Source organism: Zootoca vivipara, chromosome 4 (assembly GCF_963506605.1).
Source record: "Zootoca vivipara chromosome 4, rZooViv1.1, whole genome shotgun sequence".
Lineage (NCBI taxonomy): Eukaryota > Metazoa > Chordata > Lepidosauria > Squamata > Lacertidae > Zootoca > Zootoca vivipara.
In genome coordinates this window covers 41,658,570-41,802,748 of record NC_083279.1, presented here as the reverse complement: position 1 = coordinate 41,802,748, position 144,179 = coordinate 41,658,570, and positions in this window count along the sequence as shown.

The window sequence follows — 144,179 nt, the reverse complement described above, 5'->3', positions numbered from 1 at the left end:
ACAAGATCAAAAGCCTGAATAATTGGAGAATGTGATTTTAAACAAGCTTCTTCATCAAGTGGGCTGATCCAAGTTCCTCTGCACATATTATTAACAGAGCTAAAAAGGCAAAAAACGTAGGCTGAAGTCTTAGGAAGACATCCACGAACAAATCCTTAAAATCCCTTTACTTGGAATTTCTTTCTTTCTTAAAAGGAAAAAAAAAAACTGATAGCAGGAAAATGGTTTACCAGCAAGGACTAGCGCATTTCATTCAGAAAGTTATGACGTGATAACAATGTGGCAAAATCCTGCTACTGCTTAACGATGCACTGTTACTTTCTATTAAAAGGGAATAGAAGTAGCCCAATATGCACAAAGGAGAACACAAACAATATATTTAAATATATCCATGGGATATGATCCTGCTAACGTAAGCACTGTTAAGTCCCATTTCATTTAAAACATGCTGAAATCTCTTCTGCTGAAATTAATGAGACTTAAAAATGGTGACAATTTGGCGATATCCACAACCTAACGTCAATTGACATTTCAGGTTAAGAGTTCCTTTTACCAGAAAACTGTTGATCCCAATATACACCCAATACATAGGCAGTGTGCATTTCACTGTTAACATACAGCAGTGCTCCCCCCCCCTTAAAAATGTTTAGGGGTACTCTTATTTTCCTATTTATATTGAAATACTGCCCCTCAATGAGGCCAAACTTAAATTCACAAATTGTTTAGGGGTATGCGTACACCTGCATCCCCCCAGGAAGAAAGCACTGACATGCAGAATGGTGTAGTTATGGTTTCAAATAATATACCGGTAGTACTGTATATCTCAATACAGGGGTGATATTAGCATACATGGCTTACTCCTGTTCCAAAGCCTCAACCTAGGCAGCCAATGCCTGGATCATGTCCTCTCCCTTATTAGGCGATCTATTATTTCCTGCTTAGCTGTTTTGGCACATAAACTTCGCCCCACATTTATGTGGTGCCTTCTCACGGCATATCTCAGAGTCACAATGAAAACAAGAAGGTAGGACAAAACCCGAAAAAGAAATCAACACCAAAATTCGAGCAATACTCAAAAACCACCAGAGAGGCTGCCCGGGCAACAGAGAAAGCAATAAATTACAGGTAGCAGCATTGCCGCTGCCCAACAAAAGGATGATTCCTGATTCTATGCCTATAGACCCATCCCCCATGCAAACTGGGGTGGTGGTGGTGGAGGGAGGAATAGAGGGGTTGGTGCTGCAGTAGAAATTGTGAAAAGCTCTGCTCCTAGTACAAAAATTTTAAAGGGTTGGGGTTTACCTAGCCAAGCAGTAAGTCTACCGGGGTCCTCCAGAGATACTTGGGATAGAACTATCTAACCCAGGCATCCCCAAACTGTGGCCCTCCAGATGTTTTGGCCTACAACTCCCATGATCCCTAGCTAATAGGACCAGTGATCAGGGATTATGGGAATTTTAGTCCAAAACATCTGGAGGGCCGAAGTTTGGGGATGCCTGATCTAACCTAAGCAAGTTTGCATAGCACCTGGTCCAAGCCATTTTGATCAATTAAGTTGGACAATGAAGCCTTCATCCCCAGAAATGGGCCTAGTGAGACAGCCTGCAGAGCCAAGGATCGGTCTGGAAATGGCCTACTCAGGGCCAGCCCTACTATGAAGTAGATTGAGGCAGCTGCCTTGGGTGGCAAATTCTGAGAAGTGGAAAGTGGCTAGAATGTGGTCTGCCCTGCAGTTCTAAGTTAGCTTCCTGCCCTAGCATGGCTGGCACATCAATGAAGTGGCCTGAAGCAACCCGCCTCGGACTGCATGTTCCTCTTACCCTCCTGGGCATGGGGCCAGACCTGGGGAGAGTAGCACTGGTAGCATATTTCACCTCAGGCGCCCAAAGTGTTTAAACCACAGGACGTAAATAGGCAGATAAAAGAGCACAAGGTCTAAGAGTTGGGTAAGGTTACATGTCTACTGGCTAGGTCTTATGTCTGCCTATAACTATATCTACTGGCCCATGGTTCTTAATAGGCAAAGATCATGCTGCCAGAAAAGCCATGCCTTTGGAATGGCCTTCCCCAATAACCCCCAATCCCTTCTCCCACTGAAGGCAGGGAATGCAATCCACAATTGTATTTGCCAGCACCACCACTCTGGTGGGATCATGGGTCTTGGAGTTGCTGCTCCAAGCTGCCTCCACTCCAAAGAGCTCAACTGGCTTCCTCTCAATATGCCCACCATGTCTTGGAAGCTGGCTGAATATCAGGCCAATAATCATAGATCTTTGCAGTACAGCTTTCAATCTCTGCTGCCACATGAAAGGATTCCATCCACTTCCTGTCAATCAATCTGCTGCGCCTTGAGCAGTTTGCAAAGTGGGCCACTGCAGCACAGACAGTGCAAATGTCACTTTCCAATGCTGTTATGCAATAGGAGGGAGAGAAGGAGGGAGAGCTGTTCCTCATTGGTCCCTCATCCTTCATGAACAAGGTCACCCCTCCTTTTAGAAGAGACCAACTTGAGTAGGGGTGGGAACTACGACAAATGTTTTCCCCACTAGTGATGGGAATTTCATTATCCAAACACAAGATAACAATAAGAAGTCTAAAAAGACCATCTTATTCCATGGCAGATTATTAACTCTTCAGTGTTATCTTCACGACTGAAGAGTCTAAGCAAAAGTCTACTAATGTAACAAGGGAAATGACAGGACATTTGTTGAAGCAATAAAGTCAAATCACACAACCTCAAGGGCAGATAGAATGGAGATGTGTATGACTTCTTGTTGAAGATTAAGTGGCATAAGACAAGATGTGAAGGAATACCCATCTGCTTAATCTGCCATAATCAGATAGCTATTAACATTAGTTTAGGGGAAGAATAAGTTGATCCTCTTTCTAAAATTCATATGCCACCAACAGAGACGCAGCACCCCATTGTCATCACTATACATAATTAAAGATTGATACTAACACTGAAGGGCTTAAATCACAGTTGGGCATTAGGGACAAAAGAAGGAAAAGGTCACAATGTGCATAAATATTTACATAAATAGTTTATAATGCTAAGCTGAAATATCTTAGGCAATACATTTCCATGTTGTATCTATAAAAGAAAAGAACTCAGAACATAGATTCTAAGATCTGCTTATAAACGTAATTCATCTATCCCTCTCTCCCCCCATCAATTAGTTCTGTAGTACAGAAGAACCAGCCAGCACAGGTCACCAACATACGGACAGAGCACATGTTGTAACTGGAATCAAGAGTCATAATTTAATGAAGCAGTACATGATACATGATACATAGTTACAGGTAATTTCTCTTCCAATATTTTATTTGTTTGTATGAATCAACTAAAGGAACAACCACCTCAGGAAAATGCGTACAACTCTGCATCATGTGTAACTAAATCCAGTAGCCAATGAGGTAAATTAAAGAGTGAGTCTATGCTAAGCGAAGTGAGCAGAGAAGGTGAGAGGTGGGTGTTAGATGCCCAGATACTGAAACCGGAGCCTTCAGAGTAACAAGCAAGAGGACATATATTGATGAAATGGCCAGCCTGCAAGACATCAATCAGATTAGGGACTTCTACTGGCCATATAATGGGACATGGGTGGCGCTGTGGTCTAAACCACAGAGCCTAGGGCTTGCCGATCTGAAGGTCTGCAGTTCAAATCCCCGCAACGGGGTGAGCTCCCATTGATCGGTCCCAGCTCCTGCCCACCTAGCAGTTTGAAAGCACATCAAAGTGCAAGTGGATAAATAGGTACTGCTCCGTTGGGAAGGTAAACGGCGTTTCCATGCGCTGCTCTGGTTCACCAGAAGCAGCTGAGTCATGCTGGCCACATGACCCAGAAGCTGTCTGCGGACAAACGCCAGCTCCCTTGGCCTATAGAGCAAGATGAGTGTGCAACCCCAGAGTCGTCCGTGACTGGACCTAACGGTCAGGGACCTTTTACTGGCCATATAGATTTGATCTCACTTCCTCTTTACCCTTCAGTATTGCCACAATACTGCTTGGCTCAGATTTTTGAGGCAGGTTACTGAAGGGCTAGAGGATTTCCAGAACAATCTTATGAACAGGGGGAAAGAGGAATGCCCACCAACTCACCTTTCATGTTCTAAGGGGTGTCAGAGTCAAGAAAACTCATAGTCTTTGAACCATGTTGTGGTTAACTAGCCACTCAGACACAGCAGCAGAGAGCAAGAATAATAGAATATTTGTCTCCTGACTAATCCATTCATGCTAGGAGCACAGGATCTGCTCCTAGCCCTAGGGCTCATCCACACTTTTTCTTTTGTCCAGCTGCTTTCCTCAGGAAAATCCACTGTTTACTGCTGAACCGTAATAAATGTCAATCCACAGAAAACCCAACTGACATTTTCTGATTCCCAACTGAGCGAGCTTTATCAGGGAAAGCGGCAAGAAAATCCTCTTGAACCCATGTCTAAATTCATGGGACAAACAGAAGTGTGGATGAGCCCCTGATGCAGACATAGGCAAACTCTGCCCTCCAGATGTTTTGGGACTACAACTCCCATCATCCCTAGCTATCAGGACCAGTGGTCAAGGATGATGGGAATTGTACTCTCAAAACATCTGGAGGGCCAAGTTTGCCTATGTCTGCCCTAATGTGATCAAACAACATTTACATGTACAAGGTCACCTGAAAAGGTTGGCACACCTGAGGCCAGGGCTCGACCAAGATATTTTGGTACCTGAAGCGAACAAAATGCTGTCACGCTCCCCACCAGAGAAGAAGGGATGACTAAGAATCAGACACTGTAGGTTTGTGACAGTTCAATTGATATGTCCAAATTATAGACTATATTGTTGTGAGTTAGGGGGTCAGTCTGCATGATGTTCTGAGTCCTAGGCTCAGTAAGGGTTTAATGCTGATGGAAGATTCTGTTGCTAACTGGGCAATTGCAAGATAATGGCCATAATTGCCACCTAAGTACTGCCATTAGTATAACAAAATAACTTGCTCTGCCAGAGGGCAAATGTGTGGGCCTTTCCGCCCTCACCTGGCTGGTAGTTAGATGGAAAGTTAGCCAGGACTGGTGTGCAAGATGAGCTGGAAGCAGGTTGCAGGCAGAAACTGTGAGATAGGCCCATGCATGATTTCTGCTTGATGTCAAGGCTGCCACTATGGGTGAAGCAAGAAGTACTGCTGTGTTAATGCTACGAGTCCCTCCAACTTAGGATCAGGCTGTATCTGCAAATAAACTATATATCTTAAAGACACCACAGTCTTTCACTCCAAAGAAACCAAACCCTGAGTAAGTACCTACTTAGAGATTGGGGTGGTGTGTAGCAACAAGTTAAATCTGCCGCATTGCCAGTTGCTCTGTGTTGTCATTGCTTTTAGTCATGAAATATCTGTTTGTAATTGTCTGTGGGAGAAGTTGCAGTTCCTTAATTAAATATGATAATGAAAAATGCCTAAGCATTTTTTTAAAAAATCATTTTGCAAATATACATGGAAACAGACATTACCTAGCATAATAATACCGCCTGTGTACTTTCCATCTCAAGTTCAAAGAAAGGGTGTTTACCAGCAGGTATCGGCTGCTAGAGCTAGAAATAATATTCTCATTACCAACAGGACAGGGAGCATCTTCAACCCAGCAGTTTATTTTAAAAATGCTTTTATTTAAATACCTTATTATTTCTTCTTCTCGAAGATGGCAAGGGTATTTCATTTTAATGTTCACTATCAATAACTTATTTCTTTTTGTCAGCTAAAATATTCAGTAGTGTCTCTAGATATCCACTGTATACATTTTCACCCACCCAACCAGTCTTTGGTCTCCTAACAGGGGCATAACACCGTATGTTAATCATAAACCACATCTATAGGAAAAATCTGCTTCAAACAATAACAGAATGTCCATCATGATGCTGGGCACAGTGTTCTGTCTCAGACAAGTGGTCCCAGCTGGGGGACAAGATTCAAGCCCAAATGTTAGGCACAGATTCTAGAGACCCCATATTACATCCTGCTGTTTCCATTTCAGGATCCTGTAAACAAAGTTAGGGTGGAAAGGCAGGTAGCACCCTGTAAAAGGTCTGAATACAGCCTATGCTGAAAAGTCAGCCTAGACCATAGCTGCCAAGTTATCCCTTTTTAAAAGGGATTTTACCTTATGCTGAATAGGCTTCCTCGCGAGAAAAGGGAAAACTTGGCAGCTATGGCCCAGACAGAGATTTAAATAGGACTGCAGCTTCCTCTGAGCAGATAGCTCCATGCCTATATAAGTCATGTAATATGACTTTTGCTTTAATTTGGATGTTTAGCTTATTTTTAAATTGCTGCTTTGTTGAAAGTGATTTATAGATTGCAATTATTTCGCTGGTGATTTGTTAATTATTTTATATGATTTATTCTATATTTATGATGTTCTGTTCCATTCTATCATTTTATTTATTTCTATTTATTGTTTGTAAGCCACCTGGGGATTCATTCGAATGAAAAGTGGCATAGAAATATAATAAGTCAAATCAATCAAGAACCCTGATGTCTTAAAGGAGCACAACCTGTTTTAGGAGTCATCAGTTTCAGCTATACAACTGCAAATAAAACATTTTAAGTGTGTTTTAAGTGCAATACACAATGTGACACTAGATGGTGGTGGTGAGCCTTAAGGAAAATTCAATGTAATTTCTGAAACGCTTTTAAAAAAAGCATTTTCAGGACTTTAAAAATATGTGTGTAGATTCCACCATTGACTTCACTGGCACTGGGAAGATTCTTTTATACAATCTCTTCAAGTTGGAAAGGCACCAAAGCCTCCTCCAGTGCTGGAACAACCAATAAGACATGGATGCTGAAGCCTTGTCTGAGGGCAAAGATGCTTCCTAGTCAAAAACATCCTCTGTGTCTATGGTCTCTTCTTTGATTTGGAGTTGGAGACATGGGTGGTCAAGACACCCAGTGAGGCCGATACATGGCAGTTATCCCTTGTGGGTGGCCTTTGCTCGCAGAAAACCATTGTACTACACTTTAGGCCACTGGCATGAACACTAAAACACTAGTGTTTGAGAATTAAACTACAGGGAGATATATGCCTTTAATAAGATAGAAAGCATTTCACAATCAAGGCCACCTTGTAAAAATTATTAATAAATTTGTACTAAGGATCTTCTTGAAGTTTTGTTTTTCTTTGCTGTGAAGTCCTTTCATTCTTACATTCTAAGAGAGAATAGCAAATCCAGTTAAATGAGCTTTGAGATTAAAGGACAAAATCCTACTCTTCATTGTTTTTCCCTTTGCTAAATATATGCTTTCTTTGTTCTTATTGCTAGACTTCCCCATAATTTACTGTTTCTCATTTTACTTTTATGAAAACTGTTCCTTGAGAGCCACATAAAATAAATGTTCTTACTGCTTTCATTTTTTTTTCCTGAAGAGAAGGGTTTAATAAGAGGTGTTTATCTGAATGTAATTTTCTTTGCATTTGGTGAAGATATTTATCTTTTTCTTCACTTTAATGGAGAAACACATAGAATCAAAGGAATGATTTGCATCCTATTGTTGGGGGGAGCACTGTTTCTGGGAACTGCACATTAAATTTAAAACTCTACTTCTAATTCTTTAGGAAAAATACTTTTCCAACATTCAGTAGTGCCACACTAACTTTAAATGCTATTTAATATCTGCTATAGTACATAATGAGTTGAATCTGGAAAAACTTTTAATTAACATTTGGATTGGTAGTGTTAGAATTAGAGTGGCTTGTTTTTCCCATCTTAAGCCCCACATCTACTTGCACATATATTTTAGAAATGTGCACATGAAAAGCACATGCATTATATTGGTCTTCCTGGAGGAATGAATCATCTTTTCCTGCTCAGTGTGCAGTCGGTGACAAACTACATTTAAATTAATGTGAAACCATGATTTCTTGCCATGTTACTGAGCCACAGAAAGCCTCAGGCTTGCGAACTTTCGCTCCCTTCTCTTCTTCTGTTGCATGCCAGATTTGGAAATCAGAAATGCCAATTTCTAGCTTTAAACTAGTAACAGCTTCCTATGATGTTTGAACTCAAAGAACTGCTTGTTTCAGCTATGGTTGAGTGAGATCACACTATGGCTTCAGTCAGATCTAGCTTGTTCCGAAACCTTAAACCAGGAGTGGGGAACTAGTGGCTAGCAAGTCAGACTTTGCCTCCTCCATCCAAACATCCAACTTCAATAGGTGGGACATCATGTGACAATTTCACCTGATTGACATGGAGAGCACACTTTTAAAGGGTGAGGTTACAAGTAAGACATAAAGAACACACACAATTTGGACATCACAGCAAACTGGTTTGCTTCAAACTGGAGGTAGATAGTTCCAATCTTCTCCTCTGGAGGGAGTGCACATGCTTCAGAGGTTTGTGTTAGTTAGGAGAAAACTATGGTTTCCCCTTATGTCTGAACTGGGCCAATGTAAAAACTGAAGAGTTAAATGCGTACTTTCTCATAGAGTCCTTTAAAAACAAACACAAAAACCCGTTCTGCTTATGCTACAGCATAGTTATTTCTTAACATGACAGCATAGTAACTCAGAATAAATTTCAGCTCCTCATTGTTTAACTGAAGCTTTATTGTTTTGAAATCACTGCGTAATTTTCATCTTAAGATAACACATTTTGCTCTCTGGCACAATTAAAACAAGTGGGGTTTTCCCTTTGGGGAATTCACTAAAGCAATTTCATTATTGCATTCAATCCAGCTGCCATGCATATGACACACATAAAATGAACTCACTGTCATTTGCAACCCACACGAGTTTCTAAGTTCATCAGAAAGTCATTTTTAAGGATTTGAAAACCCACTAACCATAGCAAGTTTTATGCTTAGCAAATACAAAAAAATTATATAATAGGTACTAGCTGGCCCGGCCATGCGTTGCTGTGGGGTTTTTTTGTGTTAAATGGACCTTTTTCTGTTAAATGAACCTTCAGAGTCTCCCTTTAGAGTCCCCTCACCTGCCCTGCCTCAACCCTGACTCCCCTACTGTAAGTTTCAAAAATAAGACTCCCCCACCCACGCATGTTCCTGAAAATGTCCCCACCCCCCACTGCTTTGGATGACTCGGGGTCCTACCTCCCCCCCCCCATGGCTATGTGTTTCCCCCCTCCCTTTGTTGTGCCTCATCCCTGTGATTCCCCCACCCTGTGAAAGGCCCATATTCTGTTTGATTTTGCCTGTGGCCTACTGGGCAATGTTGCAACCTACTCAGTTTTCCCTGCCGGGTAATGCTGCGGCCTACTCAGTTTTCCCTGTCCCAACCCACCCCCCACTGCTTTGGCTGACTCAGGGTCATCCCCCTCCCCATGGCTATGTGTTTTCCCCCTCCCTTTGTCGTGCCTCATCCCTGTCCCCCCCCCCCATTGTGAAAGGCCCTGTTCTGTTTGTTTTTGCCTGTGGCCTACTGAATGGTGCTGCCTACTCAGTTTTCCCTGCTTGGCAATGCTGCAGCCTATTGAAAAAGCTGGGCCTTGTTGCTGCAAAAGGACTGTTTTCAGTTGGTTGCTGTGGAATTTTGTGATGTCATCTGGCAGCACAGCTTTGGATGAGGCAGCGTGCGACCTGCCTTTCTATTGGATGCTGCTGGAGTCTTCAGAGCTTCTGGTGGTGACATCTAATTTGGGTGCCACTTTTGTGTTTAATCATTATTTTAGCTGTGAAAGGTGTGGTTTTTTTGGGGGGAAATTATGCCAGATCCCTCCCTGATGGGCATGGAACGATGTGGCCAAATTTGTTACATTATAGTTCAGCAGTTACGGAGAAAGGCTGTGACCTCCATGCGCACAATGCCTACATTTATATATATAGATAGATCAGGGATGGCTGTGAGAAAAACTGCACAGTATGTCATCAAAGAAAAATGCAAAGCAATTGTTCTTGGCCATTGTTTACAAATGGATTTGTATTACATTATGTAGCTGGCAATACATTTATTCACACACAAAAAGAAATCATAGCAAACAATTTGCTGGTGCTTAGATTGAGAATGCAAGGAAAGCTTGCTAGAACAGGCCCATGGCCCATCTAGTCCAGCATCCCGTTCTCACAGTGGTCAACCAGATGCTATGGGAAACCCATAAACAGGATTTGTGCAAAATAAATGCCCCTTTCTGTGGCTTCCAGCAACTGGTGTTCAGCTGCCTCCAGCTGTGGCAGCAGATCAGCGCCATCGTGGCTAGTAATCTTTGATAGCCCTTTCCTCCATGAATCACCATCCATATATTTCTGTTTTAATTGAGCTGGTAGGTGTGTGTGTGTTACTATTGCTGTATTTTGGTTACATCTTTTTGTTATATAACATTATAACATTAACAAGAACTACAAATCTGCAGGTGATCCCCAAGTATACAACCAACCAACCAACCAACCAACCAATTGTCACAGCCAATTCTGGCTTTTTTGCTGAGTGTATCTATATGATACATGATTTGAGTCCTAGCTATTGTAACAAAGCTTTATCCTGGCTTTACCTAAAATGCCTAAATAGATACCAAAAGAACCTGACATTGGATTATATTCAGCTAACATTTACAAAGAGTGAATCCACTGAAATTAATGGTTATGACTAACATAGATCCATTAATTTCAATAGGTCTACTCTGAGCCAAAAGTTACCCATTACCTAATTGGCCACATACTGAATTAAGGTTACTGGGGAGAAGTCTCTTCACCAGATCAAGATGGCTTTGGCTAGTACAAAGAACAGTAAAATGGGCTTTCTGCTAGAGAGTATGTTCTTTATACCTTTTGTTTTACTATCAATTACTGTTATAATGGACAATGAAATACAGCTTACAAAGTGACATCTTAATGAGTTTTTAGACTTTCAGATTAGATTTTTTATTATGCAAGTAATATAGTTAAGTTGTGTTTGATATAAATTTATAGATCATTAGCTAACTAATTCTATCTAATGTGAAACATCGTAATTTAGCTCTCATTAATGGCAGTTTATTTTGTGTTATTTAAAAGGTGATCACTCCATTCTGCTTAATTTTAGCACAGGGATGAAGAGCACTATAGCTTCAATTATGGTAATGTAAACAATTTAAATAATCACAAGAAATGTTGAGTTAATGACATACTTCCCCCACTGAATGACAGGAGTACAACAGCATTAAAAATGATTATTACCTAGCACATTAAAACTGCCTAGCAAGGGAATAAATCAGAACCATATTAGTTTTTCAAAAACTAAAATTATCATATGGATTATGTAATATTTATTTTGAAAAATAATCCAAGAAAATGATAATGTTGTTGTGTTTATCTCTGTGAAGCATTTACTGAACACATACACTTCCTTACAGAAAGATCACTGGAGACACATAAAGTGAATTACACTGGTAATAAATGGATGCGGTTATAATGTACGGCCTTTACTCATCTCCATAGACTAGTAAATACAAACAAGAAAAGACATATAGCAACACTATTACACTTTTTCTTTTTGGTAACCATGAAATATTAACAAAATAGTCCATTTGAAGACAGAAACTGGCAGAGTAAAAATGTAATAAAGATGAATAACTTGCAAAATGCCCACCCCTAAATATATTGCCATGTATTTTTTTAGTTGCTCTACTAACTGTAGGGAAATTTATCTATTTATTTCTTATTTTACAGAAGGGCTAAGGGTATCTTTGGCCCTCCAGATGTTGCTGAAATACATCTATGATCATCAGGCTATGTTGGCTCTGGCTAATAGGTTTTGGACTCTAAAATATCCAGAGGGTTTTAAGTCCCCTATCCCTTTCCTACAGTGATTAGCAGCATATTAATTCTCTTACATGTTTAACAGTGCAAACTTAACCACATTTATAGTTAAAAGTATATCCCAGCATGTCTTAATTCCAAGCTTGATGGTTAAAAATGGAGTAAAATCATGCCTCACTTCATCAGCATATATAGGTCTCCAGCAAACAGAGGTTTGAAGACAGATGGATGAAATTTTATACAAATGAAATCTTATACAAATTTCGTTTAGGAAAGAATTTCAACACAGCAAAATGGGAATACTTGTGGAAATATTTTCTGCACATAGAATTCCTGCATCAGTCATTCAGACATAAGGTTGCTGCTGTCAAGAGGTAACTGAGTCATATGCATCAAGATCGTTGCACATATAAATGCATTTGTTCCAACAAAATGATTCCTCTACTGTTTATGTATTTCAACTGTATGGTGAAATCCAACATTACATGAACGGAGGTATGCTCAAACAGTAGGGCTTCACTTTCCTCTGCTCTGTCATTAGTCCCTATGCACACATACTCCCAATAAAAATATTCTGTAGAGTGTAGTGATGGGCACATCTGTCACTTTCAGTTTTTCTCGGTTTCCCATCTCTCCAACTTTGTTTAGTTCTCCACATTTTCACATCAGTTTGTACATTAAAAAAAAAAAACCTCATGGAAATTCATCACTCTGTCAATAAAAAGTCTACTAATTCTAGTAATAAAATCAGTAAGCAATTTAAATTCACAGAGGAGGATTTAAAAGATTTTTTCCCCGGTTAACAGCTTGTTTAACAATCCATAATGAATAAGATGTCAGCATATTATGAACTATAATATCAAATTTAGTACATGTCTCACATTACTAAGTATTTACCTTTAAACCATCCTAAGGAATATGTGAACTTTAATTATACAGCACTTAAAATTTAGATTCATCACTTTTTTCCTACAGCAGGTCTCAAGTGTATAATTAATTATTGTTTAGTAATCACACTTGAATGCCCACTAATTAGATTAAAGCAAACTCCTCATACAATGATATATCATTGGATTCTAGTGAGTTTCCTCTCCCCCACTATTCCTCACATATACGTCTCTTAGATTTCCTGACAACAACTAAGTGTTAAAGGTTTGTGCTTCGAGCCCCAAAACACCCTCCCCAATATAAATAAAAACAAAGTGACAAAGAATTAAATTTAAATGTTTTTGGGCATAATTTTGGCCACAACTTTATTAAAATACCCCAAGTGTGACTGGTATTGGCTTAGGCATTGGTATTAAGCTCTATCTGGCCCCTGACCCAAAGCAGGGAGCCAGAAAAGGTAAACATCCAACAGACGGAGCTCCATCAATGTGTATTGACTGGGCATCACCCCTGGGGTTCCCAGGTTCTGATATGGCCCTCACTCCTCTGTCAGGTTTCGGACAACCCAGAACCCAGATTCCTTTAATGGAAAACCTTCTAAAGTTGGATGGGCAGGCGATGGCCAGACCTCCCCTCCCCCCCAGATTCTTTTTTACCAATGCCTAACCGCCAAACCTTCCAAAGTTGTGACGATTGCTAAGGAGTAGGCAAAAACCAAGTGGCTACAGCCAATCTACCACAATCTACATACCCGGCCCCTGTTCCAAAACAGACGGCCAACCAAAGTCCAAAGCAAGGCCAAAGAATTCCTAAATAATGGGTGGGCGGAAGGGTGTTCGGCAGTTCGAAGCAAGATAAGATCCCCACGTCGCGCTGCCGTGTATTTTAACCCCCAAATCCCAGACCTTGCCACACTGCCTATTGGCTAAAGCCATTAGCAAATATGACTCCACCAGCCAAGGAGGCGGCCAGCCCTGCCCCCAGGCCGGTTGGGGAATGATGTTCTGGGGCCAAGCACAACATGGCCTCTCTGTTAAGAGGATCCACCTTATCAGAAGAAGAAGAAGGAAAACTATACTCTCTCCTCCTCCTCCTCCTCCTCCTCCTCCTCCTCCTCCTTCTTCATTGGTGCAGGGAAGCTAAAACATTGGTTTTTTGTTGTTGTTTTCTTTTAAAAAAAATAGGAAACTGGGCCGGAGTGAAGCCTGCAACTGCACAGTTCGCTCCTCAGCTGCTATAGATTGGCTGATTCAAAAACAGGGATTTGGCAGGAATCCAGATGCCTCCACAGCAACCCTAAGGGCTAAACCACAGCCATCGGAGCAGCATGGCTTCGGGAGGATGGTGTGGCCGTGCACCGGGCCACAAACATCGCCCACCCCTGGAGTCTCGGTGAATGGCCATTATGTGATCATGTACCAGCAATAAGCCTTTTCATTCTACATAAGACTGAAAGGTATCTAAATCAGTGTCTGTGCAAACGAACAAATGGACACAAACCTGACACCAGAAATGTCATTATCCATAAACCAGTGGGATCACATTTCAACCTCTCAGTATATTCTGTAACTAACTTTAAAGTCATCATTCTGGAACTTCAAAGGAACAACATGAAGTGAAACAGCTGAATTAGAATTCTAAAATAAATTCAATTTCATCATGTGTGGGTTAAATCAAGACAATTGATTTTTTAATCATACTACATGTGTTAATTAGTTTACCAGTCTCTAAATATCTGTGCTATCTATGACTGTTTCCTATAAATTACAGGTGGTAATATATCCGCAATTGCCATCAATCTGCTACTGTTTTGAAAGGTTAAAGGTGCGCTTAATTAGCATATGCTTAAGCTCTAATTATCACAGACTTTAAAATTTGCATCTCATTATCTTTCAATAAATTTCTCCTTATGCCAACTAAGATTTCATTCCATACATCTGACAGAGTGGGCTTGAGCCCATGAAAGCTTTTGCCATAAGAAATGTGTTAGTCTTTAAGGTGCCACAATACTATTTGATTGTTTAAAAACATTGAGATGATATTAGATGACACCAAATCAGTAACATGACCATTAAGCTCTGTAATGGCTGCCGAGGTGGCATGTGTGTGGGGAGTCATTGTTCTCCCAGCTTCCCGACATAGCAAGTTGCTAGAGTTTACCAATAGGGATAGGGTGTGTGTGAAGCACGGGGAGCTTACACTGTGTAGCACCTCACAGAAGTAGCAGTGGATTGGGTCCACTGCCATGTGCCACACAGCACCGAGCTCCCTGTGCCTCACCCCTCCCCTCCCTGCTCCCTCCCTATAAGCAACAGCCACCGGCTGTGTTGGGGCCCTAGCAGAGCAACTGTTTTCCACCTACATTGCCTCACTGGCCACTACTGATGAAGCTGATATGTGGAAACATGACAACAGCATACAACGGACAATATGCATGTGGGAACTGCAGGTTTTCTGGTAAAGTTATATGCGTTTACAAACTATTTTGACTTAGATATGGATATATTGGGTAATAGTAGCCTCACTGACAGATGGAGGGCTCTATTTCATGAAATGTTTTATGAGAAGTAGTCTGTGAAATACTTTGCTTACTAAATAGTGATATTTGAATAGCATCTAGAAACCTTTGCTATGTTGTTTCACATATTCAGCAGTATGTCAGATTCTAAATTATCTTTCATTAATGGTGTCCAGACAGTATGTGTCTCTGCCAGAGTGGTGCTATATAGAGACGTTATGATCACCCCGTGGGAGGTGTGGATAAGTATGCAACAGTCTAATGATGACTAGAAGGGTTTGGGGGCCGCTGCTGAATTGACCAGTTGTCCCCACCCTCAGCTCTGCCTGGTGGCAGTTGCTAAGGGTTACCTGTCAACTTGGCCCCAAGGCCTTGTTTTTGTGGGTGGAAGTGAACAAGCAGAAGCTGATCGCCTCCTGCGGCATGTGGTCTGGGCAGGTGAGGAGATTTCACAAATAATGGAACTCTTACCTGAGGCAGCGTTGGGTTGTGGGCATCCCTTAGTCACTGTTGTCAGGCATGGCCTGCAGGTGCAAGAGGGTGCCCTTTGACCTGGTAGACACATTGGGGTGAACGTTGGCCAACAGGGCCACAGTGTGCCTGCTGGGCTCTTACACCCAAGGTCCACACAGCAGGGAGGGAGGATCTTAGGAAACCTTGCTGCATCACACAGAGTGCGGCAGTTAATTTGCCCAGGTGATGGGGGTAGAAATTACCCCCATCTATTAATGAACACCTGCCCAGACTTTAGTTGATTTGGTTACATTGGTTGAATCTGGTTGACTAGTTAATTTGTTTTGCGGATCCTTAAAACGTTGTATTTAATAAATATAATCTATTTATCCACATTTGATTGTCTTGACTTTTCTTCGTGGTGTGCTGACAATCAGATTCATGACAGGAAATTGGCAGGAACTACTGAGTGTAGTGGGCAACGTGCAAATAGATCCTGTTTATCCCAGGACTCAAGAGAACAAGCTGGTCATCACAAACACTCTCTTCCAACAACACAAGAGACTACTCTACACATGGATATCACCAAATGGGCAGCATCGAAATCAGATTGATTATATTCTCTGCAGCCAAAGATGGAGAAGCTCTATACAGTCAGCAAAAACAAGACCTGGAGCTGACTGTAACTCAGATCATCAGCTTCTTATAGCAAAATTCCAGCTTAAACTGAAGAAAGTAGGAAAAACCACTGGGACAGTAAGATACAATCTGAATCAAATCCCTTATGAATACACAGTGGAAGTGAGGAACAGGTTTAAGGATTTAGATTTGGTGGACAGAGTGCCTGAAGAACTATGGATGGAGGCTCGTAACATTATACAGGAGGCAGCAACGAAAACCATCCCAAGGAAAAGGAAATGCAAGAAAGCAAAATGGCTGTCCAACGAGGCCTTACAAATAGCGGAGGAGAGGAGGCAAGCAAAATGCAAGGGAGAAAGGGAAAGATACAGGAAACTGAATGCAGATTTCCAAAAAACAGCAAGGAGAGACAAGAGGGTCTTCTTAAATGAGCAATGCAAAGAAATAGAGGAAAACAATAGAATGGGGAAAACCAGAGATCTGTTCAAGAAAATTGGAGACATGAAAGGAACATTTCGTACAAAGATTACCATAATCAAGGACAAAAGTGGTAAGGACCTAACAGAAGCAGAAGACATCAAGAAGAGGTGGCAAGAATACACAGAGGAATTATACCAGAAAGATCTGGAGGTCTCGTACACCCCAGGTAGTGTGGTTGCTGACCTTGAGCCAGACATCTTGGAGAGTGAATTCAAATGGGCCTTAGAAAGCACTGCTAATAACAAGGCCAGTGGAAGTGATGATATTCCAGCTGAACTATTTAAAATTTTGAAAGATGATGCTGTTAAGGTGCTACACCCAATATGCCAGCAAGTTTGGAAAATTCAGCAATGGCCAGAGGATTGGAGAAGATCAGTCTACATCCCAATTCCAAAGAAGGGCAGTGCCAAAGAATGCTCCAACTACCGCACAATTGCACTCATTTCACACGCTAGCAAGGTTATGCTTAAAATTCTACAAGGCAGGCTTAAGCAGTATGTGGACCGAGAACTCCCAGAAGTGCAAGCTGGATTTCGAAAGGGCAGAGGAACCAGAGACCAAATAGCAAACATGCGCTGGATTATGGAGAAAGCTAGAGAGTTCCAGAAAAACGTCTACTTCTGCTTCATTGACTATGCAAAAGCCTTTGACTGTGTCGACCACAGCAAACTATGGCAAGTTCTTAAAGAAATGGGAGTGCCTGATCACCTCATCTGTCTCCTGAGAAATCTCTATGTGGGTCAAGAAGCTACAGTTAGAACTGGATATGGAACAACTGATTGGTTCAAAATTGGGAAAGGAGTACGACAAGGTTGTATATTGTCTCCCTGCTTATTTAACTTATATGCAGAATTCATCATGCGAAAGGCTGGACTAGATGAATCCCTAGCCGGAATTAAGATTGCCGGAAGAAATATCAACAACCTCAGATATGCAGATGACACAACCTTGATGGCAGAAAGCGAGGAGGAATTAAAGAACCTTTTAATGAGGGTGAAAGAGGAGAGCGCAAAATATGGTCTGAAGCTCAACATCAAAAAAACCAAGATCATGGCCACTGGTCCCATCACCTCCTGGCAAATAGAAGGGGAAGAAATGGAGGCAGTGAGAGATTTCACCTTCTTGGGCTCCTTGATCACTGCAGATGGTGACAGCAGTCACGAAATTAAAAGACGCCTGCTTCTTGGGAGAAAAGCAATGACAAACCTAGACAGCATCTTAAAAAGCAGAGACATCACCTTGCCGACAAAGGTCCGTATAGTTAAAGCTATGGTTTTCCCAGTAGTGATGTATGGAAGTGAGAGCTGGACCATAAAGAAGGCTGATCGCCGAAGAATTGATGCTTTTGAATTGTGGTGCTGGAGGAGACTCTTGAGAGTCTCATGGACTGCAAGAAGATCAAACCTATCCATTCTTAAGGAAATCAGCCCTGAGTGCTCCCTGGAAGGACAGATCGTGAAGCTGAGGCTCCAATACTTTGGCCACCTCATGAGAAGAGAAGAATCCTTGGAAAAGACCCTGATGTTGGGAAAGATTGAGGGCACTAGGAGAAGGGGACGTCAGAGGACGAGATGGTTGGACAGTGTTCTCGAAGCTACGAACATGAGTTTGACCAAACTGCGGGAGGCAGTGAAAGACAGGAGTGCCTGGCGTGCTATGGTCCATGGGGTCACGAAGAGTCGGACACGACTAAACGACTAAACAACAACATCCCAGGACTCATAGAAGATGCTTGCACGATTGCTTAGATGCCACATCTATAATCTTCACTTATTTCCACACATCCCTTCAAATGTTTAAATTTACTGAGTATAATCAGGTCAGCTATACCTTCTCCTTTCTGGAAAAACCAGAAAGAAAATTAACTTTAGAGGATGCAGTTTTGGCCATTAGCCAAATGGCTTGCAGATTAGGTTTCGACTTCAGTTACTCTGGGTATGCTGTTTAAATCAAATTATGATTGCATGTACCAGAAACTATACATGTAGCTATAAGTTAGGTACTAAAGGTGATTTTGTTTGAGGCCACTGATCATGAAATATTCCCATATCTCCAACAGAGAATAATTCACCTTTTTCTTTTTTACAGGGATACCAGATTTATTACATATATGTATTTTCAGCACACATAATATTATTCATTTATTTATAGTATTTATAAATTACCCTTCTGCGAATAAGGGCTCCAAGGAAATTACCTTCATTATTTTGAGTTGTAAAAGAAGAGGTTCTAGCCAAGCTGCAACATTTTCATTTTAACAGAATACAGTGGCTCTGCTGCTTACTAAACTGCATCCATCTAGGCAGGTCACAGCTCTCTGTATCTACAAACTGCAATGGGGTGTGAATAGATCAAGTTGTTAAAGGAGAAGAAGTGAACAAACCCAATTCCCATGTTAGCCAGGCAGGGACAAATTACTTCAGTTACAGACCAGAACATGTATTTATCCATAAGTCTGTTCTATCCCATTTCCACATTAATGTACTGTACTTTAAAAAATGCATTGAAAATTTCCATTTAGAATTTAAATATTGATTTTTAAATGACTTTTATCTCAAAATATTTATTTATTTTAATTTATAAAATTTATATACTGTACACTTGATGGTAGGGGGGGCAGTTTACAAATTATGTACTGCTAAACATACTTTCTCTTAAATTACACATTTCTAAATGTCTTTTCTCTCAAAGCATACATTTTAAAAGGTATTTGGTATGTTTTAGTTTTGTTTAGCCAGGAACATTCAACCCATTAATCTGGGAGTTGTGGACCACGTCAGTTCCTATTAAAATTCACAAAAATGCTATTTCACAAACAACTTAATTTGTTTACTGTTGACTTGGACTTTGTGACATCATCAAAATGTAAATAGTTTGTGAAGAATGCCAAAAATGCTGAAACAATTGTGTAAAGTAGTTTTGCTTATTTTGGGCCCATAAACTACAGTAATAGATTGCCTTCCATGAGCCAAATTCTCTTTTCTTTTCTTTTTTCTTTTTGGCAGTTGCAAGATAATTCTGATATATAGAGTTAGTCTGCACACAGGATCTATAAAAATGGAATGTAGAAGGATTTATGTGTATGATTTACACATTCATCCTTTTAGTCATCACTTATTTTGGTAGGCTTTGCTGTATCTGTACAATTCTATCAAAATGATTTACTCAGAAATTCCCAGTACCAATTTACTAAGTTTTTCTGACAATGATCCTAATACTCCATTTTTTCCATTCTGCAGTTCTAAACTTTTCTTATTCTTTCACTGGGCTTCATTTAGAAACAAAATGGACTCTAAAATAATCCTTGATTAGAAATCGTGTCCTCCCTCAAAGAGGGCACGTGTTGCGGTGTGACCTGGCAACCGAACCTTGTGTTGTGGGTGGGTAAGATTGGATAGCCACAACACCCTATTGGTAGGTCCCTTGATGCTGGGTTAATCAGGCCAATGGGATGCTAGCCAAACCGATCAAGGGACCTATATATGCCCATGCACGAGACTCAGAACTTCCTCTTTTGGTCAGTACATCGGAACACCCACCCACCTCTCCCTACTTTTAGGGCTTGCGTGCTTGACCTTGCTATGCCATTGTGTGTCTTCTGTCTTTGGGACAGGGACACAGCAGGAAATTTCCCCAGTCTGATTTGCTGGTGCCACTTGGGTTTCGCCTGCTGTGTAGCAAATCGTCACAACTTGTAAGGTTGCGGATAGGCTCTGCTTCAGGTGATAGGGATGGGGGAACGCTCTTGCCATCCCTATGTGAAGGGTATTCCATTAAAGGAATCCAGGGACTCAATGGTTTGGTCAATGCTGAGAGGAGTTGTGCCCGTGCCTGAGTCCAGGGGGACATCTGGGTGGTGGACATAGCATGTCCCTGGCTTTCCGCCATTCCAGGTGTTCCCCCTAGGCTGACCTATGCTGGTGCCCTGGGTCAGCGCTACCTGCAAGGGTGCAGGGAGCTAGTCAAACCAGAGCCTATGCAACCACTCACTTTCTGTAATCAATAAAGTTGTGGCCTAAATTCTGCCAAAAACCAAACCAATATTTGAGTCTTGTCTCAAATATAGTGGGAGGTTTAAAGGTCTATACACGCAACATGGCAACTTTAACCTTCTTGAGCTATTTTTCATTCACAAGTTATGCATCACTGAAGACTAGTGGTAGAGTAGCAACCCACAAGACTATGAATAAACTCTGGACTAGGGATAAAAGGACAATTCACCCCAATGCACTGATACTATCATCTAACACAGACAGTGTCACAGTTTTTCTTGCATTCCTGCATAAGATCGTATGCAGGAATAAGCTAAGCTATGCAAATGACTTTTGGAGCAGTAGGGGACAAAAAAGCTGCTTTATACTGAAAAAGCCTGTTGGGTCTACATGGTTTGGCATTTTAAAATTTCTGAATACCACCAGCTCTTGAGGGTTTCAGGGAGGAGTCTTTTCCCCATCTGGATATCAACTTAGAATATTTTGCACAGAAAGTATTATCAAGGGGGAAATTGCTCAAGTGTTACTTCAAAAGCCATACCAGAATGAGCCAAACAGACGAGGAAGGTTTCTGAAATTCCCCTACGATAATTGAAGTTTCACATATTTCAGAAGTGGAACCAAACCATTAAGAATTCTCAATTGATCCATTTTTAATTTCTGAATTTTATACAGAGTGCAGAGTGAAGATGAAGGAGCAAAAGGCTGCACACTGAAAAACTAACTAGTTAGGGACAACTTTTGTGTTGGTACTAGCAAGGAATCTAGTAATAAAATAAAATAAAATAGACATGGGACTGGCTGAATGGAGAGGTTTGAACCTCTCTGTCCAGTCTAGAAAGCGCTGGAAGTTCAGACCCCCCCCCTTCACCTTACTGATCATCTAATGGGTAGGGGAGCAATTTTAATCTCCATTTTAGGCACTGTCATGGGCTGGATGGATAGATTTAAGCCTCTGCCCAGCCTAGCACTATGTCTACTTATGCTTTTTTCTGTGTTAGCATCAAAATTAATGAGATTTGGGAGGGCAGAATAATTGCTAGCTGGGGAACCCACAGGCTGAGCTGAGGTGTTTTTTTTTCCACCCAGGCTTAGGTCTCTAATGTGGAGAAATTCCTGGCTTCCAGAACTCCCACATTCCCATTAAATGTGTAAGTATTAAATAAACTATCAACACACCATTTAACAAACTATAGTTTAGATCAGGCATGTCAAACCTGCGGCCCTCCAGATGTTTTGGCCTACAACTCCCATGATCCCTAGCTAGCAGGACCAGTGGTTGGGGAAGATGGGAATTGTAGTCCAAAACATCTGGAGGGCCGCAGGTTTGACATGCCTGGTTTAGATGTATTGCAGTGGTAATTTACTGAGAGCTGTGTACTGTAGTTTCCAAAATGAGTGATTTTTATCCCTATGAAATCATATTCAGTTTTCATCTTTAAGAAGAAATGGATGTGTCAACTATCTAAGAACTTGAGAACATTTCACTGAAAAATATCTCACTATTCTAATTTGTTGGACTACTATTATTAGTATTTTCTGGATTTATAAATTTCTATAATTTCATTATCTAGGGCATGCTTTATAAAACTATTTCCAAAGTAAGTACTCTCTCAATCAAGAAGCATTGCTCAAGCAATTACACTGATTTAGAGCATTATCTTCTGAAAAATGAACAAAGTTCAAGAAACAATTCCAAGGGAAAAAAGGATAAAAAAATTAGAGTTAAATGATGCATTTTCCATTACACTATGTAGGGCAGAGCTCATTTTTTAATATATGCAATTTTCAATGTGCTTTAATTTGGTTTATACAGTTACAACCATTCTCATTAAAGCCCAATTTTGCCACCTTTCTTCACACTGAACAATGACTGACTCCATGTAAAGGCCCATTGGCTTCTAAATGTTCCGTATTCATATTCAACCTGTGTAACTACCTAATAATTTTGTTCATTTTGCTATTGAACATGATAACAGCAATCTTGTCCATAATACCAGGGTAAACCAGGGCAAATTAAAAGTACTTTCATATGGACTTGCTTGAAGCCCTATTTGAACTGATGTGTATTACCTATTATCATGTTTCAAAAGAACAGACGGACGAAGTCATGCTACACTGTGTGTGAGGCAGAAGCTCATTTGCTAACACTGCAAGGGAGGAATCAAACATATTCAAAAACAAAATCCCCATATAATTTTCAGGACACTGTTCTGGAAGTTCCTGGAAGAGGAGGAGACCTCAGAGTAAGGAAGGAAAATAATGGCCACCATGTAGAACATCTTCTAGTTTGGAATGTGACCAAAACTGCTTTTTTCCTCTTTCTGGTTATTGTACATATAGTCAGTTATTTAACCCTCTAGAATACAAAAACAGTAAGAAACAGTATCCAGAAGTATCCAAAAACAGTATCCAGCAAAGAATAAACTCTAAATAAAATAACCCCCTGTCTTAAATCAATATACTGTCTACATTAAGCCTGGTGATTAAGAAAATAGAAAACACAAAGTATTGTGTGAAATTAGATCCCTTGTTATGAAAGTCTGATAAACCTTATTTTCAAGTTGTTGGCTTATTATATTTTCTAAATGTACGTGGAAAATAGAGAGATGCATTGATGCATTACAGTTTTGATTCTCATTGTAAATTTGAACTATTATTGCAATGAAGAGACAAGAGAGAGGGGGAGTGTTATCATGGATATGGAAAGTTAATTGTGGTTCCAAAAATATACAAGCAGACGTCTTAATTGCCCTAAGCTATCTGAAATAAAATGGCATTTTAATCAAAGGGAACAAAATTATTATGATGCTCCTTCTGCACAATTATTTCACCAAGCATGCTTCTTAAGTACTGCTGTCACCCCTGAAGTTCCTCATATATCTCTAGCATTTATGGAAAGGCTGATGTTAGCAATGCAGAATGAACAGCACAGCTATGAGTGGTAACACAAGTTTATTCCCTCTCAAAAATGAAACTACTTTAGCTTTGCACACTTTACTGGATATCAATTATTAGCTGGCGGTAACCTAAGAGAATAGCAAATCTTATATAAAGGAGAAGAATAGATTGGAAAGATTCCCTTAAAATCCTTATAGGATGGAGAACGATAGGAACTACTGGGTGATGCATATATGGCTGTGCTACAGGGACAGAGAAGACTGTTTCAGGTATTCGCGGGTTGAACCATGTGTCACTCTTAGCAGTGTCCTCTGATCTGATCATATGGGAGCATCTTTTGCTGCTCCATTTTGTTTTTTTATGTACTTTCTGTAAATTTGTTTTAAATTTGTTTTAATTTTAATACCACCCTCCCTCTTTGTTTTAGAAAATAGCATACACATTTTTTAAAAATAATGTGAAATAATGTAAAAATCATGAATGGACTTATTTCTGATGTGCCTATACTCATTCTTTTCTCTAACCCAAACACTCTGTTTAGTCATATATCACATGCTACAATAGGATTTCTTTTTTGGGATATCTGGTTTGCAGCATCCGTTGTGTGCACAGATCCTTTTTCTGTTGAACATATCCTATTGGACCCATTGCAGTATAATATCAAATATATGGGAAAACCTATAATAAAAGGATTGAAACATAAAAAGAAAGCAAAGGAATGATGTACAGAAATTGATTTAAGACACAAGTGGGAAAGTATTGCTACACATCACCCCAATCTCTATGGAGCAATGCAAAATTCCAGGGGTTTTGGCATTTAACCAGGGTTTGTGTTCCTTTGGAATAAGGCATGGCAGAGACTAGTGTTTTTATGAAATATGGTTTATTCACACATATTTACACCTGAGTATTTATGCAGAGTTCGCAGCATTTGCAACTCAAGGGAGGCTTGTCCTTCCCAGCAGCGCAGAGCCATCCTAAGTGCCTGTGTCTTTCTGTAATAGGTTGTACTGCAGCCCTTCAGTCCCTACATGGAGTTCTGCCCACTTCCTCCTTTTCCTTCCCAGCAGTATTTGCAGAAAACAACTCCTCCCCTTCTGCTTCCAGTCTCCGCCCCCCCAACTGAGACATTCTACCAACCTCTGTTTCTCAAGTCCATTGCAAAAGACACTTTCCCCCACTTGCTTACATTATGTCAATGGTAATCCTACCCCAAAAGCTACTGGGCAGAGAGAGAGTCTTATGTTTTGCCAATGGCTTACCACTATTATGAGGGAGCTAGATGGTATTATTTCCAGCCCTTGCTAAATTAATGAATTTATGAGTTTGCTGAAAGTCTAACCCTTCACTGACTCTAGAGATTATTTGGGGTGCCCCCCCCCCACCGTGCAAACTCATAACGTAATAACTTTCAAAATGTTCACTGTAAGAAAACAGGAAGAAAGAATAAAACATCAAGAAGAACTGAGAGGAAAAACGAATACGTAGCATTGCCAAAACAAATGTCGTTTTTAAAATCCATATTTCTGAAAGATGAGGAGAGAGTTAGTTGATATCTTCAATGAATTTATTAATGTAGAATGGTCATAATATGTCTTAGCTGATATAGGAACATGCCCAGATTTTTATGACCTTGCTTATTAATATGATTAGCTTTTCATCAGAGAAGTGATTTATATCACTTCTGCATACCTACATTGCCTCAAGCTCCAAACCCCAGAAATGGCAACTAATTTTTTCACAATGTTGAAAGAAAAAGGATAAAATCTTTGCTGTCTCACTGTGTTGAAAGAAACACACAGAGAGACTAGTGGGAATGTATCATGAAATCTCAGGTAAGGACATGGTAGAGACAAAGCAGGTATTCAGACTTAGCAGGCTGAGAAATGAACGAACCTTTTGGCCATACATGTAGCATCTTCACTCATTCATTCACAGTTTGAGCAAACAAGGAAACCTCTAATTAAGCATGGATTCCAGTCTGTTTGAAACAAGGCTTTGAAATAATTGAAGATATTAAACAACTTGAAAACTGATGTAGTTCCAGCAGAGGAATCCAGAGAGCACCTGCTTAGTCAGATTTTGCAGATTTTTCAGTTCTGATGACCCATGGAAGTGAATAAGACACTTGAATCAGTCTCTCTGAGCACATGTAGCCTCACTCATTACTTATCATGGCTGATTGGAAGAGAGTGACAAGAGAGGTCCAGGAATGCCTCCTTGTGTCAAGGTGGTGCCAGATGTGCTGAAAAAGTTGAGAGTGAAGCCACTCCTAAACAAGATTTCTCCAGACCTGGATGTGTATGAAAACACATGTCCTTCTGGATTTAGTAAACACAGTGTCCTGGCTTGAATGAAACTATGTCTAATGGTAGTTTCCTGGTTTCATTTCCTATTGTGTGAATACAGTTGCTACATGTAGACAAAAAAGGCTTGTTAATATATTGGTTTATGAACCTGAGATACGATCATCTGAAGTACCCAGTTTGTTGTTTTCACCAGTCTAAACAGTAACACTATGTTCAATTAAACATACTTCCTATTAGGTGTGTTTCAGAATGCAAGCTTCATGAGTATCTGAAATGCTTTGAATGGTTGTTGCACTGACATACTATAAAATATTGTGTTTTTTTAGTTTAGCAGGAAACAACTACTCAAATTGCTCAGTCTTGAGAAGTGTCATTGAAATAAATAGAGCTGTTTTGGGAAAAAATGGATTAATGACCACAACTCTAAAATTATCTAAATACCATGCGTTACATTTAGAGCTAAGCAGGTCAAAGGGGGCTGGCTTCCATTGGCAGCCTTTTACTCTCTTGAGGGTCATGGGACTATGCTGAATGGGATCAACTGTGATATAGGATGGCAGAGGATCCTATAAAACCAGGCTGATATACATGTCTAGATCCAACCACTTAAAGGTTTGGAGGAATCTAGGCTGACTTAAGAAGATTTTAGATATTGACTTGCATTTTAAAAAGCTTTTTTGGAAACTTGTACTCTGATTTTAAAATAACCTACAGTGGGGGAAACTATTCCAAGGGTAGAAATTGCCTCCCACTGTGGTAACCACAATGTCAGTTACTATACACATGCTACAATTTTAGCCTCTGATTCATCTGCTAAAAACAATTTAGAACACATTGCTTGTGTCATTTCTCTCAGGAAAAAAAGAAGATATCTGGCTTTCAAAGTAATTAGCTTCTGCCACTGTAGTCCAGGAAACTTTCAGTTGTGCTATTTCAATCAAATAATGGTGAAATGAACTGAAACATAATTGAAACAAATTAAAGAAATTCATTCCAGTAGCACCTTAGAGACCACGTAAGTTTGTCATTGGTATGAGCTTTCGTGTGCATGCACACTTCTTCAGGTACACTGAAACGGAAGTCACCAGACCCTTATATATAGTGAGAGGGTGGGGAGGGTGGTGGGAATGGGTGATTGGCTGATAGGTGTGGTAAACCTGTTGACGACTGTTAACGACTGCAATTGGTCTTACAGGGAAAAGCAAGGGGTGAGATGGCTAAAAAATACCTTTATCATATATAATGATAAGAATTCAATGTCTCTATTCAGACCAGGACTCTCCATTGTTTTAAGTTTGGTAATAAGCTGCAATTCAGCAACTTTTCTTTCCAGTCTATTTCTGAAATTCTTTTGTAATGACAGCTACTTTGAGATCTTATATTGAATGTCCTGGGAGATTGAAGTGTTCTCCTACTGGTTTTTCTGTCTTCTGGTTCCTGATGTCAGATTTATGTCCATTTATCCTTTGGCGTAGGGTTTGGCCTGTTTGTCCAATATAGAGAGCTGAAGGGCACTATTGGCATTTGATGGCATAAACAATGTTAGAAGATGAACAATTAAATAGTCCTGAGATGGTATGTTTGATGTTGTTGTGACCAGTAATGGTGTTGTACGGGTTTATGTGGCAGCAAAGTTGGCATCTGGGTTTATTGCAGGCTCTGGTACCAGTGTCCATGTTAAGTCTGGTGATTGTATTATTGTGGGTGAGGAGTTGTTTAAGATTGGGTGGCTGTCTGTAGGCAATGAAAGGTCTTCCTCCCAGAACATGAGAAAGAGAACTGTCATTGTCTAGGAGAGGTTGTAGCTCTCTGATGATACGTTGTACTCTTTTAACTTGGGAGCTGTATATGATTACTAGTGGTGTTCTGTTATTTTATTTTTTTGGGTCTGTCTTGCAGCAAGTTCTCTCTGGGTATCAGTCTGGCTCTGTTGATCTGTTGTTTAACTTCATTGGGAGTTGTTTCACCTATCAGCCTATTACCCATTCCCACCACTCTTCTGAGTAATACCCCTCCCCACCCTCTTACTATATATAAGGGTCTGGTGACTTCTGTTTCAGTGTATCTGAAGAAGTGTGCATGCATACAAAAGCTCATACCAAAGACAAACTTAGTTGGTCTCTAAGGTGCTACTGGAAGAAATGTTTTTTATTTTGTTTTGACTGCGTCAGACCAGCACAGCTACCTACCTGTAACTGAAACATAATTGGAACTTTTGTCCTCAAGTGCTAAAAATAAAGTGAACTGAAACATAAATGTAGCCATGGAACTAGAACAGGCATCCCCAAACTTTGGTCCTCCAGATGTTTTGGACTACAATTCCCATCTTCCCCAACCACTGGTTCTGTTAGCTAGGGATCATGGGAGTTGTAGACAAAACATCTGGAGGGCCGCAGTTTGGGGATGCCTGAACTAGAAAAATAAACCATACTTTGTTCACCTTTATTGTGAAAGAAAAATAAACAATTTAGTGTCACAAAATAAAAGCTTGACTTGCATATATATATATATATATATATATATATATATATATATATATATATATAGTGGAACACTGACTAATTCAGCCAGAGGCAATCATATTACACTGCTCTAGTTTGCATGTAATGCTAAGCCAAACCACCAAACCATTGCCAGGCATGAATTAGTAGCAAGTGTCCACATACACAAAATGAAAATCACTCTCCTGGTCCTGCTCATATGTAAGCAAGCAATCAGTGCAGATATTTCCACATCAGTGGCCTGGTTTCACATATGCTAAGCTAAACTATGACTCAGTGTGAGGAGTAGGAGATGAAACAGCAGTAGCAGCCCTTGGACGTGGCTAGTAGCAAGGCACACCACAAGGCGGGAGGAGGCAGGGAATAGCAATGCCAGAGAAATGCCTGAATCAAGAGCAGAGAAAAAAAAAAGGACTGCAGAAGAAGAAAATGTTGTCGGTCCTGTTACACACTGAGAAAGAGGTGGATAGGGAGCTGAGAGTGAAGATAGCTGTGACTTTGAAAGTAAGGGAAGGAAAGCTAGCTGGAAGGAGGTAGAATTGAAAGTCTGACTGAGGGTAGTGAGATCAGACTACATGAGAAGAAGGCAGAGGAAAGACAGAGACAGCTAAATATCTCAGGGGAAGGGAAAATGAGACAAGAGGGCATTAGAGGAGCAAGGAGCCCCTGAAAGAGGGTAAATGGGAGATATTGACCTGTGGATAAATTGGATAATTTAACCCTCCTAGGGGTTAACTGGCCAGTTCTCCCTCAGCATAAGAAAAAGAAGTGGGTCAGGAAGGTTTAGACATCTCAGTGGTGGGCCAGAGGAAGGACTGAATGAATTAGGCAGTGTGTGTTCTGTGATGATAAGAGCTAGGGGCATATAAGCATGAAGTACTTCCCCAGCTGCCCTTGGCATGCTAGATATCTGAGGACACTTGGGACACCTAGCAGTCCTTTCTCACATCACACTTTGCATGAACAAGCAAGCACGGTACACTGAGCAAAATCATGGTACGTGTGCAGGTACAGAGTGAAATTTATTCCTCCTCTCCTCCTGTTGCTGCTGCTCTGAAGCATGGTTTGATTTAGCATTATGTGTGAACTTGGGCTTGTGGTCTGTCTCACCCTACCAGACCACATACAGTAAGCCAAGAAGCCAAGACCAAATCTTGGTTACAAAACATGGTTGATTTGGTTAATAAAACAAAAGAAAAACCTATGAGCTCAGGTTCATACATAATGCTCAGCAATGCCATGGCTTAGCTGAAAAAGCTCCAATGTTTAATTCCTAATGGTATGAGTTACTGAAATGTTAGCTACAGCTTAAGCAACATGACCATAAGACATTCAAATTAGCAATAATTGACATCTTTCTAAATCTCTTATCTGAATGACTTCCCAGGATCTATAGCTTTGATGTTCCCAAAGACTGAAGATTAACTTCCATGGCATTACTTTGCTCCTCTTCCCAATAAATATTATAGTTTTGTACTTAGTATTGCCCACACACCTTTAAAAATTGCTTGTGATTAGAGCTTTCATTATCTAATCAAAATGCCTATACCAGTGAGATATAAAGGACAGATGAATTTGAATTAAGCACAGTATTGAGCAGTAATAAATTTATGGCCATAGGAAGATTCCACGCTCTGTAAGCCTACTGCATCTGCCTACTTTCACTGAAAAACAATGATTTGACCTAGTTTTTGAGTATAAAGTTAAAGGAGATGAGCCTTCAATGCTGAGCTATTTATACATTCTCCATACTTCTCTTATTCAGAGTTTACATGACTTTTTTTTTATAAACGTTATGCAGTTCTCTATATTGCACTTGAAGTATTGTTTGAAATGAACTACAGCAGATATATTCTGATCATTTTAATTTTGTTATTAAAATTGCATTGCATTTTGCAACAGAAAAGACATTTTGTTAAGAACATATAAAGAACTAATCTTTTCCTATTTTCTCTCATTTTGAGACACAGCGAGCACACCTTGGGGCGCATATCCTGCTGTTCTCAGAGTTGTATATATATTTGACGTGTTGCAAGTGTCCAAAAGAATGATTTGCTTGATCCAGCCAAATTACCTGTCTACATGTCTACATGTTGCTAAAGTGATCATTTATAGGCTGTTTAGATGAAAACAATGGCATTGTATTGGCTTCCAGTGATGAAAAGGCATCTACAGTTACCATTCATGCTGCGCCATGAAAAAGACAACAAAAATGAAGTTAAAAGCAGACTGTGACATGAGCTCATTTCCATAGGCCCCTTCTCTTGCTCCAAGGAAAGGGCATGACTTACATTTCTGCTTGTGAATATTTCCCACATAAACCAGACTGAAGCAGTTAAAATGATGTTGAAATGTCTTACTGTGATAATAGATTTTTACCTTTGGTAGCAAAATAATGGTAGTACACTCAATAGGAAGAGATACCAAAGAAGGTGTCTTGAGGGATCGATCCCAACTAATGTCCTCTAAAAAACTTAGGCAGCAGACATTTCATGAACCACAACAGGTAAACACCAGCAATGGATTGAAAGGGTACCATTCTCTACATTTTATGCCATGGATCCCCAAAACTGTCAACTTATTTATAGAACAAGTCTTAAGATTTGGGGTAATTAAGTGAAAAAGTATATCTTAACAGAAAGATTATATATATATATATATATATATATATATATATATATATATATATATGAATGAAAACAAACATAATGTCAAGTTATATTACAGTTCCCTTTTTATTCCAAGATGATGGCTGCATTTTTATAGACTGTGAATATGCTTAAGTGGAATGCTCATTTGCATATAGATGCATCTCACAGAGAGAAGAATATTAGCGAATTGTAATAACTCTGTTGCAAGTGCAAACCTCTTTTAAAGTTGCTGCAGGCAAATCAGTAAAACAATTAAATTCTAATATAAAATTGCTGCATCACATATTTTAACATATACCATGTGAAGCCATAGGCTATTAGAACAGTAAATGTCATATACATCAGTTGTAATAAAATTGATCAACATTAGTAGTGCCTTGATGCAGCTGCTTCTGCTTTGCATACAATTTATACAGTATTGAAAACCAAAACATATAAATGTCTACATTTTAAAGGGGAAATGTAACTATGCTAGACTATTCTTAGTTAAACAAAATCAGAGCAATATTGCCATGGACAATTCTAACCTGATGTTTAGGGGGAAATTATGCAAAATCTGAGCTAGTAATGGTGCAGTATGTATTTCATTATGTATTGATTAAAGCTCTCTTTTATTATTGAGTGTTTGATGAAACATGGAAATAGAAATTTTAGAGTCTTCGGTAATGATATATCTATTGGCTGGTGCCAAATTTATATCTACAGAAGAAAGACCAAAAAAATTACTCAATTCACACTTCTCAGTTTCATAAGATGGGTGATGTCCCCTCCTAAAATAGGTCCAGCTTTACTATTAATTCACTTTACCTCAACAGAGCCAAAAGTGAAAATTGACTAATGTAAAAATAAAAATTAGGGACCCAGGTGGCGCTGTGGGTTAAAGCACAGAGTCTAGGGCTTGCTGATCAGAAGGTCGGCGGTTCGAATCCCTGCAACAGGGTGAGCTCCCGTTGCTCGGTCCCAGCTCCTGCCCACTTAGCAGTTCGAAAGCACATCAAAGTGCAAGTAGATAAATAGGGACCACTCCGGCGGGAAGGTAAATGGCGTTTCCGTGTGCTGCTCTGGTTCGCCAGAAGCAGCTGTATCATGCTGGCCACATGACCCGGAAGCTGTCTGCGGACAAATGCCGGCTCCCTCGGCCTATAGAGCGAGATGAGCGCCGCAACCCCAGAGTCGGACACGACTGGACCTGATGGTCAGGGGCCCCTTTACCCTTTACCTTTTAAAAATAAAAATTAGGGGAAACATTCATGGTCATTTATATTCGTAAGCACTGAGTGTAAAGGTCACTTGGAGCAATTGCTTTTTCTTGATTTTAGGATTATATTCCCTATTACAGTATTGTTATCTTCTTACAATAGGGGCACACAAATTAAGATGCTATGTCACATTTTTCGCCCTTGAATAGCCTCAAACTGAAACATTTCATTACAGATGGCAGAAGCCTCACTCTCAATCAGAAAGGCATTGTCTGAGTCTGAAAGCTTCTGCCGAAAGAAAATAAATAAATAAATAATCAATAATGATGCCTTCAGTTCATTTGAGTAACCCATGAATAATCAGCAGCATAAGCAAATCAACTCTGACTGGGTGATGTGTTAATCTCTGATGCAGCCAGGAAAACGATAGCACATGATTAGAATGAATAATTTACAAGCACCATTACAGTATAATGAAATGAAGAATTGGGAATGATAGAACCTGAAATACATGCTTGCTCCCACGCCTTTGTGTCTCCTTGGATTTGTTTAATGTTGGTGAATATCATCAACCTTTTAGCGACACTGAGATGGCCAAATATCTTTAGCAGTGACAGAAGTACTGCAAATGTCTATTCAAATTTCATACCCATCAACAATTCGGGGGGGGGGAGAGAGAGAGGGACATCCCATTTTTTTCATGCAAGATCCTGGCAGCCATTTGGGGTGCTGTGCAAGTTCACACTCCACAAAACTGCTTTAGATTACAATTTGCTTTAGATATTTTTTTATAGCAGCTCATTCCTAAGTACTGTAGTAGCATTTTGCGGTCTCAGGAAACATGTTTCTCATGAATTTCTGTAGTCATGATGACAGGCTAGATGTTGCATTCCTGACCATGTCTGTTCAACTCAATTCAACGGGGCTTACTCCCAGGAAAGTGAGTTTAGAATTGCAACCTTAATATGTTACTTACAAATAGGTCAGTGGGAGGGGAAGAAAGAACAGAAGGATTGAGGTTTCTCTTTTCATGCATGCTCTAATAATATATGAAATGAGACCTGCAATTTGCAGGAGGGAGCAAAAAAGCATGAGTCACTATTGCTTCCTTCCCTGCATCATATATAAACTGGTCCAGAGGCCCAGATGAAAATAGAAATGCTGCCTCTAAGACTTTTACTGTTTACACTTAATTTTAGCTTTGGACTGTGACAGCCAAATGGGACAAGCTGAAGGGTTATAGAAACCATGTGCGCAATCATCCTGCCAAGATAAGAAGGGAAAGGAGACAGATGGATGTAAGAGGAAGTTGATTATTCTCCACGTATGCCCCTCTTTCACTTCCGTCTTGCCTTTCTGACTCATAGGAGTGTTTCCATCCCATCAAGCTAGAATTCTTTAACTTGAAATTCAATATGTGGTGATGTGTGGCAGGGCATTCTTTGAACCAGTGCTCCACCTGTGGAATTCTACCCCTTCCCAAATAAGCCTGGCGCCAATTATGACAAGTTTTTGTCACCAGCGAAATACCTATGCATTAGTTCAGGCATTGGGGTGAATTGTTGGCTCCTGGCAGGACTTCCAAAGGATTCCGGTTGGGCTAAGTGGGCGCATGACCTGTTCTAGCAGGGCTCTACTTATGTTCTTAAGAGTCTATTGTCATTAGGCTTTATTGTTACTGTTGGTGTTATTTGATGGTTTTACTAAGTAGTAGGCTTTGGGGTAGTTTGATTGCTTCTAGCAGTGAAAAGTGGATTAGAAATATTTTACATAGAATGAAATGAGTAAATAAAACAACTGGAGATGCCAGGGATTCAATATGCAAAGCATGTGTTTGTCACTGAGTTATGATCCCCTCTTTTCTCCAGTATGAAACAGCTAGAAATTGGTAGCATGTATGAATAACCAAGAAGAAGGTCTCTCCTTCTGCTCACTGGTAGATACTTTCACTGGCTCAGCCATTTCACACACTGCAAAAGGGAGGAAATGGTAAGCAGAGTTACTGGTAGGCCACTTGGGAATGTAGGTGGTGCTGTGGTCTACTCTAAACAACCGATCCCCTTGGGCTTGCCGATCATAAGGTCAGCAGTTTGAATCAGTGTGATGGGGTGAGCTCCTGTTGCTTTGTCCCAGCTCCTGCCAATCTATAGCAGTTCAAAAGCATACCAGCGTGAGTAGATAAATAGGTACCACCGTGGCGGGAAGGTAAACAGTGTTTCCATGCACTCTGGCTTCTGCCATCATTTCCCACTGCACCAGAAATGGTTTAGTCATGCTGGCCACATGACCCGGAAAAGCTGTCTGCAGACGAATGCCAGCTCCCTTGGCCTGAAAGCAGAGATGAGTGCCACACCATGGTCAAATTTGACTGGACTTAACCATCCGGGGGTCCTTTACCTTTTACCTAGGATACTTGGCATGAGAAGCTTGTTCGCTACCTTCCTTGGTTCTCATACAAACTAATTCACTGGTCAAACTAGTCTCCAGTGAAAACCATGCTTTGAACTGTGGTGAATGACGTGTGGAACCTGTGGCCCAATACTCCAATCAGCCCTAGTCAGCATGGACAATGGTCAGGGGTGATGGGTGTTGTAGTCCAATAGTGTCAGGAGAGGCTGAGGTTCCATGTTTTAGTCAATTAATTTTGAAAACCCTTAGCACAGAATGAAATGATACACGGATCAGAATTAGTATGAACACCATTTCACCGGATAATAATAAAATTATTCCTTTTAAGAAGCAGTAAGGCTAGAGTAGGAAAAAGAGAGAGTAGAAAACTGATACTGTCTCCAATCTAACAAATGATATTGTCTGAAGTATTTTTGAATATCGAAAATGTCATTTGCCTAACAGTACAGAATAGCATGTGCTGCAGAAAGATAAATGGGTCTCCTAACTCTCAGTGTGACTGAAAACTCTCACTGTGGATGATCTTATCTGATATTTTAGCAGGCAAAACTATTGGGATTTTGTTTTTATCTGTTATCTAAAGCTGATACTCCTTTTCTTCCATGCTGCTTGTACTGCTACTGAGTGGTTCTCCTGTCTCACTGACAATATAATTCAAATTCTAGTGACTTCAGTACCCCCGGAAGGCATGGTGAGTCTGCAGGGGGTGCCCAGAGGAAGCACAATTAAGAGATTAACTTCTCTCCCCAGTCTCCCTGTGTCATCTTTTTAATTGTTTTTAAATCCACCTCTGCTCTCTGGTGCTTTTACATACTAATGAGGTTTGAGGATTGTTCAGTTGGCTAAAACTAGTAATAGTGTTATTCACTGGGCCAGTTGTGAAGATAACTGTACTTCGGTGATAAAAGGCATGCCAGGATCTGATGGCTGTAGACAGGAGGAACATTTCTGTTGAGATACATTACTTGAGCCTGCTTTTGTGGTAAAAAGGTGTGAAGGGTTGAGAACATAAGTGGGCTCAAGGATGCAACTACTGAGTGACAGAGCCCCAATAAAAGCTTCACTCTCTAGGAGAAACCTATTGTAGCCTCTCAGCTATCAAAAACTGCATTGGTGTGGCTATACCAGCCAAGGCAAAGGCACAGTATGTTAGCTCCAGAAGCTGATTACTGATAATAAGCTAAAGGTGCAGAGCAGAGCAGAGCAAAAAAAAAGGAGACTAAAAACCACCATATCCATAAAGTAAAGAAAAACAGGAGCTGAAGGATAGTCTGGCATAAGAGGGCAGGAAACTACTGTGCTGCTAGCTTGTGAAAATGTGAAAAGCTACCTATGTTTTAGGGGGCCATGCAAAAGAAAGCAGATGATGCAAAAGCCAAAACAATTATTACAGAAACATAAAGAATATAGATTAGATAGCAACACATGATATATAAAAATATGTGTGTCAGTGGAATATTATTTTACTGGTCTGGATACCTGGTTTTAGAGAGGACTTGATAAAGGTGCTTTGTTGTTTTTGTTGCTGTGCTATGCTACTATCTAGTACATACTGCTACTACTTCATTTATCATATTTGTTAAGTATTTTTAAATGTTTGCTATGCTTTTAAAATTGTAGGTACTAACAAATTAACACCAAAATCAGAGACAAAGGAAAGAATTTGTCACAAATCCTGTCACAATCCTATTGGTAATACACGGAGAAGTCTTCCATTTGTACAAATGTGTTTTACAATTATGCAGGTGGCGCTGTGGTCTAAACCATAGAGCCTAGGGCTTGCCAATCGGAAGGTCGGCGGTTCGAATCCCCGCGACGGGGTGAGCTTCCGTTGCTCGCTTTCTGCTCCCACCAACCTAGCAGTTCAAAAGCATGTCAAAGTGCAGGGAGGTACTTCTTCGGTGGGAAGGTAAATGGTGTTTCCGTGTGCTGCTCTGGTTTTGCCAGAAGCAGCTTAGTCATGCTGGCCACATGACCTGGAAAAACTGTCTGCAGACAAAACATCAGCTCTCTTGGCCAGTAAAGTGAGATGAGTGCCACAACCCCCAGAGTCGTTCGTGACTGGACTTAACTTTCAGAGGTCCTTTACCTTTACCTTTTTACTGAGCATGTTAAGTAATTTTGCTGTTGTTTAGTCGTTTAGTCGTGTCTGACTCTTCGTGACCCCATGGACCACAGCATGCCAGGCCCTCCTGTCTTCCACTGCCTCCCGCAGTTTGAATCATAGAATCATAGAGTTGGAAGAGACCACAAGGGCCATCCAGTCCAACCCCCTGCCAAGCAGGAAACACCATCAAAGCATTCTTGACATATACCTGTCAAGCCTCTGCTTAAAGACCTCCAAAGAAGGAGACTCCACCACACTCCTTGGTAGCAAATTCCACTGCCGAACAGCTCTTACTGTCAGGAAGTTCTTCCTAATGTTTAGGTGGAATCTTCTTTCTTGTAGTTTGAATCCATTGCTCCGTGTCCGCTTCTCTGGAGCAGCAGAAAACAATCTTTCTCCCTCCTCTATATGACATCCTTTTATATATTTGAACATGGCTATCATATCACCCCTTAACCTTCTCTTCTCCAGGCTAAACATACCCAGCTCCCTAAGCCGTTCCTCATAAGGCATCATTTCCAGGCCTTTGACCATTTTGGTTGCCCTCTTCTGGACACGTTCCAGCTTGTCAGTATCCTTCTTGAACTGTGGTGCCCAGAACTGGACACAGCACTCCAGGTGAGGTCTGACCAGAGCAGAATACAGTGGTACTATTACTTCCCTAGATCTAGATGCTATACTCCTATTGATGCAGCCCAGAATTGCATTGGCTTTTTTTAGCTGCTGCATCACACTGCTGACTCATGTCAAGTCTGTGGTCTACCAAGACTCCTAGGTCCTTTTTATGTGTACTGCTCTCAAGCCAGGTGTCACCCATCCTGTTTGGTCAGACTCATGTTGGTAGCTTCGAGAACACTGATCCTCCATCTCATCCTCTGTCTTCCCATTCTCCTTGTGCCCTCCATCTTTCCCAACATCAGGGTCTTTTCCAGGAAGTCTTCTCTTCTCATGAGGTGGCCAAAGTATTGGAAGGCTGATTTCCTTCAGAATGGATAGGTTTGATCTTCTTGCAGTCCATGGGACTCTCAAGTGTCTCCTCCAGTGCTCTCTGTTTAAAGTTTGTTTATAATTTTGAATTTTGAAAAGGATGCTTGTTCTAAATCCATTTTAAACACAATTTAGAAATCAGATTTGTTGTGCGTTCATGCCTGATAGAACACAGTTCTCTCATATTCCCTGCTTAACCTTTTTATATTCCTCTGCCACTTCCAACTTATTGCAGTAATACTTTTGTTTAAGCCAACTAACACAGCTACCCCAATGGAAGTTTTTGAACTTTAGTATCTCTCCCTGAGAAATGCAGATCCTATTAATTTTTAAAATACATGTTACTTAGTACTTGGACTGCACTCAGACTTTGCATTCTTATTATAACAGAACTAGATGGCACATGATTCTGTCTGCCTGTTAATACCACCCCTGCATGCTACAGATCACTCCTCACACAAGCCTGCACAAAAGAATCTGTTTTTACCACATGAGTCAGTGGAATGGAATGGACCATGACATAAAACTAAAGTAAAGAAAAAGGCAGAAGTTATTTATACAGTCCCTCTTCTATTAGTCATTGTATCTTCAAATGTCCCAGCCTTGGGGTAAAAGCAAAAGTTGACACAAGAGTATATGGTATATTTTAAAATCTGAGCAACTTTCTTCAGTCTTGCTTTGTTTAATTATAAAACCCACCACAATAATTCAATATGCAACTGCTTTGCTGCTTCACTGTATGCTTCATATCTATTAATTTACAAAACAACAGAATATGCACATAAAAGAATGAAGGTTCCTTCCACACCATACATTTAAAGGATTCTTATCCCACTGTAATAGAAATTGTTTCCCTGCGATAATCCTGGGAACTGTGGTTTGTTAAGGGTGCTGACCTCATAGGTCAACCACCCTTAACAAACTACAGTCTTGATCCCAGGATTCTCCATGACTATAACAGTGGTATAATAGTGCTTTGAATGTATGATGTTGCTGAATGACAGAGGACATGGAAGAAGTAAGAAGTTTGTGTGGGGCATACAATTTCTTTTAGAGAACCAACTACTTTAAGGTAGCATCCCATCCCCACAAAAGAACAACAGTAACCAAACGATGATTCAGTAGCCATGGAACAAAAACTATTATCTGGGTAAGAGAAATGGAAATCCTGGTTTTCCTAAAAGTTCAAATTTGTTAAAACATGCAATATAATTATTTGACAAAGAGCAAAACACCATTGGGAACAAAACAACTAAGAACAACAGCTATAAACATTAGCCAAAGAAATGAATTCAGTTTCCTCATTCACAACTAACCCTTCAGACAACCCTCTGGAGCAGGGGTCAGCAATTTTTTTCAGCAGGGGGCCGGTCCACTGTCCCTCAGACCTTGTGTGGGGCCGGACTATATTTTGAAGAGGAAAAAAATGAACGAATTCCTATGCCCCACAAATAACCCAGACATGCATTTTAAATAAAAGGACACATTCTACTCATGTAAAAACATGCTGATTCCTGGACTATCCATGGGTCGGATTTAGAAGGCGATTGGGCTGGATCTGGTCCCTGAGCCTTAGGTTGCCTACCCATGCTCTGGAATGTCAAACAAAGAAAGGGATGAAGCTTCAGGGAAAAGAAACACGAAGAACTTCATGCCATCAAGGAGGGTGCAAAGCTGGAAATTCCAAAATTTGGGTGCAGCTGCAAAATGCAAGTTTGGGACATACAAGAGGACCTCTGTTAATTATCCTTATCTGTGATCATGTTCATAGAGGAGCATAATCATATTCAATTCGTATTCAGAAGCAGAAATTCCAATGTGTTGTGCAGCTGTAAATGCCTAAAATCATCTCAAAATTCACACAAGAATAAAAAAGTAACCTTTAAAGGAAAGAACAACACTCTCCATGCTGATTCCTAAATGCTGTTTAGGACATTAATGCCTTCAGAGCGCCATGTGGCAGTGTGCCACATCAGAATACAATGGATAACTGAACTATTAGACCAAATGAAAGCACCGTATTCTCAAAAATTGCATTATAGAGCTTTTATGTTTGACAAAGAGTTGAGTCCAAACTCAAAATGCTGCACAATTTCAACAACAGGAGGAGCCTAATAAAATGGACTTCCTTAGGGATATTCCATCTCATTGTCTAGGACCAAGGCAGCAATTCTCTATATTAAAGTTATAATGACCACTGTTGGATTGCTCGGCTGCCAGAACAGTACTCAATTCAATCATCATAGCAGCAGGCTGCCATGCTTTTCATCATGGCCCATGATTTTACCTCTTTTGACTATGCAGTTAGAGATATGTTGCCAGGGTGTGTGTGTGAGAGAGAGAGGGGGTGCCAATCAAGTTATATCTCAGGCAGAAACATGACTGCCTCCAAACTGTTGGTGAAAAAACATAGGAGACTTATAGATTTAAGGCATGCAGGGGGCTCTGCTGCCTAATGCCTGAAGGTATGGTGCTGGGAGATGGAATAAATTGCTAAATGAAAGTTAACAGATGGATTGTCTTTAAAGATGCTGGAGGTCTCAGTGACAAAAATGCTTCTGTTGTTTCTTGTAACTCAGTGTTCCTAAGGATTTTTATTTTAAAGTACAAACCTTCATAGAATAGCATTTTGTGCATAACTGCTCCTTTTGTGCCGTCATTGTACTGTATGTCTGTGTCTAATACCCAGTGGCTGAGCTTCATGCTCCGGCTCTGGGGTGGGGTGGCGTTGCGTGGCAGAGAGCAGGTGGGGCGGGGCTGGCGTGGCTCCTGGGGCATGGTGCGCCACCCACAGGGGCATGGTGCACCGCCTGCGGAGGCGTGGCACCCAGCGTGGGCAGGGGCATGGCCACGATGGCAGCCCACTGGGATCGCTCTGCCGGGGGCAGTGCGCTCCCTCCACACTCCTCTTCCTCCGCCAGTGCTAATACCTACCTCCTAGGTTTAATTCATCATATACAGAGACAGTCAATAATCAATGGAAACTGAGGGGGTTGTTAAGAGAGGAAGAGCTCTGCTGTTGATCCAACAATCCCAAAATCAAAGGCCCACATGTGCTTTGCCCAGTGCTGGTTTGGGTGATAGCTGCATACAGTGCCTGTGATGCTGTCCTCTCCAACAAGGCAAACAGGTCTCCCTTGGACTAGTTAGAGGGACTGAACCTGAATTACCGCCCCCTACAGTCCAGCCCTAATGCCTAGGGGTGCAGAGAGCAGCCTAGCTGAACTTTCCAGCTCCGACACATGTACTACCCATATTAAATGGAAGCATATTAAAGTCGTGAGTAATCCAGTGCCCCAGTCTTGGCTTCTGCTCCTTGCTGTGAAAGGAGAGAGGAGCGGAATAAGACCAGGAATGTGGAGGAATCTCTCATCTGTATCAGTTTCATGAGAGAATGACATATTAAAGGGGAGGGGGGAAGGAATTATTATCCCTGCTCCCTCTGAGGAAGGAATTCAATCTAGTTCTCATTAAAATGTGAATCTATTTAATTCACACTCTCCAAAACAACACAAGAAACAAAAGCCAGTTGGTAAAGCATTAGACTCTTAATCTTAGGGTCATGGGGTTGAGCCCCATGCTGGGCACAATATTCTTGCATTGCATGACTCCTTTGCTCCCTCCAAACTCTACAATTCTAGGATTCTATTAAAACACAGCTTCTATGAATTTTGTGATGCAGTTCTCCAACCCACATTTACAAGCTCTTTTCAAAACATCCCCAGTAAAACATGCCTTTGATTTTGTTGTAATTTGTGTTTAACAGCTGTAAAGTGCTAGCTTAGTTCAGAGTGGTCAGCAGAACTCAGAAGGGCACGATGTATTTACATTCAAGTGCTATGTTGAACTATCAACAACTAGTTTGGAGTGAAATCAGTTGGGTGGAGCATGAAAAACATTTAAATCATTTCTGCTAGGGCTTTGCAGCATTCAAAGAGAGAGAATATCACCAGATTGTGTTGGCAGCAAGGGGAAGCAGTCATTTTGCTCTTTCATTTTCAATGATATCCCCAAAACATGGATAAAATATATTTATATAGTCCCAAAACAAGGATAGTGTTTTGAATCAGTCTTATAAATTGCAACAGATACAAAATGAGGATGAGAGAGAAATTAAGGATTTAGCATTCAGGTGGGAAGATATGGGACTTGATCCAGGGAAAATTAGTCATGCTTAGATCCCATTGAAATTAATGAGGCTTAAAAATTAGCAGAAACTGATTGCTTCTTGCTCATTGCTTTCAATGGGACTTAAGTGCAACCAACCTTACCGAGATTGGTCCAACGTGTGTGGTATACGCAGGTAATTCTGCAAAGTGTGACATTAAACACGTCTCCTCAATCACTTCATTTCCCCAAGTGACTCATGCTTTCTTTCTATCTCAGAATGGCAACATCCAAAGATGTACCAATTAGTCCATCTATAAGAATATAATTAGTTTCTTCTAATATTTTCAGCTAATATCCAAAGGAAAAGTTGAAGCTTAATGTTAATTTCTACATTAAGTGTTAAACAGATGTCACTGGCTATATTCAATGTCAGACATGTATAAAAAGTTTACAAGCTGCTAATTTGTAAACTTAATTGTACAAGATGGTTGGACAGTGTTCTCGAAGCTACGAACATGAGTCTGACCAAACTGCGGGAGGCAGTGGAAGACAGGAGTGCCTGGCGTGCTCTGGTCCATGGGGTCACGAAGAGTCGGACATGACTTAACAACAACAATTGTACAGAGTCAATCCAGTGTGGTTGTGTCACCTGACTAAATTATTTTGCCAGTTTATTTTTATTTATTTTGACATTTCCAGTATCAAAGCTAAATAAAACATTTATTATTTATTTATTTAAAAAATAATCTGCGGTTGCTAATATGAAATTATAACATTATTTAAAACACAGCATGCTTTACAACAATAAGATAATTTAGAAATAGCCAGAAGTTTTAAAAAAACAAACAACCATGACATTCTGTTTGGATTTCTCTAATTTTCCTCAGAGAAAAACACCAACTAGTCACTAATTTAGATAATTTACTTTGAGCAAAGGTCCCACATCACAGCATGCCATGACCTATATGAAAGAAGACAGCATGCAGAATAGTCATCAGACCCTTTCACTCTCCTCTATTTCCAACTACAGAACTACAGGGGTTGTCACAAAATGGCTGGAAGGGGCAACAAAGGTTTGAATGCTCTAATTATACTATGGTTCCCAACTCCTTAAACTCACATATATGGGAATAGAAGTTCCCAGAGCAGTAAACAGAGAATGTTATATCAGCAATTTCACTACAGAAATCCATTTTTTTGTTCAATTTTATGACATTTTGTTAAATTGTATTAAATAGTATGACAATATTGTGGAATATTTTGCAGAGAAGTGTGTGTTGAAATCTGATACTTCCACTGATGTTAATTAAGAAGTATTCTATTTTTTAAAGATCCATCCCTCCACCTGAAGTATTTCTGGCATTACTGTACTATAATCTACAAGCTATTTTCAGAAGTGAGACATAAATTAAAATGTTGATGACCATGTTGTACATACTCTGCAATATTTTGAACTTGTGCTAAAATAAATAAATAAATAAATAAAAGATAGATAGATGATAGATAGATAGACAGATAAATACAGCTAGTCTCCTAAACATATTCTTACAAAGTTGAAAACTTTTCAAAGTTGAAAAGTGTAATAATTACTTGCCTTTCTTTGTTTTCTTATGTCTGGTGCTTCAGAAAACTTTCCTATCATATTCTCAATAACCTCTCTGTCGTTGTAAGGACTTTTTCCTCTTGAGAGCTGGAATTCTTGAGTGTCTAAAAGACCTCCCTGCAAGGTGCTTCATAACATTCTCCCCCTGTTAAAGTGAGTGTTCCATGTGTGGACATGCTGAGATAACAAGCAGGTTGTTGTTGTTTAGTCGTTTAGTCGTGTCCGACTCTTCGTGACCCCATGGACCATAGCACGCCAGGCACTCCTGTCTTGCACTGCATCCCGCAGTTTGGTCAAACTCATGTTCGTAGCTTCGAGAACACTGTCCAACCATCTCGTCCTCTGTCGTCCCCTTCTCCTAGTGCCCTCAATCTTTCCCAACATCAGGGTCCTTTCCAAGGATTCCTCTCTTCTCATGAGGTGGCCAAAGTATTGGAGCCTCAGCTTCACGATCTGTCCTTCCAGGGAGCACTCAGGGCTGATTTCCTTAAGAATGGATAGGTTTGATCTTCTTGCAGTCCACGGGACTCTCAAGAGTCTCCTCCAGCACCATAATTCAAAGCACCATGGACAAAGATAACAAGCAGGTAACCCCCTGTTATCCACCAGTTTGTTGGCAGCTGGCCAATAAGTGTGGTACAGTCATCTACTGTATGCATATGTAATGTGACTAGAAGGTATAGGTTCACATGCAAGGCCAGTGTGGGCATACTGAGGAGCGAGACTCTAAATAGAGGAGCAAGCCAGCTGACCAACCATCAGGACTCCTATCACCTCATGTTATCTCTTCTTTCACCTGGAGCCCCTGACCAATGACTGAAGCTGCCATCTATAGCTAGCTTCTTCTTTGTAGTGCTGCTCCAATGGGGAGACCAGGTACGCAAAGTCCAGTGTCATACATGTGAAATGATTTCAGCTGCCCCTGACTAGCACATGCAAAATAAAACATTAAGAATAAAACAAAGAAAAAAATGAGAGTGGGCAAACAGGGATTTCTGCTTCTTGAATGGGGTGAATGGGTGAGGAAGGTGTCTGCTCAGTTTACCAACTTATTCTAGATTGAATCTTGCCTCAGCCTTAGCTGGTTACCAGTTCATTTATATCTTGGAAGCAGTCTAAATAACTACTTTATTAACTTCCTCCCAACCACTGAATTTTTTTATTATTATTCCGGAGTATTTTGAACAAGATGATCAAGGATAGAATCTAGATTAAATATACTTTAGTGATTCCATTTTATTCACACAACCAAACCTTTCAATCGTCTTCTGTGGCCTACAAGAGAAAGGTGACTTTGAAGGGCATGTTCACTAAGATTCTGATTTTAAGCAAGTCTCCTTCATGCTGCATTTAGGGCCTTGAGTCAAGCTGTGAACTCAATAATGTCATCACAGTTTCTGTACAAACTGGAATCTATAATCTCTCTACCCTCTCACACTTGTGAAGATGGCTTTGGATATTTTTAACACCCCAAGGCAGTCATAGCAGAAGATAGCATAAGGAATCAAGAACACAGTGAAGCCACCTCTAGTTAAACCAACATTCCAGCTACATTTTTTGTTGCTGACACTGAAGTGTTACAGCTGTTTCTTCAGGCTGAGTTACTTGAATTTTTTTATTATTATTTAAAAAAATCATATTCTTCCACAAGGAAGAAAAAAAGAGAAACAAAAATATTACCTGCAAGGAACCATGGATCACAGCAACCAAAGATGCAAGCTTCAAATTATGTACTTCCTTTCCTATACCTAACAAGGAAAATCTAACACCTGAATTACACACACACACACACACACACACACACACACACACACACACACAATCCAGCACTAGCATTCTATAATCAATGCTTATTTTGGAAACAACAACACCACCCTTATTGAGTTACAATATATCTGATTGCCAGCTTTAAAAGAAGTCAAAAGTGGGGTGCGGAAGAGAGAAGAGAACTAAATGGGAACTTAAAGGCATTTGTAGGAGGGAGAATGGGTTAGGGAGAACTATCTAGGACATAGTGTTGCTAGAAGGATCCCTTGGTACCTTAAATTGACAGTTCTAATAGTTTTAAAGTGTCAGCTTGAATCAAAATATAGGAAAGGTTTTCAACCAATATCTCAGTCATGTGGTAAATGTGTATGCTAGTCCCCTTTTAGCAGTGGTGACACCATACTTATGCTTTCAGGTCTCAGTTTTACACTGTGGAAAATAGGAATACCTGATTTAATTTGATCTGCGTGAATCCTTGTATGAAACTACCTGACCCACAACTCTCAGAACTAATATGGATTGGACCATAACAACCCACCATATTTTGCACTTTTTTAATGTTGTGAACCCGTTTTCTGCAGCTTAACCAATATCAAAATGCCCAATTCAGTCTGTAAATTGACATATAATAGTATAAAAAGGTAAAGGGACCCCTGACCATTAGGTCCAGTCGTGACCGACTCTGGGGTTGCGCGCTCATCTCGCATTATTGGCCGAGGGAGCCGGCGTATAGCTTCCAGGTCATGTGGCCAGCATGACACAGCCGCTTCTGGCAAACCAGAGCAGCACATGGAAACGCCGTTTACCTTCCCGCTCTAGCGGTTCCTATTTATCTACTTGCATTTTGACGTGCTTTCGAATTGCTAGGTTGGCAGGAGCTGGGACCAAGCAACGGGAGCTCACCCCATCACAGGGATTCGAACCGCTGACCTTCTGATCAGCAAGCCCTAGGCTCAGTGGTTTAACCACAGCGCCACCTGGGTCCCATATAATAGTATACATGTAATTATATATGCATTTTGGGAGATCCCTGGCAAATGTAACATTTTAACGTGGGATTTGTGATACTAATGTGGAAATAGAAACATAGCTAAAAAAACACAAAAATGAGATGGACCTCAAAGATGCACCTCTCCCATTTGTTAGTGGCAAAAGAATGAAGCTAAATCACAGTGATAAAAGCTGTGTTCTTATTGCTAACTGCAGTGTGTGTGTGTGTGTGTGTGTGTGTGTGTGTGTGTAATGGAGATCTTGGCTAGGGAGGGAAGGGCAGATATGTACACAGTGGTGGGCTGGATGAGGACCAAAACACTGAATAATACTATGAGACTCACTTTGGGTGAGTGACTCCATGGATGGGAAATGGGAGTTTTGCCTGTTCTACACATATGGAGTTGTATTCCCCAAACAGGTGTACAGTGTAGACATGCTTTTATCGCCATATTTCTCCATGGAGGCCCAGAGTCAGTGGGCTTCGTGGACGAGACCACCTACCACCAGCTTCAGCTGGTGCATCAACTGCACCCTTTCCTGAGCTTGGCCACTATGACTTGTGCACTGGTAGGTTGACTTTTCACTGTATTGAGCTCTATTTGGGGCTTCCCTTATGGCTGGTCCAGAGGCTGCAGCTGGTATAGAACACCACGTTCCATGTGAGGAGTAGTGACCAAGCACTTATCACACCGGTGTCAAGGAATTGGCATGGTCTACCTATTAGGTACCAAGTCCGTTTGAAGGTCTTGTTCCATACAAAGCCCTAAACAACTCTGGAGCAGGTCACTTGAAAGATTTATTTCCCCTCCACTGCCTGGGGAGGGTATGGAGATAAAGAAATGGAAACTAATAAACCATGCTATGCCCTGATGATTATGGGCTTTTGGTAATGGAGGTAGACTGTTTCACTGGTGTGCCAGTGTCATGGAAAGCTCTCCCTGTTGAAGTATAGGACAGCCCATCTGTTTTGGTATTCTGCCAACTTATATATAGGTATAAACACATACCTCTTTATACAGGCATTATTTTTATTGCTTTGGTCTTTTGACTGTTATATTGTTTTAATGACACTGTTTTATTGTGTATTTTAACTATGGATATTTATATTTAAGTTGAATTGTGCACCTTGATTTTGAATTTGTTATAAGCAATTTAGCAGTCTACTCTAACCTTAATTGGTATATTAATTAATTCAAAGCTGTTACCCTTCCACACACTGTGGTTCTTATAAAGATCACCTCCATGCTTAATATTACACAGTAACAAAAAACACACACAAGTGATTGGCAATATGTTTAGCATCTTATTTAGTTAGATCCCAGCCCTACTTTCTAGCAAAATATGTCCATCATTACTGACCTTGTTAATGCTGTAAAGCTTCCTAGGAATTTTGGGGTTACCTAGAATACACTTTGAATATCACACTGTTCCGGTTATAGGGTAGTCCTCTATTTGAAGGGGTGCTCTGTCCACAATGACTTTAAAGATAAAGAACCCTATGGTAGGTCAAGTGTCTTGAATTTGCCTATCAACACTTAGTTCCTGCACAGCAGACTGAACTGGAATAGTGTTCATTTATTTAGTCTTCCTCACTATAGTGAGATGCAATGTGTTTCAATTTAAAATATATGATTCCCCCCCCAAAAAAAATTGTACTTACACCTACAAATTAGCATATACATATTTTATGCAAATTTATGTCTTATTTTGTTCTCTTTTGGGGTGATGAATTTCCATTTTTGGCAATGCACATGTAATTGCCCTATTCAGCTATGAGCTAGGAGATATAGTTACATGGTGTGGCGCTGGCAAGGAAATATTATCCATAATAAATTGAACTGTATAACGTCAGCACATCATGGGAGAGTGTTTTGGCAGTCATTACACAGGGGTAAGTCTGATTCATATAGTTCTCATTTAAAACAAGCTAACAAGGAATAAATAAGTAGTAAGATGGTGATACAAAAAAGGGTAAAACTTTAAGATAGCTGACTCTTTAAAATTCTTTTTCTGGTTTGCAAGCATAATAAAAGATGAATCAACTCTGGTGGGCAAATCATAGGCTGTAAATCTGTATGGGAAAACTCTTAGAAGCATTCCTGAATCAGAGATATTTCAAGGCCACAGAAATCTATATTTTGCATTAATCAATTTGGTTTACATTGCCAATGCAGCTTATCACTATGTGCAGCAAAGATAATTTACTTGATCTTTGCACTTCATTCATTTTAAAATTATTTTAGTCAGCACATTTATGGAAGAATTCATATACTAAAATAAAATATAGTCAACATTAAAGGTGCCAAGGGGCTGAATATATCACCATGCATATTCAGTCTGGTGTTACATTACTAACAGAGTATTGAAAATGTATGTATTTGAAATTCATAAAATTTCATCTTTTATTTGAAATATACATGGAATAAAATATCACGGTTTTCCTACTGTATTTTTTGTAGATATATGAAAAGTACCAAATACATTTTTTTAGGATAGAAATTAACCAGATTGGGCTATAATTTAGGTATATTTATCTAGCTGATTTTGAAGTCTACTTACTCATGTATTTTATTCTGAATTTGGTGAATTAACGCTTCCTTGTAAAGATGCTACCATATTTACTCGAATGCAACACACAACTTTTTGGGTCAAATAATGTCACGAAATTAGAGCGTGCATTAGATTTGATGGTGCATAGGATTCAATTGCAAGCCTGAAAAACCCCGCTGACATAGTAAATACTTTTTTTGGTTTCAAGGTGTGCATTAGATTCAACGGCGCATAATATTTGTGTAAATACATTATTCCTGCTCTGTGGTGCAATCTACACTCTGGGGATGTTATTGCTCCAACAATCCCTACTGTCTCCCAGGTGTATGCTTAGCAGGACCCATTTCCCCATGATGGAAACTGCATGTTGCTCCACAAATGTGCATATGAAGAAGCCACCAGTTTCTTCCCATGAGAAGCTCAGCCAGCTAGCAAGCCATTGGTTGGCAATGAAATTTAACACATCCAATATAAACACGCATAGAGAAGTTTGAATCTTTAGTTGCATGTGCATGCAGTGCATCAACTCTGAGACAATCATGGAACAAAAATCACAATGATTTCATCATTGTAGCATGTTATTAAAAACAGGTGAAGCTGAATGTTACTTGAAAATTTAATGTTTCTTAAAGAGACAGACCATAGGCCAGTACAAGTAACACATCCCTTGCAGAAGAACACAATGGAATTATGGCAAAGCCAAAGAAATGGTGAGCAAATAGTTGGAAGCTTTCAAGAGGAGACTTCCACAGTATCTCATGTGTACACAGGAGTCAAAAAGACAACCTGTCACTTTGCCAATGGCCTGGCCCAGTGGTGGCCAAACTTGGCCCTCCAGCTGTTTTGGGACTACAATTCCCATCATCCCTGACCACTGGTCCTGTTAGCTAGGTATAATGGGAGTTATAGTCCCAAAACACCTTGAGGGTCAAGTTTGGTCACTACTGGCTTAGCCATTTTCCCTCCCAGACTACAGGAAGCAATGTTCTCTGTTACACAGACATAATTTAAAACAAAGCAATTTGACAGCATCCCGACAAGTGGTATGTATTTGCTTTAAAGGTAAAATATACTTAGTTTTTAAGTCCTACAGTATAATAAAGTAGTTATATAATCTTTCGTGATCTCCAACTTCATAAAATGCTCTAGGGCGAATACAATAATTGTAAATGTGTCTGCTGTGTAGACTAGTAGAATATTAAATAACTCAGCTGACTGATACAATAGATATCAGGAAAGACATTTTGAAAAAGATTTATAGTGCATCTGCTCAGAAGCTTAAGGCATTAAAGATATTCAGATAGACACACTGACTAAAGCTGCAACTGCACCACTCCATCGTATTTAGAATATGTTCCTCCTCTAAATACCTCTGGTAATTTCCTGGTATCCCATTTGCAGTGTACGACTTATCACATGAGGAGAAAATAAATTAAAATGTGATCATGGGAGGGGATCTGTCAAGGCAAGAGATTTGAAATATACTGGCATCTCATATAAATTGTTTTAATATAATGTGTAATCAAAAATAAAAGGGAAAGAAAATCACATTTGTTTGCATATGCACTCAAAAGTTTTATCTAGCTCATCAATATTCCTTTCAATAATAGCATTTTCCCCTAGATAAGTGCTTGATGTGAATGTACCATTTATGAAGTGCTCCTTTAGCATCCTAGTATGCATTTCACTTCAGAAATATATTCATATATAAAGGACAGCCACTTTCCACTTTGATTTTTTTAAACATAATTTTTATTGATTTTACAAATTACAAAAGATGGTACATACATATACACCTTTTCCACCTTCTTCCCACCCCCCTCCATGGGTCCTCCCCTGCCACAGAAGTATCCCACGCAGGTGAACAGTCAGAAGTGGTCCATTTTATGATTGGGTTTCTGTCCTCCTCCCCCTCCCCTGCCCCCGAAGCCCCCCCCTGCCACCAGGGAGCTCCAGTGAACCAGGGCAGTACGCAGGAGTTCATCCATCCAACCATCTATTGTCATACCAAAAAAAAAGAAAATACAAAAAGAGAAAAAGAGAAAAAAGAGAAGAAAAAAAAAGACAAAAAGGAAAAAAGACAAAAAAAAATTCATCATAATTGTTAAATTCATAATTGTTAAACCATATTTTGTGGGCTTCCCCACCCTCCCCCCTTCCCCGGTTTTCCTCCCTTATTTATCATCTTCAACAGTTTCATAATTCATATTTTATAACATACACCTTTATATCTTGTACCACTTTTAAACTAACTATTATCATTTTCGCCTATTGTCCAATCACTGAGAAATCAAACTCCCATTTTTTCTTCCCGTGCCTAATTTTTACCCCTCTATAGGCCACCATATTTTCACCTTTTTCCAGAATCAATTCACTTTTTAAACCTATAATTATTCCCAAACTAACCTTACACCCCCCCGAGTACTGGCTCCACCCCACCAATCCAGCAAGTTCCATAGTCAGCAGTCCAGTTATAGTCCTATTAACCCATCCTTACAATCACAACTTCACTTTCCCTTCACCCCACCCCCTGTTTACAGTCTTTTGCCATCCAGGCCTCCATATCAGACCCCTGAGCTTCTTCTCTTCTCTGCTTAATTTTTCCTTCTTCCCTGTGGTCATTCTGGAGTTCCAGTAAGTCCAATCGTGCCCCCCTCGAAGGGGAGGCACTCCATCCAACTTTTTGTAGAGTAAAATCATCATTTTTTTCGTGATGGGCTTCATTTTGTGTTAAGTCATCACAGTCCTCATCATTGTCATTCTCACATTCGTCTTCTTCAGTTTCAAAAGCTTCATCTTCTAAGAAATCATATTCTGCCATAATCATCTGGAATTGTTGCTGTAACACTTGCCGTTGTGTCTCCTCTTGACATAGTTCTATTCTTGCTTCCCACATTAAGGTCAAAACAGTCCGCTGAAACTCAGGCGGGTACCTTTTTGTTGACATAGTTCAGTCCTGTCAAGGTCAAAACTTGTCACATGGGGTGGAATATAATCGCAGTCTATTTTCTCGACTCCATTTTAACAAGCTGGCTGCATTCTTAAAAATAAAGTTCGAACTCACATTTCAAAAGTATATAAACCAAAAAAGAATTTCCAAAAAGTCCAGAGATAAAGATAGAAATAGAATTTAACTATAAATCCTGATCAACTCACTGGATTGTCTGGGCTGCCGGCTCCCGAGGAACAGAAAGGTCTTTCTTAGTCTTAACTTCTTTCTGCAGGGCAATCACAGCCACAGTCTCTCTCCCCTTTTACCCTGCATTTAGGGGAGATTCTCTTTGATGCCTTTGAGGAATCCTTTTAAGTTGAAATCTTCTGTTTACGGCTTCGGGTTTCTGTTTACTGTCTCTTATGTTACCGTAGGGGGGGGGGTGGCTTCCTCTTTTCCCCTCTCTCCCAGGTCCAAATTGTTGCCTTAATTTACATTCCAAAGAATCCAAATTACTCACAGTCTATTCATTTGCTGAATGTTCTTTGAAGAATTGGCCACCTCCACTTCCCAGACTCGCAGCTTCGCACTCTCAGAGCAGCAATGTCAGCCTGTCCGCCGCGGTTCACCTCCTCGCTCTCGGGGGCTTAAACAAAGCCGATCCGGGGAGGAGATAGATAGCCCGCTTTTGGCGCCGCCAGGCAAAATCTGTCCCCAAAAAGCTCGATTTGGGGCTTTTAAGGAGGTTTCGCTTCGCTGGAACGATTCCCTCCACCTCTGAAGCGCCGAGGTCCGCTCCGCTGTGCGGACCCCCGTCTGAGCAAGATGGCGTGGTCAACCGGAAGCCCCCACTTTCCACTTTGAGTTTCCTGTTTATGAAATGACCTTCAGCCTTCTTCAATTTAAATTAGTCTGTTCATTTCTTTCACAAGAGATTTTTTTCAGCAGCTGCAATGCTAAGTGGTGCAGTAGCCAGATTTAAGGTAAAAAAGGGAAGCTATAAATGCACACTTACCTAGGATAAATCCCACTGTACACAACCCCAAAGGTGAACTATTGGGCTTACTTTCCCCATTCTGTATCATTTGACTTTCTCAAGCTCTGGGAGGAAGACCTTTCATTGCCTACAGACAGCCACCCAATCTTAAACAACTCCTCACCCACAATAATACAACCACCAGACTTAACATGGACACTGGTACCAGAGCCTGCAATAAACCCAGATGCCAACTTTGCTGCCACATACACCCGGACAACATCATTACTGGCCCCAACAACATCCAACATACCATCTCAGGACTATTTAATTGCTCATCTTCTAACAGTGTGTATGCCATCAAATGCCAACAGTGCCCTTCAGCTCTCTATATTGGACAAACAGGCCAAACCCTACGCCAAAGGATAAATGGACATAAATCTGACATCAGGAACCAGAAGACAGAAAAACCAGTAGGAGAACACTTCAATCTCCCAGGACATTCTATACAAGATCTCAAAGTAGCTGTCTTACTACAAAAGAATTTCAGAAATAGACTGGAAAGAGAAGTTGCTGAATTACAACTTATCACCAAGCTCAAAACCATGGAGGGACCTGGTTTGAACAGAGATATCGGATTCTTATCTCATTATACATGATAAGCGATCTTCAGCCATCTCAACCCTTGCTTTTTCATGCAAAACCATTTGCAGTCGTTTTCGGTCATCAACAGCTATCAGTCAGTCAATCACCCACTTCCACCACCCTTCTGAGTGATCCCCCCTCCCCTCCCCATCCCCATCCCCTCCCCACCCCTTCTCTACATAAGTGCCTGGGGACTCCTATTTCACTGTATCTGAAGAAGTGTGCATGCACACGAAAGCTCATACCAAAATAAAAACTTAGTTGGTCTTTAAGGTGCTACTGAAGGAATTTTTTTATTTTACTTCAACCCAGACCAACACGGCTACCTACCTGTAATTTGACTTCCAGATAAACATGTTAAAGATTCCAGATGACCACTGTGGAAAACTGGGTGCTGGACTAGAAGAACCATTAGCCTGATCCAGGAGGCCTTTTCTTGCTCTTTTCAATTTTTCTGAGCATGCCTTTGAACAGATGTTTTAAAAAATGTAGCAACTGTGAATATGCTTATATCTCTCCATGCATAAAGCACATCCATGAAAGATATAAAAAACTACTTTATGCTAAACTAGAGCCCTGCTAAGGATGTGGTAACATGAGGCTGTATAACTGGAAGAGGGCATTGAGGTGTCCCAAATTGTTGCCATTCCCAGGAAGGTTTTAATACTTAGTTGATAAGTTACTTGAATAATTGCACCAATTAATGTATAGTCACTCCACACGAAAATATGATTCAGTTTTTCTTTACAGTGATAATTACGAACAAGTATGGAAGGAAATAAAGAAAGACCTGGAAAGATGGACTAATATGAAAATGTCATTCTTAGGAAGAATTGCAACAATAAAGATGAATGTATTACCTAAGATGTTATTCCTATTTCAAACTATACCTGTGGTTAAAGGTACGAGGCAATTCCAAGAGTGGCAAAAGATTTTATCAAGATTTGTCTGGCAGGGGAGAAAACCTAGAATAAAACATAAGATTTTGGTAGATAAGAAAGAAAGAGGTGGATTCGCCCTGCCAGACTTGAGACTTTATTATGAAGCGCCCTGTATCTGTTGGATAAAAGAATGGATAACTCTAGAGAATACGGACTTGTTAGATTTGGAAGGTTTTAACAATAGATTTGGATGGCATGCATATTTATGTTATGACAAAAAGAAATCACATACCGGGTTTACGAATCATGTGATAAGAAGATCTCTGTACGAGGTGTGGGAAAGAAATAAAAGGCTGTTAGAGACTAAAACACCCTGGTGGGTCTCACCAGCAGAGGTATTAATAGTTAAGAAAGTAAATATGGAAAAGAGGCGGGCCACGTATGAGGAAATCTTGACGAAAACTGAAAAAGGATGGAGTTTAAAACCTTTTGAGGACATTAAAGGAGTGTTAACAGGATGGATAGAATACCATCAAATAAATGATGTGCTTAAAGAAGATAGAAAAATAGGTTTTGAGGATAAAAGATCCAAATTTCAAATAGAAGTGCTAGAAGGCAAAACAAAGCTTTTGGCAAAGATGTATGATCTGTTGTTGGAGTGGTATACAAAAGATGAGTTGACAAAAGAAGTGATGATTAAATGGGCAAAAGATTTGGGGCATAATATTGAATATGATGCGTGGTTGAAATTATGGAATCAAACTTTAAGATTTACAGCATGTACTGCCTTGAAAGAAAATGTATATAAGATGATGTACAGATGGTATTTAACTCCAGTTAAGTTAGCTAAAATGTATAGAATGGGTGATAAAAGTTGCTGGAAATGTAAAGAGAAAGATGGTGAATTTTATCATATGTGGTGGACATGCGAAAAAGTTAAAAGATTTTGGGAAAGTTTATATAATGAATTGAAAAAGATGTTTAGATATACCTTTCCAAAAAAACCAGAAGCATTTTTGTTAGGAATAATAGGAGGAGAGATTAGAAAAGAAGATCAAACACTGTTTATGTATGCAACAACCGCGGCTAGGACTTTGTTAGCCCAAAAATGGAAATTACAGGAATTACCTACAATTGTGGAGTGGCAGATAAAAATGATGGACTATGCTGAACATGCTAGATTGACATGCAAGATTCGTGACCAGGGGGAGACAAGGTTTCAAAAGGACTGGAGTAAATATGTGGACTATATGGAGAAAAACTGTAGATCATTAAAAACTCTCGCAGGACTAAAATAAACCTTACGAATTGACCAATATGTTAAAAAAGGAACTGCAAAAAAAAGGAATTAACAAGAAACCCGCATGAAGGGAGGGGGGGAAGTCATAGCTCGGCGGAGCAAGGTAAAAGATGTGAACATAAGATTTTGTATAAAAGATTGGTTTTGTTAATTTGTTGAATTTGGAAAATTGGAATAAAATGTATTTAAAAAAAGAAAAAAAAGAAAATATGATTCAGTTTTTAGTGGTGTTTTGCATATGAAGAAGGTGAAAACCTCAAGCAGTTAGTCCGGATTAGGCTCAAAGATAAAAGGGTGTTATGCAGGTCTCAACATGTCAATGGCTGAATCATAGAATTGGAATCAATCCCAAGGGAAATCTAGACCAACCCCCTGCAATGCAGGAATCTCGACTAAAGTATCCAAGGCCATCCAACTGAATATGCAACAAGTATCACCACAGAATTAATATACGTATTGTGAGACCATGCCTGTTCCACTATTCTGCTTGTTTTACCAACGTATTATATAAATCTGAATGCCTGGGTGCCGGCTCCATTGAAAATCCGTACTACAAGCACCATCCCCATAGCTGTGTGATTCAGAAGTAGCCCTACACATGTGGGATTGACTTTTGAATAAGGGGCTCACTCTCATAAGATCATGAGGTGCCTAATAGGATGCAGAAAATCAGATAAATTTATGTCAAAGATGAAAGTCAGTTCTTAAGTACTACTGAAATCTATTGCAGATTTTAATATATTTAAATGAATTCCATCATTATTATGGAAGAAATAGAAACACTTGTTTAAGAAATAAAGTGTGAACTTCCCCTGCTGAACATCATATAAATAAAGCAAAGAAAGAATTTTAAACTAGATACATGCTTTGAAAAAATCTGATGACAATGTTTCAAGTTTAATAAAATGGGACCAGACTGGAGAAAACACTTTATAAAAAGTGATTACATTTTAAGGAATTACTTTAGTACAGTGGTACACTCAGATATTTTAAGCAATGAAGTTCTTCTCCTTAGCTGTTAAAACTTCCTTATTGTCATTCAGCTGAGTACAGAGATTACGCCCACACAGAAAATCTCATGTCAATGTAATGGTTCTAAGCAGACTGCACAAAGGACCATTTGTCGCTTGTTAATGCTCTGAGGTCTCACCTACACCTGTGCTGCTCATGCCAAGAAGGTGGTAGGACACAACGGTTTTGGAACAACTGAGGACAGGTTCATACATTCATGTTTATCACTTGACCACTGCCAAATTATGCGGTGATTTGTGTGTATGGGTGACATATATGGCCACTTAAATTTGCTTAATTAAGCCTGTCTGTTTCCAGGAGAAACAAAATAATAATAATAATAATAATAATAATAATAATAATATTTTCTTCCAGTAGCACCTTAGAGACCAACTAAGTTTGTCATTGGTATGAGCTTTCATGTGCATGCACACTTCTTCAGATATACTGAAACAGAAGTCACCAGTTTTTAGTTTTTATTTTGTTTCGACTACACCAGACCAACATGGCTACCTACCTGTTTCCAGGAGTTTCTTCCTGGAAAAGGTAGCTCCAATCACTATCATACATGGCATAGTAATGTTTTAAAAAATCCATCCCATATAGGGATGCCTTTGAAAGGTGTTCAGAAATGATACCATCAGAGTTGCTATCAGAGAGCCCCACCTGCCTTCCTGCTTACATCCAGTTCAGGTGTGGCATTTCCTGTCAGCTTCCTCCCCATTAGACTTGGTGTGGATATTGTAAAATTCAGCAAGCAGAAGGATGGGGACAGAATTAGTTGGCTCTGCCTGTCACTGACTCTGGCTCTGCTTTTTGTTGGCTTCTCTGCCTTCTACCCTACCAGTCCCAATGGGGCAAGAGCCACCACTGGTGTGGATGCTATGCTCCCCCTCCCATATTCACTGAACATGCAATGGAGACTCTGAACATCTGAAAAGAACTACAGAAAAGCATCAGGTCTGAGGGAGTGCCAGGCTAGAAGTCATCAAACCCAAGCAGGTTAAGTCTTATCAGTATCTGCAAGTCATGGTTGCTATATGTACAAAATGCAGGAGTAGATGGGAAAGTGTTGTTCTTATGTTCAGCTTGCAAGTTTCCCAGAGGCATCTAGATGATTCTGGAATACATAGGTCTTTGGTGACCTATAAGGATACTTCTCATGTGCTCTCTGGCATGTAGTTTTGTATGTGGTCTTTCTCCGGTTGCTTGAAATGATACAGGCCAGACAATTTTAGTTCCTCAGTGATATCTAGACTTCAGCAAGGATACGAAGAACCAAGGTAATTTGCAAGGGTACATCTAATTATACTCCCTATTGATTCCTGCCCATGATGGCTGGTGAAATCAATCCAGGGAGAATCGATGTGGGTTCAGGGAGTACCTACTGCCTTAAATGAGATGATAGTGTGGACACTATTGAAAAGGCCAGGCCTGGACCCAATGGAATGTAACAACTATCACCTGGTCACAAATATTTTCTGGGGAAGATGATCAAGCTGCCCAGATGGATGACCTATAATGGGACACTTCTAGTGGTACCTCATGCCCCTGAGGTTCAGTTGGCCTTCACCAGGACCAAGCCATTAGTGTGGCAGGATCTGCCCTGTGGAACTTCCTACCTGTAGAGGTTCAGCAGAAACCATCCCATTCTTCTTTAATGTGTCCTCTGAAAACTGTCTTGTTTAGACAAGCCTTCACAATATGCATTTCTTTTGTTCACCAACCAATGTATATATTCATATTTTATTGATGTTTTAAGTTATGTTTTATGGATACATTTACTGATTTTATTATATTATGTATGTTGTGTATCATCTTGCTGTATCTTATTGCAGTTTAAAACTATTTTAATGAAACAAACTAACAAACAAAATTGCTGTTTATTCCCTTTATTTGTGTTCTTAAAATGTGTGTAAGGACACCAGTGTGTGTGTGTGTGTGTGTGTGTGTGTGTGTAACAGTCAGAATAACTTCTGTGTAGCAAGTCCAAGATAATGGCAGATTATTAGTTGGTGGTGGTGGTGAGTTGAAATGCAGTTTGGACTCTTTCCTCCCTGCTAAATGTCCTACTGTACTGAAATAAAATAAAATACAGGCTGATACTCTTCCTGTGTCATCTTTTCAATAAGTTTTTGCAAGGAGCTTTAATAGGTTTCTCTATTAAAAAGAAAAAGAACAAGCAAGACTTTTCATTTAAGGATTTGAAGAGCTTCCCTATTCAGACCAGTGCTCTAGAATGGTATTGTGAGCTTTAGCAGTGTGTCTCAACCAGGCTCTCTAGTGGCTTGGTAAGAAGCACTTCCCTTCCATACTTATCACCAATGCCTCAAACTGAAGAAGGATACTAATATAGGCAAAGGATAACCCTGCACTGGAGAGCTGGAGAGCTTTCAACAGCAACCACAGGATAAAAAGGTCCTTCAAAGAGGAGACGCTTCCTATTTTCCCATTCTTCTCTTCATTCTAAATCCTCATTTGTGCCATGTTTTGAGAATTTGAACTCTGCATGTTCCTGATCACAATTATGGATATATTGTTCTAACTAGAGAATCAGCAGAGAGTTTTATAACTTTCCAGCCCTTTGGCACACTTCCTGGCATTCTCAGTAATGACTATACTTACTCTTAATTGCCTTCAACACACTTACACAAGAGTTACATTTAGTTGAATTATTTCCTGGATTCTCTCTAATTAATCTGAAAGCAGATGCTTTAGGACCTGAGCTGATTAATAGTTGCAAGACAGCTAAATGCCTTGTGGAAGGGAAATCTCTCTGAAACATATGTACATACAGCCCCACTGTTGTCATCCTGGCACTTGTGATTCTGATGCAAGCTATTTTCAGTTAAGCATGTTACCATCTCCTCAAATAGTCAGTTCTAGTTCAGCTTCAGAACTGTATGAAGCTAATTAATCTTTTGAATGAACACGGTTTTGTAACATATGTTGTGCAATGTTTTTGTGCTGGGTCAGATGTGGAGTCTTCGCTGGCACTGAAATAGATGGAAAGTTTTGCTTTTTGTGTCTGGATCAGGGGTGTTACATGCAATAGATGATTACAATTATGGATGAGTTGTTTTTGCCTTATTGCACATGGGAAATAAAAGGCACTTGCATACATATATGGCAACTACATATCATGCTCCCATTTCAAAAGCACAGACAACAGTACAGATCTGAATCATTGTGATCCACCATGGGTATTTGCAGTTGCCTTAATTATACATCTTGTTTACTATTCAGAATGAAAGATGGCAATATAAATAAACACAGAGCTAAATATTTTTTTGTAAATGACATATGCCACAGCTTGTACAATTAAGGTCTCTCTCTCTCTCTGTGTGTGTGTGTGTGTGGGTGTGGGTGTGGATATCCAATAATAATACTCATAAACCTACTGCCTGTTCAGGACACTTATGTATTTCCAGCCATGAATATGCAATTTTCACTTCGGAACCAGGAAATTATGGATAATTTCAGCATCCCCGTATCCAAATGTATGCTTTAATTATGTACACAAATTTTTACTCTGTTCTAAAACCATCAAGAATTCCAGGGTTGAGGAACAAGATTGAAGCAAGGAGGTAGGAAATGTAACACATATGGTGAACTTAGGGCCCCGGGACGTTTTGTGACCTGATGGCCAGATAAAGAGATGGACATAGAAGCTGGATTGAACCAAGGTCATGTTATTTAAGAGTAAAACCCCTGTGGAGGGAAAGCACCACTGAACCTGAACCAATGCAGCTTCTAAGGAGACTAAAACTCCTGCTTACAGGAACTGGAGACATGACTTTCCAGCCTGCCTCCCATTCCCATGAAGGTGAGTAGGAAGGCTTGTGCTACTGTACTTCCCTGCCTGGGGCTATTATCGCTTCTGCTGATGAAGCAGTTTAGCCTCAAGGGTGACCCGTATCCTGCCCCAGGGCCCAGAGAGTAAGCCTCAGAGTAAACCCTTCACCCAGAAACTCTGCTCTGAAACCATCAAGAATTCCAGTGTTGAGCAACAACAAGAAGATCAACTGAAAGAGGTAAGAAATGTAACACATAAGATAAATTCAGGGCTCTGGGACCTTTAATGATTGTTTAGATACTTGGGGAATTGCCTTATGCCGGGTCAAGCCAAAGTACTTATCTGTAATGACTCGCAGGCAACATAATGTCCTCATTTCAGACAAGATTCATTCCAGCCATACCTGATGATGCCTGGGACTGAATTTAGAATTTTTGCATGCAGACTTTGGAGTTTTCCTTGAGCTGACAGTCCTTCCCCACTTTAGAAGAGGGGATTTCAGTGGTGTAGGTTTTTGGCTTTTGTTCTCATTTTGGCATGTCAAACTGTACTTGGCCACTTCTGTCAGACTGGATTCTGGGGTCAGTTTTGGGATGTTCAGAAGAACACAGCCCATAATGTGACAGATAATAGTTTGTATCTAGTGGCTCCCTACAATTGATGTCAGCCTATCTCAGCTGACTACACATTCAGCACACATCAGAAGAGCCCTGTTCAAGCTAATCAGGTCCACTCTTGTGTGGACAAGCTTTATGCATGTTCATCAGTATGCATGTAAACCCCTTCTAATGAGAATCAAATATGTGAACACTGGTATTCATCAAGGATGAATTTCTCACATGCAAGCGTGTGGAAGCAATGTGCACAGCCATGCAACCCCACATTCATTTAACTTAGAAAGGGCCTGGTCTATGCTCCCTGTTGTCATGATTAAAATAGAACCCACATGTGCTGAAGAGGCTATTAGCACTTTTCACAGATCCCCAAATGAAAGGGGTTTATGCGTGCTGCTACAGTATGAAAATATAGCAACGAAGAAACATTTATCTTCACCTGAAAAACCACATAGTGGAATGACAACTGGCAAATTAAAAATAAATAAATATATTTGGCAGCAAGCTCAACCACAGTGTTTCATAATTGGTGCTCAAACATGTTTCCTTGCAAATCTACGGCTACATGGCAGTATGTCAGAGTGCATGCTTGGGTGTATGTAGAATTTATTTTTAATTGTACAGAATTTGTCAGATTCTTCATTAGGTGGACATTTTGCTAATTTTTCTACAGACATAATTCAACTGATAAGGATTGGAGTTGAAAGCCGTTATAATGGCTTTAATATTTTATTTATAGGCAGCGCTGAAAGAAAGCAGGAACTTCTTTCAAGAAAATTCTTCTCCGATTTGGAAAACGTCCCTGGCAATTTTTTGGGAAGATCCTCGTGAAGGGACTATAGAAGTGTTCATTTAATCTTCTCTGAATGGCTAGTATTAACAATTTGATCTGTATAGAATGTGTTGCCATTCTCTAAATGGATTCTATTTGTTCTTCACATCATTGAAAGCTATCCAAAACCAATTGGGTACATAGTATTGTGGTGCACAAAGTTCTTTTGAGCGCCATTGCTATTACCACCACTTACAATACTTGCACCCCCCTTCATGGATCACTGCCTTGTCATGGCGAAAGGGCTTGAAAAACTCCAAGAAGCTATGAGCTATGCCATGCAGGGCCACCCAAGACAGACAGGTCATAGCCGAGAGCTTATACTAAATGTGATCCACCTGCAGAAGGAACTGGCAAACCACTCCAGTATTTTGCCAAAAACCTCCATGGACATAAAAAGGAGAAGCTTTGAGAAGAAAGTGAGAGTTTCCAAGGCATGCTGTGGTTCATGGGGTCACAGAGAGTCGAACACGACTAAGACGACTAAACAACACCACAATACTTGCACAGCTTACTCTAAGCCACTAGTCTTCAGCTGGTAATTGAAGAACCAGTAGGGGGCCAAAGCCTGATTCAAGGGTGGTTGCAACAGGAGCACAACTACCATGAAAATATACAGCAAAAGATTAAGAAATGGTTTCCCAAATACATGTTTGGGATAAAACTGGATCCTGGGTCCAAAAAAGACAAGGTCTGAGTCTAGGCCTGCTACTCCCTTTTCCTATCCTCCTTCCCTTCACGCAGGGCATTGGTAACTAGGCTGTAGTTAGCCCTGTTTTAGGACAATGTTTTTATGCTGAAAAATCAAATTATGGTATCTACACACTTCTGCATATAAGTCTTATCTATGGAAATCCAAGGTGAGAGGCCAAGAAAAAGGTTAAGAATGTGGAATATATATTGTATATATTTCTAAGGAAGCGACCTTTGGGCACTAATAAATTTTAGTATTATGAGAAAGCAGAATCAGAGATGGAATGGGCCCAATGGGTAACTTTATATGTATCTTAAATAGCAAGTACAAAGAGCCAATTCAGAACTAGAAGCACCACTCCTGTTTCCTTAAAGAAACAATTAAATTAGACTTAGCAGTAATCATACGTTTAGCTAAAAAAGTATTTATGTTTTCAGTGATTAAATTGTATTTCTCAGGAAATTGATTGATTGTTCTAAAGAGCTTGGTTTAAAAAGCTGACAAGCTGATCACTAGTTATAATTGATTTAACAATAAAAGGTTTTGGCAGAAGATGGGGATGTGTCAGTGTAAGTTCTATGCAGAAGTACATTGATACAAAAAAAAAGTGAGAAATTGATCAATACACAACTCTTAACTAGGAAACTAGCATTAGATCAAGCTTTTTCAAACAACAACATCCCCCCTGATTAATCTGTTAATGCTCAGCCAAGGCTTTTCATCTGTGATAAACAAAATGCATAACATAGCAAGAAAAGCAAAATCCTGCAATCAATGGACAGTATGTGAACGTAGCAGTTATTTGTATAATAAATCCTGCTTTTACTTGTCACAAGCTAGGGCAATGACACATGAAGATCACTCAGTGTCCAGGCTTCCGGTTGACCACGCCATCTTGCTCAGACGGGGGTCCGCACAGCGGAGCGGACCTCGGCGCTTCAGAGGCGGAGGGAATCGTTCCAGTGAAGCGAAACCTCCTTAAAAGCCCCAAATCGAGCTTTTTGGGGACAGATTTTGCCTGGCGGCGCCAAAAGCGGGCTCTCTCCTCCCCGGATCGGCTTTGTTTAAGCCCCCGAGAGCGAGGAGGTGAACCGCGGCGGACAGGCTGACATTGCTGCTCTGAGAGTGCGAAGCTGCGAGTCTGGGAAGTGGAGGTGGCCAATTCTTCAAAGAACATTCAGCAAATGAATAGACTGTGAGTAATTTGGATTCTTTGGAATGTAAATTAAGGCAACAATTTGGACCTGGGAGAGAGGGGAAAAGAGGAAGCCACCCCCCCCCCTACGGTAACATAAGAGACAGTAAACAGAAACCCGAAGCCGTAAACAGAAGATTTCAACTTAAAAGGATTCCTCAAAGGCATCAAAGAGAATCTCCCCTAAATGCAGGGTAAAAGGGGAGAGAGACTGTGGTTGTGATTGCACTGCAGAAAGAAGTTAAGACTAAGAAAGACCTTTCTGTTCCTCGGGAGCCGGCAGCCCAGACAATCCAGTGAGTTGATCAGGATTTATAGTTAAATTCTATTTCTATCTTTATCTCTGGACTTTTTGGAAATTCTTTTTTGGTTTATATACTTTTGAAATGTGAGTTCGAACTTTATTTTTAAGAATGCAGCCAGCTTGTTAAAATGGAGTCGAGAAAATAGACTGCGATTATATTCCACCCCATGTGACAAGTTTTGACCTTGACAGGACTGAACTATGTCAACAAAAAGGTACCCGCCTGAGTTTCAGCGGACTGTTTTGACCTTAATGTGGGAAGCAAGAATAGAACTATGTCAAGAGGAGACACAACGGCAAGTGTTACAGCAGCAATTCCAGATGATGATGGCAGAATATGATTTCTTAGAAGATGAAGCTTTTGAAACTGAAGAAGATGAATGTGAGAATGACAATGATGAGGACTGTGATGACTTAACACAAAATGAAGCCCATCACGAAAAAAATGATGATTTTACTCTACAAAAAGTTGGATGGAGTGCCTCCCCTTCGAGGGGGGCACGATTGGACTTACTGGAACTCCAGAATGACCACAGGGAAGAAGGAAAAATTAAGCAGAGAAGAGAAGAAGCTCAGGGGTCTGATATGGAGGCCTGGATGGCAAAAGACTGTAAACAGGGGGTGGGGTGAAGGGAAAGTGAAGTTGTGATTGTAAGGATGGGTTAATAGGACTATAACTGGACTGCTGACTATGGAACTTGCTGGATTGGTGGGGTGGAGCCAGTACTCGGGGGGGTGTAAGGTTAGTTTGGGAATAATTATAGGTTTAAAAAGTGAATTGATTCTGGAAAAAGGTGAAAATATGGAGGCCTATAGAGGGGTAAAAATTAGGCACGGGAAGAAAAAATGGGAGTTTGATTTCTCAGTGATTGGACAATAGGCGAAAATGATAATAGTTAGTTTAAAAGTGGTACAAGATATAAAGGTGTATATTATAAAATATGAACTATGAAACTGTTGAAGATGATAAATAAGGGAGGAAAACCGGGGAAGGGGGGAGGGTGGGGAAGCCCACAAAATATGGTTTAACAATTATGAATTTAACAATTATGATGAATTTTTTTTTGTCTTTTTTCCTTTTTGTCTTTTTTCTTCTTCTCTTTTTTCTCTTTTTCTCTTTTTGTATTTTCTTTTTTTTTTGGTATGACAATAGATGGTTGGATGGATGAACTCCTGCGTACTGCCCTGGTTCACTGGAGCTCCCTGGTGGCAGGGGGGGGGCTTCGGGGGCAGGGGAGGGGGAGGAGGACAGAAACCCAATCATAAAATGGACCACTTCTGACTGTTCACCTGCATGGGATACTTCTGTGGCAGGGGAGGACCCATGGAGGGGGGTGGGAAGAAGGTGGAAAAGGTGTATATGTATGTACCATCTTTTGTAATTTGTAAAATCAATAAAAATTATGTTTAAAAAAAAAAGATCACTCAGTGTCCATACTATGACCTGTCTATTCAAAATATGTTCGGGACACCCCCACCACATGACTTCTGATGCTTCACCAGGCAATGCTCACATAGTTTTCATGATTATACAGTATTCACAATATTTAGCACCAGAAGTTTGCTTTAAAGTGAATACTTCAGTTTTTCAGACTGCTGAATTCTGAACCCAATACATTTTTGTGCCGATTAGTAATGTACAAAGCAGTGGTGCTCACCTCATCTCCTTTTGGTCATATCACTGCTGCTTACCAGAATTCTGGCTGGTGTGGCGTAAATTGGCAATGGGGCTGGTGTGGTACAAACACACTGGCAGAGCCATTCTGAGGTTCTTCCCAGTGAATATGCACTGTGCCAAACTTGTGTCTTCTTCCATCTCTCAGCACGTAGCAGCCATACAACTGACCTAAGGTCAAGTGCCTACAAACACTGCCTACTACTGGAAAAGCCCATCCCTCTTGCCTACTAAAAATAATAATCATCTGGCCTATGAAAGCATTTATGCCAAATATCAAAGAACCAAAGGTGAATTTTTCAAGAATTCAAGGTTTGCAAACATTCCAGTGATTCTCCCGTGCTGAGGACTATTATTTCAAGACCAATGCAAAGCCAGGCAGGCGCAGCTTGTGTCCTGCCTGTTGATAGTTACTGTTCTCGGAGATGATGGTTAGTAACATCAGCGGAAGTAGATTAACCTCATTTACAGTAAGCCCAAATTTTGAATGGTCTGTGTTTCCTCCTTTTTCTGAATGAAGGGTTTGTTTTTCAAGCCCTCTCCCTCTAAATTTTTTTTTGCATTACTAATGTTTATATTCCATTAACTGCAGCAAATGGATAGCCTTGAGTAAGCCTAGTAAAAAGGTGAGTAATGATAGTAAATAGGTATGTAACAAAGGTGCACACCAGCTCTGTGCAGCCAGAATTATGAGGAAAACAAGGGTGATTGAGGTGAGGTGAATTCACCTGCCAGAGTTGGATTATTTCATAGAGAAGGAATCTGGTTTTAAATCAGTCCCAAATCACTCAGAAGATACTGGTGCCCACAAACAATGAAAAGTTACCACTCCATTTTTTAAAAGAGTAGCTAAGCTGACTATGGCAACATTCGGAACTCCAGTTGGGAGAGAGAAAGAGAGATGGGAGAGGTCCAGGTGGACAGGTCCAGGTTTTAATTGCAGTGAATTGTTTTCTCAGGACACTCTATTCATAGTGATTTGGGAGAAGGGGTGTTTGCAGGCTTTTAGGAGAGCTCACAAGGCAACTCCACTTCCCACAACTGGTTGGTAACCAAAAAGATACCAGTTCTTCTCAGATATTCATCTCTGCTTGAAGTAGGAAAATGACAACAACACTATTAATGTATAAACAAGGGGGAAAGCAGTCCAATGCAATTGTTGATTCAAGTCTTTCTCTGAAAGGCAAGAGGAAAAAGCTCAGTGTTTGCAGTATGTGAAAGGATAATATTGTGAAAGAGATAAATGATCTCCACAAGCTTTCCAAGAAGGCAATATAAATAACAAATGGCAAATATAATTAGCAGCCTAAGATGAGGAAAATAGGAAGTTATTTCACTTGGGCTGCGTGAGCAATAATCAACATACTCCTTTTTACCAACTAAGCAGAATAATCTAAAGACAAAGTAGGTTAGTGGGAAATGGACAATATTAATCCCATGGCTATTGTTATAGAAATGAAAGAAATAACATGGTGTATTTGCATTGAAAATTCCTATTAGCAACAGATTATATATTTTTCTAAGATACCCTGATGATGGCACCAGACCAATGAACATGGTCTGGTGCCAAAGTTGAACATGTGAAGAACTGGTTCTTAATCTGGTGTGATTTAGAAAGCTAAAAGCAAAAAAGAATATTCCAAATGGCACATGGAGATTCTCCAGTGGTAATGAAAATCTAAATGAACAGCCAAATGATCTTGTCAGTTTTAGGTTAATCCATTTGAGTTTACAGTTTTCACTTCACTGCCTCCCTGTTTAGAAAAGGTTTGAGGACAGGGCAAGACACAGAGAAAGTCACTGAAGTCTATTTCAAGAGAGGATCTGTAATATCCCCGAAACTGCTACATCTTCAAATGACTGTAGCAGAGTAGAAAAGAGTAACAGAATAGAAAATGTATGAATCCATTTCCCTCTTAATTTGAGCAAAGTCACAGAAGAAAAACTGCATGCAAAAAGTGAAACAATGGAGAAAATGAGATGTGTGGAGATTTCTAAAACAAACATACAAAGTTTACTGTATACTGATATTATATAAATCCACAAAATATCAGGGAGCTGCAGAGCAATATAAAATCATATATTTTATATGAGGGTGTTATTCAACCAGGTTTTACTCAGAGTAGACTCACTGAAATTATTGAACATGACTAAGTTAGGTCCATTAATTTCATCAGTTTTACTGTGAGTAAACTTAGAATGCCACCCAGAACAATCATCAAGAAAACTTTAAACAACCGCAAAAGCCTGTTGCCATAAAAAAGGTATTCAAGAAAAAGAAGTCAGAAGTGAGGATGGCTGCTGAATAAGAGCATAAGAAGAGCCTGCTGGATCAGAGCAATTACCTATTTAACCCAGCATCTTGTTTTCACTGTGGCCAAACAGTTGCCAGTGGGAAACCAGCAAACAGAACCATGCACAAGAGCACTATCCCCTCCTGTGTTTTCTAGCAACTGGTATTCGGAAACATTGCAGCCTCCAACCCTGCAGGTAGAACATAGCAGTCATGGCTATTAGCCTCTGATAGCCCTCTACTCAATAAAGCTGTCTAATCTTTTTTCTTTCAAGTTGTGGGCCATCACTGCCTTCTGTGGTAGTGAGTTCCATACTTAAACTATGTGCTGCATGAAGAAGTGCATTCTTTTACCTGTCCTAAATCTGCCACCATTCAGCTTCATTGGATATCCGTAAATCTCTGCTGCAAAAGTGTTCTACAACATGAGACTGGCAACACTAAATGCTTGACTTCTAGTTGAGGCCAGCCAGGCCTTTGTACCATGGACAGCGACTTAAAAGTGCTTTTCCAGTTGATCTCAGTGATATATGGGGTCAGGCGGCAGTGGCGGAGCTTCATGTTCTGGCACGGGGGCGGGGGTGGAGAGCAGGCGGGGGTGTGGCTGGCACACGTCCAGGGGGCGTGGCACATTGTCTGTGGGGGTGTGGCACCCTGCACGTGTGTGGGGGGCAGCTGCAATGGCACCCCACCGGGATCGCGCTGCCTGGGTCGGTGCACTCCCCCCGCCCCCATCTTCCTCTGCCAGTGTCAGGCATTCCTTAAGTTATCCTGGACTCAAATTGTCCAGGGTCTTGTTTATGAACACAAAAGCCTTAACCTGACACAGTAGAATATGAGCAACCAGTGTAGCTGTTTTAACAGAGGTCTTTTGCATGTAGAGGTCCCCAAAACACCTCCCAATAAATCACACTTCACACAGAAATTTAAGTTTAAGGTTTTTGGCATAATTTTGGCCACAACTTTATTTAAAATACAAAATGTGAATGGTTGCTTAGGCATTGGTTACGACTATCTGACATCCGCCCGCCTGCGGAAGTCAGGGCGAGGAAAACAAATTGAGGAGAGAATGGAGACGGGAGTCAGGGACTCTACTCTCCTCAAGTGCTCCCAGGGGCTTTGCTGTGGCCCTAGCCCCTTGTAGGGGGTACGGATGAAAGCATGGTGAGCCCCTGTATTCCATTAACGGAATTCCCCGTGCAGCAGCAGCATTGCAGGGCGGTATGGCCAACCATTTCCCCTACAGCAACCACTGGAGGGGCCAGCACAGGCAATCCTGGCCCCTCCACCAACCAATTTTTATTAACCAATGCCTAACTGCAACCTTACAAGTTGTGACGAATTGCTACGCAGTAGGCGAAAACCAAGTGGCACCAGCCAATCAGCCAAATGGTAAAATTCCTACCAGGCCCCTGCCCCAAAAGCAGATGACCCCATGACAGGCATAACAAGGTCAAACGCAACAGCCTAAATAATGGGAGGGTGGGAGGGTGATCCAAAGCTCGCTGCAAAAGAGAAAGCCCACTCTGTGAGCCTTGAATATTAAGCCATTAGGCTGTCAATCAAAAATTGCAACATAGAAATCTCCCCAACAACCCAAAATCTCCAATTACAGTTGTGGCTATCCAAACAATCCCGCCCAACAGCAAGAAGAGGGTGTTTTGCTAGCCCCCACCACAACACGTGCTCTCCATGAAGGAGAACACGCTTTGCTATCCAATGCTGAGAGAGAGCTATCCTACAGACCATCTAAGTAGAAATGTAAACCATTATTAGTAGCTGTATTCCTGTTATTTTTTATGTATGTAATTGTCGCTTGCTAAATACAATAGGATGCGGGTGGCGCTGTGGGTTAAACCACAGAGCCTAGGGCTTACTGGTCAGGTAGTTGGCGGTTTGAATCCTTGCGACAAGGTGTGCTCCCGTTGGTCGGTCCTAGCTCCTGCCAACCTAGCAGTTTGAAAGCACGTCAAAGTGCAAGTAGATAAATAGGTACCACTACAGCAGGAAGATAAATGGCGTTTCCGTGTGCTGCTCTGGTTCGCCAGAAGCGGCTTTGTCATGCTGGTCACATGACCTGGAAGCTGTACGCCGACTCCCTCGAGATGGGCGCCGCAACCCCAGAGTCGGTCATGACTGGACCTAATGGTCAGGGGTCCCTTTACCTTTAAATACAATAAACCAAACTGACTGACTGTTAACTGACTGTAATATGCTGTCAGTCTTTTGCCCTATTGAATTCTGTTGCCATACATCTGGATTTTCCTAATTCCCCCCAAAACAACTTTTTCTGGGCGATTTTCCCAAAAAAGCTCAACAGTTTGTTTTTTTTTGTCTGGAGTTTTACTTCTTGAAATATGGCAACCTTGGGATAGGTCCAAGGGGAGCCCTACATAGAGTTTATTTAATGGAGCTATTTCAAGCCAGGTTGGTGGTTTAAAATGGCATACAGGGATAATTTCCCCCTGTGCAATTAGCAGGACAGCTGATTTGTCAGCAATTGGGGTTCTAGAGCAGTATAATGACTGCATTATACCAAATACAAAGCATAAGGTTTATCAATAACATTGTGGCTAGTTTGCACCTAGCTGTCTCTCTGTGTGGCCTGTCCTTTCTTTTGCCTGGTTTTCCAGTCGCAGGCAGAAATAGTAATAAATCTTTTTTAATTGCACAGAGACTACTTCACACTTCTAATAGATGCTTTTCTCATAGATTAATATGAAATTATTTTGATTATATTTGGATTATGTTAATGTGTCCCTCAAATGAATGAATGAATATGTGCATTACTATTTTCTTCAATTATTATAATAATCATACTATAATGATTATTGTTAAAGGAGGAATAACTTAAATTACCTTTAAGTGATGTAGCACTGCACGATATATTAAAGCATTCAGATTAAAACAAATGCATGGCGGTAGACCTAGCCAGACCAATTATAGAAACCAATGAAAGGAAAGAGTGATCATAACTACACCTTACTTGACTTCCTTCAAAGTGAGGGCTACCTGCTTTTAGAAACACAGCATGTCATGTACCCTGTGGATTACAGAGAAGCTAACAACAGTGAGAACTCTCACTGTGAACACTGGCTGCTTGAGAACCTCAGAGAAAGATGTATCATGGGTTAGTAGAAAATCACAGCATGCAAGGATGGGATAAAAGTATATTGAAAAAAGAAGAGTCCGATAAAAAGAAAAGGGTCAGCATCTGGTTCATTTTCAACATCTTAGTTTTGTACAAATCACACCGTGTTATAAAATTCATAGCTACTTTCATATAATTAAACCATGCATTCAGATAAAACTGTTGTCTTTCAATGCCTGTTTTCACAGTGAGGCATAAACAAAGAGCCACAATTCTCTTGTCTTAAAAGCAGACCTTCAAAAAGAGAGATAAAATGAACTTTGTTGAAATGTCAAACCCTAGGGTTTGAACAGCATAAATGAACACGGAATGCAGAATATAGTGAAATACGAATGTTTCTAATTTGGAAGGGATCACTCACTTGATAGGATGATTCTTGTCACCTATTTCAGGAGCAGCATTAAATAAATGCCTTTGAAGTCACAAAAATTAGAATTTGACAGTGTGAGCTTTCCTGGGATTCAATGTTATGCTGCATCAACTGTGCTCTGGCCTGACTGCTCTATCAATTCAAAAAAGTGATTCCTAGGACATATGAGGACTTCACAGCTGCTGCTTTCACATTCCATTCTTTCTCAAACCACCTGGGAATATAATTGATGTGTGATATACAAATCCTTATATCAAACCATCTAGTGCTTCTGCAGATGTGTTTCTGCCACGCTGACTTTACCCATTCTCTCCCCCTCTCCTAGAAGCAGCAGAAATTCAGCCACTGGGAGGTCATGTGATCCGTGCCACGCTGTAGCACCATCCCCTGGAAAGAGAAGGGGCAGGGTGGGGCAAGGAATTTGAGTAGGACTGCAAACATAACAAATGCTGCTCTTATCAGGTTATGGCTGCTTCTATTTCATTTACAAATAGTCAAGAAATCAAGTAAGGAAGGGTGTTAGAGTCAATTCAGCAGTATAGGGGGGAAATGGAGTAATTAGAATATACAGTAGTAATGGATAACTAAAATGAAAATGAATATATAAAAGAAATCAAGTAAGTGCTCACATATGTCGTGCTCCCCACCTTGCCCTAAACATATTCCCTTCTTGATCCTGAACAAGTCCATTCTCCAGATACAAATTGTTTGGCATATCCATATGTCCCTGTGTCTCCCTTTTATGAGTGTTAAGTTAATGGTATTACAAGATATACACACATTGCCAAATTTCAAGTAAAAACAAGACCCCTAGAGTCAGGGCTGGTCTTAGACATTTTGGCACCTGAGGTGAACCACAAAATGATGGCTTTCAACCCCCAGGGAAGAAGGGGTAACTGAAAGAACAAGGTGGGGGATAAAGACCTACATCAGGGTTTCACAAACTTGGATCTCCAGCTGTTTTTGGACTACAACTCCCATCATTCCTAGCTAGCAGGACCAGTGATCAGGGATGATGGGAATTGTGCTGGTGCTCATAGAACATTAGAAGTACTGTACCATGGGAGCAACACAAAACCATAGCTGCCAAGTTATCCCTTATTTTAAGGGATTTTCCCTTATGCTGAATAGGCTTCCTCGCGAGAAAAGGGAAAACTTGGCAGCTATGCACAAAACGACTGTCATGGGCGGTGGCGTGGGGAGGCAGGAAGGTGGTGTGAATCCTAGATTCACATAGACTATGTTTCCTTTTAATTGGTGTGATAAGGATAGAATTTCTGAGTTTTGTTATTCAGTGGTTTCCATGGCAATTTATTATAGAATCAGATACTGAATATATAGTAAAACAATCAGATACTAAATATGTAGTGTAGAATACACACCAATTTGGGTTTGCATGCTGAATATCGGAAGCCTACCATTGTGCACGAATATAAAATACTATTAAATACTGCTGGGTATTTGACAGAGAGTGAAGGAGGTAGATTCTGACACACATTGAGCAGCCAAATTAATAATGCTTTAGGGCAGACTGTGTGGTATTATATTACTGAACAGAGTGGGGAACATCTTGAGTGCTATTATACTGAGTTAGCAATCACCACACACTAAGGAAAAAGCAATTCTCTCCATTGCCCTATTGAAAGCCGAAGTTGTTTCTGTGGTTTGTTCTGTGGAAACATGGATTTTATTAAAATGAAAAGGATTGTTCATTGACAGGGTTGCTACGTTTATCCTAAAGCAAAATGTTGAAGCAAATTTGCCGTACAGTCTAAGATTTCTATTCACCAGCTGGTTTGCTTTTTATCCATATGTTTTGAACTGTTCTTTTTGGAAAAGGAGGATTACAAAAATCAGCACTGCATGTAGGTAAAGGGTAATGAATATGACAAAGTTATCACATAATCAATGAACATGGATATGTAAAAGAGTAGCAAAAACTAGCCGAGATGCAATTATTATTTTTAAATCACGTTAAAATCACAATCTGGTAGTGTAATTCTTCTAAATGCAAATGAATAGAGGCATAATGTTTAGTGAACATGCCCTGGTATAAGGCACCTTTGGCAGCAAATATCTAGATGGATTAGTAAACTGGCAAGTATTTTCCCATCGGTAATTGCATTGTGTGCTAAATCAAATTGAAAAAGAAAATAGGGATATCATGTTCTTTTTATTAGCAACAGAAAAATATATTCAGTTGCTAAATATTGGGAAGCAAGCTCAGACATTTCAGGTGCCTCTTTGGCTTTTGAAGATATGAGAAAAATAAATGAATCTGGCTACATGATTAGGTTTTGAGATGATTCTGTGTTTAACCCAAACGTAAAAACTAATTACACACTGGAGTAAATGTTTGGTGTTGTATCTGATCGTTTGAGTCAATGCATATTATGTAAGAGGTAATGCCCTGGAGACCATCTAGGAGTTTGGGGTGAGGAGCCATCAACATGCAGATTATTTAAATGTTGTTTTACATGCATTTCTGTTGACTGCATTTATGCTACTCTTTGAAATTATGTTGTTTTAATATATTTGGCTTTGCAAAGAATTAAAATTACAGTGAAAACAAATTTAAGACAAACTGGAAACTTATGTGCCTTAAAACTATTCAAGGAGGGAACACTTTTTTGAGAATTCCATTGAAGAGCTATCGCCAGGGAATTTTTAGGTTATATTCAAATAAGTTCTACTGAAGTGGACACATTGAAATTGATAGACCTAAGTTAGTCTAACATTGGATACAACTCCCCTCTTTTTACAACACTGAAGATGAAGCTGATAAAACTAAAGACTCTTCTAATCAACAGGAAGACTCCAACTCTTTGGATCTGGTTCTGAAAGTCAGATCCTATCTGATCATACAATTTAGCATATTATCGAAACATGTATGAGCTGTTCTCAGTTACTTATATCGAACTTACAGTGCTGATAATTTGGCAGTATTAGTTATGTATTCAGGCACACTCAGAACTGAAATAAAAGTCAAGTACAAGGAAGTATACTCACTTTTGAATTTGGAGTGAATTTGGAGAAATGGCAATTTTACAGGCCTGTAAACAAAATAATAGTTCCCCCCCCCTTTATCTAGACAGTAGGATATAGACTTAAATGAATTCAGATTGTAAGCAAAATTATTGTTATTATCATTAACAACAATGACAACACAAATCATACGTTACATTTATTCTTTGTTTATAGGCAGAACTCAATCCTTTAAAATACTCTAAAATATTTGTTTTTCTTGTTAAATTTTAACAGATTGTGTACCAAATGTTTTAAATGTTGCAGCTAGTGAACCTATTATGCAGCTAGTGAACCTATTATGTAAATCATAGCTGCCAAGTCTCCCGTATTCCCCGGGAAACCCCCGGTTTTCCAGTCGTTTCCCACTGGCAGCCCGGATTTTTAAAAACCCTGTAAATCCCCCGGATTCTTACCGGCCCAGGGAGGCTCCTTCTGCACATGTCTGGAGTCTCTGGACATGCACAGAAGTGATTTATGGTGCTGCGGTAATTTTGGAAATTGGCAGAGCATGTGTAGAAGCAACTTCCGGTGCCACTCTGCCCAGTTCCAAAATGGCCGCAGCGTGAATTCTGGTGCCACGCCGCGCCAATCCCGGATTTTTCAATCTGGGAGTTGGCACCTATGATGTAAATATGAAAGAAGGAAATTGTTATTGGTTGTGTTTGAGGCTCTGCAGGACAGAATTGGATATCATTTCCCCTTTCAAACAGTGATGTTTACTCTTTTAGCCAGGGGCTGAAATGTGTGTTTATGTAGCAGAAAAACCCCCAACAACTTCATAGATCCATCTATAATATCAGAAGACAGTGGGGGAAAGGGGGGGAATGTGAAGAAGATGAGGCCCTATTGAAATGATAGCAGGTTCACTAGCTGCAACATTTAAAAACAAATAAAAAATCAATACACACAGGACTTTGAGCGTACTGCATGAGCATGTTATCACCAGTTCCTTTTAAATTATGTAAGGAACTCTCTGCTTCTCTTGGATGATGCCAGCATTTATACTTGCTCCGGCTAATGGGATCTCTTAAGATTAATGCTAGTCACACAGCAGTTTAGGGTTCTTGCTATACAGTGTTTACAGTTATGGAGATTGAGTGACTCCTGCTTCCCAAATTAAACAGAACTGCCTACAGCAGATACAATTTAATACCACTAGCCCATACCAGTGAGATGGTCAGGGCAGTATGGATTATATGGTTGCTACCAAACGAGAAACAACCACAGACACATACAACAAATGTCAAAAAGCAGTTATATATTACAAACATTTCCACAGCAAACAACCGTCTCTTTATAATCAGGTATGTAAACCACCATAAACATCTTACAGAGTGATTTAAATGAGTATTAAACATCATCTATCTGACCAGGCCATATATTAATAGGCTCATAGTATCAGCAATTCAGATGTGTATAAGAACACACATATGCACAGGCATGTAATAATGTTATATTCAATGTTGGCAAGAACTGCCTGCATTCTTCTACCAATGTTCAGGGTAAGTGGTGTGTCCTACCACTCTCCTCCAAGTGGCATCTGCAACACCTGGTCCTAAAAGCACCATAAGAATGGGAGGCATAGCTTCCCCAGGCCTAATGCAGGTGGTTGGTCCTTGGGAAAATCTACTTTTTGTATTCCTCCATTGTGACAACTGCCCATTTATTCTCACTATCTGTTTTTTCTTCTTTACCTGTTACTGATTCACAAGACGACCTGTTTACTTCCGCTTAGCTGCTAAATTTACTCATGAGTCTTTGGTGGAAACTGTATCAAATGCTTTTTGAATGTTTAACTACACAATGGTGACTGGATTGCCCCTGACTATATGCTTGTCACACACAAATCAGTTCTCCTATTTACTTTCAAATTTTGGGAACTTTGAAGTGCCTTCAACAAATATCCAATGTCTTTTCTACTGGCAGTTATTTACTCACCTAATTTCTATGAGACATTTGCTCAAAATTCATACATACAAAATATTGATGCGTTTTTAACAATGTACATGATTCCGATCAGGCGTGCCAACTTGAGTAAAATAATGGGGGGGGGCACATAAGCTCTGCTCCACATAATCGATCACAAGATGTCTGTCTGTCTGTCTCTCTCTCTCTCTTACACACACACACACACACACACACACACACACACACACTATTTGAATGGCAATGCCCATGAACTTTGGGAGGGCCTTGGGGGATCAAAGGACCTCGACCCCTAGGAGTTGGCTCCTATGATTCCAAACAATATGGATGACATTTTTTTCTACCCAAAGTTCCTGGATTAATAGACACCACTATTTTCTATTCTTCTATGGAATAAATATGAGCTTATAATATAAATAAAATATATTACCATTTTATCATCCAGACATTCTTGTTTTCTACCTCATTCCCCCTCATATGTGTAGTAGGAAAGGCAAAGAAAATGCACTCATTTAAATAGTTACTTATTACAACCCTCCTGATCTGTAATGACAGACTTAAAGGAAGGTAGAATAGAGGACAGACCTCTTTTTCTCTAGTAGAATAGTGCCAATTCTGCTACATATCAAATATTGCTATTACTTTGCCTAATAGAAACTTGCAAAAACTAAAGAAACAGCTTCGGCATGATGGATGGGAGTTAAATGCTGAAATCCTATATCAAGAGCCTCTATTTTTTCTTGAAAACAAAGTCCCATGAAAATAGTCTCTTCAGACTTCCACGAATGTACCAACAAAATAAAAACATGAAGGAAAACAAATTCAATGTTAAAACGCTCAGGGCAGTCTTATGCCTTAAGTGTTGTATTCCTACCTGTTATGTAGTAAATTTCAATTAGCCATGGACAAAAATGAACATCATGTAAAGGTGTTTTTACAACTCCGTTCTATATTCACAGAGGTATAGGCCACTTTAGAAATGACTTACAAAAATAAATACACTTAAAAAAAGGGGGGGTTGTTTATTTGTTCATTTACTAGGTTTACTGGAACAGTAACTCATACACATAATCCTGAAAGGGGTTATGTGCTTTGGATGTCTTAATCCTGCTAACAGCAATTATATGCTGCATTTCAGCCCTATTAGATTTTTGAAAGTGTATTACAGCATAAATATAAAGTAGAACCTCGGGTTGCGTACGTAATCTGTGACGGAGGCATGTCCGTAACCCACAGCATTCGCATATGTGCAGGCGCAATTTGGCACTTATGCGTGAGTAGCGAAACCCGGAAGTAACCTGTTCCAGTACTTCCAGGTTTCCCACAGTCCGAAACCCGAAAACACGTAACCTGAAGTATCTGGAACGAGAAAGATTAAAGAAAACATCACAACAACTGACAGGTCAAATTAGAAATCAGATAAAATACACATGCATTCACAACCACCAGATGCTTAGCAGAATTAAAACAGGTTTTGCCTCCGTTTTTGCCACAGAAGAAAAGTATATTGGGGAAAGGATATACCACCCTGCCTTGCAGAGCTGTGATTCTAATCCAAATTCCCCATCACCAAGCTGCTACCTGTTTAGCGCGCGCACACGCACACAACACAGCACACACATGAGGGTTCCTGTTCACAAATATCCTGTACAGTCATACCTCGGTTTAAGTATGCTTCGGCTTGAGTACTTTCAGTTTAAGTACTCCGCGGACCCATCTGGAACGGATTAATCCACTTTCCATTACTTTCAATGGGAAAGTTCGCTTCAGGTTAAGTACGCTTCAGGTTAAGTACAGACTTCCAGAACCAATTACACTCATACTTCGGGTTAAGTACGCTTCAGGTTGAGTACTCCACGGACCGTCTGGAACGGATCAATCCACTTTCCATTACTTTCAGTGGGAAAGTTCGCTTCAGGTTAAGTACGCTTCAGGTTAAGTACAGACTTCCAGAACCAATTGTGTACTTAAACCTAGGTACCACTGTATAGGAATGGGCTGAGAAGCTAATTCCATCCTATTTCAGTCTTGAAGACACTAAATCATCAATCTGTTCTTTCTTATTTTGCACAGATTTTTTGAAAGGCCACCAAAAATTTGCATTCATATTGTACACATTTTGTACACACTTAAAAAAATAAATAAGCACAGACTTTTGAGTGTAGTTATCCATAAAATACATATTTGATATGCATCTTCTAACATACTCCACTCACCACTTCTAACTCACCCCATTCACCAACCCTGCCTACTTGCTAACCTCCTTGCCAGCCCCCTTCCTCCAAACCTGGCCAATCCCTCCTCCTTTTACACTTGACTAAACACCCCTACATTTATACCTCAGCCATCTATTTGTCTATCCCTTAATGCCTCGCCCCATTCCTGCCCCTCACAACCCAGCCCTTCTCCTTCCATCACAGCTTGCCCCATCTGCACCTCCTTTAAAAAGAGGGTGGTAGGTGCTTCAGCAAGCAGATTGCAGAACCGTTCTTTGAGGTGTTGCCTGCTGTTAAACATCACTCAAGTTATGTGCAACATAGAGGGAGAGGAGCTTCAGAGAGTGATTGGTTTCCCCACTCAATGCGGCTCCATTGAGGTTTGACCAGGAGGCTGGAGGTATTTTTACAGAGAGTGATTTGCCAAACTGCACTCTGAACCCTTCCACCCATAATGATGTCCACCAGAGCTAGGAAGCCTCTTTGCCACTGCTTTCCAGGATATACACCCTTAAAGGCTATTATTATAAATATTAGTAGTAGTAGCAGCAGCAGCAGCAGCAGTAATAGTAATATTAGGCAGCAGGAGGAGGAGGGAGGAAAAAACTAGTGGCTGGATACAGAAACTCTTGTGCTAGTTAGGAATCATTGTAATGTGAAATGGCGTAGCTATGAAGAACTGCTTTAAGGATATGCATTCCAATCTACATTCTGAAAGTTATTCTAAGTTATCCCAGTAATTACTAAAAAGCAAGGATATCAGGGTATTTCCACTGGTGTTTGAAACCACAGAACAGAAAGCTTTGCAAAAACAGACATTTAACATAACCAATTTCTGCTTAAAATATCTGACAGAATGGAAACGGAAAACAGATTTCAATTACATCAATATGCGCTGTTGAAAAAGATGGAGATGAGTTCAAGTGGCTGATGGTGGAAGTTTATAGCTTTGCATCTCTCTGTACCTTTTCACTGAAGTGGAAATGGAGGGGGAAACGCAGCACAGAAAGAGAGAAAGAAGAGGTGAGATAGTATATCCCACTCCATAAGATCGACAGGGCACAAGTGCCATTTGGATTCTCTTATCCCACAACTGTCATCTATTATTAGTAATTTTATCTTGCTGCAGCAGAGGGAGAGGTGAAACAAGACAGGCTTCTCTATCACCTTGGATGTAAATAATTGCCACTTGCTTTTCTCCCCTAGCATCTCTTAATTGTGGACACAGTCCTCTTCCAGATAAGTAATGCAGCCTATGCACAGTAAACTGTGGAAACCTATGGTCAGTTCCATAAAATGGGTTGGCATTTGCAATATGAAACCAACACTCTCGCAAAACTTCAGTTCCCATTCTGCATAGGGCAGTAAGAGAAGCAGAATCATTCTCATTACTGGAATTCTAGAAAAAGAGAGTAGTGTGTTTTGTTATGATCCCTTTTACCACATCTTCTTATTGTACCAAAAATAACATTTTGTATAAACTGGTGTTGCATTACAAAGCAATGCAAAGATCAAAGACATAGATGGCACAATCCTAACCACGTCTTCTCAGATATAAGTCCTACCTTATCAATCAGCTCAGATTACAGCACCAAAAGACTAACTCACTCTGGCTTTCCTTGGTACACACACACACAATAGCTTTAATTTTCACCCTATAGCATCTAAATACAAAATATATAAACTGAATATGACAGACACCATTGCAAAAAGGAGAAGTTGAACTGTATTACAGGCAATGCACTGACAGCACAAGTACCAATGTCAACAACAGTTAGCAAAAGTCAACATTGGTAAGATGCTGTGTTTCCAAGACAATAGATGCATTAATATTCTATGCACAATCTAAAGTAACTAGATGCCAATCAAAACAAAATTTAAAAATTCCTTCCAGTAGCACCTTAGAGACAAACCAAGCACGGCTACCTACCTGTTAGTATGAACTTTCGTGTGCATCACACTTCTTCAGAAGGTGCTACTGGAAGGTTTTTTTGTTTGTTTGTTTGTTTCGACTATGACAGACCATCACGGCTACCTACCTGTAACTAGATGCCAATCATACAGGATTGTTCAGATTAACAGTACCTATCCAACCCAATTTTGATTGAAAATTTGGCTATCTTCCTTATAAGCCATTTAATACATTCCATTTAAATCTTTACCAAGGATTTTAAAACCACATACATAGCAGTTCTCTGTCACTTACCACAATTCTGATGCCACTTGGCATGTCAGTCAAGTTGTACTGCCCAAATATGCACAAAATTCTTCAGATAAATTACAATTGTATGTGTTACAGCATTTAAAAATGTAATAAATGTTGCAATGCATTTCTTCTTTCGGTTGTTTAAAATAATTGTGTTGCTGCAAAAATAAAAAGGGGATAAAGGGAACTTTAGAACTTATTATTTCCTTTTATCTCCAGTCTCTTAGACAAGTTGGTTCAATGGAGAAGGAATTTTACATTCTCATTCTCTGTATGAATTGTCTTACTTTGAAGTTAAAAACCACACATGGAGGAATTTTTTTTAAAGTGGTACTTAAAAGCAAATACTAAAATTTCCCATACAGCAACACAACACACTTATGGAAGAATAACACATTCACTTCCCATACTCCCCTAGAATTTGGCAAAGTATCTATTCTCAACTATTTCTTTTGATTTTTCTTTCCACTTCTTCACAGACTGAGCAATTGTTTTTTTATGATGCTTTTCTGAATGATTTAGCACATGTTCTGACTTTTAAAAACTGTGTCCCAGGCTTTGAGGAACAATAGCAAAAGCAAATGTGATTCTGTGACTCTTTCCTCACACTAATTATTTTATGCTACAGAGGTTATTAGACTGAACTATAGTTAGAAAAGTAACATTAAAGCTGATTCATTTATTACTATAGAATTGTCAGAAATATTTATTCATATAAGGATTGTCACCTGTGGATTAGTACTAAAACTGTTATCTCATCTCAGTGATTCATTGCTTGTGAAGGTCTGCTAGGAGAGATTGAGATGGGACAAACTGCAGTCTACAAGGTTACAATGCAATCAATATGCAGATTACATCACGCTCTAAATCATAACGAACAGACAAACAACCCTAGCTGTCCTTGTATCTGAGGGAAGCTGCATAACAGAAGTAGCTAATCTTAATTAAGATGAATAAGATATCAAGGAAGATCACATCTCCTATCTAAAATTTCAACCTGCCATGAAGAAATTGGGGTTTTCTGGGTATCTCATTCCTTTGAGCCAATACATTAACAATTCATTTATTTTCTACTAGACTAACCCCATGGCTTCCCTCATTGGGGGCTACAACTGCCCTCCCCAGTCTACAAAGCATTCTATGACCTGTGTATGCCTGTATTTCTTTGAGAATTTGTGTTTCCTGACTACTTCCCACTGCCCCGGTCCAAGGGGTCTGCATACAGTAAAGTCAACTTTGAACATAAGAGCAGTCCTGCTGGCTGGATCATGCCAGTGGCCCATCGAGTCCAGCATCCAGTTCTCAGAGTGGCCAAACAGATACCTATGGGGAAACAGCAAGCAGGACCAGAGCACAAGAATATTCTCCCTTCCTATAATTTTCAGCAACTGGTATTCAGAAGCAAACTGTCTCCAACGAGGGAGGCAGAAAACCATAGGCGCCATGGCTAATAGCCACAGCTTTATCCTCCATGAATTTGCTTAATCGTATTTTAAAGCCACCCAAGTGAGTGTCAATCACTGCTTCCTGTGGGAATGAGTTCCATAGTTTAACTGTGAGCTGTGTGAAGAAGTGTTTTATTTGATCTATCCTGATTCTTCCAAGTTCTAGTATTATGGGAGAGGGAGGGAAAAAAACTTTTCTCCAGCTACTCCATGTCATGCATAATTTTACACAGTTCTGTCATATGATCACTTGCCTTTTTTCGAAACCACGAAGTCCCAGTGCTGCAACTTTTCCTCAAAGAAGAGTTACTGCATTCCCTTGATCATTTTGCTTGCCCTTTTCTGAACCTGTTCAAGCCTTTTAGAGGCAGGAAGACCACAGCAGTACACAGTATTCCAAATGCAGTTGCACCATAGATTTGCATGGTGGCATTATGATAGTAGCACTTCTATTCGGGGTTATTTTTCAGCTGGAACTTGCCAGAACTCAGTTCCAGCACCTCTCAGGTGGGCGCCGTTGCCATTCTAAGAGAACAAGGGAGGTGTTCATGGTGAATTCTGGCACCTCTTTTTCTAGAAAAATAGCACTCATTTTATTTTCAATCACATCCCTAATTCTAGTTCCAACCTATCACGGAACTGTCCATTTATTCTTACTCTCTACTACCTGCTACTTAACCAATTCCAAATCTTCTTATTCCATGACTGCTAAATTTACTGAGGAGTCTTTGGTGAGGTAATTCTTGGTGCAGTCACTGTGATGTCAATACAATTGAGGAAAGTCTGGATCAGCCCTCCTCCACCTGATGTCTGCTAGATGTTGCTAGACTACAACTGCAACGATTGCTGGCCACTGGCCATGCTGGCCATGTTGGCTGGGCTGATGGGAGTTGTCATCTAAAAGATCTGGTGTAGATTCACAAGCTTGTTTATGTACTGAATCTATGTCACTAGACAGTATGTTGCTTTTCGAAGTGAATGAGCAATGTATAGAACTACTGAGCATCTTCACATATTAATATTTATCAGAATCCGTCTTCCCTTGTCAAAAATTATGGAGAATTATTTTTCATCCTACTGCTAGTGACATCTTCCTGGAAAGGACCATCTTCATTTAGATCAGAACAGTGGGTCTCAAAGGGTGTGACGTACCACACTGGTGTGGCAGGAGCACATGGCAAGGTGGGAAGATTAAAGGACAATCAAAGATACATGTGAACATTTCAGTATAGTATAGTATAGTATAGTATAGTATAGTATAGTATAGTATAGTATAGTATAGTATAGTATTAATTTGCGGACTATGGATATTTTTTGGGGGTGATGCATATTCTGATGTAGCTGCATTGTTTTATACTTTCTGGATGCCCCATGATCATATTATACAGTAGTTGTACTCTGTGTTATAAATCAATCAGTGCTAGAGTTGTTTATTTTTGTTTTCCATTGTATTTCTTATCAATAGAAAAGTCATGTGGCACAAGCAAATTTTTATTATGAAAGTGTGGCCCAGAGAAAAAAGTTTGAGACCCACTGATTTAGACTAATCCAATTGTGTGAATGCTGTGACAGTTGTCTGCTACAACACTACACCTGGAAGCTAACTCTAGGGAAAAAATCAAGCATTCATACCACTGTAATAAAAACTATAGAACTGACCAGAGGGTCTGACATTTGTCTTAAAAATATTATTGAGACACCATTTACTACCATATTCCTCCAATAATTGTCTTAGTAGCTATAGGTAAAAGTGGGCTTTTCAATAAGGAGATAAAAATACAACTTTTGCAACGCAACTACAGAAGATGTGCATAAAGGTGATAGCAGCAAAAAGAACCCTAAGCAGAAGTGTCAGCAATTCCAGAATTGCAATTTAAAGCATGACCTTTTCCTTATATGCTAAGCTGCTTCTTACATGGCTTTGTGAACACAATGCTGCTCTTTTTCCTCCATTATATTTGAGAGCGGGAGAGCCCTCAAGTGTTTCATATTTAATCTGGGAAAGATGTTTAAAAGTTGCAATCATGGCAGAAAACTCTACATGGCAGAGGTATATCTGCTGCTTTCTGTTAGTTTCTTTTCTTGTTGGCAATACTTATCAAAGTATATCTGAAACCAGAACAGTAAGATATAGATCACACTACTCTTGGACTGTAAGAAAATGGAATCACTTGGAACAGTGACTCTGTGTGCATGTAGATGTGTTCTTTCTTAATTCATATGCCTCTTTGTCTCCGGTTACCTGCCATGGAACTATTGTCTATATGAATTGCCTAAAAGAAGGCAGTGGAGGACATAGTGAAGAAGAATGAACAAGAGGAACTGGTTAAACTTTTTAAAATAAGTCAGAATAAAGTTAGGGAAATGAGAGTAGGGCTAAGGCTTAAGAAGGTAAGGATGTGGGAGAAGCAACAGTGCTACAAAAATAATTAAAGAAAGGTACATTATATTATATGAATTAGCATGGCAGAAAAAGGAATAGGAAAGGATATAACAGGCAGGATATTTTGTTTTTGTTGACAAAACAGCCTTATAGTAGTAAATCATGTGAAAATGGGGTTGTAGCTGCCTAAATCAGATTAGACTCACTAAAATCAGTGGGTTTAAAGTGTCCATGTACTTACTCATCTACTGATTTCAGTGGGTCTCTTCTGAATATGCCTTAGCTGGCAAGAACCCAGAGAGTTTTATCCATATTTATCTGACCTTGCCCATCTGATAAATGTTGACAATATGATATGAACACCTTTGACAACATCATCCTTCCACACAGAAAAGAAAGCAGCACATACACTGTGCACACCAGTAAGTAGCAGATTGAAAAATAAAATAAAATAAAATAAAATAAAATAAAATAATGTTGTATTCCAAGGCTTGAGAAAAGGAAAACCCATTATGCAAAGAACCAGTGCAAGTGTGCTTATCAATTGCTATGGAAACATTTGCCTTGAGTTTAATAGAACAGTAGACATGAGGGACAATGCTCTGTGATAGCATAGTAATAAGAAAAACTTTCCCAAAGTTTCTGCTTGTTACTTGCAACTCAACTAGAGTAGTCAGTTATGCATTATCAAAAATAAGAAATTGCATCACCAAAAAGAGACCAATCTGCATAAAATTTGCATGTGGAATACACATTTTGGAATGATTACTGTACTATAATTTAAATAGAAATACATTTCATCATAGTTGGGAAGAAGCCCTGTGATCTGTACCCCTGCCCAATCTGCTGACCAGCTTGGTGGGGATTTTCTTTCTTTTTTTAAAAAGATAATTTTTATTAAATTTTCAAATAAACAACAACAAACAACAACAAACAACAACAACAAACAAAAACATTATTTTTTTTTGCATTTTATCTTCTATTCATCTATTTCAGTTCATTTTGCTCTGCCGAGCTTTGACTTCCCTCCCTCCCATCATTCGGTTTTCTTTCCTACTCTTATCTCGCAGTTCCTTTTAATCCATCTAATTACAACCAATTCGTAGGATTTATTTCAGTCCTGCAAGTGTCTTTAAACTTCTACAGTTCTTCTCCATATAGTCCATGAATTTACTCCATTCCTTTTGGAACTTTGTCTCTCCCTGGTTACGGATCCCGCAGGTCAACTTTGCTAACTCTGCATAGTCAATCATTTTCGTCTGCCACTCCTCAATCGTCAGTATCTCCTGTAATTTCCATTTTTGGGCTAATAAAATCCTTGCCACGGTTGTGGCATACATAAATAATTTCTTATCTCCTTTTGTTATCTCCTCTCCCACTAATCCCAATAGAAAAGCTTCAGGTTTTTTGGGAAAGGTATACCTAAACATCTTTTTCAATTCATTATATATCATTTCCCAAAATCTTAACACTTGGTGGGGATTTTCAAGGCTCTTGGTCTCCAATTTTATGGTTCCTTATCTTCAAACTGTGACCCAGGTGGCGCTGTGGGTTAAACCACAGAGTCTAGGGCTTGCTGATCAGAAGGTCGGCGGATCAAATCCCTGCAACGGGGTGAGCTCCTGTTGCTCGGTCCCAGCTCCTGCCCACCTAACAGTTCGAAAGCACATCAAAGTGCAAGTAGATAAATAGGGCACCGCTCCGTCGGGAAGGTAAACGGCGTTTCCGTGCGCTGCTCTGCTTCGCCAGAAGCAGCTTTGTCATGCTGGCCACATGACCCGGAAGCTGTCTGCGGACAAACGCCGGCTCCCTCGGCCTATAGAGCGAGATGAGTGCCGCAACCCCAGTGTCGGACACGACTGGACCTGATGATCAGGGGCCCCTTTACCTTTATCTTTAAACTAGACTGGACCAGACAGCCCTCAGAGTACTGTATATGTTCAAATGAGAGTGCAGTTTCCTATATAGAAATTGTCATCAGATACAATGGAAGGAGGGAGGAATGTAAAGCAGTCCTTATTTAGTTAGAGTTAAGACTACTGGGCTAGTGCCAATTCATGAATTGTCCATAGCAGCCTGTTCATAACACCATTGCCAATTAAGTTATGAGAAACACAGAAGACTAAGAATTATTCACAAGACAAGCAGTGTGTATACTTTAAATCCATTTGAAAGCATGGAGCTCCAGTTGCGTCTTAAAGGAGCTTCTGAGGAGTGCATATCAGCTTAAACCGTATCTAAGATTTGCTTTATTAATTCCCCCATATTGTTTTATTTCCCCATCTGTATGACATCCCTTGTTTTTAGTTTTGTTTATTTAATATCTTTGCAAAACCACCAGATGGCATTGCAGTGCTCAATTATTTTATTAGGTATTCCTTATACAAAGAATTGATAGAAACCATTTGAATCTTCCTTTTCTGGTCTACTTCCCATTTGATTAGTATTTCAACTCTCCATTAGCAACAAATCTCAATTCTCTTTAATAGGTGCCTAGTGGCTCAACCAGGAGGAGGAATATAATAAAATTTAATAAACATCACTTCTTTCTGGAATGTATGCAGAGGAAATTATAGCAACCATGCTGGAGTTAAACAAAATTCTTGCAAATTACCAGAGATGTAAAACATGTGCCTACCAAGAAGCACATTTGTTTTTATTTTGGCTTAGACTTTAATTTGAGTTGCACAATAAGATACCTTCAGAGAAACCATGGGAGCCAAGCTATTTAGAACACACTTCAATAAAGTTGGCTAAACATAAATAAGAGGCATAGCTAGTTGCTAATGGAACCACCACAGGTTTCTTTTCTGTTTTAGAAATAGTTTCTTTCACTTCCAAGCTCTCTTTAAAAACCACCCAACAAACTGGCAAAGTTGTCTGTGCGGCAGGGTACATACTTTGAACTTGAAAGACCTTATTCAGCTTCAAAACAGGAACACCCGTCAGTATGCTGTCTTTTTATGTTGTTATTTAGGAAATTTGGTGTGTGTGTGTGTGTGTGTGTGTGGCATATCACAACATGTATCTGATATGGAGTTCCAGCATAACCCAAAATGTACAAAACACCAAACAAAACATTTTTGTATGTCACACTGGGAAACACATTTAAATGAATTCATTTCCCACTTATTGTGTCACATACACTGTATATTAAGGAAACAAATGGCAGCTATCAAATATGCTATCACTATAATATCACTAGCATGCCTTGTCAAAGCTAAAAAGAAAAGAAAAGAAATATGTGCAGGTAAAATTCAGAATTAGGCATGACCTCTGAAGACAGCTATGCAATATTCTCTACTCACAAATTAGAAAATAATCACATCATCCATTGTGACTGACAGGGGGAAAAACACATTTCTATCCCTGCAAAAAGAAAAGGAAAGAAAGGATAAAAGCAGGAACTAGCTAAAGCCCACCAGGTCATGTCTGAGGGAGGAGTGATGGGGAGTACAAAAAATAATCATGCTGCACTGAAACAGTAGATTGTACTATATATCTCCTAACTCTACCTGCACAACAAAACCCTTGAGTGCCTGGCAAATCAGTGCCAGAGCCAATCATGTGTCAATGTGATGTTCCACAAAAAATACCCAATTGGTCCTTTCCTTTCAGTCCCCTCAGAAAGAGCAATTTCAGCAATATGTGCCTAATAACAGTGATGCAAAGCACAAAAAGGTCACTAAGAATGGACTTGACACCAGGCCTTGAACTGGGAACTCATGGATAGAATTTGGGACCTGGAACCATGCCCACAAGAAAGGGCTTCAGAGCCTCTTCACAGAGAGAGGAGGAGTGTGCAATATCAGTCTCAGTACTTAGTGGATAATGTGAAATGTCTGAATTGACTAGACCTATAATGGATACTAGAAATCTGGCATTCACCCCTTGCTTTGAGAACAAGAGAACAACTTTATGAGTACTGCACAAAAGAATCCGAGCTTTAGTATCTGTTCAGAGGTATATTTCAGGTACAGGTTCAGGAACGATCACCCACAGCCTCAACATCAACCAGATGTTGTTGTACTGCCAACTGCCATCAGCCCCATCAAGCATGTCCAGTGGTCAGGGATTATGGGAGTTGGACTCTGACAATCTCTTGAGGGTCACAGGTACATCATCCTTGATCTACAAGGACTATGGCACATCTGGTTCTACAGGCATTGAACAGCATGATGCTCAAAGCAGACCCATTGGTTTCCACACTGGCTGGAAACCAAAGAACAGGAGACAATGGGCTTGAGCAGAGTGTTGGTCAAAAAAATACTTGGCTCTGACCTAGAAGCTTATACTCCTACATTGTCTCCAGTGACCAATCTAGAGTCTCCTGGAAGCAACAAAGAAACAAAAACAAGCACCACTAATGGTGACTGCAAATGCACTGGTTCAACTAGAGTTTTTTTGTTTTTGCATTTTTATGAATTTCTAGCACTATATCCTAATACAAGCATAACCACAAATAAGGAAGACAATGAACCAGTGCCCTCAACAGTGTTTCATGAACCACAATTCATTGTTGCCCAATGATAAGAAAGTTTCCAAGTCCTATAAGCAGCCAATCAACCACAACCTGAAATGAGACTCCAAAAAGTATTCCATCAATCTCACAAATAGTAAAGGCAGAAGAACTGAGAATGAAAGAAAAATGTAGGAGATGCAGGTCATGGAGATGGAAAATTCCAGGAGCACCAATCTATCTAGATATGCCTATTCATTGTAGTGGTCCTCAAAGAAGGCTTGCATAAAAGGATTCAGTCTTTATTTGACTACCTGTCTCTAAGCATCTTCAGCCTGAAAGATCTGTCCTCTGGATTGATAGCTCCCTGTGCTTCAAGACTCCCCAGTGCTAATATCTTTTTGCTGACCAGTGCTGTTTCTTTCAAAAAATGTGAAACATTTTGAGTAGTTAGGGATGCACCTGTGTTATATAGATAACAAGAGGAAGTTACATTATATTTCGAAAAAGTACTTTTAGACAGGGGTTTAGCAGACCCTGCTTCATACATAACAGAAGGTGACATTTACAATCCTATACACACTTAGTAGGCAGCATGCTGCACTTAGTATCAGAGGTTTTACATGTACAAAATCCCACTGTATGCTTAAGAGTAAGTTCTACTGGGCAGATTCTGAGTAAATATGCAGGGTTTGTGTGTAAAACAGTGAGGGCCAAAATTGGCCCTCCAGCTGTTTTGGGACTACAATTTCCATCATCCCTGACCACTGGCCCTGTTAGCTAGGGATGATGGGAGTTGTAGTCCCAAAACAGCTGGAGGGCCAAGTTTGGCCATCACTGATGTAAGAGATGCAAATTCAGGTTGTTTCTTTCCAGAATAACATAGTGAGTTCAATCCCAAACAGTGTTTCTTCCCAACCTATAACTTTGATACGCATTGACTCAGAAGGCTGTGGAGTAGAACAGAGTCCTCACAAACTTTAGCAATTAAAATAACCATGCAGAAGTTTCTGTGCTCTTCTGTGAAGATATTCATGATGTTATTATTACATTGTATCCTTCTTTTGCAGTTTTTTATTTAAAAAAAACTTCTGAGAAAGAACTGAAATGTCCTGGGGGTGAGGAAATCTGCTTAATTCTGGTATCAAGAAATATTTTTCAAAAGATACATTTTCATATGACTTTAAAGGTTTGCCTTTTTTAAAAAATGAAATAGATACTCCCAACACAAGTTTCATGCTTTCAATTTCAGTGCTAAGAACCATTCTTCATAAAGACAAATTTACTCTGCACAGCTGTAAAACTTTGCCTTTGAACAAGAATGTTGGATTTCTCATGAACAAAGTCACAACTGGGCTTTCTATTTCTTCAATTAAGCAATGGGGAAGAACCCAATATGAAAAGATACACCACCTTTGTTACATTAATCTGGTGGATTTTATTGAACTTGGGGTGTCTGAGACACATACATAACAGTAGAACATGGAGGCTGCAACACTTATCTGAAAGGAGGTAAAAGCTCAAAAGCACAGTATTTCTTTCAGTGTGTTGAATAGTTGTTTCCATTAAAATGAATGGGGTAGCCTTGGGAGCAGGAGTTGTGTGCCCACCTCAAAGTGAATCCAAGTAGTTTTCTCAGGAAACACATTCAATTGTAATTTTTAACAGCCTCAAATCTATTACTGGGTTTATGACTGCACTATGTAAAATGTTACAAATATTTTTTTAAAAAAAGTTATGATGAAGCCATGCACACATACCCTTATCTATTTTGCTTAGAGATTTCACAGAATAGGGGAGAAAGCAGGCTCAAGAATCTGTTTTGTAAAAATGCCATCAAGCTAAGTATTGAATAATCTATAGAAATTTGTCTCCCTCTTTATTTATCTTGTTTTTAGAAAGAGTCCCTTATGCCATCAGAGAAGCAAAAACAAAGCTCGTGTCTTTGCATAAACAAAGTGTGTGCTTTGAATTGCTTAAAAGACCATTACTTTTTATTAAAGAGAGGTGAAAAACACACACCGAAACATCTCATCGCCCTACATTTTTCACAAGAAATCAGCATTAATCACTAGGTGCAGGAATCAAGAACTGAGTAAACAACTTCTGTTTTGTCTTATGAGTTCACCACAGATTTCAGGAACAAGTTGGAAACCATTTTAATATCAAACTGGTATTTTATTAGCAAAATAAAAGCAGAATTCTAAGCATTATAGCAATTAACATGTATATAAGAAATGGTTTGTTACAACTTCTTTTCCTCTTCAAGAGTTTGTGGGAAGTGAATTTCAGAATCACACTCATTAATGGAGATAAAATATAATTTATAACATAGTAATCATCTTTCCAGACAGGTTGGGAACATAGTCTGGGAGGCATAAGGCAGGCATTTAATTGCAGATGCAGATGGACTGTTGTTTAGGCAATGAACTGAGCTTATATATGGTGAACTACTGGGAGAAACAGGGGTGTGCCTGACAAGGCAGGTCAAGGCAAGGCAATCTCCCATAAATTGGGTAGCAAAAAGCAAATAAAAAAAAATAAGAAACCATGAAGAATGTGAATAACTGAATTAAAATATCAGTTGTGTTTGAAGCAAACCGGTACCACTATCTCAACCAGCTGTTTAGAGAGATCTTTGTTTATAAGATACACTGTTTCATCCAAAGTTTATTTGATTTGATTTAGGGACATAGATTCTGGAGATTTTTATTAGATGCATTCCAGTGTTTCAAAGATACTGAGGCATGGTATGAAATGGCATTCAACATCAGAAACCTATTCTCATATGAAACAAGGAAACCATATCATTTTATTGTATAAAGTTCAACACCTGTAAGTGCAATCAAAGACAATGCTGAAAACTGTTATACCTTCAGAAATAAGTTTAAATGCATGCCAAGCCATCACACAAGGATGTGGTTAAGACACAGCATTCAATATAGCTTACAAAAAAAAAAGTAATTGTTGTCACATATATGGTATCCTTAAATAAAATGATCAATACTTAGTGTCCAATAGACCACAAAGCTGTCCTGGGGGAGCTCAAGGAAGATTCAAGCACACAGATTCAAAAATACTGTATAGTCAAACATATTGAATTAACCACGGATACCCAGATAATATCCTTTTAAGCATTCTAGCTTCAGCTTTGTTTTTTGTTTTTAACAAAAGTCAGCAGATTGATTATAAATGACAGCAACTTTGTAGGAATCCCTTTTACCTGTGAACTCCCCTCTTCAGATCGTTTTGCCCCACAACCCTTTGTGATAATAGCAAACACATTAATAAAGGATGAGTGTACAGAGAAGGGTAAGGCATTCCCATGGCCAACATAACTTTTCTAATGCTTCTGAGCATGTAGTTGTGTGTAGCTTACTAGGTAAAACAGAAATGCATAGAAACTAGCTTTTGCGCCATAACTAGCCATGTACAACAACACACAACCAGCACTAGATAGGAATGAAAGTCCTGCTAAGCAATGCTGGAAGCCATGAAACTTCCAATGCAGCACAGAAACAGAGGGAATGACTTCAGTAACAAACCCTTCTGACTACAAACCATTTAAAGGTATGCCTTCAACAATGTCTTCGGGTAGTCAAATTTGACACCAAGAAATCACATTCACAAGTAACTCCCCTTCAGCTGTTACAAATATGAAGGATGTCAATGGCAGGACTGTGCAGCAGTACAAAGCCTGCTCCCTCACACCTTCCATCTTTTCAGCATGAATGCCTGAAGAGAATCCCTCTGCACATGAGCAGCTGCTTATGCGTAAGGGTTCTGCTATTCAGACACTTGTGCCTGATGTGCAGAAATGAGTGATTGTTCTAGCTCAATGGATGATGCTGGAAGGAGGGTGGTAGCACAGTTGGTATAATGAACTTAAGGTGCAGCCCTAAAAATGGCACCAAAGCCACTTCAGATCAAGCCTGGGAAAAGATGAAGATGGAAAACCCAACATGAAAGACTAGAAACAATTTTTAAGGGCTTTCTGACACCTAGAAGCCACCTTGAAATAGTTCAAATGCAACAGTTCAGTGCAGCACTGATTGGCCACAAACCTATTCCTTTCACCCCATTTCCAACTCAAAACAATTTCATTAATTTGCCAAAGTAGCAGAGTGCTAACTATGTTTTAGAAACTGAGTCACACACATTAATGAGAAGCTATACATAACCATAGAAAGGGGAAGAATGGTTGCAGGTGCCTATATAAACTACAGAGCTCGATATATTCTATGTATAGATATAGCATATGTTTCTAGATGCTGTCATATGTCCTGCTCTCTGCTCAGAACATTGTATGACCAATTCATCCATTTCCAAATCCAAACAGCACTTTACAAATGTCTCTACAAATGCATTGCCCTAATTAATGGAAAAGAGAGATAATGTCTTCTTACCTGAGCCCCTTTTGGTCACAACCTTCAAACTCTGAACAAGAGTGGCATACAAGAGAATTAAGTGAGGAATAGGAGCTTTCATCTTCCAGCTCTCCAAGGCTGTTCCCTGAAGCAGAAGGAAAAGATACATTTTGTTATGTTTGCTTAGTTTTCGCTGAAATATAATTTTTGACATTAAACAAAGGAGAGTTCAATAGACTGTATCAGTTCATCTCATGCAGTAATTTTCTACCTACTATTAAAGAAAGTTCCAGAAATCGGAATGAAATTTTTTATCATGCAGAAATCAGAATTAAAAAATTCCTATTTCAGTGATAACTGCTCTTGTTAAAAGGAAGAAAAATTGCAGCCCCATTTCAATATATATTCACATGTACTTTAGCACATTGAAATCAATTGGCTTTAGTGCTTTTAGCTCTGTGCTGGATTACAGCTTACAACTTTATACTTAGCATGAATATTTTATTGAGCAATCTTTTGCAATGTGGAAATTAAACTCTATTCCAAAATCAGTCTGCAAATCTGATTCCTTAAGCCTTCAATACATCATCCATCTGTGGCCTCCTAGAGGCAAAATATTGGTTTATTTTTTAGATAGTTCCCTATATTGGAAGAAAAATGTGTTCCTATGCAATTAGCTATTAGAATTATAGAGCTAGTGAGAGCCTGAAGGCTAATATTGCCCTCCTGAAGCCAAGGCTGCTCTCTTGCACTGAAACACACTTAGACAGTGTATGGAGCATTCATGAACTGCAGAAATTAACACCTTCAGACAAATAAGGGGGAATGGGATCACACCTGTGGGCTTCACTTGATAACTAGGTATTCAAGGTTCCAAGTCTATAAGTATGTTCCCTACTTGCAATCAGAGATTGTATATGTGCCTGTACACATATGGGCCAATCGGCATGATGCCAGTTTCTACATGCATAGGGCTTTCAATTAATTCATACAACAAATCTTACATTATGCAGTTTGAAGTGTAACAAACACAAAGAGAAAGAATTGGAGAATCATGCTACAGAGAAAGATGAAAAGTCTGCATACACTATTATGCCTATTTTGAAAGAAAAAGATAACAAACAGAGGGGCGGGGGAGAATTGTCATGTTTTTCTAATGCAGCTTTCATTTAATTTTTTTTTAACAACTAAGAACATCAAACTTCCAAAAAGCATTATTATAACATTGAAGAATATGAGAAATCTGGAAAATGTGGCTTGACAGTCCATATCTTTTATATAAAACAGTCTATATCTTTCATGTCTACAAGATTAGTAGTTTGGGCATTGCCCTCAAGAGCCTCGAAGTATATGAAGAAAGTCACACATTCCAATTAATCAAGCAGTGGCTATATGACCACGAAATACAGTGCTTGTTACCTCATACTCTGAGATCTTGTTAGGTATCGCAACATCCTACAGAACCTGTGCCAAATATCTAAAAGATCTACTCCTCCCTTCCCATCGAAGAGCCTTTATGCCTGCGAGACTAAATGCTTCCCCCTCCTTAGTGATCAAAGGCAGATTCTCACACATTCCATTTCAAGCCCATTTGGGTGCCTGCAATCAAGAAGTACCTGATTCAATGGACCACATTCTCTTAGATTGTTCTTTACACAGCACACCTTGCCAACTGATGCTGAGCAAAATGTTAGACACCTGGCCCACAACTCCAAGAAGAAGCCAAATAAGGTTTCTCCTGAGCGATTGGGACAAAGGAATTACTACTTTAATAGCTTCCTTTTGAGCTGCAATTTTTCCAGAAAGGGTTCCCAATGAACGATCCTTTCGGGAAATAGACAGGGCATAGCAGAATATCCAAATGCACATGACCATAGTGTGACCTTATATCCCGTGTCTTTTTTATTATTCCAGTTACTTGAAGTGTTTTATACAGTGGTACCTCTGAATGCAAATGGGATCCATTCCAGAGCCCCGTTCACATCCAGAGCAGTACGGAACCTGAAGCGCCGAATCTGTGCATGCTTGCCGCACGATTCGGCACTTCTGCACATGCATGTGACGTCATTCATCGTGCCTGAGCATGCGCGAATTGCCGAACCCAGAAGTAACCCATTCTGGCACTTCCGTTCTGGCACTTCCGCAGTGAATGTAACTAGAGGTATGGCTGTACTGTGATGCCAATAAAGGTATTTGATTAATTGATTGATTGACTGATACAAGATTAACGGCAATCCCACTGGACCCCCCCTGTAGGAGGCAAAAGGAAACAGAATCATTGGGGTAATAAAATTCTACTCCCCCCTTTTTAACCAAAAATTTCAGTGTTACAGACCTAGATGTTAGGGGGGAAATGCAAGGTGATTATAGAAAGAAATAATCAGTTCCATGTCAATACTCAGCCCCAGATATTGGTATTCAGAATTTGTATACAATTTTAAGAGTATAAATAAAAGCTAGTTATGCAGAGGTGAAGCAGAACAGATGCAACTTAAGCTATGTCACACTATATTGCTGTGTGATACTGCAGGCCTGAATTGTACGCTTCTGTAAGCAAAATTCCATTTTTCAGTCAGTGCACTAAGTAATGCTGCAGGAAATCCGGATGCTGATATCTTCAGTCTTCATGATACTAGAGAGAGTCAGCTCCTTGCTCAGCGTGAGCCTAACAAATATTGTCCAAAAGAATGAGTGACTTTTACATAGCACTTTAAGATCAACGGATATAGTGCGATTGCAAAACAGAGCCGAGCATGCTCATTACAGTCGGCCTGCTGAAGAGAACATCTCCTATTGAAAAAGGAAATATAAAACTATAAAGCCTTGCCATAATAAAAACTGAAGACAAAGCCTGGTGTCATAAAAGGCAACAAAGAGCACACAAGAAAGGCCTTTGGCAGATAAAATTCCTATTCATCATCTCTGTAGCCACTAACATTTATGGGGGGCCACTTACGCATGTGAGAAGAAAAAAAGAACTTCATGAAACTTGGAGGAGGGCACCAATTTGTATAAAATCTGCATGTGTTGATGTTTATGGATAAACTGTGAATAGGTGTTCTGTGTCCCTGCTCCATCTCCTAGTCCAGGAGCAGCTGGCAGGCATTTTCAAGGCCTCTGCTCTCCCTTCTTTGTCTTTAAACCAGACTTGGACAGAAACAGCCCTTTTATAACTTCCAACTTTTTCCAGTGCAAAACCAGGACACACATATTCTGAGATGTGCTTCCAGATGAATCACATGACCTGCGCCTGGCTCTTGCCCCCCCAAAGCACCTTTTTGGGGGGCATGAGAACATTTGAGAACATGGCACCCAAAATGGCTGTCAAGTTCTTGTAGAAAAAACAGGATGGCCCTTTTTTTCTGGGGAACCTGGAAGGTATGCCCTTCAAAAGGAGGATTCCTTCAAATGGACAACTGCCTGTAAAGTAGTACACGTGGCCACCCCACAGACACTTTGAATATTAAAAAGTAGTACAATATCACGAGCACTTTACAGATCATAATAGGCTGAAATGGGAAGCAGAGCAGAGGAGACTCCTCCTTCAAACCTTCACCCTCAAACTCTACAAAAGATAAGGATGACATACCAAAGGGAGGAGGGCTTGGTTGTGTACCCCTGCCCTACTTTCTTGTGACTGTTTGTTTACACACAAGGTAATGAACACCCAGACCAGACCTCTGCCTCATGTTGGATACAATAGGACAGTTCCTTTGAAAAGGAAAATGGAAGGCACACTGAAGCTAATGATAAACTGTCTAATGCAATAACTTAATTCTGACATGCAGTTGTTGACAATAAAACACTGCCATATAAACTGTGTAAAAGTTAAAAAATTCCTTCAGTAGCACCTTAAAGACCAACTAAGTTTATATTTTGGTATGAGCTTTCGTGTGCATGCACACTTCTTCAGATACACTAGAAACAGAAGTGTCAGACCCTATATATATACAGAGGGTTTATTTTGCTTCGACTCAGACCAACACGGCTACCTACCTGTGTAAAAGTTGCAACAGTTAGCCCATGAATTCCCAAACGGTTGTGTGTGGACCCCCAGTGGTCTCCAAGCTTCATTGAGTTGGTTTATGGTGTGCCGGTTGATTTGTGGTTGAAGATGGGAGATGGCACATCCATTGCATTAAAAATATTTATATATGTGTTTTGTTTCATTTTATTACAGTTTGAATTATATAGAATTGCAATTTTTACAACAGGCAGATAAATCATTAAGTGGTCTGCCCTGGCTCGCAGCAATTTTTAAATAGTCTTGGGGGGGGGAGGCTTGGAAACCAATGGGTTAGTCAATTTTGATGGACATGGGAACTAAGTAACTAAGTCACATCATTCTAGTTTAGAAATATTTTTTTAAAAAATATCCTTTTTAAATTTAGTCAGAAAGGTTAGCGTGCAGACTGAAACAGCAAGCAAACTGCAGTTCATACTTAGCTCTGAAAGTCAGCACTGAGGCTTAGTATGGTCTTTCCTGAGGGGGGAATAATGCTGCTTTCACAGCGGCCTGTGGGAAAGAAATGAAGCCAGTATCACGGCTGGGGCCCATTTTTATTTTTTTATTTTGCATGTTTCCCTGAGAGAAGCATCACTAGTTTCTGCTATTCCCATGACTCAGCTTGTAAAAAATCATCCCCCTGTTCTCTTAGGGTTTCTAGGTCAAGAGCCTCTGCACCTCTAGCTACTGAGGAGAATATAAAATTCAACCATGTGTAGATTTTCCCGTCATAGGGCTGTCAGGCCAGGGAGGCAATGCTCTTTCATAAAACTCTTAAAGGCGCAGGAACCTTTTGAATGGGGGTTCTGTCTTGTCCTTGTCTCTCTGCTTCCTAACCACCAGTGCAGCATCTTGGGCTTTAATATTGCTCTCCTCCCTCAGTCACTCACATTGTTCAACTCTGAGGTAGCACTACACAGTGTTTCCTTATGTCCCAGCAGTTCAAGGGTACAGTGTCCTTCTCCTATCTCATCTCCTTTAGCTGGGTGTACTCTCAGGCAATCACCCTCCAGGGTCAGCATTCCCGTTTCATCAAAACACTTTTCTGCCACCAGCATACACACACTTCCTCTCACATGGGTTTTTCCTGTGCACGCTTTCAACAACTTCCCCTTTGCATCCCCTTCTCCATCCTTTTCTTAAATCCTCATCACCAATGCCCCTCTTCTTTTCTGTTATTTATCTCTTGCGCTCACCCTTTTCACTTAAGATCTTGGTTTGTCTTTCATTCCCACCAGTCACTTTTTTAAAAATTGGCTCTGCTCAGCAATCTGAAATTTTCAAGAGAAAATGAAGCTTTTCCTGACATGTGCTTTTCTATTAAACCTGGGTGGCTGAATTGAGCCTCCACACACGTATTAGTAACTGGCTTATGTAACAAGTCTCTATATAATTCCTTGGCAGGGTCCCTAATGCAGACCTACAGCAGGATTCCTCCTGGGCTAGGGGAGGAGACGAAATGGGGAATGTTGAGGCTGTGCTGTGCATTTGATTTTCAGTACCTGAATACAGAGCTATATGGAAATGGTAGAGGGGAAAAAGCATCTCAAGTAATCAATTTCAGTATGTCAGGTTACTTTTATAGGCAGTGAAGCAGATCCAGTTCTCTAATTTTGCTGTCTCTTGGCTATCTGCCCAACGGCTTCCATTTTAATTCATCTTGCAGTGTTAAAGGGCCTGAATGGAACAATCCAGTCTACTTTTGCCTTTCCTCTCCATTCGTCTTCTGCCATGGCTGATTACATAGCTTCATTTATGGAATTCAGTTTGACCCCAACTCTGGCTCCTTGAGATTTCTAGAGCCGGGCCTCGAGAGAACCTCTGTATTCTTAAAAGCTGCACAGAAGAGATAAATGAGTTTTGCTTTAACTTTATTTGCTCCTGGGAGCTCTTCCCACTGAGCTTTCCCAAATTCCCAGTTGGGTATACAGTTCCCAATTGGTATAGCGAATAGGAGCCAGATACCATGGCAACAGATATGCCACAAATGCCCTCGTTTGAGAGCATTACAAACACACAATATAGATTACTTAGAGACTTCTGGCCATTTGTAAACCTAAGACTAAACCCAAATTATGTCAAATCATTTCATAGCAGATGAGCTTCAGACTAGTTTCTGTTTCTGGACTACAACTCCCATTATTCTAGACCACCGGCCATCCTGGCTGGAGCTGATGGGAGTTGAACATCCAACAACTTTATACTGTAAACTGCCCTGTGCTCTTCAGATGAAGGGTAGTATATAATTATTATTATTATTATTATTATTATTATTATTATTATTATTATTATTACTACTACTACAGTGGTACCTCATTTAAGAACTATTTGGTTTACAAACTCTGCAAAACTGGAAATAGTGTCCCGGTTTGTGAACTTTACCTTGGTCTAAGAACGGAATCCGAAATGGTGGAAGGGCATCAGCGGTGGGAGGCCTCATTAGGGAAAGCGCGCCTCAGTTTAAGAATGGTTTTGGTTTAAGAATGGACATCTGGAACAGATTAAGTTCGTAAACCAAGGTACCACTGTATTATTATTATTATTATTATTATTATTATTATTATTATTATTAGCCCCTATATAGAAATCATTATTTCCTAAACACACAATAAGCAGACAGACATACAAACAACTTATTTCATTTGGCCAATCAAATATTTGTATGGATTTAGTTTATGTTTACATATTGAATTAAGGTTACAAAGGAGACATAGACTACAATAACAGAGTGCAAATTCCATTGGACTTTATTATAATGCAACATGATTTAGAGAAGCAGAGATGAGGAAAATCCTGAAAGTTCAATTTTCTGCCCTTGGGAAGCATGGGCTAATAGCAGCTATATACAGTATATATATTTTTCTGACTGCTGATAGCTTATGGATTTCATACTCAAATTTGCTTTGGTGAATTTACTACAGCATAATGCAATCATAAAAGGGCCAGTACATTCAGTAGTCTGAAAAGTGACAATGCTGTTTCGGCCAAGAAACAGTTTGGATATGACAGCTCTTTGGTAGTCCCATAGAACAGTGTTTCTCAACCAGTGTGCCTCCAGATGTTTTGGGACTACAACTCCCATCATCCCTAGCTAGCAAGACCAGTGGTCAGGAATGATGGGAGTTGTAGTCCCAAAACATATGGAGGCACACTGGTTGAGAAACACTGCCATAGAAGACTACCATCTGTGGAAAAGATAGCAAGAATCCCTTTTCCAGTAAATTTTATCTGCATTAAATCTGTCTGCTTGAAATTTTTAATTTCCATATTTTTAAATCCTGAGGACCCAGATGCAAATCTTCATGTCTATTAACATCAGGCAGGCACCGTTTTTGTACTGCTTTTGATGCCTGCTAAAAATGTTCTTCCCCAAGCAGCCTATAAAGAAATGAAAATCTATTAGTAACCTTGTTTTTAAAATTTGGTTCATTTTATCTCTCTCTTTTTTAAATTTTATGAGGTCTTTGTTTTTAGTTTGTTGATTATCTCAGTTCTTAAATGTAGCCTGTAATGAACTATCTATCCATCTATCTATGAAAGTCCCTTCCGCCGTGGGCAACCACGAGCCTGTGCTGCCATTCTCCCAGCCCATAGGCTGGCTCCCAGACACGGCGCTCCCTTGGCGTGTCCAATCAGGACACGCCAAGGGGGCGTGGCTCGCTGATTTAAGCGAGTGCACGGCTGGGATTCAGCCTCTCTTTCCTGACCCCCAGCCACTTTGTTTTTCCTGCCCACCCTCCCTTTAGGCATGACCCTTCCTTTTGACATTGCTATGGACCTCGGTTGGTCGCCGTTGAGGGGCCTGATAGAAATTTTCCCACTTGGCGAATTGGCTCTGGCCTGGTGGTTTTTGCCTACCTCGAAGCAACTCGTAACAACTTTGGTTTTTTTGCAGTAGGCATTGGATTATCTCTGAAAGGTTACAGGTGGGGGGGGGGGAGGTTGCTGCCATCACCTCCCCCAAAATGCTGAAGGGTACTCCCTTAAGGAGTCCGGAGGCGTGGCCATGTCCGAAGCCGTGGTAGGTGAGTTCCTAGTTGATCTGCCTCACCCAACGGTGGTTAACCCTTCACAGACTGCCAGCAGAGTGGTCTGGAGTCGAATATAGTCGGTTAGATCCAATGCCTAAGCCAATACCTCTCTACATCCGTAATCAATAAAGTTGTGGCCTTTTACGCCCATTAACCTTATGCAGTTTGTCCAGTGTCTTTATTTACTCTGGGAGGGGTCGGGGTATCGCCACACAAAAACTATAGCAAAATAAAAACACCCAATAAGAATAAACAAAATACAAAAAAATTCCTTTAAACTACCACTAGTTTTAAAATTACACATCTATAAGTGTCCATTGATAATATCACAATAATTAATTCATTTACTTTTATTTGTAAACATTTGTACCATGCTTTTCTATTTGAAGAGAGTAAAAGAAACAAAGATTAAACATCGATTGTTCCTTTGCCAGCTTGAGTTGTATTCGGTGATGTGTGCATTTTACAAACAACTGCAAGCCAACTTGCTTTCAGCAGACGCTGGACCCCACCTACATTTGGTGCAAAATTTAAACAGTGTCATGCACAAGCCACATACCACTGTGAAGCTACCAGCACTGCACTTTTAGATTCCACACTTGATATCACATGAGACCAGGTGAGTGACAGGTGGGCATGTTCTGGGCAAGTTAGAATTACTGGCCAAACTAGGAGGTCTATTGAGATGAATTGTGGGACCAAAGGTTACCCACTCATGATTTAAAGCAAGGTTGGGGAACCCATGACCTTCTAAGTGTTGTTGACTTCATGTATTCCATGCCTATTTATTCAAAGGTCAGTCACCAGAATAAAATGGGTCTTACTTCCGAGTAGGTGCATATGATTATTGCCTTAGCACAGGCCCGCACCAAAGCAAGGCTCATCTTGCATGTGTAGAGTAGGAGGACAGATTTTGGGACTCACAATAAAATGGCAAAAGTGGTAAAAACCTTCAAATGACATCTTCACAACTGCAAAAGAAGAACAGTTCAGTATATATTTATCTGTGCTCCAGTTGAGGTATTGCATGTTCTCCTTGCCACACACGTATGTGACAGCAAGACCTGTTTCTGTTATGTGGAACAAATGATTTGTCTACAGCAGGGTGTCACCTTCCATTCTAAACCGATGCATTGAAAGAAAACGTTCAGCATTTTTATAATTTCAAATAGCTCATCATCATACAATTTCAGACAGCCCATTGAGTCAGAAGATTATGGTGCTTCCTCAGCACTTCTTTTCTCAGTTTTACATTCAATATACTAGACAATTATGTCAATTTCACTTCTGCATTAAAACAGTGATATGTTGTGCACACTGCAAGTTTAGGTCACCGCTGCTTACTCTGCTCTTTGATAAACAGTTGCTGGAAAATGTTGAATGCTGGATATAACAGTGCTATCTGAAACCTGAAACCTAGACTATTCTGCTAGCAAATCGGATCCTCCTAATTGAGTGCCCATGTTGTGCACGGGCCCAAGCCCCCCACCATCCGTGAGAGGGTGGGAAATTGAGCCCGGCCCATGCGATGACCCCACGATCACACCATGGCCTGCACACCCACCAACCCGCCCTGCATTTTAGGTGTCTGCTTTGGCTTTGCTCTGGACTTCGGTTGGTCTTCTGTTTTGGAACAGGGGCTGGATAGGATTTTTTTCCCATTTGGCAAATTGGCACTGGCCATTTGGTTTTTGCCTACCTCTTAGCCATTGTCACAACTTTTGTACGGTTTGGCAGTTAGGCATTGGCTTATTGTGATGTGGGGGAGGGGAGGTGCAGCCATCACCTGCCCCTTCAGGTACAAGGGTATTCCTGTAAATGAATCCACTGGTCTGGATCTCATCTGAAGTCCGCTTGAGGGGCTAAAGCCATGCCAGGACCCAGTAGGAACCCCAGGGTGAGCTTCAGTTGCTTGCCATCAACGGAGCTCCCTTGTTTGGTTGGTTACCCTTCCAGACTTCCTGCAAGGCGGACAGGAGTCAGATATAGTTATTGCCAACGCCTATGCCAATATCGTTTCCGTGTGCTGTTCTGGTTCACCAGAAGTAGCTTAGTCATGCTGGCCACATGACCCAGAAGCTGTACTCCGGCTCCCTTGGCCAGTAAAGCGAGATGAGCGCCGCAACCCCAGAGTCATCCACTACTGGACCTAATGGTCAGGGCTCCCTTTACCTTTACCTTTACCTTTAAGCCAATACCACTCACATTGCTGTAATCAATAAAGTTGTGGCCTAAATTTTTGCCCATTAACCTTAAACTAAAATTCTGTGTCAGTGTGTATTTATTTATCCTTGGGGGTGCGCCGGGGTCTTGACATGCAATTTTCTGCCCTATGACTTGAAAAACAAGTGAACTTGAGATACAGTGGTTCATATCTGGAATTGCCATAAAAGTGAAGTGAAATCAGAATTCTCTTAACATTCCCTAGATTGGAATGCCGTGTCCAGTTCTGCTCTTATTTCAAAAGTGTCATTGTAGATCTGGAAATGGTGCAGGAAGAATCAAGCAAAATGGTCAAGGGTTATAACGTTTGAGGCTTTTAAGTTTGGGGTGGAGAAGGCGGGGGGCGGGAGAGAAAGGGGCGACATGATAGACATGCATAAAAGTATGTCATGGTTTAGCAACAGTGGTTTTTCTTCTTCTCTAATAACAATAGAATCTTCTCTAATAACAATAGAATCAAGTAAATAACAAAGGCTTCCATTGACTTCCAAGGGGGAAATAGGCATAACCAAGCTGACCAAGCAAGTACTTTTTAATATTTGCTGGGTTGCAGGCCCACTTCAGAAATACATGAGGGGACATTTGACAGAGTACTTTCACGAGAAAAGTTCTTCAAGTGATTTTCTATATGAGTAATGTTATAATTCATTTAGCCGGGCGTGCAGTTTTTCTCACTGTTAAGTATGCTAAATATTTGACTAAATTCTATACATTTTCATAAAAAATATTTCATAATACAAAATTACTGATGCAGGTGATTTCTGAGTTGTTAGTCTAGATTTGCCAGGTCTTCTCCTCACAGAACCTGCCATTTTCAATGGATCAGTTTTTAATGCTTTTTTTTTTACAGGGTGTCATGGGAATGACTGAGAAAAATATACTGTCATTAGTCTTAGTCAGCTGTCGTTCACAACAGCTAAACTAATTAGTGTCAATGTGCTCTTCAAACCAAACCACTCTGCCGTTCTCTGTCATGGTGAAGTAATTTAGACATGCCCTGGTTAATTTATGTTTCACTGGTGACAGTTTATGCTGGATCTTAGTGAAAACTATAATGCTCTCAGTGGACTTGACACTTATCGCTCTAATGCTCTCAGTGGACTTGACACTTATCTTTTCCCTTTCCTTAGTGCTTTGATCCTAAACACTTTCACTCTTATTCAGCAAGTCCTTTGCAAACTTGGCAGTGAGGAAACTGAGGAAACTGAAGAAGGCCTTATGTAGATCATCATAGTTTATGGTCGATGCTAAGGCAAAAGAGTCCAATGCTTCAAGAGTAATTTATAAAGAAATGTCCACCTCTAATTAGTGCTTAATTAACAACAAAGTGTGCTTTAATAAAACACCTCAAACAGAATACTGCAAATCACAGTATAAAGCTTTCAGCTTTTCATAACCTACCATGCCACTGAACTCAATAAGAAATACAGAAAGAAAATATAATTAAAAATGATTTTTACACAATACTCTTAACAGTACACTTTCAACATTTATTGATCTTCTCAAGATAGGACTTTTTGGTGGCAGCACCTTGGTTATGACCATGTCTCTAAAGAGCGAATAACCTAACCTCTTTGATTTTTTTTTTTAGGTGGGCAGTCAAGATGTTTCTAATTTGCCTCACTTTTAATATTTCTTATTTTGGCATTCTGGAGTGCTCCTTTTTTTTACCATACTAATATATTTAATGACTTAAACTGCTTTGGGGCCTCTAAAATGTACCAATGAAATGTTGTAGAAATGTACTATAGAGTTGTAGTTCAACAACATCTGGGGAACCCCTTGTTGGCTATCCATGTTTTAGAGGACTAACAGTGTGGGAGATATTGATTGCAGAATTCAATTTCAGAAAGACATCATACAAGAGCACTAACAAAGCATCTATAGACACCCCCCCCCCAATGAATTGGTTGGTAGAAGAGCAAGTCAACCACACCATTTACACATAGGAGCTTCTGTGTAATAATTCAGAGCAGAACAATTTCTACAAGGATTGCCATCATTTAATTAATTTGTAAATGTTTCAAGCATCGGTGATTTACAATGCCTAATAATCATCCTGTGAAGTTCACTGAAATTGTGCAGAGAAATGGCTGGAAAATTAGATGTGATTTGGAAATCAATATCGCTAAGTGCTGAGAGGTCACTTTTTGGTGCTATGGAATAGTGTTTTGAGGGTGGGAGTTTCTCCCCTATTTATTACATATTTATTTCATGTATTTAAGCTTCAGCCACTTCAACTTTTAGTGCAAGATTCCCCCTGCCTCAAAATATGTGAAGGCAACAAGTGGAAAAGAAGCTAGATAGGTTCTAATCCTTCACTTAAATGGCATCTGATTATTGCATTGACAGATGAGGGGGAAAAAACCAGACACAAACATTTGATGCAGGTCAAGAAATGTCTCCAATTCCATAATTTTGCTTATTGGCATTTATTATTTCTCTAATTCTTTATCATTTCAAAGAATTATACCAAAGTACCAGACAGAACTCAGTGAAGTTGCTATCAGCTTCAAGTCACTTTCTCTTTCTACAAAAAGTTATAACCAATATAATTTGTATGTGCATGGAAACTATATATGAAGCTTTGGCAGATATGTTTACCTACTTGAGTAGGGAATCTAGAAGCACATGTTATTTTCACATATAAGTTCTACAGTATACTAACTAGTTAGTTATCCATTTTTTGCTTGGTATTGTTGTTTATCAGGCCTGCACAGCTTCAACTTACCAAGCACCACACTAAGAGACTTGCTAACCCTCTTCTTATTTTGAGCTCCAAGACCTGGATGGGGGCTATTGAGAACCTGACAAAATCACAATGCATGCCTGATGAGTCATGGTCCGCTTGATGAATGAGGCAAATTGCACAGCTGCACTGATGTAATGGACAAAGCATCATGTTTGACAATGTAAAAAAAAAGTTGGACATTCATTAGCTGGCTTTGAATAAGTCACCATTTCTCTAACTGTCTAACTAATGGGCAGTTGTGAGCTCAATGGAACAAATGGAACAATATTAAAGTCTTTGCACTGAAAATTCACACCATAATGAATACTAAGAATACAACCCCAAATTTAGCCTTGACTCCTTTTGGTGGAAGGGTGGGATATAAATTTAATAAATAACAATACATACATACATACACACATACAGTCATTAAACACAAGGGGAGACTCCTGCTCAGAAGCCACACCTAAAACTAGGGATGGATGGACTCATTAAATTCTGGACTGTCCTAGTTTTGCATGGAGATGGGACTAAGAACATCTTGCATTATTTCTGGGCAGAGTCCACACAAAAGTCCACAGAAAAGGTCAACACTGGCATTTTTCTTCTAGAATCTCACTAGCCCCTCTCCAGCTCCATAAAATACTAGGCAGTTTTGGTGTGATCTCTCAGTTGTCTTCTAATTAAACAGGTTAATTCAAAATTAAATTATATATTAAAAACACACACACACCAAAGAATCTTGTGACACTTTATCAATTCATAAGATCCAAGCCTTTTGGCTTAACCTTTATGAATCATTTACATATAATTACTGTTTCATTCCGCTACAAACAGCGTCCTGCAGAATTCTAGAATAAGTAACATGAATAGACCTCAATGCGCATTTTAGATTTTGGGGGGGGGGGCGGACGGGACAGGAGCTGTATGTCCCTAAAGGTAGATAATTTCAAAAATATACTTCTCAGCAGACTTAATGCAGGATGCTTTTGCCCACTGCTGTATGAAGAACATGATCTACTAGTCTCTGGGCAATCTTATACTCTCTATTTTTGCCTTGCCTTAATAGCTGAAATCATTAAACACAATGGAATCGAGTTAAGGAGCTGCAGGGCTCCGCTTTTCACTTGCTATGTAAGTTTATTTTATGTGTAATGTGCATATTTTGTAAGCATTTTTAGAGAAACTATATTAACTGTAATAAGAGAATCCTTAAGCAGACCTGTTAGTGAGTACAGATACAATGAGTCAAGAAATGCATACATACAAGTAACCCTCAGGTGTCATATATATTAAATGCATAAACAATTACTACTGAAGATTTTGTTTCTCCTTTATACATCAGTTGGTAAACTGAAATTCAATCACCACATATTTAATACAATTATGCATTGCTATTTTGTTAACAATCTACTACTTTTGGAGGCGAAAAATGCAAACACAAGGGAAGGCCCTTGCTACTCTATGTTATTTCATTGCAAAGGTTTTTGAGCATAGCTGCCAAGTTTTCCCTTTTCTCGCGAGGAAGCCTATTCAGCATAAGGGAAAATCCCTGTAAAAAAGGGATAACTTGGCAGCTTTGGTTTTTGAGCCCAAAGCAAGTTGTTCTTAGCAAATACAACATTTGATATAAAAATGTCTGATTTTATCTGTGAATCTATTGAAAGAGCTAGTGTTGGACAATTCAAATGAGATGCTTTTTTCAGACTTCAGTTTGTAATCAGTCTTAAAGGTTAGCATTTCTTTCCTAGGTAGTATTTTTGAGGACTCACAACTGATTACACTTGTTTCTGGCATAAAATGTATATTATAGAGGCTACCCAGGTTGGGGGTCAGGCAGTTCACTACTACCACTGTCTAAAAGTGTTAAGTCAGGAATGAATTGAATACCTGCCAGGTGTTAGAAGTGTATCACAAACTCATTACAATCAGGGACTTGACTTAGGAAGGTAGGGACAAGTCCTCTCCCTCTGCTCACTTCAGACCATTATACCCCAGGAGCACCTTTATTTTTTGAGTCATTAAAGTAATCACAACACATTCAATACAATCTTTAATAAATGCAAGACAGACTATTTTCAACTTTGCTGTAAATCTTGTCTCTCCCCCCCAATACAACCAAAACGTAAACAGCACATTGATTACAATCAAGTCTACCAAAAGTCAATGAAAGACCTCCTAGGATAAGCTGAAAATTATTGTGCAGCAATCTGCAGGAAAGATTAATCAAGGTCACAAGAGCAACCCATACCGAAATCAAATTCTTGCCCATAGCTGTCAAGTTTTCCCTTTTCTCATGAGAAAGCCTATTCAGCAGAAGGGAATTTCCCTTTAAAAAAGGGTCCTGTTAGCTAGGGATCATGGGAGTTGTAGGCCAAAACATCTGGAGGGCCGCAGTTTGGGGGTGCCTGTCCTAGAGTCCAACAATGCCCACATTTACCTGGAAGTACATTTAACAACTTCATAATGTTGAAGCCAGGCAAATAACTGGCAGAAGCATATGTCTCTCTCTAAATGGAAATTGAAGATTTTAAATGATACTACTTCCTGTGAAATATTAGCCTTTTAATTATGATGATGAAACTTAAACAACATGAGTTCACAGGTGCCTGTTACACATTTACAGACTTGTCACATATGAATACCTTAGGACCATTCTACCACTGCTATAGTAATCATCCCAGAGATTATGGAAAATATACTTAACACTTCAAATCAGATGCATTTGTGACTATGATTCTTTGACTGTATATAATCACACAATGAACTTTGGCTAATAGTAACCAGAATTGTCATCAGTAACTAAAAAGCATCACCTAAACCAATGTAAAATAAAAAATAAAAAAATCCTTCCAGTAGCACCTTAGAGACCAACTAAGTTTGCCATAGGTATGAGCTTTCGTGTGCATGCACACTTCTTCAGATACACTGTAGATATATGAACCCCATCCTCTTCATATCCATCTCACTTCCATTAGGGTTTCTTGTGGGTTACTTTATGGAAAAGATACAATCTAAAGAACAAAATATCATGGCCAAAGTGAAAGTTCTGTTCTCAGACCACTAATCTAGTTTTCTATCCAACGCCTTCATTTATTTATTTATTTTGGCAGCATTATTTATTCCTTTTAATCTTCCTCTTGACTTGTTCTGCTGTTTTCCCCGCCAAAAAATATTTGCTTAGCACCTGAACTTTACAGAGAAAATTCATTAAACATTTACACTCTGCTTACATCTTCTCCTGACATGTAAAAACAAAGTAGGCTTGTATTACTAAAGTAGACAAAGCACTGGAGAATACACTGTGAAGAATAATCCTTAGCAAGCAGGACTTTGTGAAAAGGAACTTGCTGTTCTGCAGTTTCTACAATTCTATATCCAAATGAAGCTGCCTTTGATTCAACATACTCCAATGATGGACAGAATCTACAGTGTCTTAATTGCACTGCATTGAAAGTGGTGGTTAATCCCCTGTTCGGGACCTGATGCATCTACCCAAGGAAAACTTTTTGCCCCCTAAGATTCCACTTATACTGATGGTGGAAGCCCAAAAACCCAAAGCAAAAAGAAAAGAAAAGAAAACCCCAATAACTTGCCTGGAGAGGTAGGCTTCCATGTTAGAACTTGCCCAGAATGGTTGACCAGAATGGACCCAGTCAGATAGGCAAGGTACAACAAATAAATTATTATTAGTTACAAACCTTTCAGTATAGATGCACATACATCTCAGAAGCCCCTAATCCTCTGATCAATTGATGGGTAAAACTGAACTTTAATATAGGCATTCCAGGGTGCATGCACCATTGATACCACACATTTAGTGGTTCAAGAGCTGGAAGTGTTACTCTGGTATACTAAATTGTTATTTTCTTTCATAAGCTCAGGATCAGTGTCACCAAACTCTACTGAGATCCAATTTCGGATTCTGTCGCCAAACCTTCAAGAATTGCTTTATCTCACAGATTGTTACAGCAATAAATGGGAATGTCATTAAAGTGCTTTGCATAAAGAAAAAGTACTGGCATGATGCAATGAGTATTACTATTGATTTCTTTTTTTTTACAAAGCTAGGGATTCCTAAAATTCATGAGCCCTAATCGGATGGATTTAGTAAGGAATACCCTCCCATGGGAACGCCCTCCCATCAGATGTCAAAGAGAAAAACAGCTACCAGATTTTTAGAAGACATCTGAAGGCAGCCGTGTTTAGGGAAGTTTTTAATGTTTAATTGATTATTTTATTTCATTTTTCTGTTGGAAGCCGCCCAGAGTGGCTGGGGAAACCCAGCCAGATGGGCGGGGTATAAATAATAATAATAATAATAATAATTATTATTATTATTATAGCGACACTTGACAATGCACCAGGTAGCATTATCCGAAGTAATGATGCACAGTCAATATGAATTCCATCAACTGACATGGATAACCTTCAGGAATTTCAAGAGTAAAGTGACTTGGCTACTGGGAAGGAATGATTTTCTATTCAAAAATTATGATATCTACTTTGAAAGTTGTTTTTAAAAATACATCAATTACACAATTGTTTTTCAGTCTTTTTTTCAAGCTATATTGAAAGGGAACATATCTTCCATCCAGTGTGATATTCCCCATTATCTGATTCACCAGGATTGGCCTTTGCAAGCCAATGTGGTGGCAAGAAGAGGAGCAGCTAGTGTTTCCAGCACTCTACATTGTGGAGGGGTGGGGTGGGGTGGGGGAGTTCAGGTTCTGGGAAATCCCATGATAGCCTCAGAGCTAGTCACTGGATGCACTGGGCTCCAGAGTGAACCTGCTTAAATACTTCACCTTCCAGATCTACTCTGGAAGCACATAAGGACTCCCAGAGCTTGCAAGCAGCACAACCCTCAGGAGATCTCAGAGAGGTACCATTGGCAAGCTTGAGGAAGAAGCTGAAGATATGGCAGAGTGAGGCAAAACAACCAATGGAAGAAGAATTGGGGAGTGAGGAGCTGACCGCATGGCCACCTGAATGGCAAGTAGGATGTGTGAAGAGCAGCAAAAAAGTTGAAAGAATACAAGGGCTGAAAGTACTGAGGGGGAAGCCGCATGGTGTAGGGATATTAGAAGCTGGTCACTCTTTATACAGAGCAGAAAGCCGCTCCAGAGGGCACTCATTCATTCCATTTTGAGTGGTGCACAACAGGAATCACCCCACCTACCCAACAGTAGGATGGGTGAAGCCATGCACCAGCAACACTCTGTGCAATGCGTAGATTATACCTGGCCTATCAACCCATTGGTGGCCTGGCTGAAGGCAGTGAGGCTTGACTGCCTCAGGAAACCGCAGCAAGGCCTAACTTTGTGTGCCTTCCTTCACAGTTGGCACCAGTGTTGCTGGCACAGAACATTGGCTCTTTACTACAACTTAAAGGTAAAGGACTCCTGACAGTTAAGTCCAGTCGTGAATGACTCTGGGGTTGCGGCGCTCATCTTGCTTTACAAGACAAGGGAGCCAGCGTTTGTCCACAGGCAGTTTTTCTGGGTCATGTGGCCAGCATGACTAAGCCGCTTCTGGCGAACCAGAGCAGCACACGGATACACCGTTTACCTTCCTGCTGGAGTGGTACCTATTTATCTACTTACACTTTGACATGCTTTTGAACTCTTAGGTTGGCAGGAGCTGGGACAGAGCAAGGGAAGCTTACCCCCGTTGTGGGGATTCGAACTGCTGACCTTTTAATCAGCAAGCCCAAGGCTCAGTGGTTTAGACCACAGCACCACCCACGTCCCTTTTACTACTACTTATACAGCTATAAATATGATCAGCTTCTGAAAAGGGCGATCAGCAAGGAGGAGGATCCTATAAGCTGAACACTCTGCTTACAATTTACAGTGGTAAGTTCCAATTAGGAAATTCAAGAGTTTCTGCTAAAAAAGAAGACGAAGCACATGAGGGTGCTTGTGGCATCTCACCTCCTTTCTCCTCCCAACACCAATAGAAAGACTCCGAGCTCCTGTCAGCAGCAGGGCAAAGTCATGATGCAGCCAGCACTGCCTGGTAGGAAGGCATCCAGAGGACCCACCACTCCAGTCTCAGGAAAAGACCATGCAACAACCAGCCAGGTCCAGCCACACACACCCTAGAGAGGCTTTCAATGGCCCTAGAAGTGGTTGTCGAGTGCCATGATCAAATGGAGGTTCCAAGTCAGGCAACAAAAACTTTGTCTCCCTTGAGAAAGCCACCGAAGCAGAGCAAACAGCATGCTGCCTCATCTAGGGACTCCTCAACTGAACTAAAGGAGAGTTTTGGGAAACTAGCAATCATGAATAGGCATTCAAATGAAATGGAAAAGGGGACGTTTGGGGAAAGATTTCACTCTACACCCAAAGTGCCTCCTTTCATTAAAAAATATCCCTGCACAAGATCATTTCACAGAACACTAAGAGTGATGACAAACTGTTGATTCACCACCAAAAACATCTGACTGAAGGAATGCCTACAGATTTGTGCAGGGGCTTTCTAGTCCAGGAGTACTGAGGGCGTTGTCCTCAAACAAAGGTGGCTCAGAATATAAATGCCTTTGGATCCTCTTTGCCCAACAAATCCATGCCTGTAAAAACTTATCATCTCTTCTTCCTTACCTTCTATTACTATACTTTCAAACAGATAATATTATGATCACTAAGGCATAATCATATCATAAATGAAAGTTTAAAGGAAAAGGTATCAGAGGTTTCTTAAAGAGTATAGTGACTCCTTGTTTTCCAAAATTAGTTAAATAAGCATGAAAAATGGAATGTTTCTTTAATCAAGGAGTATGAAAGAAATTTTGACTTGATGTTATGATTATGAACACAGGGGGAACTTAATTGCTAGGTTAATTTTCTTGTTACCTCAGATGTGTTTTAATGAAACACTGTGTGAACTCATTGGATTTGTTGATTCTTTTAATATGTCTATTTACTTTTCTTCCTTGCATCTTCAATCATGTCTCAGTGCATAAGCAGGTACTCTTTCTAAGCATATCTATGCTCACAGAATTAAAATAAGGGGGAAAGAGAGTACTCACACTTACGTTGATCATAACAAAAGCCTTACGTCATGTATAAAGCAATGCTGCCTACCCAGATGTTTTAAATGCCACTATCAAATAAACCAGAGGTGAAGAATTTCCAGCTGATGGGCAGAATCTCTATTTATAGCGACTTACCCTAGGCCATGCTCTTCCTCAGGCCCCCACCCTTCTCTGGATCAGCTGCACATCCTCATCTGCCTTTGCTTGGCAGAAATATGTCATTGGACTGCCATAATGCCTCTTGCTTAGGCAGTTGGGTGGGTGGAGAGATTTTTGGTGTAGATAGCTTTGTGATGGGTCATTAACTACTTCATTAACTTTGTCTTTAAGGTGTCACAACACTCTTTGTTGATTTTGCTTCAGAAGACTAATAGGGCAACACCTGTGGAAATTCATTAATTCTGAAACAGAACATACAAAGAAGGTAACTGATTTGTAAATATCTGTTGATGGCTGGTGTATGCATGTCTATTGTGTGCTAAGTTGGGGGAAAAGGTTAATAATATGTACATTTCTTCATCAGCAACTGACAAAACCGAACATTAACTTCTGCAAAATAAGCTAACCGTGATGTTGGGAAAGATTGAGGGCACAAAGAGAAGGGACGACAGAGGACGAAATGGTTGGACAGTGTTCTCGAAGCTACCAATATGAGTTTGACCAAGCTGCGGGAGGCAGTGGAAGACAGGAGTGCCTGGCCTGCTCTGGTCCATGGGGTCACAAAGAGTTGGACACAACTAAACGACTAAACAACAAGAAGTGGCGTGGAAAATGCCAGTTGGAAGTGCCAATCAGTATCAGAATAGACTGAGGTACACATGTTCGTACATCCCTTACAGTAGGCTATGTTCAAACCATGCCAAAGTCCCATTTTTTCACACATACCTCTTACTATTAAGGCAACCAAGTTCAAGGATATAATGCAGTCAGGCAAAATGACTCAAGGAGGGCATGGGGCAGGCCTATTAATGGTTATGGCCTATGGAGAAGTGGTGTGGCCTGAAGAAACAGCAGTTCCAGGGGAGAATCTGGAGGTTCAGCTTTACCACCTCTGCTATAAGGGGTTTGTGCACACTCATTCCCTCAATTATCTCCTCATCCCCAATTTTCGCTTTTTCTAGCTGACACCTCAACATTCTGTACATTTGGGAATTTCATTGTCAGTCTATTTGGGAGTTCTAGAGGATTAAAAAAACAAACAAGCCTATATATACTTCTTGTATATGTACGCAATTCTCTGGATCTTATTTTTAGGTGGCCCTGTTACACCTGCAAAGTAAGAGGCATCTGGGCACCCAAGTTCACTCTTAGGTAGAACATATTCACCACAGTTACAACTTCACCATTATATATGCATCTTTAAAATTAATTGCATTTTTCATTAATCATACTATTAGTAGTAAAATACAATTAGTAGTAAAATACAATTCAGATATTGGATTTAACAGAGCAGAATAGTGCCAGTCCAGATAAAAATGATGTAAGAACTAGTACCATCTTGGATCCTGCAGCTCATGTCTTATCTTGTGAAATTTGAGACTTAACATGGGACCCAGGTGGCGCTGTGGTTAAACCACTGAGCCTAGGGCTTGCTGATCAGAAGGTCGGCGGTTCGAATCCCTGTGACGGGGTGAGCTCCCGTTGCTTGGTCCCAGCTCTTGCCAACCTAGCAGTTCGAAAGCACGTCAAAATGCAAGTAGATAAATAGGAACCGCTACAGCGGGAAGGTAAACGGCGTTTCCATGTGCTGCTCTGGTTTGCCAGAAGCGGCTTTGTCATGCTGGCCACATGACCTGGAAGCTATACGCCGGCTCCCTCAGCCAATAATGCGAGATGAGCGAGCAACCCCAGAGTCGGTCACGACTGGACCTAATGGTCAGGGGTCCCTTTACCTTTACCTTTATGGAAGAAGACAAAACATCGCCATCTGGTTGGGAATACAATGGCATGCAGTATGTTCTGGAACAACTATATGAGACACTGGATGAACTACAGGAGGCCAGAAAGGAAAGAGTTGAACTTTTTGAACTCTTGAAAAAACATCTGCCACAGGAAGAAGAAAAGGATTTTGAAGGACTTAATCAACCCAACAAAGTAGAAATTCAACAGGAAGCGAAGGATTTGAACCGTGTGCAGCCAGTGAGAGGGGCTACACAGGAACTATGGGGGAAATTAGGGGCTCCTGATGAGAAGATCTGGAAGGATGCTTCCCCAGTGAGAGAGGGGAAGCAAAATCCAGGAAATAAACCAACCATCTGGGGAGATAAACAGGGGGAATATTTGTATGGGAAATTAAAGAAAGGATGGTGGTGGGTATGGATTAAAGAATCAGTCAGACAGCAGTGCATGGTGAGGGAGGGGGGGTGGGCTGAATTGGAACAAAGCTGGTGTGGGGTGAGAATATGGGTGGATGTATTAAGTGGATGGATTGAGACGGTCTTGAACTGGAAAGGTATTAATGGAACTTGTCTAGGCATCTGGGGACTTGGCAACCAGGGGAAGGAGGGATGAAAAAACTTTTATTTGATGTTAAAAGGGATAGTGAAAATAGTAAAGGAAGGAATGGAGTACTTGTGGGGGGAAATTATAGGCTAAAGGGATTAAAAATATGAAGTTAGTTATGAGATTAATGGTAAAAATAGAATGTTATTAGGAATGATATTGAAATATTCTCCTTTTTATTTTTATTTTTTGTTTTTTGTTTAAGTATGAATAGCTGTATTTGTGGGATTTAAATTAGACTCGGAGAGGGAGGGTCGGGGAAGTCGAAGTTATTAATAAGTCATAAGTATAAGATTTGTTTTTTATATTTTTATTTTTGTTTTTTTGTTTCTTTTAAAGCTTTTTCTTTTTCAATTTTTTCTCATTTGTATGGTATTTTCTTGTGAATGTTAAGTGTGATCCTTATATGTATCAGAAAATCTTAATATTTTTTTTTTAAAAAAAGTAAAATACAACACGTTCCACCCTTTTAAATTCCAGATGTGAGGGGAGGCACCCTTAACTGCAGCGAGTCATGATAATATGTTCAGGTTAAGAGAGCATGTGAACTACAAGAACTAATTAAGCAACCGTGCTGAATTGAATATGCTGTACCACTAACTATTCTACGTGAAGTAATACTCTTTCTTTTCTGCAAAAAATAGCATGCCAATCTATCCTATACTATCCATTCAAGCCAAGTCATATTCAGTTATGTCTGTGTTCAAGAAGAAAGTAAGATGTCTTTTAGGAATACAGATGTATCTCCTCAGTGAAGATCCCTGATAAGCTTTCAAGGAATCCCAGAGTTATAGGGATGGAAAGGATAGTACGTAGTTCTTAATCATTATGTACTCTCTGCCTTGAGCGCCTCATTTTTCTTCTTCTTTGTAAGAAGCAGCCACCGGTCAAGATAAAAATCCTCTCTACTCCTAAAATGATATTAGTTAAGAAGGGGGAGGGGAAAAGGTAAGAGTACAAATTATGCCCGTAAGTCTTCTCCTTAGCAATTTTGGAGGCAATCTGGATGAAGACTATAGAACAGGAGCAAAAGGTTATAACCCGACTCAACTATGCTAGCAGGCCTCATGCAAGCCCTCAAATCAAGCTCCTAAATGGAGAGGTTTCCTGGTGAAGGAGTCCTATGGACTATGACAGCTCCTCCCATATTAATAACAGCAGCACCAGACTATCAAGCATGATGGATTGATCTCCAGTGATACATCTGGGGGGTGAGATATCATAGAGGTTAACAGATGGTAAGCATTTGGAAACCCCTCTCTGACCCACCCCTCCAGCCACACCTATTTCCCCCCCACCAACCACCAGACTGGCTGATATCTGTAGATGATCCTCACAATGTCACTCTGCTAAACACATCTTTCAAGAACTCCCACTCTTCCAGGCACTTACCGAAACCAGAGCTGGTATATTATGGAAAACTTTCCACTGACATTACTGGCAAGGGAGTCCCCTGCTATGTGTGTGGATTGCCTCCATTTATCGACTCACAGTTGTCATTGTGTCTGACACTGTGCCACTGCTTGCTGATAGAAGATTCGTTCTACATTTCTCTGGTTCCAGAACCAAGAAATCTTACTCCACTTTCCTCAGACCAGTGTTACATATGTGTGTCCGTGTACCAATAGTTACAGACATCTAAGCCTCTTTTTGAAACAAAAGGGAATGAGCACAACAAGGTTGCTTTAGAAGCTGTATTGTTTGAAATGAGCACCCATTGTTGGTGCTGCCATGGAAATTATAATTTGAAAGCTCAAATTTTCCCCAGAGTATTGTATGTTGTTATAAGCCTGTGCAAGCCTGAACATTCTGAATGTCCATGGATTTCGCGCCCCCCCCCCTATTCAAACCACTCTCCCTTGTTCAGCCTATTAGATTGGATTTCTCAATTCCCATATCCCACTGCTAGAGCCTTCACAACAGAGAAGCCTGTATACATAAGCTGATGAATCTTTGCTTTTGCTTATCCTTTCTTTTATGTGAAAAGGGGAAAAAAAATTCAGACACCATCGAACAACTCTGCATCCTTGCCAAACACACGTCAGAGCAGGTACACAAAGGTTGTCAGTTGAGTGGTTCCATAATAATATAAAGCATTCAACAAAGTTCAAAAGAGGGGAGGGGCCGAAGCTATCTGTATGTTAAAAAACAAAGGAATGGCTTTTAAGGGCTTTTAAAGGGGCAAATCCAAATGTTTGGACTGCTTTGAAGAACATAAGAAACTGCCAGGCTAGAGAATTTGCCAATTTAGCTTGATATCGTCTACCTAACTGACAGTGGCTTTCCAGGATCTAAGGCAATATCCTTAGGATCATTCCTATCACCACCTAGCTGATCCTTTTCAACTCAAAATGCTAGGGATTAAAGTTGGGGCTTCTGAATTGGAAACTGAAACAGTGGCATGATTTTCATGAACACTCATCACAGATCTAAATAGATGCCCCCTCTCCCTTTTCAATGCTAGGTTGCATCTATTTTTGAAAGAACATGAAACTTTTCACAAGAGGATGGGAGCCAGGTGGAAGAAATGAGCATCCTGGTTGCTATGGCAACCATGTTTCCACCTCCTCACTCAGATCCTGTTGCATGTATTTGTATATCTACCATGTGGTTATACATTCAGATGTACATCCAAATGTATTTCCTTCTGTAAACAATTAGTGCATTGTACCGCATACACATTTGTATGCATAACCATCCATATTCTGTAACTAGTCTCACATTACATGCCAAGCAAAATCCCAGCCATGCAGCTTCCCCCCCTTTTTTTTGGAGGGTGCATGGGAGCAGTAATTAAAGCATAAAAGCACAGTTATGCAGCTTTAAACTATAAAGCTGTATTTACTGAAATGGTACAGAAAAACTAACCAATTTAAACAATCATATTTAGAAGAATGTGTTTATCAACTCTCTACCTTTTGGGGGATGAGTTGTATACAAGAAGTTTCTAGAATTCTCTGGTAACAGTTTCCCTCTGTTACCTTGACCTGGATTTTTTTGATTTTATGCAGTTGATTATTTCATCTCATTATTTTATGCAATTGACACCCAATAAAGGCCACTCTACCTTGGAGGGAGAAAAATGATTTTCTTTCACGAAGCTGCTTTTTTGTTTCCTTCTCTTGAACTTGGCTAAGACCCGAGGTTCAAGTTTCTGCTGGCAGACTGAACCTGGCTGACGAACAGAGCACTTGCAGACAATGAAATCACTAGTGCTTTCTCTCTATATTGCATTCAGACCAAAGCAAATACGAAGACTCTGATTGGCCTTGATGATATTGTCATGTAGGCAAACCTGATCGGTGGGGTGGTTTCCCCTTTGCTCAATGGTACAGCAGATGCTTAGCATACAAAACTGTGTCAAGTAAACCCAAGCATTTTCCAGTATGGCTGGGACTACAGAGCTTCTACTAGTGAATGTAGACAGCACTGAGCTAGAGGGACCAGCATTATGGCTGTGTAAGGCAACGATTTATGTTCCTATGTACCGTGAAGTAAACATATTCAGTATGTGATTCCTGTAATCCTATGGTGAAAAATGACAAAAAAGAAGTGCTAGGCAGAGCACACAATCATTAAAAAAAGAAGAAGGCAGTAGTAGATGGCAATTGATTGATTGATTAAAGTAAACTCCCCATGGAGGGGGGGGGGCAAAAAACCTCAATTTCACTCCCTGAAACAGCCATTTAGCAATTAAAAAGCAAAAATTGCAAAAATTTGGCACAGCATTATTTCAGAATCACGGCTCCAAAAAACATTAGTCATTTTAACATAAATTACAAAACTGCAATTTTTGTTCCTTCAGAGATGTCAATTCTCATGCACTTAGCATGTGTGTGAATTTTTACAGTACATAAAGCACAGGGTTTTTTTTTTATACAGCATGATTATGGCACATACATTAGCTAGAGCCCTGTTTTACCGAAGTAAATATAAACCCTGAGTCACAATCACCATATGTCAAAGCACTGTAATGTGAAGCATTTATGAAAGAGAGAATGAAAGCTTAGTGGTGGTGATTTAACAGAACAAAACACTACAGCATACACCCTTAAACAAAACAGGCTAGCAAAGAATGAATAAATAGGGAATGAGAAAAAATGAACCACAGCAATATAAAAAAGGTTCCCTTGTTTCCTGGGTAACACAAGTCAAAGATGACAATGATCACACAGCTGAGGTAGGCCTTTCAAATGAAAAACAAGCAATACGCCACATTGGCAGACCAAAAATACCACATCCTACTTCGACAATCACCCTGTTAAAACTTTAAACATAATAAAAATAAAAATGAAGAGTGACTGCTGTCAGGTAGTTGGAATGCAACATATCTAGCTAAAAGCAATAAATAATAGCTTAATCAAAAGTTTGGAAACTTATCACATTTGAGGGAAAGTGGCATTGCTTCATCAACTTCAGTAGAGCTACACTTTGTCTACACATGATGAAATCTGGTCTTTCCTACTAGCATGAACTCTATGAATACTGCATCTAAAGCTGAAGACTGGCGAAAAGGCTATTAAAGTGCAGTGAGCAGTATGGGGAAGTTCAGCAAGCAGCTTCTGGAGCTGTCCAGAGAGAACTGCCTGCGAGCCGGATGCATAGCAAACCAGCAGAAGTATCTGGTAGTGGTGAGATTGGCTAGCTGAGGAAGAAGGACTAAAGGTAACTAACATATAAAGGGTTAGGAGCTATGCTTTTACAAGTCAGTCCCATACCATATACGCTTCTGTATCACACACACAACTGCTATTTAAAGAAACAGTATTCAATTTAAGTATTTACCTTTGAGCATTGAGGTTGAACCCCTACAAGACAGAAGTACTGTTTCTGGGGGACTCTCTGGTCCTGAAGGACCAGGTGTGCAGGACTAGAAGTCATGGGTGCGCAGGACTAGAAGTCATGGGTGCGCAGGTTAATTCTGTGTTCAGGGCTGTGGGAGCTAGACTGGTGACTGGGAGCAGCCGCTGGGAACATATAACACTGGTTCTGAAAGACCTACATTGGCTCCTACGGTAGTACATTTCCAAGCACAATTCAAGGTGTTGGTGCTGGCATTTGAAGCCCTAAAATCTGGGAGTCTCACATGTGATGGAAGAAAATAAAAAGGAGACAAAGGCAGGGCTTTGACCAGCGGAGCCCTTCGGAGTAAAGTGTGATCCTGCCTCCACTCCTAGGGTCATTTTTATTACAATAGGAGAACACGTCACAGAATTTCAAATGCTCCAATCACATTTCATCCAGCTTTCCCCAGCTCCTCCCAGAGGTTCCCACATGGCAGGAAGGTGAGTTACAGAGACTTCTCATGAGGCTGGGTGAGGGGCGATCTCTTATCTACATATCTATCAGCACTACAAAAGAGCATGCATACTTGTAAACAGGAAAGAGGTGCAGTAAAAATTCCTGAAGGGATTAGGCAGGAAGACAGCAGAAAAGCAGGTTTTGCTACCTCCAGAAAGCAGGATGTTTAAGGAATGCAAATGGTACTTTTCCTGCCTGCACCAAATGGTTTAGACCAGGGGTTCCCAACAAAATTTTCTCGAGGACCCCTCATCGAGCCACTATTGTGACAAGGACCCCCATTAATTCCTAATCCTAAATCTAATTCCTAATTCCTAATCTAATTTTTCCAGTAAGCTTAACACTGATCTTGGAAGGGTTAGGTTCAAGGGACGCCGACGATTTAGGTTCAATGGACACTGACAAGATCGGTTTGAGAGTCACTGACTTACTTGCTTGAACATCAAATGCATTATCTTCCTCTTCATCTGTAGGCCTTTGTCGTTTTAAATAACTACTTTTTAACCAACGGTCCATTTTTAACTACGCGAATTGTAGCTTCCGTGAAAAACAACGCTTTGTTTACAAACACTACTGTTTTGCAAAGAGGCAGCGCGCGCCAGGGAGGAGGGAGGGGAATGGAGAAGACAGGGTACCTGCGCAGTAGCGCACAAATGAAGCCGACGCGCGCAAAGCATCTTGGGGAGGTGAGCGTTAGTAGAATGCGCGCGCTGCCTCTTTGCAAAACAGTAGTGTTTGTAAAGCGCCACCTAACGGCGTACAGAAAAACTACTGCCTCTATCTAATTCTAGTTTTGCGCTAGACTCTGCTCATGCAGGAAACGGCCAAAACAAAAAAATCTGTTATCATACGAAATATATTTAATATATTTTTTATTCTAATAGCATCTTGCGGACCCCTCTGGCATAGCTCGCTGACCCCTGGGGGTCCCCGGACCACCTGTTGGGAACCACTGGTTTAGACAAATGGCTTCATGCCTGCTTGAAACAAATTGTTGTTGCCTGGAAAAACATCAGGCTAAAACGTGATTTTCCAAGTATAGAAAATGGAGACAGCATCCTGTGGAATTTATATCGCAGATCATATATTCTATGACCCAGGTGGAAGGAGTCTGATATGATGAATTGTTAATTCGAATCATCCTCCTCAACCACACACATTTGATCATAAATCTATGATTTCAATAAATCCGCTGGGATGCTACACTAAATAGCCTCGGCCCAGTATACCTGAAGAAGCACCCTCCCCGTCATTCAGCCCGGACACTAAGATCTATCTCCGTGGGTCTTCTGGCAGTTCCCTCACTGTGAGAAGTGTTTCAGGGAATCAGTGGCACCCACCCTGTAGAACGCCCTCCCATCAGATGTCAAAGAAATAAGTAACAATACAACCTTTAGAAGACATCTGAAGGTAGCCCTGTACAGGGAAGTTTTTTTAATGCTATTTTTTTATATATATAAAGTGTGCCTGGCTGGTTTTACACCATGTCTAAAGTACCGCAGCTACTGGATTATAGATTGAAGTTTTCTTTAAACAGCATAATATAACTATGTGGTGACAGTATTTAGAAGATTTTGGGGGGAAAATATGTGGTGACAGTATTTAGAAGATTTTGGGGGAAAAATAAGGACAATGGAATGAGTGGGAGTAAAACAGGAGCTTGGTAAATCTGCAGTGATCAATAGAAGCTGATTGTCCACATTTAAAGTGGGGTGACAGTCCACACAGGGGTGAAAATGCTAGTGTAGGAAAGTTGAATATGACACAAATACTTATTTGTTAGTACAATCAAAGAGTTGTATCTTGTAGAGACAAGCATATTACAACGCTGAAGAGTTGTTACAGCCATAAGTGCCAACTCCCTGGGGCCCTGGGTGCCCAAGCACCCACAAAATTCCACATGAAAGGGCCTGGCACCCCAAAATTTTGGTGCCAGGACCATGCACACTGCATGGCACCCATGGTTGTGGGGCCAAATTGGCACTCTTGGTGTCAGCCATAGAATCAACTCAGACATTTCAGAATACAGCTGGGTAGAATTGCCCAAGTTGTTGATTTGAGTGATTATTCCATTATCCTCTGCTTAAAAAGTGAAAAGCACAAGCCGTGTCTTGATATTGATTCTTGCGAAGAGAGAAAAAATGGTCCTGACTCTGAAGCTTTGCAAAAAGATTTTGGAAAGGAAATTCCTGCAAAACATGCCCAAAATATCGTTGTGTTACTTGCAGTACAATCTTGATTGGCTGCCAAACATGACATCAATTCCATCCTCAACAAAGACAGACATTGTAAGGACTACTGGTAACGATGCTCAGATTTTCTCGCTTCTTTCTTCTCATACCAGCAAGAAATCGTATAATTTCAGTTAATTAGCCTGCTCTTTCATGAGAACAGAAACTGTAAACAGAAGTTAAAAGAGAAGTTCCAAATCATAGCACAAAAAGTAAATGCGGTATAAAAAAAGTGAAAACAAAACCCCAAAGTATCATTGGCTGACAATCCTTTACAAATAATTCACCAATTTCAAATGGACTCTCTTTGTCATGTGCTTAAATTTGTTGGCTAATATATTCACAAAGCTGAAACTTCTAAAGTGAATTTTCATAGTACAAAGTACAGACAGCGAGTTTCCTTCCAATAAATGCAATTGGATTGAGTCCCATAAATCTGAAAGTATTAGAATAGTTTCACTGTCTCTTAGAAACTCCCATTAAAATGGAAGGGTGAGCTCTTTCATAAATAGTTTGAACAGTGGTTTTACATTCATATGCCATCTTATGTGAGGAAAACATTTTAATACCGGTACAGTAGTGTCTCATTAAAACTACAAGTTGTGCTTTAATGTAGACCAGTTATAAGACCTTGATATTGCTCATGTAAGCAGAAATATGTCCAAATGCATGTGCCAGTTTCCAGACTAGTTCTATTTGTTACATAAAAAAGGTAAAGGGGCCCCTGACCATCAGGTCCAGTCGTGTCCGACTCTGGGGTTGCGGCGCTCATCTCGCTCTATAGGCCGAGGGAGCCAGTGTTTGTCCGCAGACAGCTTCCGGGTCATGTGGCCAGCATGACAAAGCTGCTTCTGGCAAACCAGAGCAGTGCACGGAAACGCCGTTTACCTTCCCGCCAGAGTGGTCCCTATTTATCTACTTGCACTTTGATGTGCTTTCAAACTGCTAGCTGGGCAGGAGCTGGGACCGAACAACAGGAGCTCATCCCGTTGCAGGGATTCGAACCGCCGACCTTCTGATCAGCAAGCCATAGACTCTGTGGTTTAACCCACAGCACCACCCGGGTCTGGTATTTGTTACATACCAACATCTAAATTTATTCCACAGATTCAAAAACTGCATGATTCTACTGCATTTCATATCCAAAGAGAAGCAGGTATAAATAGTGTGTGTGCAGGCCCTAACGTCCATGAGGGTGCCATAGGCAAATATGAAGATGAACAGGCCATTGTTCAATGTTTGCTATTCACCTTAACTGGGATTGACCACTCAAGATACTGAAAATGAAACAAACAAACAAAAATAAAAACTCCTGGCCTGAGTCCTTAATTAAAGTAGCAAGGTTAAGCTCACACCTTTGGAATCCCCTTGAAATTAAAGTGGCTGTCTGATTTGCTTAGGTCACAGTGCAGGAGTAATAAGCCTTCCTGCTTAGGACACTGGAAACAAATGTGCTGAAAATCAGGTGCAATATGAAATGCTTTATTTCAATAGTGCTAAGTGACAGTTACACACAGACACACACACACACACCCCCACAAAAGTCCTCTAGAGGCTTGGCAGGAAACACGTGTAACCGTTCTCCAACTCTTGCTTATGACATCCAGCAGAACATTAGAAGTTACATGTAACATAAACTGGAGACATACAAGCATTCTACTGAGACACTCTGGACAATGATGGGTGTGTGCCCTGCTGTATATCATTTACAAATTTTGCTATACTGTACTAATACAATTACACATTTACAATGCAATCTTATACCCAGAAGTAAGTCAGTCTAATAGGGTTCACTCCCAGGAAAGTATGCTTAACACTGCAGCTCTAGTTTTACAGGCAACTTCCTTATATGAAAACAGTCCCAGTTCAAGTGTTTCTCCTTTGTACAGGGCAAGTAAGTTGAAAGGGAATTGAAGCCTCATTCCAAAATCATGCTGATGCTCCTGCTTCCACCATTCACATCGATGAGTCGAGGATGATATTGGCAGTAGATACTATCTTTAAGCAAGGAGACCCTCTCCACATTTTAAAACTCTAGTGGCCCAGAGTTCTAAATTGCAATGTGAACCTCTACACATACAGAAGGTTCCCTTGCTGCTGATATTAACCACAACACGGTGACAGGAGCTGTGAGGTCAGGAGGAGCAGGGCAAATCTGGGGACATCTCTGAGCCCCTTTTCAACATGCTTGCTCTCTACACTTGAGTAACATGAGGAGAGGCTTTGTGCCTTTCAGATTCTGGAGTGACACTTCAACAAAATGGTCACAGAGATAAACGCATCAGACGACAATATAGTTTCTTGTCCATTTGTGGCAGGCAAATCTCAGACTACCCTATTTGGCCCCACAAGAACTTGCCTGGAAAGTGAGGTTTTCATATGAGCGGGGACTCTTTTTGGTGTGCCCACCACAGGAGGTGGGTGAAGCAGATGCAGGTCAAAGCAATGACCTTTTCAGTGCTGGTGCTCCGTAAGTGTCTCTGGCTTCTCAGAGCAAAAAAGACCATTAAACACACACACACACACGACTGAAGCTTTAAAATACAAAAATTGGAAATGCTCGTGTGCTAGGAACCTATTTTTCTCTAGGTGACTAGAACCTGAGAAAACAAAATCTAAAAATCCTTCCAGTAGCACCTTAGAGACCAACTAAGTTTGTCTAAGTAGCTCTAAATTGCTACTGGTAGGATTTTTTTTATTTTGTTTTGACTGCGTCAGACGAACATGGCTACCTACCTGTAACTAGAACCCGAGAGTTTATCTTTTACACACGCACACACACATTTCTTGGACTATTTTATAAATTTCTATATATCTCTATTTACAAAGTAGCCCAGGGAAAATCTTGCAATTGGCATACAAAACTAAAAAGACACATAATACTTGCCACTACCATCTACCGTAGTATTTCATGGTACTTTTTCTTTTTTACAATAGCAACAGCGATTAATTTTAGCAATCCGACCAATTAATTATAATTGGGTAATTATATGCTACCTATCTAAATTCTTTGCAATTTAAGCTGAAAGAGGAACTCAGTGCTTGAGTAATCTCCAAAGTTTATAGAAAAATGGTAGGTGCCAAAGGTAATAAATGGCTTTCAGAGACCGATAGCCCTGTTTTATAGAGCTGACCCTGAATTTCTCCTAAAGCAAATTTTGATGTGAATTTTGAGGCTTCTGCTGGGGGGGGGGAGTAACCGCAAAGGTATCTGCATGACAACTAGATCCATATTGCCCTTAGATCCTCTGGATTAAATGGTTATTTTCCACTTTTTACTAATATGGTCATCTTCCGATCTCAACAGTTCATCAGCTTGAGAGACATACGACCAATGTATGCATTCTCCACTGACCAGAAAGAGACTCTGAGGTGTAACGAGACAGAAAAAAGAAGAAGTTAAGTGTCCCTCACAAAAAATTATACCTCTATATGGAGGGGTTATGAACAGGTAAGGATGCTGCAGTCCATCAACAAAACAGATAGTCAAGATCTTCAGTCTGAATAACTCGTATTTCAATGTATTTTATTTTATAGGAATACACTGATGCAAGCCATTTCTAGAGTCTTTTTACTCCATATATTTGTGCAGCCTATTTCCAACATGAAGAAACCAAATCTACAGAAGTGGAAATTCAGCCATATTCTTCAGCAGCTCAAGCAGAGCTTCCTACTTGCTGGTTTCTCCAATATATGTACAAGCTATCCAAGGTCACAGCAAACGGTAACTAATTCAGTCATACTCTTTGATTTATCTTGTCAAGTGCTTTGCCAACAGTCACAAGTTCCCCTTTTATCCCCAGGTATGCAGCACAAATCAACAGCTCTACACAATTTCGCCATTCCCAACCAGTAGGTAGTAAGGGCATATATTCAATTTATTCAAGCAGCGCTACAATGTGGCATAATAACTATTCCAGGAAGACATGCTTGAAAATATTGCTTGCAGACAGGAATCTCACAAAAAATGTTGTGAACCAAGAAATGAGATAACTGAAAATGGTCAGGGCATGATCTTAACTTACATTTTGAGTCAAACCTTGAAATCGATTAAGAATAAATATGCATACTAGCCTTCCCCAACCTAGTACTCTGTTTTAGATCCCAACTCTCATCAGCCCCAACCAGCTTGGCCAATGGTCAGGAATGATGAGAATTGTAGTCCAAAGACGTGGAGGGCAGCAGGCTAGGAAAGACTGTTGTATGGCATTATACAACAAAGGAAATCCCCTGTGTTACAAAGCCGAAAACTCTGAACCACCACAAGCAACAAGTGGCTAATAATGTTCTAACAAAGTATTTACACACAAATCATAAACAGAAAATATGTAAGAGTCACAAATAATAGGAGTCAAATGAATGTTCCATGGACAAAAATAGATGGGGTAATCATTCAGTATCAAAGACCACCAAGATGGAGGCAAAATGCCATTCAACAGGATAACAAACTGTTTCAATAAGTACACTATCAAGTGATTGTTGATCCATTGCTACTTGATGTACCCTTAGGGACAATTTATTTTCTGATGAAGATTCATTATTGAAACAGTCGTTATCCGGAAAAACTGTTCTACGTTCGGAGCGCCAATCGCCGCATATTTGCAGCATTTTGAATGTTGAAAGGCATTGCGCCTCCATCTCAGTGGTCTTTGATACTGACTGACTACAACTTCTATTTTTGTCCATGGAATATTTATTTGACTCCTATTATTTGTGGCTGTTACATATTTTCCGTTTATGAATTGTGTGTAACTACTTTCTTAGCACATTCTTAGCCGCGTGTTGCTTGTGGTTGTTCAGTGTTGTATGACATTGGCAGATGGGGAAGACAGAACTGCCATCTCTAGTCTTTATAAGCTGCATGATGTATCAAAATTCAGCAAGAAAAGTATTGCACAGCATGAGCATGGTTTGACAAAGTTTCATTGAACTGCTGCCTGTTGCACAGCTGCTAAAAGCAGATGAGGCTTGACAGGATCAAAGCAGGCCTAGGAGCAAATAACATATTTCCTCTTCTTTCGCTTGTCGTCTTACACTATTTCTTTGCACAACCAAGTGGGTGGGGCTTTACTCTTTTGGATATGGATTGCAATTCACATTGTAGACACAGTTTATGCTCATTATGGAAAGCCAGCTGTGCCAGGGTCCATTAGATATGTGAGAACAACCCAGACTAGCATAGTCTGAAGCACCTGTGCATGTCCACTTCACTCATTTGAAGTATTGGAACAGAAACATCACACAGATACCCATAGGAAAGAGCCATGTGGAGATGACAGATCTTCAGCTTGATGTTTATAGATCACTGCGAGATGAGCAAAACCCTTTCCAGCTTTGAGATGTGGGAAGGACATAGTGTGAACACCATAAAATGACACTGAAAAATGTTTCTTAGTAGTTGGCTATCCTGATTTTAATCAAAAAATGTTACTTAATCAAAATGTTACTTAAAAAGCCATAAATGGCTTTAAGAGACTGGTTCAGTATATGGAAATAAATCCAAATGAGACCAGTGTAGTCCACAACAACACATATTTGAATTTGGAGGAGCAACTTTGGTCTTTCCCATTAATGCCAACACCATTCCCATTGGTGCCTGTCCTAACGTCTAATTAGTTGATTCTATTACGTTTATTAGGGTAGGGCATGCATGAAGACAGCTGTGCACACACACTTTGTTTGTTTTTGTTTTAAATTCCCCGCCCACGAATTGTTGTTTTCTTATCTTGTGTTTTTTCTTGAGATCTATGGATGAAGGGCGATACAGAAATTTAATTGATGATGATGATGACGACGATGATAAATCTCCCTCCCCTACTCTTCTATTCCATCCACTCTTTTCTACCCTCCACAGTACACATTTAAAAGCTTTTGAAACATCTGCCCAGCTGTATTACTTAATTTGTGAGTTTGGGAAATGAAACTGGAAAGCAAGCTCACTGTAAGATTCCCCAATTGATTTATAGAGGGAATGTGTTACACTAATTGAAAGACTCCAGATGATTATAACACATTAGTGAGTGATCTGTTAGACATCTATTTGGAGACTTGTACATGTCCACACAAAAGATGTCTGTATTTCTATAGATTCCCCAAGGCATATTATATAGTCATGGTTGAAAAACGGGAGAATTAGCTAAATATGCTACCCTAATTTAAGTCTTATTTTTTTGAAAGGATTTTATTTTATTTTTAAAGGGTTATTGGAATTATATGATTGTTAGGTGTCAACATCAACTAAATTCAGAAGTAGGACAACACAGCAGCTTGCTTAAGAGGCCCGAAACTGTAGGGTGCGATACAGCATGTTATTCAGAATTCCTTTGGCTCAAAACACACCAGATGTACTCAAACAACCGAATTTGTTAATAAAGTTTAAAGGATGTGGAATTGCAGTCAGTTAAAATAAAATAAAATAACATATGTTCCGAATTTTGAACTTGCTTTTACTGTTAGGATGTGTTGATGGGAGACTGACTGTTCTTGATGGGATTATAGTACCTCTAAAGGAGCAGATACATAGCTTGGGGGTGCTCCTGGATCCTTTGTTGCTGCTTGAAGCCCAGCTGGCCTCGGTAGCACACAGTGCCTTCCAGGGCCGTCTTAAGCATGTCGGGCACCCTGGCGCCGTGGTGCGGAGATTGCTCCAGCGCCCCTCCCATTTCTCGGCGCGGTTGGTGGGCGGGTGCCGCGCGGTGCCCCATGGCGGCCCTGTGCCACCCAGCCTTCCCTTAGAGCCGGCCCTGGTGCCTTCTGTCAACTTTGGTTTGTGGTCCTGGTATGCCCAGGCCAGTATTTCTTTTAACTTGGCCTTTATAGGCTTCTGGGCATCTGGAACAAAGCTTCACTCATTACTAGGCTACTGCGCTAAAGTGAGAGAGCCTAGGGTCTTCTGTTCATGTCATTTAGAGGGCCAAAGGAGGAGTTTATGGACATGTTATTAGATTTGACCTACGCTTAACCTACCAAGAACTGCATCACAACATTTGGAGAATAGCAGCTGCATTGCGGTGTTTGCCAGCGGCTGCGGTGTACACCACAGGGCATGGAGGGTGAACTGAACCTGCCGCACCAGCCCAGCCCACAGGAGCCAAGTTGCAGGCAGGGCGGGGCAGGGTTCCCTGCATGGGGGAACCTGGTTACTGCTTCCTCAAAATTGTGCACCAGGGGCTACAGCCCCCCCCCCCACATGCCACACTCCTGGAGAACAGCATTAAGATAACTAAGTTCTGATCCACACATTCATTCAAGTGGTATGAATTGGGAGATTTTGTGCACATAATTACAAAGATTAAGCATTCCTAAGATGGTCCACAAAACACCAAAGTAGTGTGCACCACGAAAGTCTTGCTGCAGCCATATATGACCTAGCCAATGAGCAAAGCAGGTGTGCCAGACTAATCTTCTGAAATTCTTTTTCGAATGGTTTTCTGCAGTTTAGAGCTGCACATCTACTTTGTTCAACTGATATAAAAAAATGGTGAAGGAGGCTAAATTAATTCATAATTAATTCACAAATGATCAGGTACTTAATATACTAGAAAATGTTTCCCAGGAAAGTGTAATACTTGTTGGAATATGTGGGGAGAGGGAGAGCAGACTCTCCCCCCCCCCATGATCTTATACATTAGTATTTTTAACCGTTATGCAGTTTAATTCTCAGGTTCGTTAATCATTTTTGCAGTTGTTGTGTTAAAGTGTTCCTGTTAACACAGAGAAAGTGAAAATGAAGTAATTAAGAGACTAATAGTCACAGCCTTTTTGAGAGGAAAAAATAATGAACCTGTTAATATGTTGCCTAAATGGAATGGCTTGCTAATTGGTTGAGCTGTTCCTGCTGCAATGCATGTTCAGATTTCCTTGCAAACCTTTTTTTTAAAAAAAATTAAGACAGACATTTATAAATTTGACAGTGCTAAATCAGGGGTGATTTAAGCAAAACTAGTCCTTAAAGTAATTCAGTCTGGCTCCTGATAATCCTTCCAAATTCTTATCATGCAACGGGGCAAACAATATTTTCAAGGTATAACATATAGCTCATAATCTAGTATTGTATTTTTGGGGTTTTTTCCTATGTTCCAAAACTGTGAAGCCTTACTGCTCATTGACAGTACATTTATTGTAGGCTCTTGAGGATGATTCCTCCATTGCTTTTATGTTGATCCCAGATTGCAACCTGGAGTAGTTCTGAGAAATGCAAGAGTTCAGGCAGCTTCTTGAGAAAATTAATTGAGAGCCATTTGAATAATTATGGAATATGCATTCAGATATCCTTTTAACTGAAAGCAAAGGAGCACCTGGACATTCTCAGTATATGGATGAGCAGTTACTTTTTTTCTTCCTAAAAGACAAGATATATGAAATACTAAGAGTCAAGTACCCAAGAAAAAAAGTAAAAAAAAAACTTCATGAAAATAAATAAATATCCTTTGTGCAACCCTAGTTATAAGGATCTGCTATGCATTTTCTCTTGTTACAAAAATTACAGCTGATATTCCTGCCCCGAATAACGAAAATTCTTAGACTACGAATATTGTGCTTGCCTCCATGACAGCACCAATGCTGTTTCATAATGATTTAACTAGAGCAGCCAGGTATTCCATATATTGGCTCACATCCTCTTCACAGTGCTATGAATTCTTCTACTGATTTATATTTACGGTAGCAACTACTTATGCTTCTTAGGATATTGTTTCTGTGTCATTCTGCTATGAAGATACTCACATTAAAAAAAAAAAACCAATCACCTTAACACTATTATAGTTCTCCCTCAATGGCAAAGTGGTTTTGGGGACATAAATACTTAGGGTGAAATTCAATATCACACTATTAGAAATATTCCATCTACACAAGCATATCAGCTGGTCAACGGGAATGATTCTACTCCCCTATGTGTTGTTCTGGGGTTGTCCCAACTCCCCCAGGGTCTTTGGTGGGGGGAGACGTCTCATTTGCACATTCTCACGGGAACCACAATTCAGGGAGGATGGGTCTGGACCAAGGACTTTCCAACAAAGGGGCTTTAAAAGGGGTGTGGAGCCTATTGCTACCAATGGCTAGTAGTCAGGATGATTGTATATTCCCGTATCAGAGACGACATGCCTCAATTCCAGTTCTTGGAGAATGCAAGTACAGTGTTGCCCTTCTAGATGAAAACTTGCTTTGAATAATGCTTTGTCTTGGAATCTATTAGCAGATTCCCCTAGGGGTGTGTGTGTGTGTGTGTGTGTGTGTGTGTGTGTGTGTGTGTGTGAAAGAGAGAGAGAAGTTTCTAATGATTCACTTTCATTATATCCTAGCATCTTTTATTTGCTTCTTATTTTCTGCCCTTGACCTGACATTAACCTAAAGCAAGCTTCCTCAACCTCGGACCTCCAGATGTTTTGAGACTACATTTCCCATCATCCCTTACCACTGGTCCTGCTAGCTAGGGATCATGGGAGTTGTAGGCCAACAACATCTGGAGGGCTGAGGTTGAGGAACCTGACCTAAAGTCACCCTGTCAAATCCATATAACTATTCTAGAAGCATAAATTTCTTTTCCTTAGATTAACTTTAGAATTCTAAATAATATCCCATCTGTCTTTGTCAGTCATAAGACACATTCCTGATCACCTGTTTTTTCCTGCAAGCACTATTATCATAATTATTTCTTCATATTCCCTTTGAGTCATAGATTTCAGTTTTTAGCAGCTGTCACTTGTCACCCAACTTTCTGAACACCGAAGCAAGTGATTTAGTACTTTATCAATGGGATAAACCTTGATTTGAAACTCTTTTTCATTATAATGGTCTGCTTACCTGGGTTTGACTCAGTACCATCAAGTGGCCAGTGCAGGGTGCATTGAAGTACTGGGCTCACAGCTATCAGAGGCCTGGGACTCTGAGCTTTCATTTTTAAAAGAACATTTATAGCCCTTCTAGAAGGAACATTATGAAGCTAAACGTGCAGGTACCTTCTAAGTGACTTCTGTGAGATTAGCCTACCCTGCCAGTGTGGTGTAGTGGTAGACTCGTAATCTGGTGAGCCGGGTTCGCGTCTCCGCTCCTCCACATGCAGCTGCTGGGTGACCTTGGGCTACACTTCTCTGAAGTCTCTCAGCCTCACTCACCTCACAGAGTGTTTGTTGTGGGGGAGGAAGGGAAAGGAGAATGTTAGCCGCTTTGAGACTCCTTCAGGTAGTGATAAAGCGGGATATCAAATCCAAACTACTCCTCCTCCTCCTCCTCCTCCTCCTCCTCCTCCTCCTCCTCCTCCTCCTCCTCCTCCTCCCACCTTTCAGGGGTTTTAGTCAATGAATGAAGTCAGAGCTGTGATTGACAAGTTAACTGTTTGGATGCCAGGCTTTAGGAATCCCTGGGATCTTAAAGAGCTGTGGTTTCCCCTCTCTGTATTTAGTGCTCCTTTCCTGCTTCTGTTTCATTTTCTAGTTCTTGGAATTTCCATAGTTTGCCTTTCCTTTCTCTGCCTAGCAACTAGAATGCATCTTTCTCATGATGGGTTCATCTATGATCAGTTACTTTGCAGAAGTTATTTTATGTGAATACTACTACACAATAAGTGTGGGAGGGTTTGTTTAACATCTACCCATGGCAAACAGAAAATGTAAAAACTCTGCAAAGAGGCTTAGGCATGTCTCCTGCTATGCAGGAGCTGAAGTACATGTAAATCACATTTAAAATGCATGGCAACCAATTAAAAAAATGGGAACTGTCGTTTAAAGGTGCTGGGAATCATAGCTTTTTGAGGGATGCACTACAGTTCCCAGCATTCTCTGGGGCAAGCCATATGCTTTAAATGTATCATGTGGATGTGACCCTACAGTACCATGTCATGCATACCAATTAAGAAGCAAGTCTTTTTCTGTTCAATGGGGCTTTCTCCCAGGTAAGTTGGGTATAGGATTGCAGCCTAGGCTTTAGTTTAGGGTTAGCATGCAGGGGCGGGGTTCTTCTGCCTTTGACAGGCGTGACAGACAGAAATTCAACAGGTTAAGCCTTTTCTAGCATGAAAATACTAGGGAAGCTCCACTTTTCACACCCTGTCTCTCACATTTTATTACATATTACATATTTATCCGCATATTTATACTCTACTGCACCTATAAAAAGAGGACACAAATTTGCACACGACACAAAGCAAATCGAAATTTTATGCAAATCTGTGGCACCTTTTCAAGTCATTCGCGTGGCCCAGAATTCCTGTTAGCATTGGTTTGACTTCAACTTTTACTTGTTTTTCTGAAATATTTTTTGGCCTTTCATATACAAAATTGGAGCAGTTATTGATGAAAATATCAGTAATAAGATGAGAGTCAAACCCTTCCCCCCCCCCTGCTGTCTATGGGTAGGATTTTCTCATACCCTGGATTAAGAATGACTATTTTGACATGAAGCATTTTTTCGAGCTATTTGTCAAGAACTTTTAAAAATGCATGGTGTTTTTTTAAGAACCACCAATGCCATATTTGCATATTTGAATATTCAACCTATACTGGAAATGATTTATTAGATCTCTTATCCCATATGCACGGTGTGGGAGCAGGAAACTATGTCTAGGAAAATCTAATCTTGAAATACGGTTCTCTTTTCTAAGAAATAGAGCTAGTTAGCTAAATGCATTCCTGCATAGTCTTTTATGCACATCACTTATAGCTAAAGGACATGGGTATCTTCACTGGCTTTACAGAAGGATTGGAACAAGAGGTATTTACATTTGATTTCTCTGTCCTTCAGAGATGACAGTGTTTCTGTTTTTCCCTCATGTAGAGTAATAGGGCCAAATCAAATGAGACATAGGAGATCTGGTTCCTCCCAAGCTTTTAAAACAGCTACAGAAAGCTCATATCTTGATCACAGCAGCAAATTGGGGGAAAGAAGGTTTAACCCTTTCACCTCATTATTCAAAAAAAAAATGATGATAAAATGTTTCGAGAGCAATACTTTCTGCTATATGATCTAGCAAAAAAACCATGAAGCAACTTCTGAAAGTCACAGTATGAAACAGTCTTCTTTCTCCCATTCTAGAAAATACTACCACATGATATACAATGCAGACCTCCCCACTTGTGTGCTTTCATTGCTCTGTAACTGCATCATTCATTACCTTTCATTCTCACAAATACAGCAGTGAGACTGGTTTGCTATCAAGACGCCCATCCTTCTCTTGCAAAAACATTAAAAGGCTGTAGTTGACTCTCAAGAGCAATTGCGTGTCAACCACCCCCTCGAGGATGAATAAAACACCAGGACACAGAATATTAGGTTAATGTTATTGGGCAAATTTTGGCCTCAACTTTATTGGTTACAGAATGTGAGCGGTATTGGCTTAGGCATTGAGTAGACCAGACTATATCTGACTCCTGCCCATTGTGCAGGGAGTCTGGTAAGGGTAAACCACCAGTAGGGGGAGCCCCGACGATGCAAACCAACTCGAGCTTCCCCCATAGCTGCCAAGTACCCCGTTTTCCCTGGGAAACCCCCATTTTTCATACCATTTCCCGGCGGTCCCCCATATCAGTTCATCTCCCGTTATTCTCCCTTATTCTGCTTCTGCTGGTGGCCATTTTTTTCTGCTTTGCCCATCTATGGGCACTGAAAATGGCCAGCGGCGGCGCCAGAAGTCGCGTCTACACATGTCCAGAAGTGCGTAGACGCAACTTCCAGTGTCATCATGGCATGGCCCTAGCCCCACCCCAGGCTTCGGACAAGATCCACACCCCCGGATTCCTTTAACAGAATACCCTTAAGCTTGGAGGGGCAGGTGATGGCCAGGCCTCCCTTCCCCCATCATAAGGTCACCCAATGCCTAACTGTCGCAAGAGCCCCAAGGCTCACCACCTTAAATGGTCCTGGCCATGCCCTCCACCCACTGATTGGCTGGCTGATGACGTGGCCAGGATCCCCCAGGCAATGGGGGAATATCTCCCCCGCCTCCGGAGGGGAGTGGGTGGCCACGTGGTCCACTGCAACTCCTCCCCATGGCTAAGTGGAGCGGAATTCCCAACACTGTGCCCTTTACAAGTACAGTAGCATGTTTTCAATGATGTTATTGAAAACAATGGGGATTCTTGGGAGTTTGTGAGGGGTTTGGTGCTGCGAGGATCATGCATGGTGGATAAATTAACAAAAAAGAACTTGTCTGTCATTTTTTTCATGGGAATGTACTGACCTGAGCAATGCTATCTATCCATACTTACAACATATCTTTGGCACCCAAACTCTAGCTCACAGAGTACATGGAAACAGAATGTCAGTTAAATTTATTTGCTTGCAATATGCTCCAGATGGAAGAACCAGCTGGATGGATGGATGGGACAAGCCCTACTTAAAATGGCTTGTTGCACAATGACAATCTTTGCACACAGTTCTAACATTCTACACATGGAAAAAATATTTTCTGGTTCACAGTGACCCTAGCTTGTCCACCAATAGCCCTTTAAATTGTCTTTTAACTAGCACAAAATCACTAGACCTAGCTGGTTACATTCAATATTTATGACATTCTCATACTACTTTTCAGGAGGTATTCATGGAAGTACCTTTAGATTTATAGAAATAGTTAAAGCAAGGAAAAAAAACAGAAAAACAGAAAAACCAAACCCTGACATATATTTCACACATAAGTTCTAGTGTTTGCAGGAAGACTTTGACAAACAATGTGGTATTTGTATCCATTCTCCTAAAAATAATAATGTCTCAAGCCTTTATTAATCAAACCCACAAAACTCGCTCGTATTACAATGAGGCACACAAAGCACTGGGATATGATCACAAAACAAGATGTCACAAAGGCCCTTCAGGGAACTGATAGCAGCATGATAAGCAGATATTGCTGCCATTTATTGTGTACACAGTACTTTTATGTGCAAAGTGCACATAACTTTCATTTTGTATGCCTTCACAACAACCATCTGTTGCAGTATTATCCCCATTTTGAAACACAGATTTTGACTTCTATTCACAGTAGAAGGCAAACAGGCACGGTCGCATCAAATCAGTTATCCTAAATTATTATCCAGTTATCTATCTATCCATCCAACCAACAGCCTCTGTATCATGATTTCAACTATTCAGTCATGTTACTGATAAAATTGTTTAACACTTCTCAAGTGCTACACACAAACATTATTTAACAAATTGTAACCAATCAGGTAATCCAAAATTATGCTGCTGTAAGAAGAACTATAAAATGTTTCTCAGACTGTCTGAAAACACACATTTGCAATATCAGTCAAGGTACATTTTATCTAGTTTGTAAGTGCATAAAGGGAGACACTGATCACATACACTATGGCATTTTTGCTGAGCTCCATAAATGACCTTTCATAATTGATATTTGTCTAGACTAGAAGACTAAAGTTTGCATGTTGCATTTCTCTGTGGTTGGCAAATGAACAGTACTGTAGAAGTAAATTCTGAGACACAGGTGGTCTCTATAGTCACATAAAAACCAACCGAAGAATGTCTGTAGGCAAGATGAGTCCAAAAAAAGAGCTGTGTTCAACCCTTATATATATCCTGAACAGCAGCAGTATATACTATACAGTAATATCATTTGTATTAGCTGTCACTGAAGAGTGAGCTGGCAAAGGATAGTGTAGTGGTCACTATGTTAGACTCTAGCTGGAGCAACCTGAGTTCATATCACTGATCAGCCATGATGCAAATGTGCAAGTGAAAACTTGTCCTCCAACCTCCCCAGCTTAGTCCACTGGCAACCACGACTCTATCATATGATCTCATTGTTCCTGATGTGAAAAAAGTACCAGAATTGTGCTCCCCCCTGCTGTGCTGCCCCACTTTACCATTTGCAAAATGTTGACTAAGATCAGGACAAACTATTGAGCAAATAAATATATAAATAAATCTGGCAAACCTACTTTTTCCAACTGAGCACATTCCCCCCCCCTACACAAAATGTGCGGCAAAAAGGCCTTCAATCTTCCTCAATTTTGGAAAGGTGGCTTAGTCTACAAGTTTCCTAGAGTCTGTGAATGTACACAGAACATTGCAGACACCACAATAGGATGCTTGGCACACCTTCAGTTGAATCAAATGTATGCTTAAGTTCTGCCTGTAACATCTACTCAGCAGTGAGATTATCTGAACATAGAAACCCAACAAAATTTAGGGTCATGCAACTTCAAAATTTAGAGCCCAGCTTATACAGAAAATTTGGGCCCCAAACTCTGGCTGTTAAGGATGGAAAAAAAATTGCTCTACTATCCTGTATTGCTCCCATCTACCTAGTATCAGCCAGCTTTTGAGTTTCTGATACCCCCTCCCCCAGTAGAGTGCCTTGTGAGAAGATGGAAATACCAGCAGGCTAACTATATGACCACATGAACTATTACCCTCCCTCCCTCTAGCATAATGGACATCTCATATTAAACTTATTTGCTTTCAGTTTTCCATGCTGTCTTCCACTTTGATTATATGTTTTGCATTTCAGAACAGTTTATTTTCATTCAGCCTAATTGCTGTACATGATCTCTGTGCTTTTATACTGCAATTATTTGGCTGTTCTTTAGGGCACAAGCTACACTGAAGTAGCTTGCATTCACTAGTTTCTTTTGTTGTAATGTATTTATCCATTAATTGACAACACCAAATATATTAGAATTTTCTCATTGGGGTGCTCTGGTGGCAACACAAGGACATTGTGTTCCAGTCTCTAACTCTATCAATGTCCATAATTAACACACCATCTTAAACACATTGACAGACAAGCTTGTAATTGTTTCAAAGCAGAAATATCAGTGCTACCCAAACACAATTTTATTGATTGCATGCTGTATGTTAGAGCAAATGTTAGGTTAGGAAGAAGCTTGGGGAGCATTTAGAAGTTGCTTTAAATAAGCTCTTGACTGAAACAGGCAATGAGGCCTCCAAAAGAAACAAATGCACAGAGCTCCACAGTTAACTTGATTGATCAGCCTGGAAGTACACTAGAATTGTAATACTTTGCTCTTTGATGTATATGCAGATGATTTTAATTTAGGAATGAAAAGTGCTTGTTCAGCCATTTTCATTCCCACAGTCCAGATGTGAGGTGTATTTTCAACCTGTATTAACTATGCGCCTTCATTCTAACTGATGAGCAAACTGCCAGGCCAGACCCAGGCACGTTATTTTAAAATATCCATTTCATGCATGGTATTAAAAATCATAATCATTATTAATTTTGTTAGTCACTTTACCTTTACCCATGGCAACCCAATGTGACTTACAACCAATGAAACTTATTCTCCTCAAATCCACACACTATTCAAAACATAAGGTAAAGGTAAAGGGACCCCTGACCATTAGGTCCAGTCGTGACCGACTCTGGGGTTGCGGCGCTCATCTCGCTTTATTGGCCGAGGGAGCCGATGTACAGCTTCCAGGTCATGTGGTCAGCATGACTAAGCCACTTCTGGCGAAACCAGAGCAACACACGGAAATAGCGGTACCTATTCATCTATTTGCACTTTGATGAGCTTTTGAACTGCTAGGTTGGCAGGAGCTGGGACTGAGCAACGGGAGCTCACCCTGTCACAGGGATTCGAACCGCCGACCTTCTGATCAGCAAGCCCTAGGCTCTGTGGTTTAACACACAGTGCCACCTGCATCCCACAGCACCACCCGCATCACAAAACATACTGGGTGTAATTCAAATTTGTGCTCTTTTGAGCGTTCCATCTGTGGACGTATTGTAGCTTGCCAGATGGAACAACCCTCCCTCTACTCCCTCATGGGCTGTTTGGGTGGTTCTCCCAACCCCAGGGGTGTCACAATGGGGGGCAATGAGGGGCAATGGGGCCCCAGGTTCCACTGGGGGGGTGCCACTTGCCGCCCCCACCCCTGTGACTTCCAAGCCAAGCCTCCAGCCTCCTGGTAAAAAGTCTGCTCGGCGCCGCACCAAGTGGGCTTTCTACCTGGAGCTTGGTGCTGGAGGCACATGGCTCTGGAGGCGTGGGGGGGCGATACCCCGCCACGTAGCGAGGCATGCGTCGTTACGTAGTGATGCCGCGTGCCCCTGGGTGCATGGCGATTTGCCACCCCAGGTGTCGTGGCACCTCGCTACGCCACTGCTCAACCCCCTTCAAGCCAATTTCAGGAGCACAAGGGGTAAATGGAGGAAGGAGAGGAGGAAAAGCCCGATTGTGCACATGCCAAGTGGAAATGGCCTTGTGGGTGAAATCCTACTCTCTGGCAGGCCAAAACTGGCCCACAGAAAAGAGGTTCCCCATCCCTGTTTTAAACTATCGCAAAAATTTTTTGAAAAATTAAATTGTCCAGTGGCACCTTATAGACCAACTAAGTTTGTTCTGGGTATAAGCTTTCGTGTGCATGCATACTTCTTCAAATACCATGCACACAAAAGCTTGAGAGAGCCCACATGGATGAGAATTATTATGACTGTTCCAAGCCTTTCCCCATACGATAGAGCTAGCGGCGGCTCTCAAGGTTTTTTCTCTGTTGTATTGTCATTTAATACTGTCATTGTGTATTGTTTTTAATATTCGGTTGGAAGCCGCCCAGAGTGGCTGGGGAAACCCAGCCAGATGGGCGGGGTATAAATAATAAATTATTTATTATTATTATTATTATTATTATTATTATTATTATTATTATTATTGTACCCAGAACAAACCTTTGGTCTCTAAGGTGCTACTGGACAATTTTTTATTTTTTATTTATTTATTTCGACTGCATCAGACCAACACAGCTACCTACCTGAATCTTAAACTATGGCATTTGTTAATGAGAAGCTGAACATCATAGTTTTTAAAAAGGACTGTGTTTATAATGTGATGAAATGTTTACTCAGTAACATAGTCTATAGTTAGTTTCACAAAGCTGTTATTCAGTATAGTATATAGTTTAGTTTATGCAGGGGCATAAACTTTATTTGGTAAGGTTACATGAACTTAAGTGTAGTTGTATATACACAGATGTAAACTTTCCACCTGCTGTTATAGTCCCACTGGAGTATAATCTGTAAATGCCCAAATCAAAGAGTCACACTCTCAAAATATATTCTTTGGACATTATGATATTAGTTGTGATTGTTTTATCCCCCTTCCCAAAATATAACATATCATTGGAGATCATGCTTTCGTGCTTTTCTCTGTAACCATGGCAACTTCATAAATAATGACAATGATCAACCGAATAATTGAATGCTGAAATTGTAATACCAGTAGTACTGTGCACATAGTCTTCAGTCTCTTTATCTGAACCTGCTCTAGGAAGGTTTTTGGATGCAGCGCAATCTATACACATTTACTATTGCCATCAGTTGCTTGCTTCCCCTAAGACCTCTCTTCATATGCTTTCTAGTTTTGTTGTCACCAATGCTTCTGAATCAAAGCCATTCCAAGTGATCACTGTGGAAAAGAAATAAGTTGCCCACTGAAGTGGACTGCATACACAAGTATACATTATGCTTTCCTCAAAACCTGCTGCTTCAAGGTAAGAGCCAGAGTAGGTATTTGCTTGAGAGATTCTTCCCCCTCCCCCCCTTTGTAAATCTCAGTGCAACTGACCTGATCCATTCATCCTAGACCAGGCATCCCCAAACTGTGGCCCTCCAGATGTTTTGGCCTACAACTCCCATGATCCCTAGCTAACAGGACCAATGGTTAGGGAAGATGGGAATTGTAGTCCAAAACATCTGGAAGGCCGAAGTTTGGGGATGCCTGTCCTAGACCAATGAGAGAATTGGAACATGGCTGTACATTGGATTTCACACTTTTTTCAAATATTGTTCTCTGCTCAAGAAAACATAAAAAAGTGCTTAAACACATATTTAAATACAACTTTTTATAATAGATTAAATAATAGATTAAAGTATATATGGGACAGAATTGTCTTGTAAGTGAACATATGTAAAAGTGGCACAGACCAGAAATACACTGATCCATCCATCTCTAGGCAAGAAGCTATGGCTATAGACATTAAGCAGTGAGCCCCCAAATCCAAACTCTACTCCCTGTGCACCACATGGTACAACCCCATGTAATGCTTGATCCCTGCAATACAGGAACACCATTAAACCATATCAGGCCTGCTTTGGAAAGCCTAAAGCTGTCTTATCTAGAACTTGAACAAGTGCAGTAACTGTAGATGCATTTAAGTTCTTGACAGACATTGGTAATTGCTATTTCGAGGCCAGCTTCTGCTGTATTTTTACTATATATTTTTGTTGCAAGGCAGTCTCGAGCAGGTCGCGCGCCCTGGTGCTGAGGGGCAGAGATCGCTCCAGCGCCCCCGCCCTTGCAGGGCGCAGCATGGTTTCTGCGTGGCTTCGCCGCGTGGCGCCCTGCCTACCGTCCCGGCGCCCTGGCTCACCGCGCCACCAGGGGTCTATCTAGAGCCGGCCCTGTTTTGTTGTAAGTTATAGATGGCTTTCAACATGTTGAGGACCATAGTGAGCAGGCAACCCTGAAAGGAAGCTTGTAAATACTGAAAATAAATAATAAATAAAATGACACAGCTTTCTCCCATTAGAGTGGTAACAGGAAATGTGTATACATTTAACACCCAGCCCCCTCCTCGTATTTTGGGTTCACTGACCACAATCCCATGTATGCATTTAACATGAGTTTAAAAGGAACTGGACACTTGCAACATCCTTTGGGTTCTTCCAGATGGGGGCCTTGCATTGAAAACGGGTCAAAAAGATCAGATTTATCTGGGGGCACATTTGAGACATCAGCTTCTCACATTCACCTTCATGGCTTCTAATAACTGCTTGTCGTCCACACCAGTGGGTAGAATAATCCAAATGTCTCTTGGCTACCAGTCATTCCTCTCTCACCTTCCACCACCTTTCCCCATTCTGGACAATTACACTAATTGGGTAGCAAAATGTCCCCTCTTCCCCATAAAATAATAGAAGCAAAGCCAGAAGAAGTTCATGTTTTTCAAACTCAGGGATATGAAAGTGGGGAGAAAATGATTTAGAACATGTTTAATTTTCTTAATTCCAATAAAAGCATTCTGCAAGACAAAGAAATAAACAAAATGTTCCATCCTGAGGATAGAGAAAAAGGGCGAGGCTAAAGCACATTCTTATAATGCTGGGGCTTGAAGGCTGATGATGAAAGAGAAGGTGATGCAGTTTTTGCTGTCAATTCTGCTGGCACCCTTAAAGAGCCCCCCACTGCCTCCAGCTCGTCTTTCTCCTTCCATCCAGCAAAAAGCACACACAACCCCCACCCCCTTTGTTCAGGTACTAGAGATGGGAGATTATTTATCCCTATTTGTAACTACCCTATAGAATAACCCTGATGTAATTACCTCAATGTTGCAGGCTGGGAAAGCAGGAGCTTAGAGACTTATGACAACCCTATAACAGAATACTCTCCAATGTTAATATCCAAATATTTTAAAGTGGGATAAGAGATATAACACCACCCACCCCCTGTATTACACTTTTCATATTTTAGACAAGGGCTGAGTTTGATAGATTGTGGTTTACAATCTAAGAACTGTCACCTACTCAATCTTTATTTGTGTCTCAGATACAGACTTCCTCTGCAATTCTTCACAGAACACCTATCACCAAGATGGACGCAGAATGTAGAACAATTACTTAGAATATATGGATACTTGAAGTAAACCCATTCTGCTGACTACATC